At 36.7% G+C, this 116,881-nt stretch overlaps 2 protein-coding genes across 8 annotated transcripts; both read left to right on the top strand.

The window, feature by feature from the left end:
• Positions 1-9,534: 9,534 nt before the first annotated feature.
• Positions 9,535-24,080, top strand: LOC102693995 (albumin 2-like). The gene is made up of 15 exons (XM_015340182.2): positions 9,535-9,666; positions 10,391-10,445; positions 11,149-11,281; positions 12,002-12,213; positions 13,365-13,497; positions 13,605-13,702; positions 14,255-14,384; positions 15,290-15,510; positions 19,700-19,832; positions 20,136-20,233; positions 20,481-20,625; positions 21,386-21,609; positions 23,316-23,448; positions 23,617-23,670; positions 23,877-24,080. Exons 1-14 carry the CDS (start codon positions 9,585-9,587, stop codon positions 23,659-23,661), a joined length of 1,842 nt encoding a protein of 613 aa, XP_015195668.1. The 5' UTR covers positions 9,535-9,584; the 3' UTR covers positions 23,662-23,670; positions 23,877-24,080.
• A 2,421-nt stretch (positions 24,081-26,501) lies between these two features.
• On the top strand, positions 26,502-98,530 carry slc20a2 (solute carrier family 20 member 2). Of its 7 annotated transcripts, XR_001477705.2 has the most exons (13): positions 26,504-26,922; positions 45,329-45,414; positions 68,790-69,086; positions 71,776-71,916; positions 75,122-75,207; positions 76,503-76,599; positions 77,141-77,260; positions 78,326-78,538; positions 83,861-84,458; positions 84,722-84,907; positions 88,610-88,694; positions 90,620-90,704; positions 93,618-93,706. XR_001477705.2 is itself a non-coding variant. In XM_015340062.2 (12 exons), exons 2-12 carry the CDS (start codon positions 45,372-45,374, stop codon positions 93,780-93,782), a joined length of 2,031 nt encoding a protein of 676 aa, XP_015195548.1. In that variant the 5' UTR covers positions 26,502-26,922; positions 45,329-45,371; the 3' UTR covers positions 93,783-98,530. The 7 variants fall into 7 exon arrangements, 6 of the variants coding, with proteins under 6 accessions (XP_015195548.1, XP_015195544.1, XP_015195555.1 ...); XM_015340062.2 differs by lacking the exon at positions 88,610-88,694 and having other exon boundaries at positions 26,502-26,922; positions 93,618-98,530; XM_015340058.2 differs by lacking the exon at positions 90,620-90,704 and having other exon boundaries at positions 26,505-26,922; positions 93,618-98,530.
• Positions 98,531-116,881: the final 18,351 nt, after the last annotated feature.

Consider the following 116,881-nt stretch of genomic DNA (forward strand, 5'->3'; position numbering starts at 1 on the left):
ATAAAGAAGAATTTTGCAGTGATTTCAATTACCATAATGCTGTTAGGCCTCCTCTATTATTTCAATCTAAAAATCTATCAGCAGTAGAATTTCTAACTGTATGATCTCCTCATAACATATACTGTACACAAAACTGGGCTTCTTGCAGTAAACATATTACAAAAGAGGCATCACCTCCCTTGAAACCCACCCAGATAGTGTAGTAGCAGGAGAACATTTTTTGTTTCAATGGAGTTTGCCTCAGTTTAGGGAGTGGTGTTGTGTCCACTCTTGGACTGCAACACACATTTCATAAAGAGTCAATGAGTAACCGAATTGACAATATATATATTTTTTGCAAGGATAAAATTCTAATATTTTTGATAAAACCGTGATTTTGTTCAGTTCAGTTTACTCGATATGAGGTGAAAATTGTTTGAGAAGATAGCATGGAGCACTCCTTAAATCTGTCCTAGAGGATTTTAAACAAAAACGTGGCTCAATCATGTTACTGTACATACTAGCTTATACATTTTTAAACAGAAATGTGCATAAATTGTCTCGCTGTCTCAGGATGGCTGGAAGTATTTTTAAGGATACCAGCCTGGTTTCTCACTTTTCTCCCCCCTTCCCTCTGGTAGGGGTTATACTGTACCTGTAGGAGCACAAAGGCACGGACGTCCAGACTCTGAGACAGTTTCTTCCCTCAAGCTGTCAGATTACTGCACTCTACCCCTAGCATAGGCTCACACAGATGTTTTTTTTAAGTTATATGTTATTTAACTAGTTGTTGTTGCTGCTTCTTTTCTGTGTTTATGTTTTCGGTGACTCCTTTAATGTTTTTGTATTGGAGCACACATGCAAATAAGCATTTCATTGCACTTGCACATATGACAAGAAATGTGTTATTGAATCTCTGAGCATGCACCATTGGAGGGCAAAATCCCATATAAATTCCACTTTGTTTCTGGCAGTTTTTTGTCGGTGACCATAATCTGGTTTATGACTTTTGGCCTCTCTGTAAACTGTTCAGAAAACTCTGACTGTGGGAGATGTTTGTTCAGATTGATCATTGACAATGGTCTCTAATAAAGTGTCCCCTTTAGCTTTCTCCAAGATATACAGTAGATGCAGCTAAAGGCATTTTGGTTTGAGCATGTTTCACAACCTTTTTCCAAAGTGCCTTTTGCTTTTTATATGACAGGTGCAGAAAGGGACACAGTTGTTCTGTGTATTGCTCTTTTTTAAGATTCTGAGTCTATTTTTAAATAGAAAATGTGCATGTTAAATTTTCACAAGGAGGTGCCAGTGTTGTTCTTAGAGGGGCTGGAGTGTGGGCAGTCTAAAATTGAATGTTGCTGGAGAAGACCTCTGGTGAATCAAAATAAATCAAAAGGGTCAAAATGGGGTTGGTGTAATTCATGGAGTACCACAGAGATCTGTAGGAGGTCCACTGCTCTTCAGATCCACATTATGGTTGTTATTCTGGTTGTTATACACAGTAGCAAAATAAGATTAGTGAACACTAGAAATAGTAAATGGAATGCAGAAATGTTTTTGATAAAATGCAAGACTGGGTAATCACTTGACAGATGACATTTAATGTTGCATGCAAGTAGCAAAAACATAAAACTATAGATACAAAATGGGAAACACTGATATTGAAAAAAGAGTGTTCATCTTGATATATACTGTAATTTCCCCATTGCAGATAAAGTGGGGAAGCAAAGAAAAGCCAATATTACAAAATATTACTATATAAATTAAATGTGTAGACTTTAAAGCAACAGGTGTTGCATTCAAATTGTCTAATACAATAGTAAGACCTTATGTAGAGTATTCTGTTCAATGTGTTTTAGACACATTACAAAACAGATAAAGATGCTCTGGAATGGGACATAAAAGAATACCTGACATTAACACACTTTTTAGTATTGAACAAAAAAGATTATGCAGAAACATGATCCAAGCACTTGAAAGTCAACTTAGTGGATTTCTTCAGAAATAGGACCTGAAAAAACAAGAGGTACCAAATGGAAAGTACATGGTAGTGCACTTTAAACTGAGAACATGAGAACTGAGAACATTAAAAAGCAAATGTATACACAGTAAGTAAGGAAAAGACCAACAAAACAAGACAATACTATTATTTAGGGCTTTTAAATGGATTTGTTTTTGCCTTTTTTCATCTAGGTCAGAAATCAAAGTGTCAACAAAGTAGTAGTGTTTTACTAAGAACTAAACCTTAAATAAATGTCCAACTATCAAATATGCTGATAGAGCAAAGTTCAGTAAATATAAGCTGAATTAAGTTAAACTATTGGGCAATTTTTTTTGTTACAAATTAAATGAAAGTCTTGTGCTAATAATACAATGTGTTTTGATGTTTCACTGTTTAACAAGCTTTTAGATATCATGAATTGTTACCTTTCACCTTCATAATAATTACTTGTTGTATCACTTATGTTGTCTGAATGAAGCTGTCTGGCCTACAGTTGGTTTATTGTATAAAACACTGACACCCGTTTTGTTCCTGGCTAAATCAACCACAACAATACTAATAATTGTCATCCATCTGTCCTTTTTTTAGTACATGATCTGCCACCATGCTCACATTGGTGAACTACTGTTGAGGCTGTGTGGTGTTTGTTCTTCTCTATTAGCTTTTATGTTAAAGGTGAAGGAGTCAATCAGAGCGATAATAGTTTGAGATTTTTAAATCGACACCACACAGGTCACATATTAGCCCAGGAATGGAGGTAAAATCACAGCAGTGGAGCCTTCCACTTTTATTTCTCTTGTCAAAAAAGGAGAACGTCACAGTTTTTGTCAGCTGTTTTTCATTAGTTGGACCTTGTCTAAAATAAAATAAAATTGGAACATAACAGCATACCACAACATTTCCCCCACTCCTAACCTCTGCCAGTAATGATAAAGCTCTCCAATTTTCCAACCACATGATTCATAAGCAAGAATGGGAGAGTTTGACGGAAACATGATTTGATCACATCAGCTGCAGTTCTTCAAACCTCCACCATGGAACTATAGGTCCAAGCAGTAGAAAGCTCCATATGAATAATGTTGAAATACTACTGATGTCAGAGGAGGGAATACTTAAGAGTGCCATACTGTGCCAACATTTGTTTTAGCAGTGAGACCAGTCAGTCAAATCCGTTTCTGCCAATGGGAAAAGCTAAATTTATATTTTTCATTTAGCAAGTCTACAATGAGAGAACAAGGAATATCCTTATGTATAGTGGGCAACAAAAGAAGAAGTACAAGTACTGTAGGTAGCTGCATCAACGTGTGTAGGCTGCAAAGAACCAGGTAGATTTATCCCATGCTGAAAAGATAAGAAACGTTCAGCCTGAACGTTGTGTCTCTTTTCTTTTCAGCATGAAATAAACCTTTACCTGTTCCAAAAAAAAAAGATGAAACCCATTTCCAAAATTTAACCTCACCTGGACCCTCCCTGAACATCTGTAAAAAGGTTTCCACAATGATTTTCGGAAAAAACTTACACAAACTATTGACTACTTAAGATAACATCTACGAGGGGACAGGAGTGCTCTGTGAAGACACTTGACATGAAGTATTCAATGAGCAGAATATATGGACGTTTATTCCCAGCCTAGATACCAACAGGCCTAAAAAGCTCTAGATCTGAAACTTTGTACCCCAGCCAAAGAGTAAACATTAAACCAGCATCAGCAGTGTACAGAGAGCAAACACAGAGTTGTCCGATTAAGTACAAAGGAGAAGAGTCAGGCAAAATAAAAAAAATGTTTTGAAAAGTACACAAAAAAATTCAGCCAAAAGAGAATTCACATGAATTAATGTGTATATGTGGCAACAAATGAGAGGTAGAGCATTTTTTTTATTTATCTGTAACATTAATTTTGACCAAAAAGTAATCTAAACTAAATCTGGGCTAATGCATTTACAGAACTGATTTGTCTGCTCCTTATCGGGTTTAAAGTGGAACCAATTAATGCCACATTACTGCATTTGTAACACAGGAGGATACAAAATCTGTCATTTACCTTTCCTTTGGTTATAATTGATTAAATATCATTCAACAGTTTATAGTACCATCTTTTTCTTTCAGTAAAATGAACTGTTGATCACGAAGTTTTATGCGCCTGTGGATAAAATCCAAAATAGCTGCCACTTCTGTTTTGTGTTTGACAAAAACAAAGACTTTGAATGGGATTATGTGAGAGATGGACAGCGTGGAAGTGAGGTAGGAAAGGTTATGACGTGAATTGGAAAGCCCTGGGTCCTGTGGCCAAGGACACAATCCATTTAAATCCTGCAGATTCAAGTAGTAAAAGGAGATGTCTGAACAACCAGCGATGAGAGCTCGCATATGCTGTATGAACTGCGTGTTCAGTGAGATTTTCCTCAATTAACTTTATTCTAGTTTTAGATTTTTGTTTTATACAACCTTTGAAAATGCCAGATTAATGTACCTGTCAACAAATACAAAAAAACAGCACTATGTAATCTAAGAGTTTGCTGTGTCAGGTTCACAAAAACTTCAAGATTATGGTTGGAATGTTTGTTCTTCAGAATACCCCCACCACCACCACCTCAAAACAACAACAACAACAAAAACAATTCACGCAGAATGACAGCAGCCAAAGATTGTGTGAAAGAATAGTTCACTATATATAGCTTATTAAAACTTGGTTTAATTCGCTTAGCTGAGTGCCACATCCGGGCCACAGAAGAAAAAGGCAAAAAGGGGCAGCTGTAAGGTTGGAGATGGGGTGAGGAAGAGTAGAGGGTGACATGTGGTATGTATGCATGATTATGTCAGGATTAGTTGTAAATTGCAGGAGCTGAGCTTATTAAATTCAGCTGCCTTCCTCCCTCTTGAAATTTCATTTACCTACAGCAACAACAACAATCAACAGCAAAAGTAATTCTTACTCTGCCTTTCGTACTCAGTACGGTGCATATCATTTGGATACACTTTAAAGTAATTTACATGCAAGAGAGGATCAAATTCACCCAAGTGCTAAACAGCAGTCTAGACACAGAAGTATTAAATTACTTCAATTAGATATTTAGGTAAACTAGACTGAACAACCAGGACACCAGGATTAGCACACCTTGCCTTATAAAGAGTACCATCTGAAAGGACAGAATAAGAATGGACAATGATACTACACAGAAATATTCTGGACTAACCTAAACCTGCATTCTACTACTTCAGTCTTCACTGGCCAAGTGGTGATTCTTTCTATATGCCTCATCTCATATATTTATTAAAAATTAGAGGTTCACACTGCAGACTGTATCACTGCTTATGCATCACCTCTACATAAAATTGAATTCTTCATTAACTTTTTAAAGCACTTTACAAACTAGAGAAGGCAACTTGCCCCATCTTGTTCATATGGTAGCTAGTGTACAATTTATAAGCAAAACACAACCAAGTCTCTTGTGAAAAACCACAGTGGTGGCATGTCGCTATAGGCTCTCAAAATTCTTTTTTACTTTCAGACTTAAATGTGTCTCCTCTAATTTCCACTTGTGGTCATGTACATTTTTTTTTCATTGCAATGTCTTGCCCTGCTATCAAGACCTTAATAACATTTCTGCATATTTGAATGAAATACCTTTTCAATGTTCTTTGTTCAAGACAAAATGAACTTTTCCTTAGAAGTTTTTGTGTAGGGTGTTCCTGCTCTATAAAACTAGGATTTTTGTGAGTTAGTCTTATTGGTGTTTATTCATGGTGACCAAACCTGAATGCATGTTCTATTCTATTTCTATTTTATTGTTTCTACTGTACTGTTCTAGCTGTTTGGATACAGTACATGTCAACAATGGTGTAAATCAGAAAGAGTGGGGAGTGTTAAACTGATCCCTGATAACCTTATTAAAAGCCTCGTTGTTTGGTAAGGTTGGTAAAAAACTGTAGGGATATGTTAAACTGGAAATTAAGTCTACAGGGTCAGGGGTATGATTTTGGCTGTGGAATCTTGATTGTGAGGAGTTTTCAGCAGGTACTCTACCTGTCTCCCAATTCCCAAAGACATGCAAGTGATTATTTATTCTATAATAGCGGCATTAATGCCGTCAGTGTTTTGCTCTTTGATAAACCACTTCCTGGCCACACATGGCCTATAATTTGTTGCTGTTCGTGTTGCTTGTAGAATTGATGATTTCTGCTGGTATGTTGATTGCTGTACTGTACCTGTGGTTCTTAATGTATCATGTTCCATTAACTTTAAAACACTACTGACATCACATCTTCACAGAGATTATTTAAGAAAAGGGTTCAATAACACAATGCATATTATTTTGAAATTAGACTTCAAAAATGTATTTTTATTTAGGATAAGCTGGAATACTAGAATAAATGCTTAAGCCTGAAGTCCAATGAGCATGGCATCCAGTCCATTGTACACAGCTGTTTTTTTTTCAGTTATTCATTATTTGAAGACACTAAACCTTTTTATAGTAGATCCTTTGAAAACAGAGACAGGGTGCTTTGACTTAAAAGAAATGTGAAAAGTACATGCTGGATGGCACAGTGGTGCGGTGGTTAGCATTTGGAGCTCTGGATACCTTGGTTTAATTCTGGACTTGGGGTGGAGTTTGTATGTTCTCCCCATTTTGTGTGGGTTCCCTCCAGTTTCCTTCTACAGTCCAGATATACTGGTAGGTCAACTGGCTCCTGGGAAAACCCTTGTGCGAGTTTGTGTGTGTTTGTGTCTGTGTGTGCCCTGTGATGGACTGGAGTTTCATCCAGGGTGTACCCCACTTTGCACCTGTTTCTTGTCAGGATTGACTTTGGCACCCCTGAAACCCCTGTGTTGGATGAAATGGTTAGAAAATGGATGGATGAAAAGTAAATGTTATATTTTTGGCCTTGACTCTTTTAACACTGACTTTCTGTCCCCAGAAATCAATTTGATTGTTTTTGCTATGTAGCCAGAATAACAATAAAATAATTCACCATTTCCACTGAAATGAATGGCATTCTGAGGTATTTTGCCTAACTATCAAGCTTTTGTTGACACAAATTTAGGTTATCTGAATGGATAAATTTATTTTGCTCTGACCTCACTGGGTCTTTTGCAATGCAATGTACACCGTAGGCTAAGACAGGTTGATGCGACCGGTCAAATAAATATCCACCCAAGGAACCGTGAAACAGTTAATAATGCATTCTACTTTCTCTCTATAAAGAGATTAAGACATGATAAAGAAACAAGAAAAAAGGTATATACAGAATATTAAAAAATATATAAAACATGAATGAAATATTTACTCATCTTACAAGATACTACTGTATTAGATATGTTTCACGACATTAATATCCATTCAAATGTGCAGATATCAGACTGAAAGCAAACTTCTTGTGAAAACCAGACACTAAACCTAGTTGTGCCAGGAGATGTCCAGACCGTTTGTTCTTTAATCTTGATGGAAAAGCACTACAAAGTATTAGAAAAGCAATTATGGTGTGGTAGTCTGTTCTTGCTTTGTTTCAAACCAATTAACTTCAAAAGAAATGGCAGCTTAAACAACCAACCATTTGTCTGCAGGGAGTAGGTTCTTTGTGATGAGTTTGTTTGCACAAAACAGATCAAATTTAGATGGTGAACTGCTGAAATCAAGTTACTAATGTAAGCAAAGAAACAAACAGCATACAGTATATTGTGCTAGCTTCTACCATAAAACCCAACAGTTTTAGTAGGACATAGAATAGCAGCATTATACAATTTTATTCACAAACATTATATTAAGGAACATGCAACATAAAAAAACACTTGTATAATTCTGTAATACTCTGGACAGTGTAACAGAGTCTTTGATGTTCTTTCAAAATGCATTTTTGGTCATATTTGTACTGAAAAAAACTTATTATGTGAATTTGTAGCTCCATACATTGTGAGTACAATTCAACATGCTTATGTGGGGATTAGAATCATTTTAGACCTCAGACTGTGTTCAATGTTTTCTGTGGAACAAATATTCGCCACTTACAAGATTAAAAACATTTCATAACGGAACACAAAAAATAAAACTATAAAATGAATACAACAACAAGTAAAAGGAGCATTTTAATTTTAACACAGATCTAAAAATGTAAATGGAACTATTATTTCCACAGGGTGTATTTCATTACATAACATATCTTACATTTTTATGTATTTAGGCAATTTGTGCAACAAAAAATAAGACAAATTTACTTTGAATATAAGCTCTTTATTAAATACAAAAGTCAATAATACAGACTGCTAGATGTTAATTTACAGTTGGTAGCTTTTTGGATGAAAGTGTATATGAATATGTTTATGTTTTCATCCATATAAAGTGACATAGTTTCACTGTAGAAAATTGCACACAGAGTACTCAGATCAGTCTATTATTTGTCATTTCCATACCTGGGTCACAGTGGCTCATATAGCCAGAACTTATCTTGGTTTCCATGGCAATAAGTGGACAATATAAGTAGCTGTGGATGTGTCTCAAACCCTGGACAGGAGGCAGGTCATTCAGAACATTACTCCAAGCAAATGCTGGTCCTCACTTACTTACAGCCGGGTGGACTGGAGCAACTGAGGTAAAGCACAACCCTCAGGATACAACAGCAGTGTGTGCAGCATGAAACGTGACCCACATCACACCTATTATGAGACCAAGTACACCACCCAAGTGGGTGCTGCAAATCAGGTGGTGGATATACAGTATATATGGTGCCGGATCCTTTGGGATGAAAAATGCTACAGTATATATACTGTAAATACATCCAATCACTCAGCCTGTTTGGGGGACTACTTTATCCTTATCCTTAGAGGGCCATGCAGTGCCAGAGCCTAGCACAGCTGACTCAGGATGTAGGGTGGGACTACACACCAGACGGGATACCAGTGCAAATTCACCTGGATTGCATGATTTGGACTGTGGGAGGAAACCAGCGTTCCTGGACAAAACTGAGGTAGACACAGGATGAACTTGCAGACTCCACACAGAAGGCAAGACTGGAATCCAACCCAGAGCTGACTCATGACCTGTGAGCATCAGCAAAAACCACCACGTCACTGTGCCACGCCATATAAATGCGATCGATTACAATTATTCTAAAACTAAAAATAAATGTAATGATTTTTAAAAAATAGTTCCAGAAATGGCAAGATAAGATTCAAGGATAATCAGGCAATTACAAATCAGATTAGGAAAATTTGCTGATAATCCTCATTTCCTATGTTCGTGGGTAATGAGGAATGTCTAACAAAAAGATCAGTTTTGATAAAGCAAATTCTGTTTTAATGTTAAAAATTGTCTGCAATGGATTGGAATCCTGTTGTATCCTATCTTCAACGAAAAGAAAAAAAAGAAAAAAATCAATATAGGACAGTGAGGGCAAAAGCACATCCTCAGTCTGGTCTTGTGAAACATATTAATTATTGTTAGGCATTGTTGCCCATTCCAAATTCCAACAAGATAATGTTTGGAAAAAACAAAACTTGCAGCACAGATTAATTATTTATTTCTTCAGTCTGAAAAACTATATAAGAGCCTGTTTTGTTTTTTGTGAGTCCACCCATCAATTTCATAGTGGGACAATCAGCTTTTTAAAAATGAAGTGGGTGACTTTAATTTCGCTTGTAATTCTGATATCCTTTGCTCAGTGTTTGGATCTGAGGAGACAAAAAAGAGAAGGTATGAAAAACAAAGCATTATGTTGCATGCTGCATTAAAGGGCAAACATAACACATAAATGTGCTCTGTGAATAGAAAATATTTTGTTTCAGATTGAATAAATTCTTAAATTGATTCTTACAAAAATATTGTCTTCCAAAAGTGTAATTCTAAAAGCACAAGGATAAATCTATCAATAAATTTAACAATAAACATAATGCCTAAAATCATTTATTTGTATCTATCCATCAATCTATATGTGTAAATAACATATGTACTGTGTCATATAGTAGCAGAAAGCATAGGGGGTGTTTGTTTGACACATGATTTGTTAATTTATTCTACAATAGTAAAACATTCTTTATCTAAAAACCTTGCTCCTGCATCTGTTGCTTACCTTTTTCCTGACATACAACTGAAAAGTCTATATTGTTCTGTTTCTGTGTAAAAATACAATCCTTCTGGAAAATATTTTACCATATTATGGGCAGCATCTATGTAGCCTTCAACAGAGTGTTAATTTTGCACAACGTTTGTTTGTTTGAAGAAAAAGTCCTGTTGTTTTCATTAGAGTCAAATATTAGAGTCTAAATTGTTTTTTCTTTCTAGTCTGTAAGCATGAGTTTTTCGCTTTACTGCCTTCTTTCTTAATTCTACATTAGGAATACAGCACTTGTAAAGAGACCTCGATTTTCAAGTCTTGATTTTGTACTTGTTTGCAATCTGCTTTCCCCCTTTTTTATAGCAAACACGATTTGTCAGTATTATACTGCTTTAAAAGAAGAAGGATTCAAAGCCATGTGAGTATTATCCAAATCGGAATATCTACCTATACAGAAAATTATTAATGTGATTGCTTAATGACTTCAATATCAGTGAACATGTTTCCCTAAATCTAAGTAAATCTGTACTTACTGTATAAAGATTTATTTTATAAGTACAGATTACAAAAAATAAATACCAAAACAATGCTAGCCTGCTTTACCACCTGTGATAAATCCCATTGTTTTTGTCATTTGATTACTCGAGGGTAGATTTTAAGCATTTTTAATTTTACTGTTTGAGTACTGTTGTCAAGGTTATATTTTTTCTAGATTACGAAGGATCTTTATTATGGGTTTTCTGTCTTAACAGTACTATGTCTTTTAAGTAACAAAAGCAAACAGCTTAGGAATTTCTAACTGATATTAGTGAAATATGATTATCTCCTAAAATAAAGATCAGCTATTACTCAACTAGTGGGTTTAATAATAAGAATGTGGTCATTCACCTCACCTTGGTTACCCAGCCCTAGATTTAATCTGTTTAGAGTGCATCATTATGGTAAATTACAAAAAATGCTGAAGTACTCAAGGTCATTTTTTCTTCTCCACTAACAAAGAGGACTGGGCCCATACTGCAAAATCAAAATCAATTGGGAATATCTTGCAACAATGCAAGTGAGTGTAATAATGTGTTAGAACTCATTATTATTTCACGGATTTCACTTGGTCTTCCTTCTAGTGTACTTGTTGGTCTGGCTCAGAACCTGCCCAAGAGTACGTTTGAAGAGCTTGTTCCACTGATCCGACAGAGCACAGCTGCAGCACAGGGCTGTTGCGGTGATTCCCCAAGTGCTGACTGCTCGAAAGACGAGGTAAGCATAATCAACCACTGTGAAGATGTGCATTGAAGCCATACCATCTAGTATGGCCATACAATTGTTTGGGAAATTGTAGCAGGTGAAGGACACTACTGTATTTGACCAAGTCGTCAACTTTTACAGAAATTCTAAAGGTAGTCTTAGCTAAGAAATAGTTTGCAAAATAGAAATATGTTTGAATACTGACCCTTTTATCACTTTAGTCCCATTTAAAGGGTTGGTTTGCACCTAGTCCTGGAGTTTTATGTAGAAATGAGGAACAGACCCACACTAAGAAGTTTATCAGGATATGTTTGCCAAAAACCGGGACATTCTGTAAAGGGTTTCACAAGGGGTTTTAAATGTCTAAATCAATGACAAACTGTAGCAGAACATTCATGGCGTGAGGTGATGGAAGCAGATCACAAGGGCAGATTGCACCTGTAGGATTTTGAATAGATTCTGCATAGAGGAGTGGTTTAATTCTCCCCCACATTACTCAACAAGGCCAGCAGAACCATAGGAGGGTTTGCTAAATACTGATTGCTAGAGTATATAAATTAGGCCTTTAGAAAAATTGTTTGTTTCTGTCAAAAATAGAGGAATGTGCACTTAGATTTTCATACTGAAAAACTTTTAGTTGTGGTCTGTTGTGGTTATAAATAAATTTGGAGATTACTGCATATTTGTTGTAGAATGTTTTTTTTTCTAAATGATCTGTATTTTATTTCACAGAAAGAACTTTTCCAAGGTGTGGTCTGCTCATCGCAGGAGGTTGTTACTAAAAACGAGCTTGCCGACTGCTGCGCCAAGCAGGGAGAAGAGAGAACCAAATGTTTCATAGAGCACAAAAAGAAAATTCCCCGCGACCTGTCTTTAATGCACCACCTACCAGCAAGTGAGAAATGTGAAGAGTTTGAAAAAGACCACATTGGATACATGGGACAGTAAGTGTGGTTTCTTGTACCTTATGTTGAATTAAGGTATAACCCATTAAAATGCTAAACTTGTATAAATAGAACAACATTTATTTCAATTACTGAAATAAGTGCAAATAAGAGAAAAGGGGCTGTGCACTACAAAAGACCTACACTTCAGATGAGACATAATTTAAAAAATATATATATAAAGGAATGACAATGACCACAAGACTCCCATAGTGCACTCGGATAACGTGAAAAGGCAGGTAGTCTTTTCTAAAGTGCCCACTGATTGAAATGTTTTTGATTTAATTCCACTGAGGTGTCAGGGAAGCCACGGAAGTCATCATTTTGCCAGATTTGAGAGAGCACTGGTCTACTAATACCCTCCTAGAATTGGGAGGTGCTGAGTCAATTGTGTATCACCACTTGAGATGGTGACAGACTTACAGTCAACTAATGCCCTGGAGTCAGAGACCTCTACTTGCTCTCAGAACAAGGGTGTTTAACAGATAAGCCACTTGAGAGACCCAATTGTCTTTTAACATTCATTTGTTATTTATGGCCAAAATAGATATGCTTTAGAGACTCCAAACTCCAAATACACAGCCTCAACTCAAACCTGTTACAAGTGGTTTTTGATGTTTTTTAAATATAATTTCTGTTGATTTGTCTATTTGGAAAGTGACCACTGAAAGAGTTACTGTATGTACAATCTAACATTTAGTAAGCACATAAATATTTGAAAGCTGTTACAGGCATTCAATACAAATGGTATAAAAAAGAAAGATTACATTCAGTATGTTGCTTTCAGCCCAGCTGAAAGAGAGGAAAATATATTTGTTCAATATTTTTGTATCAGAAATTCTTGCCTGATAATATGTAAAAATACGTATGTCAAATGTCAATCACTGAAATCACAGTGTGACTTCAACAGAGGTAGTTCTATGGAAGAAATGTTTCTCATTACTTTCCCTTTACAAAGCACATGTGCGAGGCGTGTGAATAAGGTCACAACAAGTCAAGTGAAATTGAGCTAATCACATAATTTCTGTCCTATATAAATAAGCTCTCTTCAACATTATTTTTTATTTTACTTGGAGTAAAATAATGGCAACAATAGCGCGGTAATAATTCACAATAACTCCATAAACGTATCAGTCTTTTTTCTTTTGTAGCTTCATTTTTCGCTTCTCGAAGCGAAACGTTCTGCTGCAGCCACAGGTCATACTGGGGATTGCTGACGGGTATGAGAAGACCTTGACAGAATGCTGTAAAGCGGCAGACGCTAAGCACTGTCTTGACGCAAAAGTAAGTTAAACCCTTAGGGTTTCTTTTCACGTTGTATACTGCAGAAAAGCACATTCTTTTCACAGACCTTCAATGCTCCATTTCTTTGTTTTTCATTCAATTCATAGAAAGCTGCCCTTCAACGTGTTATTGAAGACCGAATCACAGAGCTGAAATCTATTTGCGTGATTTATCAGAAGTATGGACTGCGGATTTTGAAAGCCAAGTAAGATTTTGTGATATTAGTGATCTTAGATCTAGTGATCAGCATTGACATGATACAGTATGTCAATTTAGCTTTGGCTTTCATTTCTGCTCAATAGGAATTGGGCATAGTTTAGTATGAGATTTGCCTCATTTTTATTTTCGATAGTTTATATCTACAGTATATATTTTTAATAATCTATTACATCTCCCAAGAACACGATTTGTTTAACTTAAATGTATTTACATAGAAACGTTTTCAAAAATAGAAATAGTTTATTGTGATATATAATTGAAATGCTAATCTGTGCTAGGCCAATCTGTGTGTCTAAATACCTTAAAAATGTACAGATTTACACAGTTAAATTAAAGTTTACAGATGACAGTAGTACTAAAGAAATAACAACATCAAGTCTTCCATGTTGCAGCCAATTATTTTAATCACAATTACAGTACCAATATAGCCAGACTTTCAGTTTTTTTAAATTGTGCAATGTAATGTCATGAACCAAATCTATTACAATGTTATTATAACCCACGTATATATTTATTATTATTTCACTTCATATTTCAGGAAACTAGTTCAGTACAGTCAAAAACTACCACAAGCAACCTTTGAAGAAGTTGTAGACATGACTGACAGAATTGCAGCTATGACAGCCACCTGTTGCAGTGGAGATATGATCCAATGTATGAAACAAAGGGTAGGTGGATCTTTTCACATTTTTATTTATACAAGGCAAAGTTCACTGAAATATAAAACGATACTAATAATGAACCTTCTGCTCAGGTTACACTCAAAACAACTTGAGTGCAGTCTCAGCAAATAACAGTTATGTTTCTTTTTCAGAGCCACACTGCTGTCACACATAAACATATTTTTTCCTGGGTTTTCCCTTTTACGTGTTTGTGTTACCTTAAAAACGATGGTATGGGTTAATTAGTCTTAATTTGTCTAATTTATTTAAACTGTTTTTAGTGAATGAAAATATTGAGTAAACTGACAGTAAATACTTTTCTAAATGTATTTGCATATATTTACTTGATGGAAAAGCTCTTTCCTATAATTTAATTGGCTTCCCAATCTCAACATATTTGATGTTAGGTTTGAAAAACATTAAGCATGAAGGTCTTAATGAAAAAGCATCTTTATCGTCCAATTAAAATTGGCTTGCTAATTTATGTCTTATGTTTTTTTGTCTTTTTGAGCATTTTAAAATTAAGGGCTTTCCTTATTCCATTGTTGTTGGTTTCCTATTGTTATTCCATTGTTCTGTTGCTATTTATTGTTTGTATTTGTATTCATTTATACTGTTTGTTTATTGTCTGTACATACTGGCTTTATTTATTACTTACTGTTTTGTAATGTGCTGTCTACAGTGTGTGGTGTTGTCTGTTGTGCTGTACATGTCCTGAGAGAATGGCATGAATAAGAATCCCATTGTACATGTACATATGACAAATAAACTCCTCTATCTATTGTTTATTGTTGAACCACCAGCTGTTTCTTCTCTACTTTCTTAAATAACCTGTGCTGAAACCAGGAAATTGAAAGGTGTTGAAAAGTGTAGCTGTTATCCTTTAATTGTTTTGTCTTTCCTTTCTTTAGAAAGAATTAGTAGATACTGTCTGCTCCAGAGATGACACCCTGACTAGAACTAAGCATCTGGCCGAGTGTTGTAAGGCCTCTGTCATAGATCGTGGAGCATGTATTGAGAGAATGAAGGCAGATGACAAACCTAAAGACCTGTCTGCTAAAGTTGAAAGTTTCATCAAGGATAAAGATATCTGTCAAAAGTACAAAGCTGACCATGACGCATTCCTAGGAAGGTAAGAGATTTCAGTGAAGAATTAAAGAATTAATGGAGAAAGGTGTGAAAAAATGCTTAAATAATTTTCTGCATGTTCATAATGGAGGGTTTTTTAACTATGAGTTTCAGTTTTGCGATTTGAATCACAATTACTTTGGGGGTTACTTTATTTTCCTAATTTATATAAATCATAGCTAGATATTTGTAATAATATTTTTGATATCTAAATCCTGACATCCTGAGACACATGACCAGAGTCTGAAGATTTGAGCTGCATTTTTGCAACTGTATTCATTATGCTGTGGAAATTAAATACATTCAATTGCATCTCAATTGGAACACATTCAAAAATTGGGAAAAAAAAACACTCTAATCTCATTTGGACTATATGTATGAGTCGTACCAAATCTTTAACATCCAGAAATCATGTTTAATTTGGCAGTATACAATTAGGTCATTATTAAAACTCAATAGGAACATATATGTTGTCTCATTAAATATCAAAACCATCAATGTCTCTTTATTTATTTATTAAATGAATTTGTTAATTTATTAAAATGTGTTATCACAGCAACTGAATAGGATATGCTTCTTCTAAAGTGGGTAATACATACAGCTGAAGTAGTTCAAGTAGGTAGCCGCGTCCGTAGCGTTGTGTAGTACAGGACCCTATGCAGACGGTATAATCCGGAAGTGAGCGGAGTAGAACAATGGGGAAGAGAAGAGGATCAGGGCAGGTTAACAAACAGGGGGGCGTGACGACAGTGAACATGTGCTCGGGGGGCATGGCCACGGCAAACAAGTCCAAGGGGTGTCCAGGGGGAAATCCAAAAGTCCAAAACCGGGAAATCCAAGCGAGACGAAAACAAGATAGTTAAAAACCAAAACGGGATCCGGTGCAGGGATGGGGAATAAAAGCAGTATCACGAGGCCAGGCGCTCTGAACAGGCTTAAATAAGGATTGAGGGCAGGTGCACGGAATCAACCAAAATGTGAAAGAGCAGGAGCAGCCTTAAGAGGAGGGATTTCGATCATGACAGCGTCAGCATGTGAAATAATAATAATAATGATAATAATAATAATATAATAATAATAAAAATAGATTTTATTTATAGAGCACCTTTCATTCAAACAGCAGCTCAAAGTGCTTTACAAACCAAGCGTAAAAATAAAATCTTAAAATAAAGAGATATACTTTCAGTTGTAAAGGAAAACACAATAATACAGTATAGCAACATAAATGTCAACTTTATTCTTGAAAAAGAAATAAATAGAAATTAGGAAACTCATTATAAAATAAGAACAATAAAAGATAAAGAAAAAGAAAGAAAAAGAACAAAGAACCATTTTAACTAAAAGCTAAATTAAAAAGATATGTTTTCAAATGTTTTTTAAAACAATGTACCGAGCTTGACTGCCTAATAAAAAGTGATAATAGGTCTATTCTATGGTGAAAAGAGGGCCCTCACACCTGAAGAAGGCTTCACAGCCGAAACGTTGTGTTTTCTCTCTTCTCTTTTCAGCATGGAATAAACCTATTACTTGTCCCTTTGCAGACTACACATGCTGACGCAGCTTCCCACCTGAACTAATAAAAAGTGGTAGTAAATTCCATAATTCAGAAGCATAAAAACAAAAAGCAGCCTCTCCACTCTTTATGTATTTCACATGTGGTACAGTATTTGCAGAAGGCAAGTATTTGCAGATCTCAGATCACGTATAGGAACATATAAAGACAGAAATTCAGTAAGGTACATAGGTGCTAGGCTGTTTCGAGCTTTAAAAACAAGTAAAAATAAGCGTAGGCTGCAATGGAGCAAGTAAAGGTTTATTCCATGCTGAAAAGAGAAGAAAAGAAACACAACGTTTTGGCTGTGGAGCCTTCTTCGAGTGTCACCCTTCTTGACGCCCAAAGAAGGTTCCACAGCCGAAATGTTGTGCTTCTTTTCTTCTCTTTTCAGCATGGAATAAACCTTTACTTGCTTCAATTCATAAAGCTGTTGTGTACCATGTTGTTTTTTGCTGAGAAAAACAACACTCCCCCACATGCTTATTTCGGAGGGTATAGTCCAGCAGTGGGTGGCACGGTGGTGCAGTGGTTAACATTGCTGACTCGCAGCACTGGGGCCCTGGGTTCGATTCACTGACCTGGGGTGCTATCTGTTTAGAGTGCGTACGCTCTTCCTGTGTTCGTGTGGGTTTCCTTTGGGTGCTCCGGTAAATGTTGTTTTGTAAGTTAAAATATTAATTATCGAGATAGAAAGTAAATATCCAACTATAACCATCCATTTCCTAACCACATCATCCAGCATGGTGTTACAGGGGATACCAGAACCTAACCCAGCAAGCAAGGGGCAGAAAGCAGGACACATCCTGGATGTTGCACCAGTCCATCACAGGACACACCAAGACACAAACACACACCCGCACACCAGAGCCAATTTTCCCTGAAACCAATTTTTTGTAAAGAAGGTTTTAAGTCTGATTTTTAAAAGTGCCCAGGGAAAGGACTGACTGTCTGATGTCAGTGGCGCTAGGTTTCCACAGTTCTGGGGCATAACAGGAGAAAGCCCTTAGTATGTGGATGAGTTTTGGGGGCAAAGAGGAGACTAGAGAGACTAATGAAGGTTGAGAGTAGGAACATAATAAATCAACACAAAACCTTCGTACAGTATATACTGATGGAAAAAAGAAACGCATCACCTCCTCCTCCACACTCTGGCCCTCCCGTCTGCAGCGAACAGGCTGAAGAGTGACTCTTTCGTGAAGAGGACCTGATGCCACTGCTAACGAGTCCATCGGAGCCTCTGTCTGCCCCAAGCCAGGTGGCTGTCATCTAGGAGATGTGAGCAGAGGGCCTCTGACAGGTCACCTTGCTCTAAAGCCAGCAGCATGGAGCCTCACTTTCCTGTCACTGATGCAGGCATTGTGTTCGCTGGCAGTTTCAGTAGCTGTACAAGTAACTGAAACGATTTCTCAGATGGACCAGTCTAATGTGTCTCTCCTGCTCTGGTGTGGTCACTTGAGGGTGCCCGGATCTTGGACAGTCATCTGTCCTGCCCGTCTGCTGAAACCTTTTCTTCAGTCGGGACACAGTGGAGTGGCTTACTCCATAGGTCTGGCAGTGCTGGCACATGACATGCCTGCCTGCAACATGCCAATGGCCCTCTCCCTTGCTTCTGGTGACATTTGAGGCATTATGGAATGCACAGATAACTGTCTAAGTGTGGCCTTTTTCCTGCAGTGACCTAAGCTTTGACCTGATCGGGCATTGTTCCACCCGGACCTCTTTGGTTAAAAGTGCACCTAGCGAGCTTTATTGTGATGGGCAAGTTGCAATGCTTCACTGCACAAGCTGTATTGCTGGTCAGAAAGCTTAGAACAAATTGACAACTTTTTGTGAAATGTACATAAGCCATAACTATAGTATTCTCTTTCAAGAAAATGTTGTGTTTCTTTTTTGTATTAGCTATGGAAACGCATTCTGTGCACAATTCTGTTATCTTTTTTTGTCACAGAGTTTCGGCTGTGAAGCCTTCTTCAGGTGTGAGGAAGAAGGCTTCATAGCCGAAATGTTGTGTTTTCTCTCTTTTCAGCATGGAATAAACCTATTACTTGTTCCTTCGCAGCCTACGCATGCTGATGCAGCTACCCACCTGAACTACTTCAACCTACTTCTGCTGCGACCCACTATGCCTTCCTCTAAATCTTTTTCTAGATCTTTTCGTCATTCCTTCTCTTCCTCCCTGGGCAATTTGCCCCTCTCTCTCACTAAACCAGCATTCTGTCTCTTCACCCTCTCACCTGAAGAAGGCTTCACAGATGAAATGTTGTTTTCTCTCTTATCTTTTCAGCATGGAATAAACCTATTAATTGTTTTTTTAGTCATAGTTACAGTTTTCTAGATTGCATTTAACCCACAAAGGTCAAGTGACCAACTATATCTTTTTTAGACAGCATGATAGATTTATATTACTTTCATAAATCATGAAATCATACCTGGCCATATTTCTAGATTGATAAAATTCCCTTTTATTCATTTCATTTTAAAATTGACATCCACTGGCTTTTTTAAAGAAGACCTTTTTAAATAGGACTATAGTATATCAGACTGTATCCTTGAACAGAACTTTCTTCGCACTACATCTTTAAGAGGAAAAATTATATTAAAGTACCACCTGTATTACTATTTTCTTTTTTGATTTCAGATTTATTTATGAATATTCAAGAAGGCATCAAGAGCTGTCAATCCAGATGATCTTGAGGATAGGCAAAGCCTATGAAGAAATTTTGAAAAAATGTTGTGAGACTGATGATCCTCCAGCCTGCTATGGATCAGCTGTATGTTAGAGCAATACAAACATAAGCATTTGAACACTGTGAAATAAGTCTTACAACTCTGTTAGAGAGAGAAATATTTCAATAATACACGGAAGAAAGCTAATCTGTTAACGGTTTATAAATAACTTTATTTTATAATTAATATATCTATAAATGAGTATCACAAACTGTTAAATTGTACATTAAATAAAACTGAAGTATGTAACTTTTAAATTCAGTATTACATGTTAAGAAGCAAAATTGTTTCAGAAAATAATCATGCTATTATTTACTTCCATGCTCCTTTTTATTTTCACTTTACAGGATGCAGATCTTGCAAAGGCTATTCATGAAAATCTACAGCACTTTAAAGGCATGTGTGAAATTGAAAAGCAAAAAGGAGAAGACACTTTTGAAAAATTGTAAGGAATATTATTTTATGACTACATACATTCATACTTTTAGAACTTATTTTCACTTATTACCTTTTTAAAGTTGTTTCATAGTTGTCTTAAATTCAAAACTGTACTGCAAGTGCCTTTACAAATTGTGCAAAAAACACATATGCTTACTTTTATGTTCTTGAAATTTATATGAAATAATTTGTAATCTTAGTATATTTTGTATATAGAATTATAGTTGAAATGGGTTTTTTTTTGCATTTTTTAGAATGCTTGTTCAATATACAAAAATAATGCCCCAGGCTCCTTTTGAAGGACTAAATGTTGTGGCACATAGAATTGGTGATGTCATTGACTTCTGCTGTAAAAGTAAAGATCTAGATCACACCTTGATGCCTTGTGCTGAGGAAAGAGTGAGTATTTTTTTCTTTCATTAATAGTATTAATATTATAATTTAATATTAATAGTATAATGTTGTCTACGCTATATGATGAGATTCGTGTACAGCATATTGCACGCCTAATGGAAAGCAGATTCTGCAACATTTAAATCACATACAGTATAAAAGAAGTTGATTAGTATTTATATCTAGTATTTTGGGCATTCAGAATGCACAGCTGCTGTACTTTACTATTACTTTAATTACTTTCTTACTATTACTTACTTTCAAGTTGCTTACTTTCAATGGTTAAAATGCAAGTTGCAAGTTGCACACTCTCAACTGCCAACACACTCTTTATTATAATTTATTAAACTGTCAGTGCTTCAGCATAAAAATGTATTTTATCAGGAAAACACAGGTCTAATACCATTATATATTTATTTTTTATTAAGTGAAATAACACCTTTGTTGACTCAAATGTGTATATTCTGCCATTCGTTCCTTTGCTGAAATTAGACAGTTTAGAAGTGAGTGTAGATTGTCTCATGATGTAAAGACCAACTGAAGTTGAATTCTGCAAATATACAGTAGAATATGATTATGGCATTCAAAGGTTGAATTTATGAAGTTCTTTATACATATTTGTACATAACATCTATTCATTTTGACAACATGAAAAGCCTGCCTTAACCGTGAGTTTCCATCTCAGATCCTGGTGTTCATTTTAGAATTACAGACTTATCATATTATTTGTTTTCTTTAATGCTGTATTGCCTGTCTTTCTTAACAGCTGACTAATGTTATTGATCAGACATGCTCTGAAACTGATCCTGCTACCGTTAACCCTCACATTGACCAATGCTGCAAGGAGTCTTACTCAGCAAGAAGACCCTGCATCCTCAAAATCCAGCCAGACCAAGAGTTCAAGCCACCAGCTCTTACAGATGATTCATTCCCTATTGGGGCAGCTCTGTGTGACATGAAACCACATGACTTATTTGGTGCAGCTAAGAGGTAATGTTGTTTGACAATTAAACTTAAAATCATTAAAAAGGAAAGACAATTACAATAATAATACACTCCATTAGGTACTCTGACCTCATATGTTTTGCTTATATAGCTAATGCTTGTTCTCATGATTCAAAACTGCAGTTTTAGTTGTTTTTTGTATTGTATTGGATTTTGATTGCATTTTAAAGGATGTAAATGATCCTTTAATATTGAAAAGTCATTCTCCAAGCATGTTCAGTGTGACTTCCTCTACTGTGTAGTCAATCACATTTGGCAAGGGTACAGTCAACACAACACATTCTGATTCATGTCTGGGGAAATCTGTACTATACAGTATGTTCTGCTATGAAGAAACTGTATACTGCTTTCAAAACCACCGATAATTTGTAGGTAGCCAAGAATACTCATTGTTCCAGTTATCCACACAGACAAAAAGCATACGGATAGAGATTAGGTGACAGGGAAGACCAAGCCAGTCCACCAACATTGAAGTTGAGGATCAATAGGATTTTTCCCAGTAATGTTGCAGAAGAACACTGCTCTTACAGTGGTTAGAACCCCACACTCATGTATTGTCTGAGTAAGATGGGTGTTGCTCTGCTCTACCAGTACTGGGATTCCATCATGGCAGACTGAGGTGTTTGAGCAGACAGACTGACACATTTTAGACAGCACAGAACTGAACTACCTGCCTCAGAAGAATTTCTCGGGAGTGACCTTACCTTCTATAGCTGGGCCTATTGCATTGCCACACATCCAGTCTCCTCCGTTTGAATGAATAAAATGTAATTTACCATAAGTCTCAGACTCTCTGTGAAGGCCTCTTTGAAAAGTCACAACTAAATTTTAGCTCGGTTTACATATTTTCCCAATTAACACCCTCATTCACATTCCATGACAGTGTCTTGAACAACAGCTGTAGAGGTGCATTTCAAGAATGCCAGACTTTATAGTTAGAAATTCACATCCCATTAGTAGCTTCTTGTAAGATGGTGTACACCTAACCTCTTATAACAACACCATTTTGAATGCTTACAATTGTCGGGCACATTGGCAGGTGGTTAGTGGCATTTTCCACACAGGTCTTGGATTCTAGCTTTGATTCTGAACTGGTACACCTTCTGAGCAGAGTTTGTAAGTTCTCCACAAGCTGACATGGGTGTGCTTAGGGTATTACAGTTTCCTTCAAACTTCCAAAGACATGCTGGCTAGGTTGACTGGAGATTCTAAATGATGCATTCATGAGCCCTGCGATGGATTGGTATCCTCTCCAGTGTGTAATCTCATCTTGCATCTCAGATTTAAGCTCTGCATTGCTGTGACTCTTGCCAGGAAAGATCGGTCTTTCTAATAATGGTTGGATAATGGTCAAATGAGAAAATGATTGCTCTATACAGTATATACGAACTGTATGTACCCTCAAGGGCTGCTTTTCTCTTTCATCTCTAAAAAATGCATGTTCACTGTTCCATCGTACATTCTTCAGTTTCTCGTAGGAGATCCTGTATTATTTGTGAGCTCAAAATATCTCCCATGTACAGAAACAAAGTTGAAGAAGGATCAGCCAAATATGTGCCATATTAGGTGTGATGTGGCACATTTACTGTAACATTGTCTACCATTCATTCACAAATGACTGAGTTAGCTTGAATTTCGTTTCATTTAACTCTTATTTTAGATTTATAGATTTAAAACATATTTTTTCTCAGGCTTCTTTACACTCTGGTGAGGATGAAAACTACCATAACAAATGATCAACTTCAAACAATCTCTAAACATTTCTATGACATAAAAGACAAGTGCTGTGCTGAAGCTGACAAAGCAGCCTGCTTTGCAATAGAGGTACAGTATGTTTTTATTTGCTGGCTATATTTAATACTGCTTTAACTTTTAACTGTGGTAGTGTTTCTGGATGATTGAAATAACAACCGGAAGAGCTTAATGGTTTCCTTCTAAATAAGTAACTTCTCCTGAATTAATGTCTATTCATTTTGAAAAATTCCTTTTCAGAAACCAAAACTAGTGGCTGAGAGTCAAGCCCTTCTTCAGGCCTAATATATTCAGGTATGTTATCTCAGCAGTATATTATTAGACACATAAAGTGGCAGTCAGAGCTTAATGTCACATTATTTTTTATGGATATTCCCCTGATTCATCTGAGTACCTCCTAAAATAAGCCATTGTATGCCTTTCCTATTACTATTTTTACTATTCAAATTTACATTTTTCTTTTTTATCCTTGCTCTGTGATCCCTGTTTCTTATATTCAGGTTTCACTGGAGAAGACAAAAAGAAGAAGCCATATCTAACAGTATACCTTTCTTCAACGAGTCATGAGATCATGAGTTGCAAAAAACGATCGTGCTGCTGTGTAATCTCAATCCATGGGCCCGTTCTGAGCTGCCAACTACAGAGTCTATATGGTGTAATCATTTTGATAATCAAAGCAAGTAATAAACTGAACTAATTAGAAATCTTGTCTTGTCTTTTATTCATAATATCAAAAGACTAGTCTTCTGAAAAAAAACTATGCTTTCGACATAGTGTCATTGGTGAAGACAGTTTAAGAAGCACATGAGCAAAATGAAAGGGACAGGTTTATTCAGGAACAGCCTCAAAACGACATTATAATCCATGTATAATAGGAAAGAATTGGGTACAAACTGTATAGCGTTAAAACACATTTTACAACTAGTCACAAAGAACCATTGAAGCTGCTTAGTGTTCAGCTCTAACATTCTAACATTAAGGTTGATAAACTGGGTTAACATCTAGTATAAATTCATTGCTGAATACAACAAATGTAAAATCATAAAACCTGATTTCATTATCTTTATTTCATATGTAAAGATGAGTGATGGTAGTGAAAAATATGTAGCCACCTACAGTATAGATCCTACTTAAAAGTTACTTGTTAATGTAAATCTTGAAATCCATTGGACTGTGTTAGATCAAAGATTCCTGCAAGGACGACTGCAATACAATAGCTTGCACCAGAAGTATTTTATTTCTCTTATAATTGGGCTTATATATTTTCAGAAACTAAAATATTTTTTATTACTTCCATCTTACAGTGCTTGCATAAAAAAGTGCTGGCACTTTTGTTGAGTAGTGTTTTGTTAAGTTCTTGATTTCTGAAACCAATGTCTTGTATAGCAACAAAACTAGTAAAGAGCTCTGTGAAACCACTAACGCTCTAGATCATTTAGTCTGTTCCATCACAGCATTTATATAAATGTGAAGTTCAGCATCCTACTATATTATTATACAGGAAAAATGTAGTATACCTGTTACTTCAAATTTTACAGTTATTTTTGCAACTGTGGATTTTTTTTTAAATAGCCTGTCGTCGCTCCTTAAGTCTGTTTACATTAGATTATTCTAAGTATTTTGCACACTATATTCTGACAGAGGGAATGGAGACTTGGCTGCAAATCTCTGTTTCACAGCTGGAGTTCCCCATGGATCTTCACTCTCCTGCCCTGTGTTTGTGGAGAGGTGTGTCTTCAAAGATGGTTTCACCACCATTTTTCTGGTCATGTTGACAACACGTCCTCCTTATCAGGAGGCTCAGGCCAGGATGGCAGACAGCAATTATTCCCTCTAGGTTGTAGGCAGCTGCCACAATTGGGGGAGCACATGTAGTCCAGAGCATCGTGTTTTGGTAACATTGTATCCATAATTATACATCGATTCTTTGTTTAGCCTCTTTATCTAATACTGGGTTGTGGGGGAGCCAAAGCTTGTCCTGACAAGTAATGGGCACCAGTCCATTGCAGGGCAGACACAAACACATGCAGACACACACGGGACCAGTTTTCCAGGAAGTCAGTTAACCTACCAGTAGGACTAGGAGGAAACGTTTTGAAAAACCCTTTGGACTGTGGGAGGAAACCAGACACCAAGAGGAAACCCATGTAAATACAGGGAAAACATACAAACTCCACACAGGTAGCATCCCAGGAATAGTACCCAGGGCCCTAGGGCTGTGAGGCAGCAATATTAACAAATGCACTAGCCTACATCTCCAGAATTGCACAGAATGTTCTTATTTAAGTCTTTCTCTGCATTGTGTTATTTTTCATAAATATCTTAGCTTGGTGAACTCGGCGTTTACCATCTCATATTTACAATTTACGTTTCTGTTACCTGCATATCACACCTTGCACTTGTCTACATTAGATGTCATGTGATTGCCACAGATACAAACAAGTGAAGCTATTACAATAGACGTCAGTTGGGAGGATATTTCAACATCATAAAATATGTTACTGATAAGTGCATTTATGTAGTATGTTTTTAATTTCTCCTGGTTCAAAACACTTATTTAATTTTCCTCCCTGAGCACATAACTTTCCGCTGTTTATGATACATAATTTGACTAGAAACCTGTATCGACCATTACACGTTTTTAACGTGTACTTTTTATGTAGGCGTGTGTAGTGTAGTTACTCACCCCACCCCTAACGTGTGTTGACTCTTTTAACATAACTTTCTCACATTCTCTCCACCCAGTTTCTTATGAGTTAGATTAACACTTGTGGTGCTAAACTGCAGAATTGGGAGAGATTGTGTTTAAACTGTGTTTATTTCTAACTGCAGTAATAATCGGTAGGCAGATCAGCGACCGCTCAACTTTATTGAAAAGTATACCTGTCAGATTTTAGAAAACGTTAAACAAAAATAAGTTAATGCACAGAAAATGCATAAATATTGGGTAGAATGTTTTTGTTTCGTAGCTTCTGCTACGAATAAAACATTTATTTTAGCCGTTCTTATTTGTGCCTATACTGTTATTTTTAATAATGTTCACTATTCAGTTCTTGGAAAAATTCACACGGTTACTTTTCACGTCCTGGGGAGTTCTGCTTGAAAGGTTGACGTACTGCAGTGTTGTACTGCACATTCATTTGCTAAGGATTTGAAGAGCATTGGTAAATTGTATGGAATTTTGGTATGTCCTGGGGGAGAAATTTCACATTTGTTTTACGTCCGCTTGATGAATGGGATTTCTGGATAAAACAACACGCCCTTACTATTGGGCGACTCTTTCCAACGTACTTCCTTCCTTTATATAGTTGTCATCCCAGCAACTCATTGCAAGGCTTTTCCAATCTTGCGGTGAGAAAGGAGGGTATTAGGCAGGAAAAGCCGTTTTTCTGTATTATTAAAATGCGTTGGAAAACCGCATAAATCTGACATTTTGGTAGGCTTGGCACTGGAACAGATTTTCAGTGAAGGACAGAAGTCGATTTTGGGGAACGAAACCTGGAAAACCGGAGGAAATCGAGTCGTATTGCTCAAGATTTTACAGTCGTAAGTAAGAAATGGCTGCTTTACAAATGCACCACTTTCATTGATGCTTTACATAAATCGGGAAGGCGGAGTAAATTCAGAACATTTAACAAATAAACATTGGAAAGCAACGTGGTGTAAAAGCAGGCCTGTTGAATACCAGCTTCCATTTTTAAGAACTTACGATGTTTTACACGATTATTTATATCATTTTCGCATTTACTCCAATAATCTATTAGAATGGGTTTGTAGCACGGATTTAACACCGTGTGAGGTATAGCGTGAGCATTCTTCGCTGTATAAAATGTGCACATCGGTGCGGTGTATCTACTCTTGCGACACTTGACAAACCGTGCGATCTCCATTAGAAAGTGTATCGTTTTGTTCGTATCTGCATTGCAGTTCGATTTTTTTTCTTAAAAGATATGACACTAGTTTGGGAACTTGCTTTTGTGCTAAATACATTATTAGAAGCGATATTTTCACTAACGTTTTTTTTGGTGTTTATTCGTTTCTAATTTGTAGGCAGTTAAAGCAGCTCTTAAGAGGTTATGCTGTAATAATATTACACACAGTGCAGTTAGCTGCACAGATCTAATATTTGCTGAACAGATGACATGATGGCAGCGCCGTGCCCCCTTGATTAGGATTGAAATAAGTTTTAGATATCGATAGGAATGAGTTGTTTGCACTCTTATCTGCATAGGTTTCGGTAACGATTTTAAATCTAGATTAAGATGTGAGTGATGATAAGGAGCAGATTTAAAGTCGAAAAATATTTTAAAACTCCTTTAGAAATGTGCTGTTAGGGCTGCAGACATGCTCAAGGTTAGTTATCGTGCTATTGATATTTATTTTAAAAGAGAAAATATGTGTGCGAGAGCATGTATGTATAGCAATTTCCAAATTAATTTACAGAACCGTGACATGTTCGTGTATATAGAGGGCCTTGTGTTGATGGTCTAAAACTAGTTTTGCCTGTTAGGCCAGGGAGGTTGAACTAAACAACTGTTCGGCTTTGAAAACGAGAAATAGTTAGAAAGACACGCCGCATTTTAAAATCTTTTGAGCATTATGGCGTAGAATTTCAGAAACCACTGTACCTCTGTATTTAAACAAAGTCGTCAGGGCACCTCAAGTGCTATTCGTTCGCGGCATACCTGTAACTTTCAATGTGTAGATCTACTGTACTGTAGGTAGAGTGCTTGTAGGTTTTCCGTGGATTCAGTGCTGAAAATAGACTCCAGTCATTTCTTGCATTAAATTGCAATAATCATAGGGATAATATTGACGACACCTAACTGGACTTATATTGACAAAATAAATGGTGATTGACAAATGGTTTAGTTCACAAAATCAATTATTGGTTTAAAATTAGCACAATGAAGAGAGATATACTGTAAAATAGGTAGTGGTACATTAAAGCATTAGGTACAGTATGTTTGTGGTCCATAATCTGAAATGTCATCCTCTGTGACCAAATACCTTGGCAAAACCTCTACATGAGTTGTTTTTAAAATGAAATCTTTAACCACCTGATCTGTTGTTTGATGGCAACGTATGCTGTGCCTGAGGTTTCTAGTGTTAAACCAGTGCATCCTGGTGACTGAGGGAAAACTGCATGAAGGTTTGATTTAAATTTTCAAATATAGGCAAAACAAATCAATACAAAAACGTTTTATTTGGATATTTTTAATCTCATTTTGTAATTGAAATCATGATATCTCATCTTTAAAAGGTGCTGGCTTTAAAATATTGATAATCAGCTAGGATCTGTGGCAGAGTACATTATTTTACTTAAATTAGGGGTTTATCGCATCTGTTACTGGAGCAGCTTTGTGACACAGATTACATATTTTAGTGTTAGAACAGCAGACATTAATACTGCAGTGTTTACAGAGATGTTAACTTGTAAAATGCTTTAAGTGACAATGAATAGAATTATCTATCTGTAGTCTACCTCACTGTTGGGAAGTCCAAACCTGCCTCATGCCACAGAATATCTCCTGCAGTTTTATTCAAAACAGTGAAGGCTCACTCCCTGTCACCTTGTCTTCATCAGGACTTGGATTTCCTGGGATGAGCATTGCCAAAAATACAGTATGTCTACCGTCTTCCTGTCCTTTTCAATCAGACCTCAGTCTAAGGTCAGAGGTTGGCACTCCAATGCAATGAGCCTTCAGCTGTGCATTTGGCCTTCCTGAGGCAGTCCCTAAAAAAAATCTGGGATTGTCGAAAGTAACAGTTGTGCACACTGCGTCCACTGCCGTCTTCAGATGGGGCTGAGTATGACTGAGCAGGGCCCCTCCCGTTAATCCTGGAAGGGTTCAATAAAAAAACTAAGCAATGACTTAAACTCAGTTCACCCAACCCCCCCCAAAGGCCAGCATTTTCCTTGTAGCTTTAAGGGTTGTGTCATCTTAAAAAGAGCACTTACCACTTTGGCAGCTCAGTGTTGAGATAAGGAAAATGAAGAAACCTCATTTTAATCTTTGGCTATGATGTTACTGAATCCACTAACTATCAGAGCAGCTTTTTTGTGGCTATAATGTTACCAAAGAGAGTGATTAACCTGTAGGCATCACTACCTTGCATCTTCTTTGGAGAAAGTGACTCGGAAGAAAAATCCGTTCTACACCCCTGCCATCTTCCAGTGCAAATCGGTACAATGAATCGGAGGCAGCTCCTAATGGTTCTCGGAATCATTCCCTACTTTATGTGCGGTTGCTGATTAGGGATTAGGAGTGGGGATTCGAGAGCAAGATTTCTGTTGTGATTCTGAAATGAAGCCACCAGAACTTTCAGTTCATCTAGGTCTGATCTAGTGGTCTTGGATTTTGGAATGGGTTTTGGGATCTCTTGTCAACTATTGTGGATTTAAGCCCATTCATGCTTGTTCTGAAATAAAACATGCACTTAATTTGTATATACTGTAACATTTTAGCATACTAGCACTAGACTGGCTTGCAAATGTCCAAATTTAATTGCATAATGTGTTATTTTTGCAGTCTAAATATTGAGGATTCGAAAAGAAAACAACAATAGTGAAGTATGAAATCTCAGGTGTTAGGATTTACCACTGGAAAGTGCATTCCATGCAAGGCTGATCTGATACTGCTGTGTTATGGTCTCAGCATTTTCCTTTATATTGCTATAGATGGTATAGAACACTCACCACGTATTATCTGTTGCATAACTCTATCAGAAGGAAGAATAAAATCATTGCAAAACCCTTCGCAGCACTGCAGTCAAGTGTGCATTGAAAGCTGTTACACAAGTCCGCTCATGTTATTGGTGTGTATTGTGACATTCCTTAAGCCAAGCCAGCTCGTAAAATAATGATACTCAGTTCAGTTCAGCTGTGAGCTTTGCTGGTTAAGTATCTTTACAGTACAAACTCTACCCAGCAGATGGCAGTAACACATTTATTTTGTTCTTCAAGACAGAAGTAGAATTACTCAAAGACATGATAGACTTGTGAAATTGTTCATATACTAGGCTTTGCAGTTTTAGAACATGTTCATTGTTTTAATGAACTTGGGTGTGTTTTTATTAAACACATTTTATTTTGGAGAGATTAAAAGGGAAAGGGTTTGTTCCATGTTCTCAGTAATGGGAAATACCCTACGGTTTGAAATCTGCGATTGCTATAAGAATGCATCACATGTTGTGGTGTATTCATTGTTGACTTAAATAGTTTAAATACTGTAAATGTATTGTTGCTGTGAAACTGAATTGTTAATTGTATGTCTCCAGTGTCGCCAGTGCATAGATGCAATGAGATTACATTACTTGAGCTTTGTTGCAAAGGGGAAGGAGGAAACACCCAAAAGCTTTAGTGGGAAAACACACACAAAAAGCCTCAACCTTCTGCTTGTATTGTATTATTTTTCTTTCTTCGGGAGACAGTGCTTGGATGATCTCATCTTGTGCCTATAATATGGGAAGACTGTAGCTTTGTTTTAAGCTCCATGAAATTTCCCTCCAGAAATTTATTTTGTATGTTTCTATTTTTCCAGTTCAAATCAGCTGATATCTTGAGTAAAAAGGTTTTGATTTACAGAAGTGTTTTGCAATCACATTGTAAATTATAAGATTTAGAATAGAAGGTTTCAAGCTTGGCGCTGAGGGATTTCTGTGTCGAATGGTGTTCATTCCAACTGGGGCTGTAACCACCAGTACTAACTGGTACCTGGTCAAAATAATCATTTGGCTTGTTTTGACCTTTTTCTTCACTTAGCTCTTGGTTTTGAAAACACCCTAAGGTATGTTATTTGTGGTCACAGATATTGGTGTTTTATAATTTTGTGTAAACAATTGGAAATAACTCATGGAGTGACTTGAATAAGAAAAATTTTAAAAAATACAATTAAACTCACTCATGAATCATAAAATTGAAAAACATTGTTGGAGTGGATTGTACTTATTTAGAGTATGTGGATTAGAATTGGATCTAGAGATGTTTTATATAGCTGCTTAGCACATTAAACTGAAAACCAGCTGCATTTTATTATCAACTATACAGTGCCTTCAGAAAGTATTCAGACCCCTCCACGTTTTCCCACACTTTGTTGTGTTGTAAACTTATTTCTAAATGGATTGAATTGATTCTTTTTTGCCATCAATTGACACCCAATACCCCATAATAACTAAGTGAAAACAAGTTTTTAGAATTGGAGGTTCCCAGGAGCACAGTGGCCTCCATCATTGTCAATTGTCAACACCTCTTCTCGAGAAGGAAAGGCACTGCAGAGATTGGTCAATATGGCCCACAAGATCATCGGCTGTGGTCTAAAGAGATTTAACGGCTCTATGAGGACCGCTGCCATGGTAGAATTCTGGCCATGATAGAGGACAGTCACCACCCTGGGCATGAACTCTTCACCCCACTGCCCTCAGGCAAGAGATACAAGAGCATACGGACACTTATCACTAGATTCTTCAATAGCTTCTATCCACAAGCAGCTAGATTTGGTGAACACATTTACTGTAGTCATGCCCCTCTGATCACACCTATACCATCTACCTCATTATGATTTCTTATTTATTGCACATCTACAGTCATTGTTTACATTCAAACTGTTTACTTGTACATTGTCTACTGTTTGTATATTGTCTTGATGCATTGTCTGCACTTTGTGTTTTTGCACTTGTTTTAACAATCGAGAGACTTTCTTTAAGTAAGAATTCAACTGTACCAGTACATGTACTGGTTACATATGGCAATAAAGTTCAAGTTCAATTGGAAAAAGTTTGGAACCACCAAAACTCTTCCTAGAGCTGGCCGTCTGGCCAAATTGGTTATTTGGGCAAGAAGGGCCTTGGTCAGAGAGGAGACCAACAACACAATGGACACTCTATCAGAGCTTCAGAGTTCCTGTGTAATGATGGGAGAACCTGCTGGAAGGACAACCATCTCTGCAGCACTCCACCAGTCAGGTTTCTATGGTAGAGTGGCTATACGGAATGCATATGACAACCTGTATGGAGTTTGCCAATGGCACCTAAAGGACTCTGAGAGCATGAGGAAAAAAAATTATCTGGTCTGATGAGACAAAAATTGAACTCTGTCTGGCAAAAACCAGGTACTGCTCATCACCTGAAAAATACCATCCCTACGGTGAAGCATGATAGTGGCAGCATCATGATGTGGGGGTACTTCTTAGTGGCAGGGACTGGGAAACTGGTCAGGATTGAGGGAAAGGTGTATGGAGCAAAATACAGAAGAGAGGTCCTTTGAAGAAAACCTGCTTCAGAGCGCACACAACCTTGGACTAGGGCGAAGATTCACCTTTCAGCCCGACAACGACCTGAAGCACACAGCCAAGACAACGCTGGAGTGGCTTCGGAACAAGGGCCTGAATGTCCTTGAGTGAATTAAACTACCGAATTAAAGAAAAGAAAGCTTGTCAGTATGGTTTCCAATCTTTAAGTGGATCTGTCTTACAGCAAAGGTGCACCTTATAGCTCAGTAAATTTTGTCACAGGGCCTAAAATTGTCATAGAAAATAGAATAACTCTTTCTGAAAGCCCTTTCCTAGATCTTCATAGCATGCTAAAGTCATTGATATGTTTTTCTTTCTTTGCACTATCCAGGTATTCTGAAAAACCAGTGTTTTTCTAAAATCATTTTTGGAAAAATGGCAATACCTCATTTGTAGCAAACTCTCTAGAAAAAAAGACTGTATTGAATCATTCTTAGTAACTAGTTCAAGAAAGCAACCAGTGCCGTGAGAGACTCAACAAGCCTGGACAAGGATAGCAAGATTTTTAGGTATGTCGTCTTGTGCTACCATTTAACAGCTTACGTGTGTCAAAAACTTCCCATAATACATTCTTCCCCTGTAGGCCCTGTTTGTTCTCAGACTTTTCTCAAACCGGTTTTCCCTTAAAATTCTCTCCTTAGGTACTGCTTTTAATAAACCGCTCACTACCAGTCACTTCAAGAGCATTGCTTACAACAAAAGGGTGTGCATATATCACTCCAAGGAGGATGTTGCTCAGTTAAACTTAACTAATGCACCTGACTGTTTATTCTAAAATGTTTCAAGTTGGTGTTAGTTGGTCTGGTGGGAAGGCACGTGCCTGTTTGTTAAATAACAGTTGACGTGGGATCGCATGTAATGAGATCTGCCAGCAAGTGTTTATGGCAGCAGTACTGGAATTCGTTCCTGAATTGAACAGAGATAAGGGCTGCAAATGGACAACGAAAATAGGGTTCTCAAGCCTTAACTCAGACATTTACAAAAAAGCTGTGTATTTTATGGTTGGGAATGAAATGAAAATAGGCTAGCAACCATCTTGAAGAAGGAGGATGCTTTTAACACAGACCTTACTTTTCAAGGTTGAGGGAACAAATAAGACCAAAACCAGACAAAGAAAATCAATAAAACAAAAACATACTTCAGTATGAGGCAATGACTAGAGCAGAAATTGTTTTAAATGGTCATAAGGCACTGAGACTGAAGTATTTTTGATCAGTAGTTAAGATAACTTGCCAGTTAGAAATTTGTGGTGCTTCTGTTGCTGTAATTATGATGAGTCTGACACATTGTGGATGTGTTGTAAAGAACAGTAGATCTCAGATAAGGTCATCGGTGCTCTAAAAATGTTGGCGACACATAACAAGGCTATTTACTGCATCATCCCTTTGTCTTCATATCAAAAACACGGGGCTGGAAAGAATGCATGCTAATATAGTTCTGGGGAAAATATAGTTTGTCTGAACCTGACTGTCAATCTGTGAACTGTCTGCATTTTTTTCAGTATTTTTTATTATTGTAACAAATGTTTTCGGTTTTTAAAATTGTGTATAAAACTTATTTCTAATTCCTACTGTAGTTACACTAATATTTCATCAAAGGATAAGTGGACAGAGGAGATATGTCAATAGGGATGAGATTCAAGTCGTGCAGGTTTTTTCCCTGACAACTGTATGCAGTTATGCTTCTTAGATTTATAGATTTTATAACTTTTTAAAATTATGAAAGGAGGCCTCTTTACTTGGTAAAGGCACTCACATAAACACAATGATTCGAGTTCGATACTGAGTCATCTAACGGACTGGGAATCCCTAAGCCAGGGAAGTTTCGGCTCCCCTAACATAGGGATCCCTATCTCTCAAGTGATGCCAACAGTGAAGGACACATCTCCTCTATTAGGTGCTGGACTGTGGTCCTTGTGAGATGTTAAATGATGAATGAGTTGAAAGTGTGCAGGTCAGAGGAGTTTGCCTATACTTCCCCCTTCTTCCCCGTGTGTGGTCACAGGATTTCTGTCTGTGAGTAATGCACAATTGGCCCATTTTTAAGGAAGGCAGAATAGTGCTGTGGGGAAGTGTTAGGCGTAATGGAACAAAGAGATGGCTTGTACTAGTTGTTGGTCATGTTGCTGCGCCCCACCTATTTGCCAGAGTCTGTTCAAATGGGTTGAGTTGGGTGTATTGGCAACCAATTAAGCCCAAATAATGTCTCAGATTTGGCTGTTGTATTACAGATTAACTGTGATGGACTGGCATCCCTTCCAGGATGTAGGATCCTGCTCTCCCAAGACCTTGAGTTGGAAGAAGCTGTTAAAAAATGAATAATTTATAGAATCAATGTAGAAACTTTTTTTGGGTGCCTATGGAGTCTCTTTTATCATGGTTTACAGTTCTCACTTATGGTGGACACCCCAGGAATTGACTAACTCACCTAGCAGTACCAGACCTGTTCTTCATTCATTCCATGCTACATATTCAGAATCCCTTGTTATATTTTTTTTAGCAATGATAAACTAATAAGACACACAGAATAAACCTAATTATATCCCAAGTAGTGTTTGTCTTGAAACTGGGATTATATTACTAAACTGTTTATTATTCAACAACATTTTCTCTGGATATTTTCTCTTTAAACACATCAAAACTCCATCTTTTGCATTGTTCCTAAAAATGCTTCTTGTTAGCTTTTCTTCTTCTTTTGCAACCCAATAACACCTTTAATGGAGTTATCTTATTCTTTAAGATTATATTTTGAATGTTGAATACGAAGGAGTTTTACATAAAGGGCATCTAAGTATGGCTGAATCATTTTCTTTTGCTTTTCTACCATTGTGACTGAGATACCCATGACTGCATTGTTCAATTGTACCACTGAACATTAACAATGTTGGACTTTCATTCACTTTAAAAGGCAAATGTCAAAACATCTTCATCTCATTTATGAAGGGGATTATAAATTCTGACAATTAGATAAGAGTAACTTTCTATTAGGACTTTTTTTTTCCCCCTTTTCAGCATCTATGTGCTGCCCAGTAATGGAAGCGTTTTCTTCTACGTAAGCATACAGTGTTACTGTGAACTTCAGCATTCATTCTGCTGCTGCCATCATTAGTTACATCATTAATAATTAAGGTGAACTAGTCAGATGTATTGCCTCAAGCAGTCAGATAATCACACAAGAAGTGGCGATCTTACCTGTCCATCACTTTGGTAAAGGTCCATCTTGGTTTTATTTGTCCATAGAACTGAAAATCTACAATTTTTTATACTTTATGAAGTTCTTTGTACTTCTTTGAAAACTCTGAAGCATGGTACAGATGTCTCAGTTGATTACACAAAGGGTTTGTGTGACTTCATGCAGTTATTGCCTCAAAGGGATATGCAACCAACTACTGATATTTAGACTCTAAAATGTACTTAAAGTGAATCTGTCCCAATTCTTACGATTATCTAAAATCATTTAGCTGAACTATAGCAAAACACGGGTGAGTTCCTCAGGGGTGGGGTCATCTCATTTAGGAGAATCACATTCTTTGGATTCTCATGGGAAAATCACTAAATTGGCTGCACCTTGTGACTTTAGCTTCCTATAAAAGTGGTTTCTAGGACAGTCAGAGGTTGTCTCTTCAAGGACCCTCATTGTTTAATAAGACAGTGAGTATTCACAGCGACAATTCAGAGAGAAGTTTTGTTAAGCACTTCCAGGCAAAGAGGGCTTATTACAGGATAAAACTGGTAGCAGCCTCTGTCATTTTCCTACGCCAGTAGATAAGAAAAAGGTTAATGAGTGTACCTGGCCAACTGGAATTGACCGAGAGAGGTTATTGCCACTGCTGTCCAGGGAAGATACAGTTACGGTTCATGTGGAGACCCCTTGCTACGCTATCTAAGTGGGGGATCTACCACATGAACATAAAGTGTATTTGTGTTCAAATATGACTAAATGTATTCATGGAATTACCTAAAAACATATATTGTTTTCTTTCATATTCATTTCATGGGCATAAATGCAAATAGCTGAGTGTAAAGCAAGAATTAATATTAAGATTTTGAAGGAAATTGCTTGCTTGATGGCTTGTGTCCAGACTGAAGATTAATCGTTTATCTAATTATGTTCTTTAATAACTTATTTGCTCAAGTTCTGTAAAATTAATATGTATATTAAAGTACAATGTATAAGTGTTAATTATCAATTTCCCTTGGGGATCAATAAAGTCTTATCTATCTAATTATGTTGTTGGGGACCTTAACGTACTGTAGATACAGTGTATGCTAGAGTATTTTTGGTTAATTGTGTGTATATTAAATGAATTAGAAATATGAACAGGTAATTCAGAGTATTTTATGGCTACTATGAATTAGAGCAAACAGTGATTCAAACAACAGAGTATACAGTTCCATATACTGTAGTATAAAATCTTCTGTGATTCATACAAATGGCTGATCAGTCCCTAAGGAATTATAATGGCACTAATAATACAGGACTAACAATGTTAACTATAACAATTAGATTGGTCTTTATCAAAAGTATATTTGATTCTCAAGGGTTTGAAGGTGTGTATTCATTGAAGATATACATTAGAATGAGTGAGCAGACCAAGTGTCCTCAATATATTTTAGCTGCTACACTGAATATTCATTTATATTCAGTGGTGTCGACAAAAGTTCAACTGTTTTTGATGATAAGGCAAAATATTTTTGGTTTGGTGTTATAAAGCCAGGACATCTTGCCAGAGTCCCATCTCAGATTTAAAGGAGTTATTAAGCTATTCCACAGTATTTCTAGATAGAGGCAAAACAAAGGTTGTCCGAATAACCTTTCCCGCCACTAAATATCAAAGATATTTACGGCCTTAATGCTACACCATGCTATTCTATCATTATTAAAATTACAATTTGAGTTGACATTTAAACAGTTTGTCTCATTCAAATCAAGTATTTAAAATGTTTTGGGACTTTAAACTCAAAGTAACAGTGAATTTAGTTTGACAGATGTTTCCTCAATATCTGAACAGACTATCATTCAGGGAAAAATACTAGTTTGCATTAACATCTAGTCACACGTCTGTCCCAGAGCTTAAAACAAATTGCAAATCTTAAAGAATACTGTCTCACAAACCAAGTAATATATACTAATTTTAAAGCCTTACAGTTCTGTATGTGCGTAAGTCTTAACCTTTGTGAACGATTTTAGTGGAAAAAAAAAATTCACAACCTGTTTTTTTTTTACAAAATACTGGAGCAGGATATACATTTCCAAAAACTTTTACTCAAAAGCTTCACAGTACAGTGATGAGTACAAGCCATGTGAAGGGGATTCTCTCATTTTTTCCAGAGGATATATGGTACATAACTAATATGTAGACCATCTCTATCCGCAGTATTTTCATTATTTTGAGGAGACATTTTATGATTTATACTTCGTTGTAGAAATACTAGATTTTTTTCTGGGAAAACATTGGGGAGTTCTTCATAGATAAATGTGATTTGTGGTAAGGCAGTGGCTATGAAAGGAACTTGATTTGATAGGGGATTACCTAATCATTTAACCACTTTGAAGATTTTCTTGAAAATTGTAAACATCCTTCAGGGAGGAAGCTGGTTTTAAACCTGAATCATGCTTTTCCTCTTTTGCATCTTAACAAGCTGACCATGTCCTCTTCATGATATGATTTGCAAAGTAGGATGCCTAGCCTGTGACTGGTGTTAAAACAGTATCCAGCCCTCTATTTATCTAGTGCTCTGAGATGTGATCCACACTAAATGATAGATCACTTTGGAAACTGTTTACAAATGCTGTGCTTTTGTACTGTTTAATAACGAATTGCATTTAGTTCTGGCACTGGGGTGCCATATACTGTACAAGTTCTGCATACATAGATTGAAAGATAATACCTAAGAAATGATAGAAATGCAGTATCCCTCCACTCAGCCTTTATGTAACTGATATTTTGTATTTATAATATCATATAAACGATTTTTCTTTTGTGATTCCTTCTGGGGAAATTCATGCAAAATTCCTCCAAAATAATATGTTCTAGTTATACTTTCAGGATTTAAATATGTTAAAATTGGTCTAATAATGATTAAAAAGTTATGGACTGGCGTCCCATCATGGGTGTAGGCTGCCTTGTGCCTGTTGCTTGTCTTCTGACTTCTCCACAACCCTGTATTGGATTATGTGGTTAGAAAATGGAATGATTGATGGATGTGTAATTAATGATTTATTTGACATAGTGCCTTTCTAGCTTCATCATCTCAAGACAACGTGAGTCCTTTTAAAGTGACATCAAATGACTTATCCATATGAAATGGAAAAACTCATTAATTGGTCTCCTGCAGCTCTAGCATTTTTCTGCTTCTGTTTGATTGTTATAATCTTAGAAATATTAGATATTGTTCAGTTCAGAGCTATTAAATCTCATGGAATACTCTTCAGAAAAAGCCTTGAAAATTCAGCTGATCCGAGAGAATTGTATGGCTGTATCTGGGTCCTTAAATCTCAGGGACTAAAATAAATGTAATGTTGAAACTTGTTTTTTTCTTCTTCTGTGTGACATTTTCTGCTGCAGAATGTTGTTTTTTTGCTTTGTGAACATCTTTTGTATCTGAAAAACAATAGCACAATAATCAATTTATTATTGGAGCAACAGAATGTTCCAAATCAAATTGTTTTATCTCCTTTGAGAACATTAACAAAGTTTCTCATTAAGAATCAGTCTCATCCTTTTTGTTAAGTAGACCTCTTTTTTTGTTTATTATATTTAAATAAAAGTACTTCAGGTGTAATTTCCCATTAGAGGCAATGTGAATGAAAAGAGGAAATGGAAGTTATTCTTGGGATAAAGACAGTTATACTGTATATTTTTTTTATGAGCAAAAGTTGAGTAATATATCTTCGAACTTTCCTTTTTTCATTACAGACTTAGGTTATGTGGAATTTGTAATTATTTGTTTATAAGTAAACTAGCAGAGACATTCAATACCAGCATTTTAATTTCTATAGGTTTTTCAACTTCTGCACTATGTAAACTGAGATTCTAGAATTCTTCCTTGCAGTTACTGTTGACGCCACAGTATGTCACGAGCCTGCTGAGAGAGTGTTCATTTCCTCAGTAGATTTAGAGACTTGAGCATTTAGCTCAGTGGGAAGTTCAAAGTCTTAGTTTCTTTTATTGAGTTTCAGATTTCTGCCGTGAGGTACTCAGTAAAGAGGCATATTGCAGAAGAAAAAGTCAAGGAAGGTGCTAAGGTGGTTTGAAGTCAGAATTAAATACCACCACAGAAGCCTTCAGTCTCGTTTCGGCAATGTCAGTTTGTTTACACTGTAAGACATTAGGTAAAATGTTTGATATAATAAACATTCTAAGTTTAAGTGCTGTGATGTATAATATTTCTGCACGGACTTGAAGTGCCTCACCTGTTAAAGCCTGTGCCTGCAGTGTAAGATGTACATGATGGTGTGAAGGCTACAATTTGAATGCAGGCTGCTCCTAAGATCCAGTGTGACACAGCACACACTTGGCCAGGCACCACCACGATTGGATGGGTGGCAGCAAATGTAGCTCAGTGTCCCACTGAGCAGTGACCCTGTTCTTGGATGAGCACCTGGACTCAAAGACCTAATCAAATGAAGCCCGACACTTGTTTTCTTCAACAGCTTGTTCGGTCTGTTTTGCAGTGAGTCGCGTGGAGCAGCAAATGGGGATTATAGAAATTAGAAGTACCACAATGATACCAGGGTCATTCTCTGAGTGCTGTATTATTGTATTGCAATCAAGGGAGGAAAACCTGAATGACATAGTGCACATTAACAATCATTTGTGTATTTGTAAAAATGTGGATAACCATGGGTGGGATCACATATGTTACAGCTTGTTATTTGTAGTGGTTCACTTGTGGTGTTTGTCACCCTTTGGAATACCTGGAAATACAAAGTCTCTGTAGAATCGGTGTGTCTTGGTGGAAAATGATCATATTTTCGATTTACAGTAGTCCACCTTAAGATGACTGGTTTATGCGTTTGTATCGGAAGTGATGGTTGATTCCTCGGGCAACACTTGTGGCTGCCCTTTCCTCCTGCCGTCGGTTTTCTCTGGCCCGCACAGAGCCTCCAACCCTTTGACTTCTCCCGTGTGATGTGTCGGGAGAAGAAAGAATCCATGTAAGGGGAGGCTGGCTAACGCAGATACCATGAAACTCCATGTGACCTGGCTATTTTCAGCACCCTCTTCCCCCACCTCCTTTGGCATCAGCCCCAGCTGTTGTTAAGGAGAGACAACATTCTTGGAGCCACATCACCAGACATGCGATATCTTAGGAGGCAAAGGCATATATAAATAATACTGTGCAGGAGACACTTGGCTTCACTTGCAGCCTCTATTTAAGATTATTCATTCATTTACATGTATTCACATGCTTAGATCTGTGCCTTGTGGTTTTTAGAGAGCTTGACGGTGCATGAGCACCCACTGGGAAAAGCAGATGTGCAGACTAAAGGCCGATGCTAGCAAAATGAGATTTCTGGTTATAAAGATCTAATTTTTTTTTCATTCTTGAGCTTGTGTTTTTTTCATTTCAGACATGAAAGGTTCGTAAACCTATTTGTGGAAGGCTACGTTGTCTCTACTGCAGTGGCAGTTTCAAGCCACATGGAAGTTCAATTGAAATGAAACTCAAAAAGTAATTTGCGCTTGTAGATTCTGATAGCAAATTGTCCAGCTGCAGCTGAAAAAAAAATTGCTCTCTGCTCAAATTTTAATGTGGCACAACATGTACTTTTGAAGACTTCATGTGCATACTTGTATAGCTATGAGATGTTATGTAAAAATGTTCCATTAGTATGAAGATGCCCCACCCATGGGACACAAAGAATGTGTCAACACTGTTTCCACCAGAATTTATTTTACATGTAATTTAAAGGAAAAAGCTGCAATGTCTTGATTTGGCAACTATTCTGCCCTTTTGCTATGATACTTTGTATTGAGCAGAGGCGTAGCTGGTGTCCCTGTTGGATACTGGTGGGCCGGAGGTCTAGGGGCTGCCAGCTTACAAATCCCAGAGTGGCTTCTTTCAGGTGTGGTGTCAACAGGTAACATAATTAACATAGCAGAAGTCAAACAAAGTCAGCAAAGGCATGTCGAGATAGTAGTGTGGTAATGTAAGCCTGATGTCTTTTCTCCTGTAGTGTTACCCCAAAGTGCCTCAGGTATCTGAAGTTCTGTATAGATGTTACAGAGGTGTCATCATGTTGCAAAAGAGGTCGAGAGAGCCTGTTTTACAGGTGTCTTCTGATGAAAGGCTAAATTATGCCGTAACAGTAATCATTCATACCATAACCAATGTGAAGGTGGCGCCTTGATTTCAGTAGTTCCTTGCTGTAGGGATTACTTTAACTTGCAAGGCGCTGACTGGGATCGGTCTTGTACAGAGTACATGTATTATGTAAAGAGAGATGCTTGTTTGTGCTGTGATGTTTATTTTTCTTTTGGTTTTTATGTGACCTCTACAAATATTGACCATGTTCAATTTGTTACACATAATTTAGTTCTTTGCAGTTTGTGAAATTTAGAATGAAAATCTGAGAAAGAGATGAACTCAGATCTTGCCAATCAGCTGCTCCCGTGAGATATAAATAGGGGAAGTTTAGGGGAGTCCCTCCACCAACTCCATCCTTGGAGCAAACCTGTTGGCTCATCTCGCAGCCATATCACCCTGCAACTCACAACTGGCAACCCACTGAAGCTAAGCAGGTGTGAGCCTGGTCAGTACCTGGATGGGAGACCTCCTGGGAAAAACTAAGATTGCTGCTGGGAGAGGTGTTAGTGGGGCCAGCAGGGGGCGCTCACCCTGCGGCTCATGTGGGTCCAAATGCCCCAGTGTAGTGACGGGGACACTGTACTGTAAACAGGCGCCGTCCTTCGGATGAGACGTAAAACCGAGGTCCTGACTCTGAGGTCATTAAAAATCCCAGGGCGTTTCTCGAAAAGAGTAGGGGTGTACCCCAGCGTCCTGGCCAAATTTCCCATCGGCCTTTATCAATCATGGCCTCCTAACAATCCCCCTCTATGAATTGGCTTCATTACTCTGCTCTCCTCCCCGCTGATGTGTGGTGAGCGTTTTGGTGCACTATGGCTGCCGTCGCATCATTGGGAGGGGAGTCCCCATTACCTGTAAAGCGCTTTGAGTGGAGTGTCCAGAAAAGCGCTATATAAGTGTAAGCAATTATTATTATTTTATTATTATTATTATTATTATCTCATATAGGTTCTAGCTCTGTGGTCAAGCTTGCGTGTCTTAAGCCAAGTGGGTTAAAGCAACTGTTTGTCCTTAAACTCCTGTTCAGTAAACCATCAAATATCTTATTTGCTAAAGTGTAATCTGTACTGCCTAGCAGTCTTTTATTTACAGTGTAAACCAGCTGAACTTTGCACATCTATTTAGAAGTGTTTTAGTGCATATAATGCTTTTTTTATAAAGGTACACGTAAATCTCAAAAAGCAGCCCAGAGGCCATTGGAACTTTTTATACTACTGTTGGATTGCTGTCACTGAGTGGGCTGAAGGAGTTCAGTATGTTCATTCTGCATGTCGCACAATAGACACAATCGTCTAGTTTGAGCTGGAGGTTGGGCAGCTCAAACCAGTACTGGAAAGACAGAATGAGACATGCCTATTTATAGTGTCTGCATGAGCACGTGGTATGTCAAAGAAAAAAAAAAAGAATAACCTTTTCTGAAAAAACAGAACATCATACTTCCACACTTATAAAGATGTTTAAAAATGTCACCTAGATAAGAATGGAGATCACAGCATTCCTGTGTAGCTTAATCTTTGATCATGCAACATCATCTTAGAACTTTTATTGCTTTAAATACAGTATTGGGTTTCCCTTTTTAGAATAAGATAGTGGTCCTCAATTTCCACTCTGGGCAAATTGCCTACTTCATCATAAATAAGGTAGATGGGCTGTTTGCCCACTTGTGCCCAGAGGGGAAAATTGGTTCCAGTGTGCTTTGGGACTCGGTGTGCTTTTGTTTGGCAAAAAGTTATATTCCTTGTAACTTGAGCATAGTTTCTTCCTCATACTGTTTGTAAATAGAATTGACTGCAGTTTTAAAGCTAGTTTTCAGGTGTAGCTTTACTTGTATCCTAGAAGAATATGAAAAAGGAGGGAAGACCCTCCCTCCAGACAATATAGTCTGTCTTCACCTTTACTAGATTGTTTACAACTTGAATTTCTTTCACACACCAATTCACCCTTCTGAACTGTCAAAAATACATTGAGTTGGTAGGCATGGTAGGCTTTGATTTAAATAGAAAATGTCTGAATTTGTTTAATAAGAATGCAGTGTTGTGAAACCTAATAATTTAGATTTATAACGGTGAAGAATACACAAAGCGAAGTGTTTGCACTGTGAAAAAAATGAAAAGAACGTTTTAAAGGAAGTCTGAAAGAATGCTGTTTAACCAAAGTTATGTATAAATACACATTCTTATGTTTAAGTGTATTCACTAAATTTATATTATGGGATAAACTTTAGTTTTTTTTCCCTTAAACCACGTATTTCTAAGGAATATACTCTAAAGGTGTGAAAGATTCTCAGTGCAAGCATGTTCATTGGTTTAGGAAATGTATTAAGCAATGTGGGGTCTACAGTATTTAATTTTACTACTATGGTATGTTAACATTTGTGAGATTGTCAAAATGTACGATTATTACTGGTCCACTTAACGTTAACACAGACATTGCTAAAGAAAAAGAGAGGAATAGCCACCTCAAAACAAGTTCATTGGTAAAGTCTGAAAATGTACTGCTGTTTCTTGGCAGTTCATCCACATAAGAAATGTTTGAATACAGCAACAAGACAACAAGACGTTTTGTTTTTATAAATATCTTTCATCTTTATAACATACAACATTATTATAGTTTCTCCTGAATCTAGCCCCCACCCAACTACTGTATGAGTGTCTTGAAATCTGGGGATGTTTTATGTTGAGTATGGCCATCCTTATGCTGGATGACCTCTCGGCATCTTTGGGGTACTTTTTTTGCCGACCTCATTAGCTTTTGTGGTTCCTTTCTTTGTTATTCTTCACCCACAGCCCCAACAAAGCAGCAGTGGATCCTGAAGTGAGTGAGATTTGTACCTTAAAATGCCCAGAGCTCTCTCTCTATACTGCAGTAAATGCACAAATACTGTGCGATCTGTTAACATGTCCCTGCCGCCGACTGATAATGAGTGGAACTCCACAGCCTTTTGTCTAAAAATACCTCTTGTTATTTCTGAAGTTTGGGAGTCACAGAGGCTTTCTAGGATTAATGAATCTGTCTCCCCATGAACCCTCTCTATCACTGAAATAAAAGGAGACTGCTTGTCAGAAAGTATTAGGTTGATGTATTTGCCAGCAGGCCAGGATTAAGATTTCTTAACTGCAGTATTAACTTCAATGCAATAAAACTCAAAAGGTCATCCGTGTGAAGGTGTGTAAATCCTCATTTATTTATGCAAGTCTTGTAAATTCCTCTGTGATAAATTTTGTTCTATGTTCTGTTTATTGAGTGATGCTATCCAAGGGTATGATTCCTCCTTTCTTGGCCTCATACATTTTTTTGTTTTTATGTTTTTGTAATGTGTTTTATCGATGACTCTTTTTTGTATTTCAGCAAAAGAAAAAAAATAAAAGTGAGTTTTTTCTTGCCCTGTCTGATGTGCTGTGGACGATGGAAAACAAGCCAATGTGAAGTCAAAGGTTTGTGCTTTTCCTGACTCCTGTGTTGAGGTCACAGGCCCAGCCTGTTGCTGTAACTTTTTTTTCTTGATTATAGCTCTTGCGGGGCATCTTGAATTGGAATATTTGAAAAATCTCAGACATTGTTGACCTTGAATGAGCTGTCATAGTGGCTAACTTTTATTATTGAATTATGGCTCATTGAAGCCAACTGTCCTGTTGGTCTCTTTTTGAAAAGCTTTGACAGGTGCCTCTCAGCAGTGCTGCAACGGAGACAAGCCCATTTATGCTCTAATGGTATTGCAATACCTAGAAATGATACTGAAGCACAATTTTTCAAAGATCAGCTTAAAATAACAGGAAAATCTGTACTGTGCACAGTAATACTGTCTTTAGTGCAGATGTTTAAAATCATGCACATCCTTTTACCTGTTACAACAGTTGTAGCATTCCATCACAGCCTCCGAGGTTTATCATAACCTGCTTTGATCAGTTCTGACTGAATCCTCTCTTTGAGCTTATTTATGCTGGTTGCCGTCTGATTCTTAGCTTGACTGTCACATTCACCCTATACTATTTCTAGGGAGGTGATGATCAGGGGGACAAGGGATTGTGAAAGGTAGTGTGTCAAATACTATTGTTTCTGATTTGATTAATCTGGGAGCTTTTCAATCATTACCCCATCAGGATGAAAAATGTAATGTAATGATTTCTTGCTGCTTTTGAAATATACTTTCTAGTCTGACTGCATCTTCTGGTTTTACAACAATAATTACCCTGTCACGCTATCAACTCCATGTTATACTCTAGACTACAAATTTTCATACATTCCTTTTTCTGCTTCTCACACATTCCCTTTTGCAGCTGAAAAATTCAAACACCATTTGTCCCTATCCTTTTTTCTGTATTATGCTTTTGATTGCTGTTTGTAGTCATACATGTAGCATTTGTAGGCATTTATACTGTAGTTGTTTCTTTGTTTCTTGAGTTTTGCTTAAAATATGTATACACATTCATTTTGTCTTTATCCATTTCCTTGAAGCCCATGGTAATTCATCTTCTGTACACGCGTCCTCTGCCTTTTTTACAGGATCCAGGGTACTTTTCAGAATTTCACATGGATCTCTTAAATTATTTAATGTCTGCAATTTTCTAACTAATAGAAGCAAGCACACTCTATTAGCAGGGGTAATAGTTTCATGAAACTGATGTAAGAATTGATATAATTATCAATGTATTTTTCCTTTTGAAATTGATATTAAATGTTTGCCTTGGCACTCTTTTCCTTATACAAGGTAACAGTAGGCTTCACTTGTTGCACTTGTTTCTGCCATGGGATCTATATTTGGGAGTCCTAGGATACAGTATATGTTAACAGGCAGATATTCGTAGGCATAGCCTGCCTATAATCCTGTGAGTTCAAGTGAAGCAATATCCGAGTTGTCATGCTATTATCCTATTTCAATCTTGACATTGGATGAGCGCAAGACAGGACATCACCTTCAGTAAAAATACTGTTCTCTTAACGGTATAAATAGTCAGAAGTTTGAGAATTTTTAGGTTTTTGACAGAAGTTGTACAGTAGGTTCTCCACTGGCTAATGTATGAGTATCGAGTGGCAGGAATTGAAACCTATTGCTAAAAGAGACAGAGGATCATAGTTGTGCTGTCGCGAACCATTTCATAGATATCTTGCTTAATTTTTTTTAGTGCACGTATTGAAAAAGAAGAAGAAACAAATCATTTGTTTTGCTGTTTGCTGTGTTTACACCATAGTACAATGTTCACTGTGTCGATATTATATTATCATAGTCATGCAGGTCTCGTGTTGTAATTGTGGGTACGGCATGTGGTTTCTTTGTAAATGTATTATGATGCTTTATATAAGCTCTCAATATGCCTAAGTGTTTAAAAATGAAGTTGTGTGTATGACAATCAGGGATTAGGGTAAAGTAGTTTTGTTTTCCAACAATATACTGTTGAAGTATGATATCATAAACAGAGATGCTTATTTTTACAAGAGAATAACAACTTTGTCAATTAGTATCTTTTTCAACTCATAATTTAATGTATAAACTATAATTATAGGCTCAAATACTGAGTTAGTAGCATATTTCCATGTACTAATTATACTACCTAATTTTCTTGTTTTGACAGTGCTTCAAACATAAGTTATCCTCTTCCTGGTAAATTAACAGTTTAAAATCATGTGTTCTGTCAAAAAATATATAATCAATCTACTTTTGTTCTAATCCTCCTGCTATTTTTATAAATGCCCCAGTCTCTGTTTAAAATTATCAGGTAGTTCATTTTAAATCCTCTTCTCGTAGCAAAAAGATCAAAACTGATTTTAAACCACTGTAAATACACATCAAGGTCACCTATTTTGTATAGGATGAAACAGTTTCTGTTTAATAAAATAAATGCCTCTATTTACGATTCACTGTGAACACTGCACTTCTGGTGTATTTTGTTTGTTCAGCTGTTCACATTGGACAGTCAATAAAGAAAACACAGTTTACATTCATCGCTACATGATTTTTCTTCAATTTTCTGGTATCCAGAGTAAGCTATTTTTTGTCAAACTGCAGTCTTGCTGTGGACAGTAAGATAATTTTGGATAGAGGCATATATGTTCCACAGCTCTTTTGGAATAATTGTGTGGTGACTGATGTTACCATCAAAAACTCCAGGAAATGAAGTGTCAAGGGACTGTGAGATGCATTAATTTTAATATTTCATGTTTTGTAAGACTGTGGTTCGGTTATAACAAAACAAGCTCGGGCAGCTCAGACTTCACTGCCATTGAGCTGACTACATGTCAAATCAGTCATGGCTGAATTTGCTGTATGTTTTTGATTTCTTGTAATGTTTCCTGTAACATTAGCCAAAACGAAGTGATTTTTAACATTTCAGTTTTGTTAAGTTGGCAGAGATACACAGAATACTAAAAATGATGTAAGAAGCCAGAGAAAGATTTATGGTGCTAAGGATGTTGCATTGCCAGCAAATGATCACTAAAAGTATAACAGACCAGGATGTCCTTGGAGATAAAGGTTTTCTTTGATCATTCATATACTAATATAAGTGACCATGACAAAAGTGAATAAAGAGAGCAGCATCCAAATGCCATTGACAATAAATGTAGCTGAGCTAGTCATTTTAAGTAAAATGCTAGTCATGGTAATCTCATCAAAAGGACCTTGAGTAAAGAATCCTCCACAGATACCAGTGCTTTCGGTAAGTGGCAGGATTCATTCTCAATTTTTTTTATTATTTGTTTAGCTCATGGAATAAATGGCTTCTTTTTATATCATGATATGTCTGTGAGTTATGTCTCTTCGGGTTGGGACCACATGTGATTGGATTATTTCCTTTGAAATCCAGGGTCAGAGCTATATGGAATAATGTGAGTCAGTGGCTCGAGTGAGCTCTAATCCGCAGCTGGGCGACTAGCCCAGCATTCCTCCAGAACAAGTGGCAGCTGCATGCGCAATAAGCGGAGAGACACTCACACTGGCCCCCCACCTCCACAGCCACAGCAGAGCCGTCATCATGGGGCATCCCAGAATTCTGTTAGCCTTGTCATGTGCTGCCTGCATTGAATAACAGAGGGAGAGTGGGCTGGATTAGGAATGGGGTGGAAAACAGGGCTGAGGGGGGAAAAAAAGCCCACAGGGCTGAGCTCCGAAGATCAAAAAGCATTTCGATAGAGCGCTGACCCGGGACACAGCAGCCACCTGCTAACCTATAAAAACAACAAAGCAGCAGGTGAGGAGGGTATTTTCGCAGAGTTTAAACTGACTGTCTCGTCAATCTCTTTGACAACGTTTGTAAAAGTAATAAAATATGCGTTTGCATGTCTATGTAGACTGGAGGGGCTCGGGAAAGCTGTCCTTAGTGGACAGTGGGTTGTGTCCTGACCATAACTGATTGATCAGAGCCTAAGAGCAAAGTAAGAGATGGTTACAATCTTTCCAGCACAAGTATAGTAGTGATTTACTGAGTTACTAGGCAGTTGTAAATTTTACAATTTTATCTAGAAATGTCAGTTGTATTTGTGCTGAAATCTGGCTTAACTATATAGCATATAACATCTTAAATCTATTGTTCACCTTTGACTGGCAATGTTGGGAAAGTTAATATTTTAAGGAGATGTATATTTTTTTTAATTTAATCAACATTTGATATTGTTTTGTATCATGTTAATAATTGTTTTGAATTAATGTGCAATACATTGGGGAAACAAAAAAAATAGAAAAAGTGTATGATATGGGACACTAATAATACATGCTTAACAATAGAACAAAATTTCAAGGACTTCCAGAACTTTCTAATCTCTAACCCATACCTGTAATTTTCATTATTTTGAAACATTTATTAGAATTCTTTACTCTTTTTATTTTAGAAATGAAATTTGCACAAACAGTCCAATTTCTTTAGTTCCAACAAGAACAACCCTCCCCCCCACAGTTCACGTTAAACTCTTCAAAGAACATTGTGCTTTATGGTGCAGGAAAGCTGTATTTATGTTGAATTCTCTTTACATTTTGCACGTGTATAAAACTTACTGTAGCAATGAACTGCTTAAATACAGGAAAAGCAACAGATTTTAAATATTAAGCAGCAAGACCTTTTAGTTTTAGATCTTTTAGAACTTTCTTCTGCTCTTTGTGGCCTTCAGGAAAGGGCACACCTATGCTTTTAGTTTTGTTGTACTGGATATACACAGATCCTCTCGTGTGTTTTGTGCTTTGTAAGATAATATCCTGTCAAAACCTCCAAGCAAGATTTATTTTTTTTATGGAAAACCAGCTTCTGCTGAAAGTCTTGATAGTGGACCAGTAGAGGGCACTTTCCCCTTTTACCCAGCGATTGCAGACCAAGCCACAGGGGCTGTGCAGCCTGTCAGATGAGATGTTAAACAGATACCACACAACACTGGGTGTTAAAGATCCCACAGCAATCTTTCAGAAATGGCAGGACTATTAACTGTTAACTCCAAAATTGGTTATTGAAACCTGATGTTCCTTCTTTCAGCTTCCATGATAAAATGTCATAATGTATTTTTCTGTATCTGTTCATCTTATACACTGTTTCCTATGGCAGCATGTTCTTCTGTTCAGAGTGATAAGATATGAAGCGTTGTGTGTTGGAACTAACTGCATGGCATTACCCACTGAAAAGGGTGTAGGTGGAGTTTGATTTTCAAATCTGGGGGCATTTGATCTTGGGTGCAGTTGTCCTTCTGACTAGTATAAACATCCACAGAGGGATCTCAGGGATCAGTTTTGCAGTCAAGTCAGCTTCTCAGTGAAGAAGAGTAGCTAAGTGATAGGAAGTATTTAATCTTTCATCGTTGGAAAGCAACACATGCCTTATCCATTTCATCGCAGAAAAGCTTCATGTTGATGTGGCTGTCCTGACAGTGAGAGCTAATTGGAGTGAATAATTTCAGATGGTTAAAAAGCCTCAAATAGTTGTGGCTCACTGCCTGTCTAAGTATGTACCTCTTGCACACTGCCGGTTACAAATCCCATAATGCCCAATGCCACTGGTCATACAGGGACAGTGAGTGGAAACGTTTTCTGAAAAGCTTGTACAATGTGGAGATGTGTGTAAACCACTAAAAATCCTTGTCCGCCTGAGGCATCTCAGTGGATTTGGGTGCAGAGAGTATATTCACTTGACTTGGCAATCTCCACCCACGGAGAACAGAATTCCTGGTAATGAGTGGTACCATACTGTGCCCTAATAAAGACTAATCACTAAGAAAAAAGACATAAAACATTTTTTCAAGGCCAAATAAAACCAAGAGTAAAATTATATGTTGAAAGTTATCATGAAAAGATAGATCTTTAACCAAGTTTTACATTTTTAGACAATAGTAGGTTAACAGGTTTGGGCAGTTCCATAAAAGTGCACATTTGAGCTTCCAAGTTCCACAGAAGTGGTTCTGCACAAGAAAAATACTGTCGCCCATAGAGTGTATCCTGCTGTTTGGCAGAGTGAGAAGGCCTCTAATACCAGACCTCAGATTAAGTGTTTGCTTATACAATTTGCTCTGGGGCTGCAAAATTCATAAATGTGAGAAATTTGAAATCCACTTTGAATTTCAAAGAGTCTTTGCAATTTACATTGAGTGGGAGTTATTTGCTGATGCTGAATAGTTTTAGCTTGCACATGAGCCACAGAACTTAGGACATATTGACCCCTATTTAGTATCTTGGTATGTACTCCAGTAAATTGAGTGTTATGGTAGTCTAATCGAGATGACACAAAAGAAATGCATTAATATTTCATATTTTTATATCTAATATCTAATATATCTAATACTTTTGTGCTAGATATAAATTTGGTTGCCTGCTTTCATTATAGAATCTCTCCCATAATTTCATACTGTATGTAAGAAAATGATATATTTAATATAAAGTAGAATTTGACAAAGACAGTTGATCTTTCAGAAGGGCACTGCAGGATAACTGAAAAATGCATGAGAGATTCCTCCTTTTTAAAACTGGAAAGCTAATATAGATTAGATAAAAATGAACGAAATGCTTTAACTCAATATCTTGGAATTAAAAAAAACAAAGAAGGCTCTAACATTTGAATGGAAGTTTATAAATGTCCAGTTTTATATAAATCTTAGAAATTGTTATGAAAATTGAATTCTGGAATTTTCATTTGAGTGTTTTCAAGCCTAATTAACTAAAATCTGAAAATGAAAAATGTCTCACCTGAATCAAATTTTAACACAAGTATTACTGACCAATTTTTAAATGTTTAACCCAGTGAAGTTCTGTATAAATATTGTTAATAACTGTTTAGGTGGTAGTTATGAAGTTTATTTTAATAACGGTAGCACTAATTTGTTTGTACATTGTACAAAATGGAAGTTTATACAAGGTTTTGTGGTGCTACACAATCTAATAAATATAAAATGGAGTTCAGAAAAGACCATGTTTATGTACTGGAAAGAAGTAACTTTGGTTGAAAGTAAACATTGGCACAAAGTGTGAATCTCTGCCCAGACTTGCTATCTGTTGTGTATTCTGTAGCTTTAAATCCAAAGGATCAAATCTTGTAGGTTATATTGAGATAGCTGCTGAAAGGTTCCGAAATTAGACCTCTTCGTTACCACTCAGATTACACTGCTTACTCCAGCAGTCCATTTCAAATGTGGAAAAAAATATGTCTCAAGGGCAATCTACAAAAACAAACAAGCTACTTCAGTTAGTCCCCTCTGCCAGAACTTGATGTATAACTGATTTACTAAAGAGAGACATCTTGGTTAACCAAAGAACCAACACTTATTTTTAAAGTTTTTTTTAGTAGCTGAATCAAGTTTTTGTGCAAGATACTAAAGCTTAGTTTTACCAGATTATTTTTGAAGTCCGACGATTTTTAACAACTCTTGCAGTTTTCTTTTCAATATGCTTCCAGTTTTCGAGACTGAAAAAATGCAAATAATAGCTGGTATGCTGATAGTGTGGATACCATTGTTATCTACGGTATATGTTGTTTTATTTCTAACACTGTTTGAAGCTGTGTCTATAGTGTCATTGTTTTACCCAATAATACATTGGAAATTGTGGGATATTATACCTGCCTTAGCAGTTATAGGCTAATTTGATTCTCTCACCGAAACGGCTGCATATCCAATGGATGCTTTGCCATCAATTTTGCTTTCGTTTTAAGAATCATCCTTATTGCAAACTTTGGCATTTAACAGTTTAGTATCTTCGGTTTGGTGTACTATAGTTCTAAGACAATCCTCACCTTTGATCCCTTTCTTTCACTAATTGCAGTGGGCTGTTGACAGAAAGACATACCTTTTATTGACACTATAATGTGCGTCATCTTTCTCTTTTATTCATCTAATTTCCTTCTCATTTTGCATATTAATATTTATTCTGTCTCGTCCTCTGATGTTAGTCTCTTGAAAATCTGATCATGTCATGATAATTTGCTATTGCATTTCCACCTAAAGAGGTCAATTGGATCTACCCCAAGCTGCTTTGGCAATAAAGGGAAGCAAACAGTACCTACTAAATGTCCTGATCTTCAGGATTGCTGTGTATCTTGAAGGTGCTGATGAACTGGGCAAAAAGGATTAGACTAAAAAAGTTGCATACTTTATATTTACTTTTAAACCAGAGATACCACTTAAGAGTTAATAATAGCTTCTATAAAGCTGACTACTGGGAACTGCAGAGAAGCAGCAAATTGCCTTTGAAGGGATGTTTACAAAAATTCAGGTAACTTCATAATAGTCTCAAATTGAGGAACAAATGCAAAACAGTGCAGCTATTTTTAGGGATATACTGACTTAACTTTATACTCTGAACTTTTCTGCATTTGTGCAGTACTCATTACCTCCCCATAAGCATCCAGGCTGTCAGTTTGGAACATCAGTTTTTATGGAAAGGTCATTTGCTTGTTTTGCAAAGATTACCATGATGAATGAGGTATGCTGGAGTTTCTATGCCGAGTGAAAGATAGGTGCAGCTTTAAATGGTACCGTTGCTCAGTCTTCCAGGCCCCTACAGTAGCGACAGACCGTCCGGGATCACTGTTCCACACCAAAATTAGATTCCTCCCGCTTCATGTCTGCAACAGCCACTCTCGGCTGCCAGTTTTCTAATGGCACTCTCATTTTCTGATTGTTAGTCCCTTGAATATTTGGGGAAGATCCCTTGATCTTTCTAGTTATTTTCAGTAAGGTACCATATTATCCTTGTTTTAATGTGCACTGGACGTGAGCAATCACAGTTCGTCACTGAGACAGTGCTGCCTTCTTAGGTACAGTATTGTTTTATATATGTGAATAGGTAACCAATTATACAGGTTTATGACTTACAGCCCATTTTCATAAGATGCCTTAAATAGTTTGAGGCTTTACAGTTTCATTAATCAGGGGGCATTGATTTAAGTTTTAGGCACAGATAATCCAGAACGTTTTAAATATGTGTGTTCTGTATATAACTTTACTGAAATGCTGAGTAAATTGGAGATAATGGTTACATAGAAACTGGATGGCAAATATTGTGAAAGCCTAATTCTTTTGGAAAAATTGAATGGAAATATGTTTGCTGTAGCTGAAAACTGCTCATACTGTAACACTGTTTTACTTTAGCAAAATCTTTTAGCAAAAGGCTGCCTTTCCCTGTTTAAGGTGATTTTTAGTTGTTCTTGCTGGTATCTTTTTTTGGCCTCACTCTGGCACAAATTGTCATGTCCACACTAAATTTTAATGCTGGAATGTACTGCAAGTGTTTCTGCTAACAGGGGAGTATAGAGGAGCATTGGTTGACAGTGTAATTGTCTTTGTGACATGGTTATAGACATACATTAAAAAAGGTGAATTATTTAAACCCACTGGATTTCATGCATCTGACAGGCTTTGTATTTGTATGTACAGGGGACCGTGTTCAATTTTACTTACTTGCTTTGACTAGGAAGAAAACGTTATTTTAAAAGAAATCATTCTTTTGAGATCCATTATTGTATCATGATTTTCCATGAGATGGCATGAGATGGCTTCATATGAAATGAAGATTGCCTTCAAGACAGTTGTCAGGCTAACATGTGGAATCCCAGATGAATGAGAGGACAATGTTATTTGGTTAGTGTTCATACTGCTGTCTTGGTATAGAGATGCATAGATGATATTTTGTGCAGCGTTTTCATTAAATGTGAATGAAAGTCAATATAGCATGTATTTTTTACTAGGAAAGGCCTAATTACTTAACAATTGAGACTATCGGAAAGCCTCACTGTCTCAGCCTGGTAATAACTATTTATGTAACAGAATGCCAGTGGTCTGGTGTGTCAGCATTATGCTGACACACCAGACCACTTTACACTAAATGTACACATAATGTACATTTAGTGTAAAGTCTGGAGACAACATCTTAACACCTTTGTATTAAGCCATCAGAACTTCTGGGATGATGAGAGTTTGCTGAAGTGTTTTTTAGGCTGAATACTGGGAAATATAAAATGGTATTTGTAGCTCTTACTGTTGCCATGGTTCAATTCAGCATTTCAACAGAAAAGCTTGTCATCATGTGGAGAATTAGAGAACACTTGAGAGGCTGCACCCAGAGTCAACAGATGGGAATGTTGAGCTGAAAATCCATTAGCTTATTCTCGTGTTATTCATCTAGTGAAATATTTAATTAAAGGAAAATAATACTGCTATTTCAACAGTTTGAATTCATGGATGATGGTTGAATAAAACTGAGGATGGTTTTTGCACCTGTGATTATATGCCAAGTTTGACAGTTTTATAGCCACAGCTGGGCTTTCTCTTGCATTTTTTTTTAATTGGCCAAGAGAAACAAATATTTAAAATGCAATCACATTTATACAGGTCTGTACAACAGTGTAATGTCACTGATTTTTGCCTGTCATTGTACTGGGACCTTTTTATTATAAAGATCAGTTAGATTTTAAATATTGGAAGATCACATTTATAATCTAAATGCTCTAGTTACTCCCTAATAATCCAATACTCATGAATTATTCAGTTTATGAAAAACACTTGCGTATTTATGTTGACATATCATTTACATCTTCTATGCAATGTGAGTAATTAATAGTAAAGCAAGAAAAATGTTAGTACAGTACATAGGCTATAGTTAAAAGTGTACAATTTAAAGCAATGTGTTTTAGGTTACAATTGTGCAATTATAGACCTACATTTACAGGGTAAAAGACCTGAACCTTTTTGGTCATGAACAGATGGATTGATGAGGACTGAGGGCACCTGATTTAATTATTCAAAATGTATTTGCATAGACAAAGTCAGCCCAGTTTACTTTTTCAGACTGTGAAAATGAAATGTGAGCTAGAGGACACAAGTTAAAATGGCAGGAAGTAAATCCTTACACAAAAGGGTTGACTGAGCATCAGTTGCGCTCCTTTGAGGTTGTTGAAGTCCATACCCAGACTTCTTTCCAGAAACTAGATCCTCACTAACGTCTAAATGGAATGGCCTCCTCCAATTTGTAACTTGTGTTTTACCTTCATGCAGGTTCACAGTGAAAGGGAGGGGGAGATGTAGAAACATAAAATGGAGGGCTATAGGAATTTTTAAAAGGTAATCCAAAATGAGTGAATTCCTCATTCAGAACCATTTGCCATCCTCTGAGCTGAGGTTGCAGTTTAACATCTGCGTATGGCATTTATGAGTTTTGAGGGCATTTTCAGTAGACAAACTTGTTTACAGTTTACAGCAGGATTAAGAAGAGCATGGAAACCCAACTGAGTGCCTCGTGTAGCATTGACTTCCTGGGCAGGACAGTTCAGTGTCATTTGGAAGACAGACTGGGTAAACTCACATGACATACCATACACAAATTCACATTACACTGCTATATGTCAGTACATTTTTTCTGAGTGCTTAAAATATTGCAAATATCTAATTATGTCTTTAAAATCTGTACATGGTAAGTTTTAGTTGAAAAGCTTGTTTGCATGGAACAGGGCTTAAATGGTTCTTCCAACACCTGGATGTGGACCTCCACTCACAGTGGAGATGTAGCAGGCTTTATCTTTGAGTGTTTTAATATAGAATGTTTGCACTACAATTAAGCATGACTTTTGCCCTGTATAAATTAAGTTAACAATGGATGTGTGTTGGTGGATATGTAGTGACATGGGATTGAAATATTCTACCTTGAAGACCTTGGGACTAGTGTAGATCTTTTTTATGTGATCAAAGTTTTAATTATTTAATCATGCTTCAAGACATAGCAAAGCAACTACAAAACAAAACCCTCAACACATAAAACTCCTCCTCCCAAACTATCAGTGATACCTCCCTCTGCGTTTCCCATGAGACAGCCTAGTCTGATTGTCGGGATCATATCGCCTACATGAGCAGCTTGGATCAATTTTTATCATTTATGAGATGAGTAACAGATGTCAAGATCACAGCTGTTAGCTGTGAGAGGGGAAGCCTAATATTGCTGAACATCTCCCTGACAGAATAACACAGAGGTGTTGAATTGGGAGGAGAAAACAGGTTTATAGTACATCTTCAATGGCTGGAAAACGGTGAGATACACTACATCTCAAAGTTGGAAACTACTGGGTGAGTCATCGAAGCCATCATTCCTTCTAGTTCACAATAAGCATATTTACTTTAATACAAAAAACAGTCTTGTATCGATGGTTGCTGTGCATTGCGTCACAGCATTTATTGCATGTTGCTAAAAACACTGAATGTTAAATTCCTGTACTCAAAAACTAGCATTCAGGTTTCTTGCCATGGAGAGCTTAAAGAGTCTTAAGACTCTTGGGAAAACATTGGTCTCATCTTACACTGTAAGACCCATTACAGCTAGAAGTTAATACAAAAAAATCTTTCTATAGTTTAGAGGTTCTAGACTATCTGTTTCAACAATGTGGTTCAGGAAATTGGTCCAATCTCTAGGACACTTAAGGTAGAAGAAGGTGCACACATCCATTTTAATTTTACAAAAGTTTAAAGTCATCAAATGTTTTTGGCTATTTTTCAGCCAGGTAGAAAATGTGTGCAGTAATCCATTGGTTTGATTTTAGACCATCCTTTTCGACTTAAAGTGCCTTCATCACGTACAATTAAGCACAAAATTTGTTTCATACAAACCTTGTTTGTGTAGCTGTTTGATTTGTGATACCTACTGTAATCACGTCTCGGAACTCTGTCAGATTTGTCGTAGTTTTATTTTGTACTGAGAAAAGTGCTTTTATTACTGATTCATATCCACAAAATACTTGTCAACTTTAACAATTATGTATCTAAATGCTGTATTTACATTGTATTTGTTGTGAAAACTGAGCTTGTTTACCTGACTATTATATATTCATATTCAGATTGATGAAATACTAAACATATATCTTTTTCAAGCCTTTAAAATACATTTCAGTGCATCAAGGTTCTTTAATAAAGTCTGTTCCACTGAGATGTTCCACTTTGGACAAACAAATATTATGTGTGCTTTTGTTAGAATCTTTATGCTACCTTTTTCAATATGATTATCTCACTCAAATGCTTTTATACCTATTCATACTCTCTAACATTAATGCATGTATCTGTGAAGCTCCAACATATTAGTTGTTAACAAAATAATCTCCACCAACCATAGCACAGAGCATAAAATGGGGTAAACATAAAGTGAATTTAATACAAATGGTTTTGTTCAAAGAGAAGTATAAACGTATCAAAATATAATACACATAAATGATATACAAAAGTTTTAAAATTCCGATACGGTACTGTATATGAATAATGTTTACTTGAAGAGGAATGCTGTAAGTGTGATATGGTTTTACACAAGTGTCTGCTTACCAGAAACGCAAGCAAGATTTGACTGTGGTATTTAGGTCTGGCCATGCCAATTCAGAATCCACTTTTTGGGACCAGTGTTTGGAAATACTCCTATGGACTACTTGCCTTGCAATTTTGTTTTGCAATTCCCTTTTTTGTCTGTAAGTACAGAGCAATGTTTTTATATAAACCTTTTACCAAGGTTTATTACTGTAGGGTTTATTATCGTACCATTATGAGTTCAACATACAGCATGTACTGAGCAGCTTTTATGAGGAGGGATAATGTCACAGTCAGAAATGCACTTTTTACCTTCTCATTGTAGTAGTTTATTTCTGTTATTTGTATTTGGTTTTTATTTAGTATGTTTTATTTTTCTTCTTACTAGCTGCTCATTTACACTCAGGCTTCTTACTCGCAGATGGCAGGTAATTAATGCAATTACTGCTAGAAAACCTCCAGCACAGAAGTCCATTGTTTTGGAAACTGCATTCGCTATTCTGTGTGTGTACTGTACGTTTGTGACAAAAAACAATGAGAAGAGCAAAGCTGAGCTCTTTATACTGACATGCAGAACATGGAAGTTCTTGGTCTTCTTAGATGGCAAGATTTTGTGGTGAAGATTATTATAAATGTGATATGAATCCCTTATTCGGTGGCACCCCTGAATGGAGTAGTAAAAAAAACACTGAATGTGTCATGGTGACTGTATCATTAAGAAAGCAAATTGTTTAGAAATGTATTTAGATGACTTAATTTCCGTAAGTGCTAGAAAAAAATCACGACTTTGCGCAGATCCATGGCCTTGTAGTGCAGGGAGAGTTTTAATAAAACTGTATCTGTTTCACATTACGGAGCCAAATCGGTTAATGTCTGAGTTGTAGGCTCTGCTTGATGTTACATTAAAGTGGAGTTATAGATAATGCAGTCCAAAAGCTAAAGCACAGAGACAATGCTATAAAATATTCTCTGTGTAATGTGGGTAAACCTGATGATTGTACCAATATTCAAATAAATATTGCATCATGACCATGCATGATTCTGTAGAAAAGGCTTGAACTGAATTTTGAGGTTGGAAACCAGGGCTCTAGTGTTGTGTGTAGTTTAATTGTGGAGCTAGTGTACTAGTAATAAGCTTCCTATTTGACAGTACAGTGTAAAGCAATTCTCCGAGAGTAAAAAGGAATTGCAAACTAATGGGGACAGGATATAACCCAAGCATTAGGCAAATGTGAAGCATGCAAGTTCTTTTTATTCTCTGGCACAGCTCTCGGTTCCATCTGTGTAAAGAAATCTGAGTGGAGATGAGTGCTTAGTAAAGAAAAAATAAATAAAATACACTAAACAAATACAAATTACAAATAAAATACTACAGTGAGAGTAATACATCTGGCTTTAATATGGCAAGACAGACAAACCTTTATTAACACAGTAATACAAATACACAGCATACAACATTCCATAAAAACACATTGTACAGATCCGTGTTACAGATTTGAATAAAATGCATTTATTTCAGTTTTATTAGTGTTTTTAATCTAAGTAAAATAGTTAATGGTATTGCAGAACACAGTAGTTGTGGCTGGATCTCTGTAACAAAGAAGCCTTATACATTTTCTGTTTAATGTCTTACTTTGCTCCTCTTAATTTAAATTGTATTACTACTGAAGTTTTGTGTTGTGTAATGAATTGCTTTTTATTTTTTTGGAAATTTTGATTTGTGCGTCTAGGACAGAATTTTGTATACTAGCAATTTAGATTTTTTTAAGGTGTTTTTGGAGCTAGGTATAGACTTCCAAGACTTTTTTTTTTTCCACAACTTGGGAAGAGTTTAAGAATGATGGATGTGGAGATCAGAACACTCAGGGTGATGCTTCCTCTCAGTATTCCATTGTTTTTTCATGTCTTGTTTGCTCATGATAGCCCTGTTCAGCCTACCATTTTTAGGGGTGGTGAGATTTCCCCGTTTCACAGTAAATAAAGAGCACAGGGGTATTATTATACAAGAAGTGTCATTCTGTGGTGTTAATCACAGGGTCATCTGAAAGAACCAATTGTATTGAACAAGTAAAACTGATCAAGTAACTTCGCCATGATCAATCAAGTTCTTATGCCACTTATGCAAAAGGTGGTTTTCATCAGAACTTCTTTCGTGGCTTGTTTCACTCCACAGCGGTATTAAATTGTCCTAAAAAAACAATGAAAAAATAATTGAACAGTGTTTAAGCATAATTGTCACAAACAAGCCAAATAATCATATAGGATGGCTAACCATTGTTTACACACTTGTAGTAATCAGTGGGTTATTTTGTACATGATATTTTGAGGTCTCCTCATCAAGTACCTGCTTGCCCAATCCAGGCTTCTCACTGTGGTGGATTCTGCTAGCACTTGTGCAAGGCGGTACGCTGTCATTAGTGCCGTTCCCCACTGTCATCTGCTCCTCCTCTCTCTCCTGCGCTATTGGACTGGATGCCAGTGATGTCTGGCAGCGTCTTTGCCTGTCTGCCCTCCCCTATGCAGATGCGTTCCTTTAAGAGGCAGTTTGGAGTCCACTGAGCTGATAAATTTGTCTGCTGCTGTCCTGAGGAGGATTCTCTTCTCTGTCTCTCTCCTGCTCCTCTGCATCTCTCATTCAGCAAGTTGCTGTGCTCTGCTTGTTTACAGTGCCTCGTGACAGCTAGTAATGTGTTGATTTTTTTTGCGCTGAAGGGCCTTGGAAGAATTTTTTCAGAAGTGCTGTGTTTGAAGGTTGATGAATTGACTTTGTGTGGCTGCTCTGTTAGCAACACCTGATCCCTGCTGTAATTTGGATCTCTTGAGGAAATTTTCTGCAGGTAAAATATTCTCTGAATCACAGCATGTCTGTAAGTGCATAGCTCTTCCTCTTGCGTCTTGTGTGCATTCATAAATTCCATCTGGATTCAGGTTTTTAGAATGAGTTTTTAATATGTGTTAATGCAAAAAAATGAATTCCTGATATGTTCTGTATTTTCGCAGCAAGTAAACAGAAATTAGTGTGCCTATTATTTAATGATGGGTTGTATTACTGTGTGTGACATGATGTAGATGTAAAATCAATTTCTGCTTTTAAAGATATTTATATGCAAGGCAAATGCAATCCATATTTAACCTTGTGCTGTACTTGTAAGGTGAACTGCTACTTTTGCACCAGCAGCCAGGTATTGTACAGCATCATTAATGAGTCAACCAGAGAGGCAGAGAGTCTGACTCAGTACGTCCAGGCACAGTTGTGAACAAGTGAGGAATACATTATAGCCTGCTCTGTGTTTTGCAGGGTCTGGGTTGTGATGCTTGTGTGGTGTCTGAGAGATTAGAGGTTTACAGTAATCTTACTTGATTATAAAACAGGATTGTTTTATCCTCTGTTAGAATTCCAGTTTTTGATTCTGTTGCTGCAGATGCTGCCATGTGATACCCCTTTAGGGGTCTGCTTTCATAATGTGGAATTGTTGGTAGCAATCTGTGCCCAGCACTTAGTGTTGCCTTTTACAGTAGATCTCATAAATGTTTTTTGAAGGCTTGAAAGGTAAAGTAAGGTAATTAAAAGCATATTATTCTTCTAATTTGGGGGATTATGTTAAATGTGTTTGGGAGCAGTTTGGAATGTTACTCAAAAAGAAAAATATGTACTGCACATACAGTATGATTGAAATGTAATTGTGTGCTTAGACTACCCCCAATTCACCTGTATTTACGGCTGAATCGCCTGTCATTGAAAAGTTATGGCTTTTAAAATCATCTGAGCAACATAAAAGTGAATCTGGGATTATTAGAGTATGGGGAATCATATTATTTTATTAAAAATGAGAAAAGGTTGATTGGGCACTGTCATTAATATCCCAAATCATCTAGATAAAGATTGTGATCTGAAGAAATCATTTGCAGTTTAATATTTAAATTCTGTACAGCTCCTCGGGTCCCATCTAATTTGTTCTGCTGGCACATTCAGGGAATATTGTAAAATGTAATTAAAAAAGTCCAATAAAACACTATACTGTATGTGAACTCGAATGATTCTTTCAAGTTAATGATTGAATTGATAACATAACTGAAAACAATGTGTAGAGAGTTATATTATTACCTACAGTCTGCATTTCCTAAGTGGCATTAATCCTTCTGAATAAAAACATTTTGCAATGAAAAGGTGGGTTCATCTGAAATTGTGTTGAGCACTGTGTGTCAAAATCTAATTTCATATACTCATTCAGTTCTTCCCTCTTGTACTGCTTCTTTTATTACTGTGCACCGATATTGCTCATTACTAATTCATCTCTTCTGTATTCATGTACAATTTAGCCTCTGGCCACCAGAATGTAAAACTTTCCCACCAGTCCATCTAGTCTGAATAGGCAAGTAAATCAGCTTTTTGACTTTCTACTGTGCTATAGTACCTGTTCTTTTAAATTTGTTTACACTTTTGAAGTGACAGAAGGATGTTTATAGCACCTCCTGGTTCATGGTCATCTTTACACTGCTAAATAGGATTTACACAACAGTTGTACTGTCTGTTCTGTGAAGAATGTTTCTTATCCAAAAAATGTGTGATTTTCTATTTGCATCTGTGTGACTTCAATGGCTTAGGAGTTGAAATACTGATATTTCACACATGACACCTGAAAAGATAGGTCCCTTTTTTTTTGTTTCTTACTTTATTCTGTGAAACAAAATATCACAGAAAAAAACATTTTATTGATATCCAAGACTATCCATACATCAGAAGAGACTTTGAACTGAGCTGGCTTTACTGCGCTCTTCAGAGAATGCACATGATAATTTATCATAAAAAGTTTTAAAGACTAATAGTAATACTAGAAATTGATTCAGATGCATTCTTTTCACACAGCATCAGTATAATATGATTCATGCTGATTATTAATACTGTTAATCATTCCATTCCATTCACTTATTGCTATTAGACTCTTTCTGAAAAGGTTTTTAATGCAGATAGTTCTATACGTTATACAGTACCGTGATGAACAGTTAAAACTAATTTATAGTCATTTTGTACATGTAAAAGACGGCTTTTTCAGAGATACAAAGAGGTTGTAGAAATGTGTAGAAAAGTTATTCAATGTTTAGTGTTTTGCTTTGGTTTTGAAGATGAGGTTGCAAAGTCTTTGAGTGATAGTCTATTCACAGTTTCTTTAAATTATGTTCCCCTTCTTTTAAATTTTATTAAATTGAAATGGCTTTCAAAGCTTTTGGAACATAAAGGGTAATAGAGTAACCAAACTGTCAGCTTCTTCCTGGAATTTGACCAAAATGTGTATGTTTTTAGATCTTCATTGACCTGCTTTTTTTTCTGAAACAAATGGAGAAAAATTTAGAACCTTTGTAGGCGGTGACACATTTCATTTTTGTGTGTAGAATTGTCTTTTACTGCAAAGAGTAAATGTGCAAATGCTTAGGTTTGTGGGTTTCGCTGAATGAGGCCAGTGAAATAGAAAGGTCCAGGAATTCTTTGGCTCACTGGTGATGCTTTCCTCTTAATGGAATTTTCTGTTTAGAAAAAAAAAACATTTAAAATGCTAACCTGACAGTTCTGTTAGCTGCTGGGGGTAAACTGAATCACAGAGCAGTTTATTTTATCTTTTAAAAGCAGAGAATGCTAACCAGCTCCATTGGCAAGTTATTCCAGAGAGCTCTGAGTCTTTCACTGTGCCCACAGTGTACAATTATTAAATGTGGAAGAAAGAGCAATTGTTACTGATTTAAAGAGGCAGAACGTGGCTAAATTTGGTCAGAGTTGTGTACATATTGCAGTGTAGTCCAAGAGATTAAAGAACCTTGAAAAGAGTCAATGTATTTGATCGGATCATCTGTTTTCTATCTTTGGTCAAGGTTAATGGTGTATGTTGTGCTACAAGTTTATTTTTGTATAAATGAGTTTAGGACAAATACTTGAGAGAAGAGAGCACTCATTGATGCATTTTCATTTTTTTTCCCATTTCATCATTCTTTGCTATTTTTATAGTGTTGTTAAATGAGAAATTATGTGTGAAATAATCACATTCTAAATAAACTATTTTCTTTGAGACAGAGTGCCATTTCCCATAACACAGCTTAAGTTTCATTTTTTAGAATAATGCATTCTATTTTTTCTTCATATATTAGGTAGTATAGCTCCTCGAATTATATACAACTAATTATCTCATGTATGTAGAAACGTTACTTCATTATATTGTGTCTTAGAAAACAATATTGTGAATTTTGCTAGTACTGTAAGTTTGAAAATTCTGTCATGGCAAAACTACCCTGGTATTCTGTTCTTTAGTTCTCCCCTATGGTTTTTAAATGAGCTGCCTGAAAATGAGGAGTTCTACTTAAGCCTGCTAATAAAATGTAGACTGGCATCCCAGTTCTTAACAAACGCTAAGCCACTTTGGCCTGAATTTATTAAATATTAAGTGCCTGCCAATGCATAGCACATAATAAGCTACTGCATTCATTTGAGTTGGCACAAGCTGATAGTATTTTTAATTTGTGTTTTATCTCAAATTGACAGTTGATTGGACATTTTTTTTACATTTGATTCTGTCTGTACAGTATATTGATATGTTTGTAATGTTCATTTTTTACAGGATCTACTGATTTTGGATTGTTAGAGTAATTCACCTTTAGTGCTCTTTACTTTTCTGTACACCTTTAGATAGAACAAGGTAACAAAATACCAGCGACAGTGTGCTGTGGTGGTTACCGTTGAGTAGGAGTGTCTATGTAAGAAGACTAATGTATATCTGTACTGCTTTTGAAGAGTGATCTTCATAGAAACAATGAACAATAACTGGTTTGTAGTAATCCGTAATGCTACCAATTCCTAAACTGATGTTGTCTATTTTAGATTCTGTTTGTCTCATGTAGCTACAGTAAGTATCCTGAACAAATTTCACATATGCTAGAATGGAAGTTTATTACATCCCGTTGCTTCTACTGTTGTAGTTTGATTGCTTATGAAATTAAACCAAAGCCACTGAAAATCACGGGAGACTGATTAAAATAAAATTAAACTTGATTAGTTATCATACCTCTATATAAGATACCTAAAAACTATGAAACAGAATGAATGAATCGGGCAAAATATTACAATATATATTATACTGCACAAAGTATAGATATGCCAACATAAACAAGGCTAAGAAAATGTTCTTCTGATTTCATTTTGAAGAGTAAATTATTCCACAGCCATGGTGCACAATAGAAAAAAGCCCTATTTGTTCTGTCAGCACTCTAGTTGAGGGGACAAACAAGTGGAGTTATGGGTATGAATTGGGTCAGAATTATAACAGGGCAAATTCCCCTCATGGCTTTATAAGTCAAGATCAATATCTTGAAGTCTGTAGGGAAATTCAGAGAGTAACTTGTGTAAGGATTTCTCGACAGGTGTAAATGTTAAGGCAAGATCTGGGGAGAACTCTGCTTGTTGCTTTCTTGAACACACTCGACGTTGTAAGGTGCAGTTTGACAACCCAACAAGTAGAACAGCTGCTTCAAGCCTGGATGAAACAAAAGCATGAACTGGTTTTTCTGCCCAACCAATACTGCTGAGGTGAAAGAAAAACACCTTTTGTGATGAACTGGACATGCAGATCAAAAATTACCCCCAGAGTTTTAAATAGTAGAACAAAACCTAGTTGAAATCCATGGGTAGAAGTGGTTACAGAATTTGATATGCACAGCATTGTTCAGTAGTTTTACATTTTTGTTAAGTTTTGGTTAAATAATGGTAGGAAAATGGAAGGAAATTTGTAGCTACAGTGCAAAGATACAATCTTATTTTTACATATTCAGTTTTTAATAGAATGTTGGATGTATTTTTACTTGTGTAGAAGAATACTGATGAGTTCTTAGTAAATTCACATAGTTTTAAATCTCTAAAGCTGAAGAAACATCTGCAAGGTTTATGAAGTATTTTGTGAATTTCATTCAACCATAAGAACTATGCTGGCAGTGATCTGTACTCATTTCAAAATGCATTTTTAACGTAGTCTTCATGTCCAAATGAATGTTAGCCTTTTAATCATGAGGTATTTGAATAAAAACAGCTGAGTGAAATGATAACTAGGTCAGTTTATATTTTTAGAATGTTTGTTTGGGCCTGTTTCACTTGTATTTGAAAGCATTTTAAAATGACAAACGACAGCATATTAAACAGAGAGACGTGCTTTAAGGGCAGTCTGTCAGGTGGAGTTATGAGAAAAATAAACAGGATAATTTGGGCTCTAAACACAGTAATATATAGAAAGACAACCTTAAAATACAGAATAATTATTTATATTTTGTATATTGAATGTAAACCTATCTGATCTTATTTTAACTTGTGTATCTTATTGAATCTCCTAACTAGAGATATATTAAAATAATGTTTTATTGTTTAGATATATACATGCTAGTATACTGTATTATGCATTTAAATGTAATATTTTGAATTTTTTTTATATATATTTGTCATTTATTTTCTGAAAGTATTAATATCTGCTCTTTCATACTTATGGAGTTTTAGTCACGAGATTTAAGTAGCTCTGGCAGTGTTGTAGACATTCTGGAAATCAGGTTATTTAAAAGGTCATAAGGTATTCTACATCGTGACATAAACTTTAATGTAAAAAATTTAATTTTGTGGTGCTTAGCAAAATTTTTTGCAATTTTAAATTGTTTGCTTTTAAACAAATGATAGCTGGGCAACCTAATCTAAAACCTGATGTTTTTTACTTTTCTCTCTTTTTCTGAAACTGGATGTTGTCTTGCTTTTGAAAACCACAACATCACAATCCTACTATAGGTTATACAGTAGCTGTTGTATTGCAGATTATCATTGTCTGAATTATGGTATGCTGTTCTGAATGTTGATTGTTTTCGAGAGATGTTAAGGGGGAAAATATATTTAGAGGTTACAAGTTACAAAACTCAGTTTCAATAATGGAACTCTGTCATCACATCAGACCGCTGCAGTTTTCAACTCTGATTGTTGGCTTGACAGTACAGAAATTGAAAAACGCAAGGTTAGGAAGCAACATTTTTTTTACCAGATTCTATAATCCCTTCCTTGTCACAGCCAGGGTAGAAAATTGCACTGAAGTGATTGCCTGTTGATCAGTTTTATTTTTACGTAACTGACACATGGGTTGCTCTAATTGTGTTGTCTAGTCTTCTAATACCTGGTGTCTGAGTTTTGCTTGACGATATGTGGTTTAGTTTATAAACATGTTTGTGTTTAAACTGCATCTCCTGCTGTTTACAATAATGATCAGGACACAGAATCTCAAAATGAGCTGTGGTTCTTACCTGCATAATGCAGTTTTCATAAAGTTAAGATGACCTCTCAATTCACTAAGTGTTCTCCTGTTTCAGTGACTTCATGACTAGAGAATCCTAGGCTTTGGTAACATCAACTGGACAGAAAATATGGTCCTATATTGTAACTGGGAAACATGATAATTTTATTCTAAAACTGGGAACATTGTTTCACCACTTGTCATCCACATTGGAGCACTTCTTGTAGATAACTGCAGTGCTTAAGATGCTTAGTAGTAGCCTTTAGAAGTTTTACATTTCTTATTTCCTTTTTTTGGAAGTTGATGGCCCATCACGCTCTTTAAAATAGTTTTTTACAGTCTCTGGATAAGACTGAATTACTGCCTTAACAGAGGTGTATTCTCTTCAGTCTATTCTTGCATCACTCACTGAGAAATTCTCAGAACTTATATGATATTGTATAGAAATCGTTCCCGGGTGCTTCAGTAGAATATTATTACTGTTGTGTAATCATACCTAACTCTTCTCCTTTTTTTCTGTTCACAGGTAAGGGAAAACTAAGTTGCACATTTCTGGGAAAAAAAAATATGGAATGTGTTCCTCTCTTGGTACAAAGCAAAACCAAACAGACTGAGAGAATAATAAAAACTACAAGTTAGCAGTTTGTTCCTCCCCTTGAACTTACCAGAGCAATTTGCTTATAAAGGGGGAACAAGTCGAGAAAAAAAAACTTGTGCTCAAAAAAAAACTTTTCCAAATATACAAGCCTTCCTTTTTTTCTTAAATTTTAACTGACAAATAGAAGTCAAGATGGAAATGGAGCAGTACTTGTGGATGGTGATCTTGGGATTCATTATCGCATTCATCCTGGCCTTTTCTGTGGGTGCGAATGATGTGGCCAATTCCTTTGGGACAGCAGTGGGCTCAGGTGTGGTCACTCTGCGGCAGGCCTGTATTTTGGCTTCAATATTCGAGACCCTGGGCTCTGTCCTGCTTGGGGCGAAAGTGGGAGAGACAATAAGGAAAGGCATTATAGATGTCAGCCTCTACAACAACACTGTACACGTGCTGATGGCTGGGGAGGTCAGTGCCATGGTTGGTAAGTCATCAGCAGTCTTTTTTTGTTGTTGTTTGCTGTTATAAACCATATTTGTAGGCCACTTGGAATCTTAGATATTTCTTTGTCATTTTTAAATCAAGTCCTGGACGTCCCTTATCAAGTCAGATGGTACAGGCAAAAGTCTGAGGTGTGCTTTGTCGAGCTCTGACTGTTGAATAAATGCACATGCATTTGTGTGAAGAGTGAACACACCAGCTATTTCATTTAAAATTAGCTTGTTTAGGTATTATCTGCCATTTTATGCCAGCTCATTCATCTGCCTTTCATAAAATAAATAAAAAGCATTTCACAGTCAATAAACAGTGTACAAAACCTGTGTTTAAATGTAGGAACAAACATCACATTTATGAGAAATATGATGCATTAGAAGTTGAAAAATGTATTGTTGGCGTCAAGATTTTTATATAACAGATCATAAAAAAGAAATTTTGTCATGTGGAAAATTCTTATCTACATGTATTTAATTATACATGTATTTTTAATATGACATTAATTTTCCTCCAGTTTTTTGTTAAGCTTTGTTTAAACTTTAATATCCCACTTTTTAAGCCTGAGATTAAAATGTACTTTCAATGTACAGTAAATAGAGTACAGAAAGAACAAAGTGTCATGTAAGTTGTAAGTTTATTTTAGCAGTTTTTCTATTGTGCTATTTATTTCCTTTGGGGGGGGGACATTTTTGCAAGTCATAATTTCAGAAATAACTATAAAGTTAAGGGAAACAGCCTGTGTTTATTCGATGAAGATGTAACTGATGCACAGAAACAGTAAACTGCAATGCTGGGTGCAGTTGTACAGTCTCTGACTGAGGAAGATTAAGACTTATACCTGTGAATCCAGCCTACATTTGGCCTCATTTCTGGAAGGTTTATCCAAGGCAGTTTGTTCTGTGTATTTGTTAGGATAACCCTGTACTGGTTGGGACATTGTTTTATGCTCCCAGTTATTTTGCTAGTTCTGAAGACTTGCGGACAAGCACAGCTCGAGAATGAAGTGCATTTTGGAATGCATGGGCTCCCGTGCATTTGCAAAACCAGTCTAGCCCCCGAGCCCCAGAGAGAGCCAACAATATCACAATCATCCCAATTCAAACAACATCAAGCGTGAGAAAATCCGGCTGCAAAATGAATTATGGCATAATTCTAGGGTGTTTATTTTCTGTTGTTTTATCTCTGCGCATAGATCAGGTTCCTGTCACTCCTCAGGAATAACTTGCAGCGTGCATCTGATTTACAAGATTATTCTCGGACATGGGATCGCTCAAATCGGACCGTGGGCGGCTGGAGGAATTTAGCTTTATAGGGCACTCGGTTTCCAAAAAAGTCCCTGACTGGCTCTCAAGGGAAGGACAAAGAAAGTTATGCGATGTAGCCACGGAGATGGAATGTAATGAAATCCCATATTCAGAACAGAGCACAGAAAGAAAGAACTGCTTAGCGGTGGAAATGTTTATAGGATCCTAGTTGGGATTTAGGGATGATCCCTTTGAAGATCTTCTAGTGTGACAGCCCGACATCTCACCTTTCATTAATTAGCAGCCCGAATGTGTTACATGGCCTAAAACTCTGCATTCTCACACCATTATACAGAACAGTTAATGCACCATATACATAAGTTACAGAAAATGCAAAGCATAAAGAATGGTTTTACTTAAAGCTTACTTTACTTAAATGGGGAGTGATATATTGGTACATGAGCAACTGAAATGTCGGGTCCTGATGACGGCATCTTGCAGAGGGTCCCTTCCAAATCCCTATGCTTTCCGGGATTGAAATCCTTTATCCTGAGTATTCTTGGCTTAATTGTTACAGGAAATTGCTGATTTTGGGTCATCGTTGTTTATTAAGACAGGCATTTGTTTAATATTTCTTCCTATTACTTTTTTTTAATTAAATGCATTCTATGGGGCCTCTTTTCAGAAACCGTTTAATTAGCAATCTGCTAAAAGTGTAAAAGCAATTTATGTAAAAAATGTGTCTGAAGATGCACTGTGCACTAATGAAAAAGGCTGATAAATGAAGTTGAATTTTCAAATCCATTGGTTTAAATTTTGAAGGTCACTGTCTAAAAACATGTTTAGAAGGAACTTGCTGTTTTAATGTTTCTTAAGTATACTGAGAGACATTAAAAGCCCAGCAAATACATTTGGTTCCAGTACTGATTTGTTGAATTTGTAATGACTCTCAGCATACTGTACTGTATATTCATGGCTGTTTTTTTCAGAAAATCTCTGCTCCGTTTAGCAAAGAATAAACTTATTGCTCATACAAATGTAAGCAACTAAACAAATATTTTTAGAAACATACAAAATCCATTATTTCTTTCAAATGTAACATTTCCTTGATCTTTGAAATAAATATGAAAAGCTAAACATGCTCAGATTTTTACAAATGTATTTCTGACCATTTGTACAACGCTTTTCTTAAATTGCCGGTATGTCTAAAATCCTCAAGCCAGTGTCCTATCAAACATGACGTCCACATTTCTCTTATACAGATTAAGAAAATGGTTATTCTGGTTATAGAAAACCACAGAGTCTGATTAGGAGAAGTAGGTTAGAAGAAGATATCAAAGAGAGGTTGCTATCTGGCAGTTAAAAAACAAGTACCCATATGTCTCAAAAGTCTTGCACTAATAAACTAAAACTTTTTTTTTTCTCTGTCTCCAGGCTCTGCTGTTTGGCAGCTCATTGCCTCTTTCCTGAAGCTGCCTATTTCTGGGACACATTGCATTGTGGGTGCCACCATTGGGTTCTCTATGGTTGCTATCGGTACAAAGGGTGTGCAGTGGATGCAACTAGTCAAGATTGGTAATTGACATTTCATTATATGTGTGAGGGTATGTGAAAAAAATAACTGTTGCCTGGCAAAAGTTCCTTACGGGGAAAAGACGACTTTTGCTTCTTGTTTCTCTCCTTGAGGTTTAAGTACTTTGTGTACATTCTCTGGATCTGCACCATCTGAAGTGCCCCATCCAGGCTGTTTCATTTTGGTTTTAAAACCGAGTGAGACATCGTTTTCTTGAGCACGCTACTCTTTTGTTTAGTGCACGCCGCTGGAGTCCAGATTCTGTCCACAACTGTCACCTGATGCCCACCTCTGACCCATTTATCTGACCCATACAAAGATCAGACCTATCTAATCGGAAAGCTGCTTCCTGATTTTTAAGTGTTTCCGTACTAGAAACACTTAATGTCTGCATGAATAAGTGTGTGCTGTGTGTGTTATTACATTCTGTATACTGTCTTAATTTTTTTCATTCTCTCTTCTAGCACTTTGGCTTTGCCAAGCTTGTTATGCTGTAATGAAAGTGCAGCACTTTTAATATAAATGCATAACATATTAATTTGTACTGATTTTTCTCTTGCCTGGAATCCACTTTACAGGATAATATTAGTTGTTAAAAGTGGGTTTACTGAACAGGTGCTGGAAGCTAGTGCAATTTTAAAGCAATTTTTTCCAGAGTTGATTAGTGTTCCATAATCCTGTGATATACCACTCATTCCAAAACACAGAGAGGAATTGACATCTGATGCATGCATATCAGTTTCTTAATGTATTACAACTTTTCAGTTTTGAAAGAATTGTTTTTACCTGCATCTGACTGTATTAAAACTTAAAAACCACTGCGTGCACTAAAGGTGTATTTTAGGGTAGATCTTTTTTTAATGCACTTACAATCTGTACGTTTCTACGTGCAGTACATGGTGGTTATGGTATGTTTTGCAAGCACAGGGTTAATTGTAGGATGGAGTGGATTTGTTTTAATGAAGTGACTTGAGAAATCAGTTGCAGTTATATTTCTGGCATCTACTACTAATGAATATCATAGCCAGTCTCTCTATCAGTGTCTGGCTTGGAGGAATGGATGCCAATCCCTTTCATTGAGTTCTCCATGGATTACAATTAACAATTTCATTTTTTTTTTATTTTAGCAAATCTAAAGTGAATTTTGGTACCTTTGAGGTCTACTGGCCATTTGACAGTTTAATTTTATGGACTTATTCACACAAATCAAATTTGTGAAAACTCAGCAGAAGTCTTATCATGGTCAATGAGAGCTCAAACACTGTACAGTCTTAATGAAAACAAAAAATCTATACAGTTCTGGCTTTTGATGATTTTTTAAAATTAAAGCAGAGCATCAACAACTTATCAAAGTATCAAAGTATTCATTTTCATTGATTTGTTCTGGAGCTGTAGAAATCTGTCCATGTGCCGAAATGCTATGCTTAAGCAAGATTTACAAGTAGCTTTGTTCACTCTGTACCTCCTGGCAAGTTTCATGATGTTGGGAAAGCATAGCTCCACAGATTTCCATGTCCTATTTATCAGCTGCTGCAAACAACCAGATTGCTTTGTCATTTCTTTAGTCTCTTTCCTGAGAAATGTTTGTGTATAGATATTCACATCTCATTTGGGCAGAATCACGCCACTGATTTTTTCATTCTGTTTCACTTTGTGTTGGGCTCAGTTTGGTCTTTTACTTTCGATGGCGACTGGAAACCAGTCGGTTTTCCACAGTCTTTTGGTTGAGATCCATAGTGAAACATCGGTGCAAAGTAGCTAGTAGCTAAAGTCTACTAGGCACACAGTGACAATCAGTTATTGATACATTTTTAACTTTCTTTGGCTCCAGTTGTTCTTACCCTAGTGCTTCCCTTCCATGTAGAGTTCTAAGACAAGTGATCAGATGATTATAATGTCAACGGTGAAAGACTGACAGCCGTGTGCCTCCATGTATGCAGAAATGTATGTCACGGAGATATTGTAGAAAAAAAGTGTTTGGCTACTTTCCCCAATTTGCCATGCAGTCTGGGAAATTGTGATTATCTTGGGGCCTTTATCAAAAATAAGATCCTAATTCTGCTGGAGAATCTGGAAAAGTTCTTTGGGAAAATAGGATGTGGTATCAGAACTGGGAAAATGCAGTTTTAGTAAAGTGATTACTTTGACAGATAATTTTAGTCCTACTGAATATATAACTGGTCTCCCCACAGGGCAGTCAGTCAATCAGAAACTTAAATGATTTAATTTAACCAATTATTGGTTTAGCTAAATGGTTTAGATATATGACCTGAAGCCAATGATTATAACAGCCAGAGTGCTCAGGATTCTTCAGAACCTGGGTCAGGCACCATTGGCACAATGGGAAAAGATGATTTTTCAGGTTCCAGATCTGTGCTTTCATTTTGTTGCCTGTCTCACTTCCCCTTTAAGTGTAATAAAATTTTGAATGAGAATTGTGTTGAAAGTAGGAACAGGATGTTCCCTGTGATTTCCTAAAATGTGCCTGTTTTCTTTCCCCCCAACACAGTTCTTTCACAGGGTGTGCCTGTGTACCAAAGGAATGAGTCATGATCCTATCTAGAACGTGTGAAAAACATGGTTTTAAATGCAATATCAAGTCAGATGTAGTGTATACAACTCATTATGTACATCACTACAGTATATAACAATTGTGGACAAAAGCTTATTCATTCCTTGTAGAACCTGGGGTGGGTTAACCTCTGCCATTATTCCAAAAACAGTCTTATTTTTTTTTCTTCACTTTCATGTGTTGTGAGTCATGACTTTCATCTATTATTAAATGTTCACTGTGGTACCACAGGAAATGTGAGAGTTTGTCCATTTCCATCCCTCCATAATACAAGAAATCCTTTCATTGTTGTACAATAACCTAAGAAATGCTTTTTTTTTCTAAAGGCTTTAAAAGATTTGCCTTTAAACGGACTTCTGTGCTGCATTGTTTGAAAAAAAACTAAGCTGCCTGATTAGAAAACACAAAGGGATATAAAATCATAAAATCGCCATCACTGAGCTGCAGAGGACTGGTATATTGTTCTGCTTGTTTTAACATGACTTTTGAATGACTACTTGGCTTCTTATGGATGTACAAGTAAAACACTATGGCCTAACACTCTATAGAGTTGTAGTGTTTATTTATTCGGTCTTGATTCAGTTCTTCCAATTGTTCCTGGCTCTTTATTGAGTGTTTTGTGTTTATTCATCTAGTTGCCTCTTGGTTCATTTCTCCTCTGCTGTCTGGGCTCATGTCAGGGTTCCTGTTCCTAGTCATTAGATTCTTCATTTTGAACAAGGTGAGTCATCACACTCTTCTGCAAAACCAAACTCTTTTGCTGGTTTTCATTCTTTTTAAACCCTGTGCCAAAAAGACTCCTAACACTAATTAAATTAAGGTTGTATGCAGAAATAAAATAACATTTCAATAGCAGTCCATTTTAAACACTTTCCTTACTATGTTGAAAGTGTAGTACTGTAGAGCCTGATGAGCTTTTTATTTTTCTGTCCAATTTAAGCCCTCTGTCATCTGGGCAAGCGACACCTTTTTGCTTCTTTCACAATGTTTGTGTTATTATTTAATAAAGATGTTGAGAATAGCAAAATGCTCAAATCCATGCATTTCAACCTGGAGTTCTAAGTTCTTTTAAGCCTTATCTTTCCAATACTTCAGAGTGTTTAAAACTTTAAGTATCCTGTTCATTTGCTGGTTTAAATAGTACTACCAGAATTGAGCCATACTATTAAATGCCTTAAAAATAATAGTTATACTTTTTCAATTATTGCCATTGGCATTTTAGGACTAGTAAATGTAATACACTATTACAATTTTCCATATTAAATATAAAATTAAAGCTAAAAATAAATCTAAAATTATAAAAATGTGAGAGCTGAGAAAATAGTTTTCAGGATCAGATTTTAAACAAACTGTATTCTTATGTTACTTTCTTTGCTTCCAGGCAAGTCTAATCATACAATTAAGAAACATTTTTATTCTAAATTACTACTTTACCATTTTATTATAATTTCTCGCCATTAACATGGTGAGGTTATCAAGCGTGGTATTTGCTTTTATACCACAGAAAGATGCTGCTAAAAAGTAACTGCAGTGCTGTGAAAACTTCAGTTTTTTTATTGTGCACGTTATTCCTTGTTTGCTGGATCTTTGTGTTATTAACATAAAACCATACATGTTCCTGTGTGGGAACCAAAACATGTTAAATACATAATGTGCAGAAATACTGTGAATATTCCTTTTTTTGTGAAGGAACTGGTGGAGATAAATGCTACACTGAAAAGTTTTTAAAAAAGAAAACCTGTTTGCTGTGGTGTGGAGGGGAAGGAGACAGAGATGGAATTTAGGGCAAACTGGAGGGAAGACCAAAGGGTGAATTTGAGAAGGGGTGTGGGGCAGTGACTGCAGGAAATTTTCCCTCTTAGTTGTGCCTTTTGTTTTAAATGTACTTATGGGACAAAGTTGAAGGCCTGGCATTTGCAGTGCGACTGAAGCTTGTCCAGATAATACACCTTCGTGTATGAAGGCCCTGATGTATTTATGAAGGTGTCAAAAGTGCTTTTCTGTTTATGTTTCCAGGAAGACCCTGTGCCCAATGGCCTTCGTGCTCTGCCTTTGTTCTATGCTGCTACTATAGGAATTAATACATTTTCAATCATGTACACTGGAGCTCCACGTAAGTACTTGTCGCCTGTGTAGCTCAAGCCTTCTCATTTTGTTGCTCTAATTGTTTTTGCAAAGCTGCTTTTGAAGTGTTTGTACTAGCTGGAAATGGCTGAGGTACAGTTGGCAGTGCCCTGTGTGTCAGGAGCTGTAATGGAAAGTGCTTACCCACCAAAACGCCTCTTTTGAATGAATTAATCTTTAGGAGATTTGGAAATTTCCATCAATTTTTTATTCCAAAATCTTAGATCACTGTGTGAACAAATGCCTTGTTTAATTACACGACTTCACCTCTTTGTTTCCTAGAACTGTCATGCATACAGATGTGTTCAAAATGCCAGGAGTTAAAATCTGATTGGTAATAAAGTAAAGAAGGTGGAAGTCAACTCTTCGTACTTTTTGCTTAAATATACAATAGCAGGAAAGACAACTGCGATGCATGATTTCAGAAATTCTGTATGTATACAAATTTGCCTATGAACTGTTCTATGTACCACTAGCATCTGGTGTATAACAATAATTGTGTTCAACTTTTGTCTTTCTTCCCCATGTAGTGCTTGGTCTGGAGCTCCTTCCAGTTTGGGGAATAGCTCTTATCACATTAGCAGGGTCTCTAGTGTGCGCTGCTTTAGTGTGGTTTGTAGTGTGCCCATGGATGAGAAGAAAAATAGCAAGTAAGTGACACATACGCTTCTGGAACTTTATTGGTAAGCACCAGTCTCACATCAAAAGAGCCATGACATCCAAATAGTACAGTATGTAATGTGGAATGAGAACAGCGTATTCTGTATCCTTGGATATACAGTAACCAATCGTAAGCAAATCATTATAAACAGAGCTAAGAAGAAAAACCTAAGAATTTTACAAGTGTAGGTTAGGTGGACCTTTTTTGTTGCTACCACTGAGATTGAAGAAATAAGATACAAATATTCTAAAGGTTTTGTGCCATTTGTACTTAAGGTGTAGTGGACCTGGTGAACTTGAGTGTCGCAGAAAGAAATGTATCTAATGAATTTTCCATCTACACCTGGTGGTGTTACATCTGTGGCCCTTGGACTTACAGTGTAGATGTGCCAAGAAATTTGACCAGTGCCCCAATGTAAAAGTGTCCTGAAAAAAAATTCAGTTGTGCATTGTGTGTGCCTGAAGACAGTTGTTACTGCAATGCAATAAAAGTAAATGCAATCGTTTCAAAATATGTAATATTTTTTCACTCGATCAGATATACCTATGCTTATCTTAGACCTCTCCACAGATGGAGAAAAAACAATCCTTTATACACAGCCTGATAGAAGGAAAATACAGGCCAGAAATGCCGTCTGTATTCATGGATCTCACTTTATTTCCTGATTTATTGAGATACAACACTTAAGCCTCCTCTAAATTTAAAAATATTAAAATCTTTCTTACTTGAAGTCCTCTAAATCATATAATATTAGTACCTTAACTTGAGCGTGTTGTTTCCATGGCAGCTTTAAGGAGCTCCTAGAAGATTATTTCAGCTCTGGTTTCACAATATGTACTCCCAGGCTGCACGTGGCTCTTCTTTGCTTTCAGAACATATGTTGATATGTCTGGAACAACCAAGACAAAGCCTGCTTTGTGTCATTTTGGTGTATTGCTGAAACAATTTTAGGAAGTGCCTTTAACTTCAGTTTAAGATAAAGAAAAAATGTCACTACATGTGCTTGCTTGCACCGACTTTTTTCCTTTTAAAAAGCAAATTCCATCTTTCACAGGCCGGTTGAAGAAGGAACATGCCTTATCAAGAATATCAGATGAGAGTTTAGATAAGATCCCAGAAGAAGACAGCCCCGTTTTCAAGGAGTTGCCAGGTGCCAAGGGGACAGATGAGAGTGTAGTGCCACTGACCAGCAGGGCCACCGAGTCACCAGGGGAACCAGAAAATCTGACCAATGGGAGTTCTGTCTTACCTAATGGAAGAGTATATGGTAAGCTCTGTTCAGAACTCCTGCATGGTGTGCCCAGTAACCTTTGTGATATGTGGTTTGAATCCAAGCTGTGCCAGATACCAGCTGGGATTTAGGCTCTTCAGGTACAGTACAGTGCACATTTAACAAAAATTAACCTCACTTGAATGGTATCAACCTGAAACCAGAATCAGCCTAGTGCCATATATCAGGCAATCCTTTTTTCTAAAAGTAAAGCAGCTGAAAATGCAAAGATTTGGGTGGCTCAGCAATGTTTTACAGAGAAAGCATATCGCAAACGTCCATGCTTGGGGATTTATAGGGTTAACTGAGGTTAAACAACAACCTTTGTTTTAGATGGCAACTAGAAGTTCCCAATTAGTGTGGAAAAACTGTATAAAAGCATGAAATCCGAGGATTATTTTGCTTTAGAAGATTAAAGAATTGAAATTATAGATGAGGTTCAAGCCATGGATTTTTTTAACTGTTTGTAAGAGGTGGTAGGTTCATATTTTGTGTTAGTCTGAGAACTGTACTGTAAACTGTAGCATTGTAACAACAACTGTAACAATTGTTTAAATTAATTAATCAGTTCTGCTTTAATCCTTAAAACATTCATAAACAGATGTTTTCAGACTGAATTTATAATTTGTGTAATTCTGCTTCAGATCTAAATTTTCTCAATGTAATCCAGTGTTCTCTGGCATTGTGTGCATGTCCCTCAGAAATAGAAAGTTTCTATTACTAGCTTTCCCTGGGAAACGCATTTGATCTCTAATCATTTTGCATTTCTCTTGGGTTACTTTGCTTTGTTAGTCTTAAGAAAATGCCTTTTTTATATTACACAGGGCATTGTGTGCAAAGGAGTAAATATCAGATTAGTCCACAAATTGAAACATCATGTAGTTTTATAAACGTTATAGGGATTTGCTTTACCTCTGTTTAGTTGAAGGATGATGTTTTTAATGGTCATTTAATAGAACCTCTATTTATTATGAGTTTTTGGAAAAATCTCAAATACAAAATGTTGATATAACTCTGAGCAAGAGCCTATAAATAGGATTAAAGATGTGCTTTCAATTACTGCACCAAGGGAAAACACTTGAAATTGTCGTAATGGGCAGGAGAGAAAAGAATATAATGATGGAGACTGAAACAAATAATTTTCAGTACTATAACTGCAAAAGAACAGAAAGAACAAAATGTCACAGAGATTGAAAAATATGAAATGTTTAGGTGACAAAAGGGAAATTACCAAGGAAGAAATCAATGTGCCCAAGTAAGATTGTAGAAAGCCAAAGTATTAGCACAGAAGAGCAGCTTTTTACAGTTATCAGAAGCACTTGAAATGTATCTCCCAAGTCAGCTGATATTCTACTAACTATGCTTAAGGAAATGAGAGAAGATGCTCACAGGCCATTAACAAAACTTTTGTAGCAGCTGGGCATGAGAGGTATTGACAATCGGTCTATTTCCCATCCTGAAAATAGATGACAAATCCACACCACATAATTATACACCTATAAGTCTTACTACTGTTACATGTCAGGTTATGGGAACAATAATTAGAACTAAACAAGAGGTCCATCTGTATGGCAGAATGACTAGAGGATAGTCAACATGGATTTATAAAAAGTAGGTCTTTAACTTGTTAGTGTTCTTTGAACAACCAAAAGCACGAATGGAAACATCACGTGTGAAATGGTTAATTTGGATTTATAGAAAGCTTTTTATGAAGTGCCTCATAAAACACTAATTCCCAAATTGCAGGTGGTGTGCATTCAAGGTAATACATGTATTTGGATTGGGAACTGGTTAATATAGAGAATGCATACCACAGATAAGGAACAGATGGTCAAATGGAGGTGAGGATAATAGTGGAGTTCCTCAGGTATCTATACTAGGACCACTACACTTAAGATGCCTAACTCTACTAGAATTTAGATAATTGTTAGCAAACTAGTCAAATTCACAGATGATATAAAACAAAGTAAATGCTACAAAAGACATCCAAATGTTGCGTAGATGGATTTTAAAAATGGCAGATAAATATGTAGTTAAATGTGTACCTTAATGTAGATAAACATAGAGTTACAGTATATGCCGGCAACAAAATTATAAGATGGAAAACCCTGATCTTGTAGACCTTTTAGAATTTTGTGTTCGATTTTTATTACCATGTTAAGATATTGCTGTTCTTCAATGCATCTGGAGAAGAACATCCAGATATGTTCATAGGCTCCAGCAGTATGCTTTCCTATAGGTGCAATGTCTTGTGTGTTTTAAGCTTAGAATTAAACTACTATCATGTTATGTATTCCAGGGGGGTTTCCAATGTCCATACTTAGTTGTACACGAATCATATGTAAAGCCTGAAATGGCATTGGGTTACCTTGGCAACAGGACACCACTCATCCAAACTCTCCTCAAGGCCTGTATTGCTATCCGTTGAAAAGCTGCCCATTGCGTGACTTGATTAATTATCTGCAAGGAATAACATCAAAAGCCACAGCAGCTCTATCGCCATTCTGTTAGTAGGCAGGAAAAGTTTGTATGAAGAGAAAGGTTTAGTTGGAAATTGTCAGATTAATTTAGTGCAGGAAGGAAAAGTGACTAAGGAAGAAATAAGAAATGGGCCACAGAAGCCAAATTTCAGAGCACATAGAAAAAAACACAGATGAATAGCTTTGACTGTGATTTAGTGAGGTACTGTATTCTATGCTAGAAGTACCTGTTTTAACCCATTAATAACATATCTGAATAACTGACCATTATTTTTGTGTTTGAGAATTAGAGGTCCACCAGGTACTGAATTTGAAAACACTCAAAAATGTAGACATTTCCCCAGTAATGTTATTAAATCTCTGGAAGCATCTCCTTGTGTTTTTTACAGTAATCAGCTGGGGAAAGCTGTTTGTCCTGCACAGAACAATAATAGTAACCGTAATAATCATGTTCCCCTATTCTACAGCCATAGTTGAAAGTCATTTAGGGGTTCTTGTTAAATGGATTTTTGATTTTCAATAGAGTTATGGTAAGCAAATACTCGGTATTTCATTGCAGATTACAGATTTACAGATTGCAGATTTTTTAATAGCCTTAAGTTAAGTTGCATACCTTGGTGAACAGCACACCATTGCTGTGCACAAAGAAATATTCTAATCTGCTTATGTGGAAGACCTGATTCAAGTAGCAAAAATCCTCAAAACCATTGACAGAGCAAACCCAGTGGATTTCTTCTGAATCTGCAGCAGCGAAACAACCTGAGGGATCTCACATGGAAACTCGTACAGTACTTAGTTTAAGAACAACTTTAAGAGGAACTTTGTTATACAGAGGATCGTGGCATTTCTAAACTAAGCTACCCAGCTTGGTACCAAAACCAATATCCTGGCTTCTTTCAGGAAATGGACTGGATGCAGTCATTGGATCATTTAGCTACTTTCCAACAAATTGGAGAGGTGGGCTGGGTGGCTTTCTCATTTGCAACTCTTCTAATCATAAAGCAACCCTTGTTGACCTTTATCTCGGGAAAATTGAGGAAAAAAATAAAGGCAATTGCCTGGCACAGCTGCAAGACCTTTTCCTACTCCAGCTTTCTGCTATTAGTCATGCTTTAATAGTGCTTTTGAAGCTAAGAGAGTTTTTCTTTTCACAGCAGAATCAGGAAAATTGGTAGGAAGAAAGTGTTATCTTAGGGTTTTTTTTTAATTTGCAAGGCTTTCTATCTTGTAAAATACAATTTGAATGTTTATGCTGCAGGTAAATTTATTAAAGGTCAAAAATTGGAGAAAGGGATATTACCCTTAGCCTGTATTAGCCTAAACCCTGTCTAATTAAGTTTGGAATTATTAATACACGCTTTCTAGATCGACTGTTTCTAAGGTTCGAATCAGTAGATGTTGCAAGATTTGAACATTGGAAGAAAGCAGTGTTTTTCTTTTTTTTTCAGCTTGAATGTGCCTTTTTGTTTCTACTCCTGACCCAAACTGATTAATCTGACAAATGATTTCGACTAAGCAACTAAGATTGCAATTTGACTTCAGCACTGTGAACGAATGAGCAATAAGCAAACGTACAGTATGTCTACCAGACGAGCAGCCTGTCTTATACTGACAACACTACATACTCAAGGGCACCTGGCAAGACCTGCTGTTACACATTGGGCTGGGTAGGACCGGGCCAACATGGCCACTTGTGCACGGCTGTTTGGGAAATTCCAGTCACTGTCCACTAATAACAAGGCACAGGCTTGAATTGACATCACAGGGCTGCACTGGTGCTCTTAGGAGCACCTTTATTTGTTTAGCTACTAGGCAATCCCAGGAACTTTTTGGAGTCAGATTTTTTTTTTTTTAAAGTGAAAACGTTTAGTTTTAGAAAATTGGCTTCAGTTGTAATTTATGATTCATTGTAGCATAGTATATTATGCATTATATACTGTATATAAATGGGTATTTTCTGGAACAGTTTGGTTGAAGTACCTTGAACAAACAAGAACTGTGGCATACTTTGAATCTGTTAGCATGATGCTCCTTCCTACACATCCATAAATACAGATCTGAAGAATTAACTGTTCATTTAAAGTATAGAAAATTTCAGTAAGAAAAATTCTCCAAAAAGAAGGAAAAGCCCTTAAAAAGAGTAGAATGGAGCATAATTAAAAAGACCAGCTTTAGATTTGCAGCTTTAACCTTAAATGATTATACAGACAAGGTATTTGTGTATTACCTAAATAATAAAAAAAACAATCACCTAAGTAGTCTACTGCACTTTTGGTAATGAGTGTTTTAAATAGTCAACAAGCTTTAATGCTATAGGTTGCTCCGAGGATAAAACAGCTCAGTTAAAACCACACAATAAACCAAGTGGACATGTACAGTATGTGCCGTGTGAAAATTGGGTCATATTTGCAAGTCTTAGTCCAATCATTTTTCACATACATTAAGGTTTACATGAAATACTTCGGGGTCTTAACTTTGAAAGCATCAAACAGTTTTTAGAATCATGTGATATTGTTTATTAATATTATTTGCTACCTAAGGATAAAAGAAGTAGTCTGCACCTTCCGTTTCTCTGTGAAACCCAAGTTAGAAAAGCCCTAGACCAGGCCCTTAAAAATTACATACACTGAAACAACCTTTTCTTTTCTTTATAAGAAAGTTTGACGTGTGCTAATTAGACTGTTTTGTACAACACTATGAATCCCAAGACCGAAGGGGAAAGCGGACCTTTGCAGTTTAACGTGTGGTTTATGTAGTTGGCAGCGGATCCCACTCTCAGTGGTGTGGAGGTGGGGAATCTTTACTGATGGTCGCACTGCACCTGTGCTTTACCCTGCAGGCAGGACGCACTCCATGACCAATGGGTGTCTGAAGTCTCCCGTCTCGAATGGCAGCTTCAGTTTTGATGGGCACATGCGCAGCGACGGCCACGTCTACCACACGGTGCACAAGGACTCTGGACTGTACAAGGACCTGCTGCACAAGATCCACCTGGGCCGCATGGACGACGAGCGTGCCGCCCCGCCTGCAGACAACAACTACCGCCTGCTTCGGCGGAACAACAGCTACACCTGCTACACGGCGGCGATCTGCGGCATGCCTGTGCAGCCCGTCTTCCGGTCCTCGGATTCGGCAGCCCCTGAGGACAGCGAGAAGCTGGTGGCCGACAGCGTCTCCTACTCCAAGAAGCGCATGCGCTATGACAGCTACTCCAGCTACTGCAACGCCGTGGCCGAGGCCGAGATCGAAGCCGAGGAGGGCGGTGTGGAGGTGAAGCTGGCCGCCGACACCCTGCAGACGCCTCCTCCCCCGCTGGAGGAGCCGGTGGACGAGGATAAGGAGGAAAAGGACAAGCCCCAGATCTTCCTACTCTTCCACTTTCTGCAGATCCTCACCGCCTGCTTCGGCTCCTTCGCTCATGGAGGGAATGACGTCAGGCAAGTCCCTGTAACCTGTCCACAAACTGAGGAAAAGCCAGGGCTGCGTTCGGGGAAACTTCATATGCAACTGGGGTTTCGCAGTTCGTTGTTTTGTTAAAGTGCTGCCTTGCGCAGGGAATTGTTTAGATCAACTAATACCTTTTGCCATCGTAGCACTTCGGTGAGCTCATGAATTGTTGCATCCACATCCAGATATCAACCACAATCCAATTTATGGAAATGGAAAGATTTTTGACGTAATTATCTCTTTGCTCCCACAGCAATGCAATTGGTCCCCTTGTGGCACTGTGGCTAATTTATGACCAGGGTGGCGTAATGCAGGATGCTGCCACTCCTGTGTGGCTGCTCTTCTATGGAGGTGTTGGCATCTGTGCAGGCCTGTGGGTTTGGGGTCGCAGAGTCATACAGACCATGGGAAAGGACCTGACGCCCATTACACCCTCTAGGTAAGCATGGAATTATAGGGGTTGTGGGACATTTTTCCAGGCTGGGCTTCACATTTTATTAAAATGATTGTGCCTTTCGCTTGGAGTTTGTGTAGTAACAACTCTTCCAGGTTTTGCCCATGAGGGTCGCCTTCATGTGTAAAAGGGGTGTATGAAACTTGAAAATGAATGCAGGCCTGTTAGTGTTGCATATTTACTTTCCTGTATATTTCTCTGGCCTATTTGGTGGCAAAAAATTGCCTTTTTATAGATTTATTTTTTAAACAGTGCCTAAGTAAGATTAAGCCTGGGAAATACTGCTTTTCCTTTCAAGATTTTATCTGCCAAATATTTATATAACCATTTTTTTTTCCTTTAAAAACAGTCCACTGACAGGTATGTACTGTAACTCCTATGAATAACCAATGTTTTCTCCTCCTTCTAAGGTTGGTTTTCTTAGCTAGGAATGATAAGACCACACATTGAAGCACAAAAGGTGAAGGTTCTTGTGTTGCTCCTGCAATATTTTTATTATTTAGGTGGAATAATGCATTTTAATTTGAATACTATGTGTCAGTTATAAAAAAAAAGACTGTATTACAGTACACAGTAAAGTTCAGAAATCAATTGCAGCTGTGAAATGAAAGGTGATTTATTGTTTCAAATGTAATTTTCAAGCTAAAAAAATTGTTGAAGCTCAAGTTGAAACATATGGGTCAGGAGAAAAGTGCTACAGATCTTAAGTCTAGGATTCTGCTGGAAATAGAGCACAATTGACCAAGTGCTACCAGAGTTTGGGGGAGTTTAAAGGGGTACTACAATGATATTTTTGTATTTCTGAATTTGATTATTTCTGTGAATATTCAACATGAATGAGTGTATTTCAAACCACAATGAAAGTAAAATGCATACAGTAATGTGTAAAACTCAAATTCACATCAAAGATGGAGCCAATTCGCATACCGGGAAATCTAATCTATTACATTGTAACCAAACAGACTTGTGTATACATCTTTTAATCCAATAGAAATATTGGTCTCAACTTCTAAATGGTTTTGCCGACAAATACTGCTTACTTGTTACCTCTGCATGCAGATCACGTTGGAACATTGCTGTGGTGAAATGTCTGCTGCTAAACGTATACTTATTCGCTTGTGGATCACATTACATTAGTCATTACATTGACTAGCGAGCAGGAAGCACTATTTTAAGTAAATTCTTGCTAATTCTTGCTCTTGCTTGTGGCAAGACCAGCGGTTTGTGTCAACATGGTGACTTAATACTTTTACAAAGTTCGCGGTTTTGTGCTTAATTTTTGAAAAAATGATTTGGATTACCGTCAATTAATTTGTTGCCGGGATTTACCATCCAGTGTGAGAAATTGGGACTGTAGTTCCCCTTCAAGATGCCGAGGCTGCCCTCTATGAAGCAGTTAGTAAAACATTTATCAGCAAGGTTTTCAGCAGCATCCTGTCTGCACCTGAGGATATTTGGTGAGGATCTTCAGTCCCTTTGCCTGCTTATGTTTGTAGATCCAGAACAGACAAGTTTATGCCATACATGCACAATAATAATAATAATAGCTTACACTTATATAGCGCTTTTCTGGACACTCCACTCAAAGCGCTTTACAGGTAATGGGGACTCCCTTCCACCACCACCAATGTGTAGCATCCACCTGGATGATGCAACGGCAGCCATAGTGTGCCAGAACACTCACCACACATAAGCTATCAGTGGGGAGGAGAGCAAAGTAATGAAGCCAGTTCATAGATGGGGATTATTAGGAGGCCGTGATTGGTAAGGGCCAATGGGAAATTTGGCCAGGCTGCCAGGGTTACACCCCTACTGTTTTCGAGAAATGCCCTGTGATTTTTAATGACCACAGAGAGTCAGGACCTCGGTTTTACGTATCATCCAAAGGACGGCACCTGTTTACAGTATAGTGTCCCTGTCACTATACTGGGGCATTAGGACCCACACAGACCGCAGGGTGAGTGCCACCTGCTGGCCCCACTAACACCTCTTCCAGCAGACACCTGAGTTTTTCCCAGGAGGTCTCCCATCCAGGTACTGACCAGGTTCACACCTGCTTAGCTTCAGTGGGCTGCCAGCTGTGGGCTGCAGGATGATATGGCTGCTGGCATATATAACAATATCAGTTCAGCATAGAATTTGAAGCATTTATATGCCATGAATACCCTTACTGATACTGAAAAAATATTTAAAACTCTTTAAATAATTAATATATATATATAATTTATTCAATGTTTGACTTGCTGGAAATCCATGAGAGTACACCATTTATTTCTACTAATTTATGAGCTACAGCCTGTTATGCTGAAGCACAAAAGTAAAAGTTCTTAGTGTTGCTTCTGTAATTTATTTTTTAATTTGTCAGAATAATGCATCTTAAAATTACAATTACAAGCAAAATATACATTTTATTTATTGGCAAAATATCAAATTATCTATTTTAATAACTTTTTGATCTTTATGCTCTATTTCGATGATAATCAGATTTTGACTGGGACAAACTATTCAATGTTTATAGTAGTGGAGTTCTGTTTATTGTGAATAATGCTGCATTATGGCATCTAATGTCAGCCCCACTCAGGCGAGACTATACAATTATGGAGGTTCTCTGTAAAGTGTCACTGCTGCTGTCTTTCAGCACTCTGGAGTTGAAATGGCACTGTGTGCAGTTCTGCAGACTGATTTTGGCCAGTGGACAAATAACAGCTTTATTTTTTCATACAAAAAGGGAAAATGGGAGACCAGATAGCTCAAAGTCTTTTCCTGCTTTTATTTTAATATAAATGGACAGATTTTGTTTTTTATGTCTGTGTTGATGTCCCATGTTCAAGTCATTCTTGAGAAATGCACATTTAGAGTACTATGACATTATGGCACTCAAGTCACGGCTTGCAGTTTATTCATCTGCATAACATGCCTGTAAGAAACTACAGGCATAAATGATTATGGAACAGTCGGTATAATTCAATGAAAGAGGTTAATGTGTGGGGGACAAATGTGGAAATGTTTGGAACTGTTCTTCATTACAGCCAGAAATAAATAAAAAAATTAAATTAAATACGGATGCTGAAGTAACATTGATCATTTAAACAGCTGTCACTTCTATTATTCAAAATCAGAATTTCTTGTCAATTGAAATACTATTAACCAAAAGAAGCTTCTCAGTTTTATGGTCAATATTGAAGGGTTTTGTTTGTATGTTTTTCCATGACACTAAAGCTAACCATGTGGATACTAAGTATAAAAATGTAGGAGGGATTGACTTTTTTCAGATTTATGGAATAAGCTATTTAAAAAAAAAACTTTTTTTTTTCCTTGGTATGGTCTTGGGAATAGAATCTGCTTTTAATTAAATGGATGCATTTTCTCTGGATGCAGTCATTTTACTTTTGGTAGAACTGTCAAACAAAGATTTGTGAAACTTGGTTGTTTTTTTTTCCCCATGCCTAAGCAAATATTTGTTTGGAATGACTGAGTTAATAATACCAATACACACACACACACTAAGACAAACTGGGTCGTGCACATTTGAACTGTGAAGACATTTTCTTGGTAAAATGGGAGCTGACCACAAAAGCTCTTTGGTGAGGAGCTGCCGATGTTGCATGCTGTTTCTGTGGCTCTGAGAACATCGGCGCAAGAACAAAGGAGTGACTGTGAAGTGTTGTTTCTTTGTGCTCCCCGCAGTGGATTCACTATTGAACTGGCTTCGGCGCTCACTGTAGTGTTCGCCTCCAATATTGGACTTCCTATCAGTACCACACACTGCAAGGTATGCCTGAGCCATGTGACAACAGTCTGGCCTCCTCCAGTCTGGGCTTCTCAGATCAGTCTGCTGTGGGGTGACAGTGTCTGGGGGCAGAGATTGCACCACTTTGAGAATACAGGGCCCTTTTTCATGCATTTGCACATGCTTAGGAACCAACTGTGAAGGAGCAAGACCAAATGATTAGCTTCTAAACATACAAACCTGTGTACATTTCAATATAATAACATTTTAAAGAGGACAATATCCGATGGCAGAGAAAGGTTTTCGACAACGATAAAAATGGAAGCTGCAAGTATCTTTTTGTGATTTTTTTTTTCCCACCAGTGGTTCTCGTAGTTGCTATGCATTTTGAATTAAATGTGATTGTAGCCTTTTGGCAAAGCTGTCAGTCTGAATCAATGTTTTAGTGTTCTGATGCTTCTGCACTGCAACAGGGTAGACTCTGGAGGTGACTTTAATTCATGGTTGTGCACATATTCGTGCACTGCAGATGTGCCAGGAAGCACGCAACAGTGGGTTAAATCTCTGGTGTCTACTGCACCAGAATGAAGCTGGATGAGAATTTGTAGAGCTGGCTTGTTCCTGGAAAGCAACATGAATTGGCTTATATACTTCACGCTTAACTATTTTTAGAAGTTTATAAAATCATTATGCATTATTCACTTCTAATTCATCTTGGCTTCCTGTCCAATATTTATGATTTGTATCTTAACCACCACTAGGAGCCTCGATAACAGTCACACATTTTGTGTATAATATGAACAGCATACATTTATGTGCTTAATAAAACAGGGCAAAGCAGATTTTAATTGTTTTTGATTTTATACAAAAAATTTGTGAAACCAAAAACCTTTTCTAAGCAGTGTGGAAAACCAAATAGCCATTTGCCTATAGTAAATTATTTTATAAATACAAATGTATTGTAAAGCTACAGTAGTTTTGGACTTCAAATCCAAAATAAACATGTTGGGAGGTCAGCTGGCTCATCTTGTATCTTTTTAACTGTTTTTTGCTCTGCGCAGGAGAAGCTCCCTGCAGTGCTTCAAATATCTAAATATGATTATTCAGGAATCCCCCAGGCAGATGAGATGTGAAATATCAACCAGGTTACATGGTCAGGTGCTGTAGATCCTCAAATAAAATCCGTCTCTTGCCTGACGTGTCTGGATGTAGACTAATTGATATTCCTGAGACGAAAGCAGTGGCTTGCAATTTTCAGGCATGTAAAATTAAGTCCTTTTGAGTGAGGTTCAGCATTTTGATAGAGAATGTCAGTGTAATTCTGTATTAAACAAAGGTATAGATGCCCACTGTAGTTAATATACCAGAAGTGCTTGTATTTGTTTCCACAACACAAGCAAAGAATCAAAGAGTAACTGGTTATCTCACTCAATACAGTACATATCCAGTGTAGTTTATTTAAAAAGATTTCTATTCTCATGCTAGCCATGATTTTCATAGGGAGTAGGAGCTCAGACCAGGAGGTACATGTACCAGGAAGAGTGCTAAGCATATGGACCACATGTTTATGAGTCTTGAGACTCAGTTAGCTAGTAGCAAATGGATGAGAAACCGGACAAATGGCCACGTTTCACTCTGTTTTGATATTTTCTAATTGCTGAAAAATTCTGCTCACCAGTCATGCATTTCTTTTTTTTAACTTGCTGCTTCCACTGCCATTGGTTTTGTAGATTTGAGTGATTGTGTTGAAGAAAAAGGTGCATATCTTTGCCCCAGATGGACACTGTCTTAAGGGACTGAGCTGAGCAAGCCAAAAAGGAGCACTGAAACCTATCTTCATACACCTGTATTTCACCAGCCCCTCTCTCCTCTACTCATTGCATGTTGTGGTATATGGGAAACCTTTCCTCTGTCTTACTGTACTAGATTCTCACCATTGTTTTATTCTTTGTTCCATTTCTTCACAGTGGATTTTGCATTGAAGTAATGAGTGCGCTAACTGTACTTGTTGCCTCAAATGTGGGCATCCCAATAAGCTCCACTCACTGCAAGGTATTGGAGTGTGCAGTCATGATGACGATCGAGAGAAACTGTTCAAACAATAATTTAGACAATTTTTAAAAATGAAAGCGCAATTATAGAAGTCTTGCCGACTCATGCATTTTTCCGTGTCATTTTGAAGCAGCTAAGCAGATCACCATTTTAAATGTATGTATAAACAGATAAGTGGAACAACTACTTCCAAAAGATATGGTCAGTATTAATCATGGTAAAAAAATACCATCTCTGTTCAGTCTTCTCCAGTACATCAAAATATGCTACAGAGAAGATTTACTAGTATATATTATTGATTATTGATATATATGCTGGTGCTTGTGAGGGATATGACTGTTTTTGAAAAAAAACAAAAAATATATTTTTGACTAAATTAACTGCTTTTCACCTGTATGCTCTTTCAAATATTTGAAGCAAAAATGAATTACCAAGATAGAAGATAGCTGTTAGATTTTTGTTTTTAATATTTTTACATGTGAACTGCTAAAATAGTCATTTAAAACAATTGCAGCACTTCTGTTTGACTGTTGCTCTGTTAAAACTAGTCATCTATTAGTCATCTGCAAAATGACTACTTTAAGAATGTATATAATATTCAATATCTGGGTTCCAGTTAGTCCTTAGATAACATTAAATGAGCATTTCACAATGTCTTGTCTAGATTCTTTTTTTGACTATACCCATCAGTTTTAAGCTTTTAAAGTGACTGATTCAGTGGAAATCTTGTTTTTATTTTGTGTGCTTACATAAAGTTACTGTACATCATTTTACCGTACTTATTTATACTGAAAACAGGAATGTGCCAAAGCAGAACTTACGAATGTCCTTTTCTATTGCACATTATTTCATGTTTTTTCCAGCACAGTAAAAATACTAGAAAGAAGTTAGATCTGAGCTGCAATTCTAAGTATTTTTAAGGAAAAATGCATAAGTAGCAAACTTCTACCAAAACTACAAATCAAATTATAACAATGTTGACTTTCAATTGTCCGTCTGTCACCATTCATCAAAACTGTGTAATTTTAACATTCCTTGATTCTAATTTCTTTAACAAACCTCTAATTTTCCTATTTTTTGTGCATCATCTGTTTTTTATACTGACCCTATTAACATTTCATTTAACTTTGATAATTTTAGTGTGCTTTCTTGCCTTTATGTTTGTAGTCCAATTCCTTAAAAAGGACCTTCCCCTTGAACATTCAGAGGCTTAGACATCGCAAGCACAGTGAACAGTGCAGGGACAGAACAGCTCCTTATGTGCCCTCCAAATCTACAATTTTTAGTTTAATACACAAATGCCATTCTTTGCAGTGTTACAATCTGTTATGTGATTCTCACTGAATGAGAACTAGAATTCAAACAGCTCAAGAGATTCTTTCAAAAACACCTGCTGATATGAATAATGTCTCTCTCTTGCACAAAAACTATTTTTTGGCCATGCTTTTATCTCACTGTTAAGTAACGGAAAAGGTGTTATGTACTTGTGCAATGATTTATTCAATGTTACAAAAAAACATTCATAAAATTATTTCCAATTTAATTATAATAGAATATCTGGGCTAGGTTTAGACCTGACAGGCTGATGCAGTCATTGAGTGTCTGGGCTTGCAGGTTTTAGAGACCTAATTAGGATCTGAAAAACACACTCGATGTGACTTATTTGCTTAATTTAACTAAGTCATAAAATTCTGTGATAGAATGAAAATCAGAAACAATTGCCGCACAAATAAACTTGGGGCATTTGTCAAGTGATTAGCCCTAAGACATTAGTATGCTATGTATTTTTGACATGATTGGCAAGTGGGCTGTTGTCGCAGTGATAAACTCGCTATCCCTCACCAATTCCACTTCAGATTACAGAACTTCTTAGATACTGTTTTTCATGGAATTGTCCAGTTGTACAGGAAACACCACAGTCAAAAAATTAAATAAGAGCCTGTAGATGTACAAAATAACAAATAACCATTGGCGTTTATGAGAATTTATCAAGCTTAACATAACCGAGGACTATGTTGCATCTATGGATGTTACAATGGGCACTTGTAGTAAACAAACAGTGTGACATTTTAAAGGCAGCTAATTAGCTGGTGTTGTATGACTCTGCACGCTGTCAGTTTTCCAAAATTAGCTCGCCTTTTTTTTACCACCCACTGTGCTTCAAGTTACAGTTCTCGTATAAGGAAAAGTCGTCACCAGCGAGGTTGAATTTCGGCAGGTTCCTGGGCATGCATGCTTGCCCATGTTTCTTGGAAAAGGGTATTACTGTAACACTAGGGAAAACAGCAGAGAACCACACCAGAGAAAGACTTGGGTAAATCATTGCACAAGAGGATCAGACTGTGCCAGGGTCTGTATAGATCAGTCCGCGTCTGGTTCACTTTCATTTTTCTTCATTTCCTTGAGCTGTTGAATAAATCTCTTAATAATAATGAATGTTATCAACATTCATTAGCATTATTTTTACTTGGACATTTCATTTCAGGTGCAATGAAAGTGACCTGTTAATGTTGTCATTTCAGCAAAAACGTTAGGTACTAAAAGCCTTTGAGCTCTGTTCTCTTTGAGAAGAGACAGGTTTCTGTTGTTTAAATACAGTACTGTTAATAGTATACATAAAACATTTTCTATTATAGCAGGAAGGTAGTACAAAATAAGCTTTAGCTTATGTGCTGCTTCTTTATGTTTAGCACTTGGTAGAGAGTTTGCTGTAAACTTAAATGAACTAACTAAGCTTAGAAAGAAAAATCAATCATTACATCCTAGTAATTTGCAAAGAACCACCATTTTACTAACAATCTTAAGATGCGCTACAGATCTGCTTGCTAACGTTTTTTTGTTGTCTGTAAAATGATACTGATTTTGTCTCTTCCATTGTGTTGTTTTTTTTTGTTATTGTGCTAACCCTTCCAGGTGGGTTCAGTGGTGGCTGTGGGCTGGATCCGATCGAAGAAGGCAGTGGACTGGCGTTTATTCAGGAACATCTTCCTGGCATGGTTCGTGACGGTCCCTGTGGCAGGCCTGTTCAGCGCTGCTGTCATGGCTATTTTTGTGTATGGCATTCTGCCATACGTCTGAGCGAGCCCCCCGAAAAAAGAGGAGGCCTCGGAGAGCATCAAACAAGCCAGAGCTCATTCAGTTGGACTAGTAGAAACGGGCTGGGGATCAGAAGCTGTTGTGGAAATGTCCAGAATTCAGTTTTTTTTTAATTTATTCATTTATTTTTCTTCAAGGATATGCAACTAGATAAGAAAGAGGCCCCCCTTTTGTAATCTTCCAAATAGCATCTGCTGTACATAACACTGAGAGTGTACATTTTGTGACATGGTGATATGATGTGCATTTGAAAATGTAATAAAAACTACATTTATATGTATATATAAATATACATATATAGAAATATATCTATACTGACATATTAATGTTTAACACTACCTGAATCACAGTGAATATAAAGCAGATCTTTCCAATGGAATAATCTTGTAGATGGAAAATGTAAATAATGTATAATTGAGTGGCATTTTTGTACTAAGGTTTGCTTTAAGAAACTCAAGTGTAATTGAGCAAATGCCATGTCATTGTGGCATATTTATCAGCGAGGTACTGCTTTTTTTTGGGGGGGGGAGTTGTCAGTTTACTATAATATCATTTAATAATTTTCTCATAATTAGAGATAATTGGAAAAAACAAGTTTTTAAGAAAGCTTCCATTACCTTTCCAAATGGACTTCATATTTTTTTAAAAATGTAATATAATGTAATTTCTACTGTAAATACTTTCTTAGAGTAATTCAATTTTCAAAACTTGGGGCCATTAAGTAATGAATTAGCTGACAAATATCTGTGCCAGTTAGGATTTCACAAAAACCCGGTCCACAGGGAACTACTGAGCAAGCATCACATTGGGGGAAAAAGTCATTTTTTTAGAGACCAGAAAAAAGGTTTCCCACATGGAAACTTATTATACCATCAGTGGTGTTCAGTGGTGCAAAAAACCTCTCTCAGTGTGCCATATTGCATTATACACAGGGACTCTTTGTGCAGATTTGGATTTTAAAGTTTTAACAAAAGAAAAACTATTATAAAGTTTGAAATACGAGTTTTATCAAATTAAAATCTGTATTATTAAACATTTGTGTGCAAGAGAATAAATTTCACTTTTAAATTGTTTGACCCAAGAATGTAACTTAAAGCAGTGTGTGAAATTCAACTTGTACTCTTTGCTCGAGGTCACAAAACATTGAATGATAAATGATACATCAAAGCACAATATTCATAAAAAATATTTTGAAATATATGTCAATAGCACAGCAACCTGGACAAAACTGAACTACTCTAAAGAATATTTAATAAGTTGAATCTCTCATCACATGACCCATAATGTACTGTACTTCAGTGTTACAAGATTAAATTTCTTAATTAAAAATCTTACTTTTAAGTGTATTGTATACAATCCATCCAGTCATTATATTAATTTGGAATGCAATAGATATTTTTCCATCTGATTTTTTTTATATGATATAAACTTGATATGATATACTTCAATATTTTTTATATGGCATTTGACCTTGGAAACAAAACAAGATTTTAGATTTTAGAACAAGAGTTTGAGTATTAAATGGAGAAATATGGATAGCAAATTGTTTTAATGTACATTTCAAGTGGAGAGGTATAGTAATCATCAGTTGGCATAGATGATTTAAGTTTAAACTGATCTGACTTTGCTAAGCAAATTATACTAAAACTAATTAAGTCATTTTGGTCAGAACAACCCAGTGTCCCGAGTTTCCAGTATGCAACAGATGCACTTTGAAATGTGTTTTTTTTTTCTGCCGACTTGCCCTGAAATGGCCCTTAGCAAATTTCACATGGCACATCGTTTGAGAAAAATCCATTTTACCAAAGATTCAGAGGAATAGGAAGAAAATACTATTTTCAATGTAAAAAATGAAATCTGTTAAGAGTAGCTTGTCATTTTACTTTTTCTGGACACTGGACATTCCTCTGAGCTCCCACACGGAAATTACACTGTCTACACACCACTATCAGCCTTCATTCACAAAGAATATGGGATAGTTTTTTATTCCTGTCAAGGACTCCTCTCAAAGAATATTAAAAAATAGTTGTCATAATAATATTTATTAAGCGAACAGGGTTGATTTGGTAAAAGGTTATCTATTTTTCACTTGGTGCTAGATGTAATGTATTCATCCCTTGTAGATATTTCCCTGTGATGTTTCAACTTATCTGTGTTGTGTGTTTCTTCGTGTTGATATGTAACTATGCAGAAAACGTGATTTGCCACTCGTCTCTTGTACTAAATCAACGTAAGATTTTCTCACTGAAAAGTAAACACTACCTGCAGTAAAAGTGCACACTGGATTTATTTGTTCCACAAATCAAATACTGTACATGTATATCTCCTTACCTGCATCTAACTGCTTACGGGCTTGTATGTAGCTTTTGCGGCTATTCCTGTAGAGAAGTCATCCCAAAAACAAAGTACAAAATTTTAGTAGACGCACAACAGCATATATTTGAGTATTGAACCTTATGTGACAGTCAGCTGAGATTTACCTCATTTCCAGAAAGATATTCAATTTTTTCTTACCACATTCAGGAATTACATGTGTGCACACCAGTTTTCTGTAGGGATTTTTCCAAGTTTCTACTACACAGTTTGTCTCCTCAGTTTACATAGCATCAGTTTAAGTACTATTGCATCCAATGTCAGAACAAAAAGTGTTACAACGCTCCAAACTCAAATTCTCATTGAGTTCACAGAATTAGTATTGCAGTATAATGAATGTAAGTGAACCAATGATCTGAAAAGGGAGGTGAATGTTCAGTATGAAAAAAGTACATCTAGTGCGCAGACCTTAAGAAGTTACAGTAAATGTGTAGTGTCATAATTTTGGTATGTAAACACTACAATTAGATGTGAGGATTGAGTGATGTCAGTCAGGCATTAAAGGTTATATACTGTATGTACAGTATATACTTAAATTATTTCCCCTGATTGTTTTTTCTATTGCTGCAATATTGGTCTTTGCAGTTGGATGTACTAAAGTATGTATTTTCAATGTCTTTAATTTTCATGACTTCTCATTCAGAAAAGGACCCAGAAATAGGAAGGTGGCTGAGCTATACAACTACATTGAAAAGAGCAATTTAATATCTTAATATCATAATCATAGCTTAAGACTTCAAATGTATGTAATGTGAAAATCTTAACATGATCAATTTGTGTGCATTAGTGCACATTTACTTTTCCATTTTGTTTCATATTGCATAGATACAATAGTTTTGTACTTACTGTGTAATGGTATAACACAACAGAACAACAGACTAATTAATCCAATGAAAGAAAATTTTGTGAACCTTGAAATATGATTAAATAACATGAAGTGTCTAGAAAGAGTAAAACTATTATTTTTTTTATTTGAATAGTGGTGTTTTTTTTCCCGATAAGACACCACTGCATAGTTTAGCACAAGGTTACGGATGTGATTTTAAATGAGTTCCATCTGACTATATTTTTATACCATATCTAAGTTAACCTTTTTTGTTGGATAAATTACCTCCAATGCTCTGTACAGAATAATGCTCGTAATAGTTAAGGAAGCTTTTCCTTAGATATAGTTTCATCAGATTTCAGGAAAGCTCCCTGAAACTTTTATAAAGAGCATGTTTTTTTCTGTCCTGGCTGTTGATGGTTGATGATAGGTTTGAGTTTTTTTTTTCATTTTTATTTTTTATTATATATAAAGTGCTTTGTAATTTTGTTTCCCACTCGCAGCAGTGAGAGCAAGCCTTTTATCACTTTCACATTAAGAGCTGTCCAGTTTGAAAATGCTTGAATCTAGTTACAGAAACATAGTGGTGCTAAAGGTCGCCACCTAGTGGATGGCACTATGGATTATTAGCAGTTGTATTGGTTATTCACAGGGTTTTCATTATTACCAGTACTGTTTCTTTGGCTATCCCTATCTAATTACTGTAAGGGATTAAGAAGAAAGAAAATGCAGAATCATTAAATATAATGCACAGTGTTCAAAAGAGGTGTGTGATTCATAACTCATCTGTAAAAATGATCAATGTCAATATACTACTTGAGTTATTGTAAATTGTCAGAATAATTCTTCTTTGCAGGTTGGCAAAGGAAGACAGCCAGTATTGTGCGTGCAACACAAGTGGAAAAAGTACAGGAAAAACGCCTCTTGTAACACAAAGAGTTACAAAACTCTTTACAAAAGCAGGTGTCCAGAATTTTTTTTTAGCTGTAGCTTTGTAAAAGGAGCTGGCTTTTGATAATCTAATGTACTGAAAGGGCATAACACAATGCCCCAGAAATTTACTAAATCCAGCTGGAGTCGGAATATGACGCATGGTTCAAGCTCTGTATCATACTCGCATGACTCAGTTAGCCATCATCCACAGAAGTGGTGCCAGAAGGAATCGGCTCTCTCGATGTGAGAGATCTGAGTGTTTCCACTTGTCAAACTATAACTTTAAAAACTATGAGTGAAGAGTCTCAGCAGTAAGACAAGAAGGTGCCAGTTTCTTTAGAGTTGTTATCATCGTCGGGGGTTGATTACAAACTTGAGTACTTTGGCTGTAGAGCATGTTTTTAATGTTTTTCTTATCAATATGGTGGCTTTTTGTTGACTGTCTTAGGGCACCTCTAACCTAGCCGGTTGTTTCACTTTGTTCTGTGCTGTATTTTTACTGCAGTTGTTTGGAACATGTTTTTGCTATAAAGTCTTTCCAACCTGGGCTGTCTTTCAGTTTCCCTGTCATCAACTGATTAAATAATGCTACTAGTAACTGGATGTAGACCTAATCTTTTGTTTGTTTTTAATATTCTGTACTGTGTCATATCCTGTATTTTTTCTTTATATTTTAGCACAAACATTCAGCATTTAAAATTAAATTATGGGAATTAAAATTACAAAGAATAAAAAATGTGTTTGTCTTTTGTTTCTGTAAACTGATTCACACAATACTCCCAGTGTCCTATCAAAGTCTACTTTAGTTTAAGGGTGAGAAAATTACAAATATTACAAGGAAACATTTTCAAGTATATAGTTGTAAAGCTCTAACAAATCAGTACTTCATTTTAAATTATACAATTATACAAATCAGGTTTGAAAGTACTAAAAAATAAGAAGTAGAATAACTTTCCACTGCTTTCTAAGCTTCTTAAATCTTTATCTCAGAAGAGCTTTTACTAAGATATTCCTTCAACATAATCAAAACAGTTTACTGATTCCACTGGGGAAATAAATCTAATTAAAATGTAGACAAAAAGAGCATCGACTTACATAAGAGTAACTCCACACAAGTATGATCTGAGTTTCCTAAGGCAATTGTGTCAGTGAGGTAGTTCCAGGTAAAAATTCTGGTGTTTAAAAATAAACCTTTTTCATTTTTTCCCCTCTGTCTCTCATTGTTTCTATTTATGTCACTCAGTAGTATATGAACTTCATCCTCTCAACCTTTGTTCTCCCGCTACTTTACCTTTGCCTACTGCCCTGTCTCTCTCACACCTGAAGAAGGCTCCACGGCCGAAACGTTGTGTTCTCTTTCTTCTTTTTTTCAGCATGGAATAAACCTATTACTTGTTCCTATGAACTTCATAGACTGCTGCATGAACAGTTTGGGGTTCTAAATTTCATAAAAAGCCAAACATCAAGAACAGCAAAAAAGAAGTATGGAAATGGCTTTAGTTACTCAGAAATTCTCATCTGTGCTCTGCTATATGTACCTTTCATGTAAACCATGTGTGTGTTCATTGGAGATTATACTGCCCCTCCCTCAAACCCCCTTCACCTCTCTCCATCTCCTACTCTGGTGTATGGCTTCTTAAGGGGAGGTTGTACTGGCATGGGTTTGAATAGCAAGTTGTTACTCTTTGTAACTTACATTTGCCTTGCGATGTGACAGTTGGAGCAAACTCACCTTTGAATGTGCTGGCGTTGGACAGTAGCAATGACATTCAAGACTTAAATGCTTTGTGAAAGTCAGACACGTTCAAGTCAGGAAAGCAGTGACCAATGCAAAATAACAGTGAGCTGACTCCTAAAAAGAACGTTCAATATGCATATATATATAACCCATATGATTTTAAAACACACATCCAATGATTAGGCAATACAATCATATGTATATAGATTAAATAAGAATGAAAAACATTAAATATTTATGAAACTATCGTTCTGTACTCTAAATAGCAAATATTGTACATATTTGTCATAATTATAAAAGCCCATAAAACAGGAGGGGCATATTTGTTCCCCTGGATCATAACCCCTGTAGTCTGTATTTTCTAAAACCCCCTCTGGCATTAATTAAGGCCCCTCCTGAGCTGAGGTTCAAGCACTCCTGAGGGGGGCATGTTTGACCCTTCAGTCAGACACCTTGGTTTCCATTTGAGACCAGTCTTCTTGAATTCAAACCAGAAATGTTTGATTTGATTGACTTATGGAAATTGAGGTGTTTTTTTTTAGAACATTTATTAATCAAACGCATGGTGTTACTTAACAGAAGTTTGGGAGGAGGTCAACTTGTAATCTTCCATCTCTGTTCTCCAACATATAAATACTCGCTGGCTGCCCACAACTCTGTGCAACTTCACCAGCCCCCCTTTCTCCACCCCAACTTCACCATTGCAGCTGCCTCCTTGGTTCATTCCTGGTAAGTGAGGGTTTTGACAGTGCCCAACTTCAATATTTCAGATTCCCGACTGAAAAAAATGTATTTCAAAGTCTTACTGCAATTAATCAAGTTCATATCTTGAAGTAGTCAGCTCTAAAACATGCACAGCCCCTTTTACTTTTTATACAGGTGGCCTACATTTCATTACAGCAAAATATCAGGCATGTCTGCATCAGTGGGTTCTTCTAGATGACACCACTGCTTCAGCTGTTATACCATCTGAAGCCTGTGTGTTAGACAACAGTCACCTCAGGGCTGTCACTTTGGGATCAAGTCTGTGTTGAAGAGACTTAATTGTTATGGTCATTGGTCAGTTAAGATTATTGGAAACTCTGCTTGGAGGCTTTCCTATAGCTATGAAAATTTCAATGACTTTATATAGAAAGCAATACCCCAGTTTTTACCAAAATTAATACTCATAAGTCTTGATTAATTAAGAACAAAATAAAAAATTACAAAGTTTTAACATAAAAAGTAACTTTTATATAAAAATGTTTTGAATAAAGTTTTCTTAATGCCTGATTTGCACTAATATTGTCAATGGAGTATTAATTGCTATACTGTATACTGGATTTCTTCATTTTGGATAAATAATAATTATTGTCATTACAGTTTATTTATGAGAAAATTATGTATTTCTGTTTTGAATTAAAAGTAATTATTCAATACAATTCAGACAATTACACTGTTCAATACTAAATCTGAATATAATTAGTCGTGCTTGAAGGTTTGACTACCCATATACTTAAATACCCATTGCATAATTTGAGATATTTTGTTTTTAACCACAAAATGCATAATCAAATTTTAAATTGTAACTTCCTAATTGTGTAATTATTCACCAATTTGAGTGTTTTGAAAGAAAATGTCAATGTAGCAAAATAATACACACAGTAAACAGTATACAGTATACAGAAATTGTGCAGGTGCAAAAGTCAACCCTTAGATCTATGACTTACATCAAGGTAAAGCAGGATCAGGTGGGTCAATGACAGTGTTAACCAATTAACCGAGATAACCAATGAAATTGAAGATCTGAAATGTCAGCAAACATAAATTGAAAGAAAGCAGGTCTGTTACTCTTCCTACGAGTCTAGCATCATGCCTCGAACTAAGGAAACATCAGCAGAACTGAGCAAAAAAAAGTGGATGCTCATCAATCTGGACAAGGTTATAAAGCCATTTCAAAAAGATTCGGACTCCATAAATCCACTGTAAGGTAAATAGTACACAGGTGGAGGGCATTTAAAACAATGACAACCCTAACAAAGTGGACGTCCTCCTAGAATTTCCCTCAGGCAAACAAGGAGAATAATAAAAGAGGTAAAAGGTAATCCTAAAATAACATCCAGAGATCTACAAGCCTCCCTTGCTGCCTCTGGAGTAGAGGTGCAAAGATCAACAATAAGAAGAACCCTGAACAGAAATGCCATCTATGGAAGGCTCGCCAGGAAGAAGCCTCTTCTGTCAAAAAGAACAAAGCTGCCTGTCTGAAGTTTGCCAGAGACCACCTGGGCAAGCCTGAAGAGTTCTGGAAGTCTGTTCCCTGGACAGATGAGTCCAAAATTGAACTATATGGGCACAACAAGAGAGTCCATGTTTGGCGAAGAGCCAACACAGCCTACCACCAACAAAGCCTTATCCCTCCTGTCAAGCATGGTGGTGGGAGTGTCCTTGTATGGGGCTGTTTTTTTTACTCTGGCCCTGGGCAACTTGACATCATTGAGGGAATTATTAATTTTGAGAAATATCAAGGAATTCTTGCGAAGAATGTCAGGCCATCAGTTCAAAAACTCATGCTGGGCACAAAGTGGGTGTTTTAACAAGACAACGATCCTAAACATTCAAGTAAGTCCACTAAAGACTGGCTTAGGAAGAAGAGGTTCCATGACCAGGAATGGCCAAGCCAAAGCCCTGACCTCAATCCTATTGAAATGCTGTGGCAGGACCTGAAGAGGGCTGTTCATGCAAGACATCCTTCAAACCTCACAGAGCTGGGGGAGATTTGTAAAGAGGAGTGGGGAAAAATCCCTCCAGCAAGATGTCAGAGAGTGATAATTGGTTACTGTGGGAAGTTATTGCTGCTAAAGGAGGTGCCACAAGTTAGTTACTTTTGCACACAAGAATATCTGGTGATTTGTTAAATATCACAGTCTAATAATCTATGAGTTAAAATTATTTTTTTATGTGTGGGAAGTCTTAATTTAGGATATTCATTCTATATATCCATTAAGAGTTCAGGTTCATATAATATCTAAAATAATGACCACCTTGAAGGCTTCAGAAAACTTTCAAGCACGAATGTATATGATTTTACAAATTCCTGACTTATGTCTTGTTACACATTAATTTCTACATAGAGTAGCTGGTTACCACTGATTAGAATCAGATTTTCTAGCAAAATAAATTATTTTGGTGTACTTGAAGATACCACAGATTCATTTAATCCTTGAATTGATTGAGTCTTTATAACTTTTATTATTGTACTGTATATTTTTATATTTTTGTAATCAGTATACATAATTTTATACAGAGTTGAATTCTAAGACACAAAAGTGAGAGGGACCGACTTGGTAAGTAAAATTATGGGTGCTTAGAATTGCTCTTCATTTTCTCCAAAGCCTTCTGGAAATCAATTGTGAGGAAACTTTTCATTAAACATCATTGTGGCAAATAATAAAATTGTACACCAACACGACAACAAACATAATGTATACAAAAAGCTTTGAATCAGTCTATTATTGGAGACAATCCTAGGGCAACAGAATGTTGTTTGCCATAGCCATGTGCTTAAACCTGCAAACTAATTAAAATAGTATAACACTTCCAACTACTGAGCCATTTACTAAAAATAGTTTAAATTAAGAAATTAATACGTTTAGCAGCAGCTGAATAAACTAAACCATTAATAAAGTATTATGTAGCATGCAAATACATGTATCATTCAAATGTAACAAAGCACTAAATAGAATAAATAAGTCATATTGATTAAGCTATGGACTTGGCTAAAGATACATAACATCATGAGAAAAAGAAAATATTAGACTAACATTATCTGCATAGCAGTGACAGCTGTTAGCTGCGAGCATGCTGTCGAATCACCTATTAATAAAATCATTTATCCGGTGCCAGAGGTCCTTTGCCATATGTCTTCCTGACCTTCATGTTGTATTTTTACACAGCTGACCTTTACTATTACTTGCTGGATCTTCATAGAACTTCATGTAATGAACTAATTCTGCTGAGAAAACAAGCAGTACCTACTGCCGGTTGGGCTGAAGAGAGCTAAAGGGTATGTTTTGTCTTAATAAAGATGTGTTAACGCCATGGATCTGACTGCCTAGGAGAGGTGTTAATGAGAGATGCCAAGACAAGTCCTTTAACGCTTCCCAGAAAAGACACACCTGCTGCTGAAATGTGCTTGTATCAGAGAAGCTCTGATAAACACAGTTTTTTTTTAAAAGGCCTTCATATGCACACTTTTGAGACCCAAGACTCCCTTTCAATTTTATTGGATATACGCTTGTGCTCAGCTGTGAAATGGAACCTGGAAATCGGCTTCTGTGAACTAGAACCTATTTGGAAATGACTATTTTCCGCATAGCTGAACAAAACAAGGCAAGTTTAATTTTGGGAGTGTGGATTTTTTCTAGCATGGGCTTACAGTCTGTTGTGCTGTTGTTGTGTGCCTGGTATCAATCTTGCAAAAGGAAAAACATGAAAATTGCTCACGTTAGGTTGCCATTACAAAAAAAGATTATTAGGGTACATTAGCTTGTTTTGTTAAAGTTATTTATAGAGCAATGTTGTTTATGAGTGAAAGCTGTGTAGGCTTTTGTATCCTCAACTCCTGAATCCTTTCTTGTGACAGGATATGGGCAGACATGACTAAACGAGCTTCGACCTGATCCTTTCTTAACAGTCACAGGCAATACAACCCCATCCCGGGGGCTCAGCACTGGCACCTCCCTCACCAGCAGTGACTCATGCCTGGTAGAAACCAGGAGGCCGCAGGTGTCACTGAGCCCCTGCCAATTAATTCCAATATACTCATAAACATCACACCTGGCCAGACCCTTTCTTATCACTTCCTCTACTTGCCCTTTGAGGAATTTAATAATAAAATAATTGCTTTCACTTATATAGCACTTTTCTGGACACTCCACTCAAAGCGCTTTACAGGAAATGGGGTCTCCCTTCCACCACCACCAATGTGCAGCATCCACCTGGATGATGCAACGGCAGCCATAGTGCAACAGAACGCTCACCACACACCAGCTATCAGTGGGGAGGAGAACAGAATATTGAAGCCAATTCATAGATGGGAATTATTAGGAGGCCACAAATTGGTAAGGACCTATGGGAAATTTGACCAGGACACCAAGGTAACACTCCTACTCTTTCCGAGAAACACCCTGGCATTTTTAATGACCACAGAAAGTCAGGACCTCAGTTTTACATCTCATCCAAAGGGACGGCGCCTGTTTACAGTAGAGTGTCCCTGTCACTATACTGGGGCAATAGGACCCACACAGACCACAGGGTGAGCGCCCCCTACTAGCCCCTCTAATATCTCTTCCAGAAGCAACCTTAGCTTTCCCAGGAGGTCTTCTATCCAGGCACTAACCAGACTCCCAGCTGGTTAGCTTCAGTGGACTGCCAGCTGTGAGTTGCAGGGTGATATGGCTGCTGTCTTTGCAAACAATTGCTCCCGGCACAATGCAGTTATTTTTAATCCAATACTCTTTAATGAGTGAGGCAATTACAGCAGCATTTTTCACCCACAGATGTATTTAATCTTAATAAGGCAAATGTTTTACACAAATTTATTGGATGTGTTTTTGAAAAAGAAAAATAGCATATCTCCCTTTTCCTGATTGTTACCTTTTCATGAATCGATTATACACCTTGTTGCAGTCTAAAGGCACAAACCAAACTTAAGAAAAGGAATACATTTTAAACAGAAGAGAAAAACAAACACAAATCAAACAAGTAAAAATACATTATGGCCCTAACAACAGAACACAACTGTGAAAAACAGAGATGACATTGCCCTCTTCTGACTGCAGGAACTGACTATTTTTAATTTCTGTTGTATGTTTTTGAAAACCCTTTGTACAATTCTTGAGGGGAAAGAGTGACTGCCATCATAAATCAATCAATCATGTTCCCTTGTTCAACGCAGACTGTCTCATGTTAGTGTGAAGGCTGCCTGACACCTTCCTTGACCCTGCCTTTGAATTGTCTTGTTCTGTCTCAAAGCCCTTCAAGCAGTTCCACATTCTGCTGTGTCACTGCAACCACCCTCCTTTGGCTATAACCAGAGCAGCTCTATATACTGTAGATATATTATTAATTAAGCCGAATTTCCCCTCTGTCAGCTCATCACTCTTCTTCAGGCCTCATGAAACTGCAGTTCGTTTGGACTGTGGCAATTTTTACTTTTTGCTGACAGTGAATTAGGCTTCTGGTTATGATCCTTCTGTTGTCATTAATATTCCTGACAGCCATATTCATATATTCAGTCTGCGTCATCTTCTACAACAGCTGGAAGCCTTCTTACTTACCGCATTGATCCCTGTTATTAAAATTAATTAACAACTAAGTGTCTGGCTTGGTTCTCTTATGCAAAATGTCCTGTTATGCGAAAGTGGAGCTGAACTTTACCAGTAATTATAATACTTTATGTCAAAGAAGCCTCTGGAAACAATAGCAAGCTACTGCACTGTCTAAAAGACAAATAATAATAATAATAATAAACTTTATTTTATATAGCACCTTTAAAGGTGGCTTCTCAAAGCGCTTTACAGGATGACAATAACAATAAATAAGAAGAATACACAAGATAAAACACGATTACAATATATAGATGAGACCGTGGATGGTGGTACTAAGAAGAGCAGAGGGGTGAAGAATGGAACCAGTTAAGTAAAGGCTTTTCTGAAGAAGAGGGTTTTGAGTCTGGATTTGAAGGAGTTTAGAAAAGGTGACTCTGATATCCTTGGGCAGAGAGTTCCAGAGCTTGGGGGCATAACAGGAGAAGGCCCTGTCGCCCATACAATGTAGACGGGCTTGGGGGACAGTAAGGAGGGCAGAATTAGAAGAGCGAAGGTTGCGAGGTGGGGAGTAAGGTGATAATAGTTCAGACAGGTACTCAGGTGCCAAGCCATGCAGAGCCTTATAGGTGAGCATGAGGATTTTAAAGTCTACACTAAATATGACCGGAAGCCAGTGCAAGGACTCCAGGAGTAATGTGAACACTTGCACTAGACCTGGTCAGGATCCTGGCTGCTGAATTTTGGACATACTGCAGTTTGTTCAGAGTAGATTTAGATACCCTGGCGAGTAGAGCATTACATTACAGCGCTCTACCTGAATTCTTTGTATACGATCATGTCCCACGTTTGGCCAGCCAATCACCAGTCACTCTGTACAAATAACCCCCAAGCACATTCTTCTTCTATAGTACAATATCAGTTCTGAAGGCCTTTCTAGTTTCATGGCTAGCTCAAAATTTCCAGTACAGGGAAAAACTTTTATCTTTTAGCATTGTTATCATAAAGACATAGTCAGATGTATCTGGGTTTTCTGCCTTACACAGTAAACTGATTGTTTCACCAAGGCTATAGTGATCACAAGGATATTTATTTTAACTCTACATTCACTACTAAGATGGGAAATACAAAGAAAATCCACATAAAAGACTTTTTTATATTTATCTTGGAAAATGGCTTACAGCTAATAGCTAACTGAAATGCATATTGGTCTTGAAAGAAAGATGTTAGTATTTTGGTATCATTTAGTTTTTGTTTGTTAAGGAACAGGGAAAGAAAGTTATAAACAATACTGTTAAATTTGTGTATTTACTAATATGTACAGTACATGTTCAAGATGGTGATCTCTTTAGGGATCCTGGTGACAAATGGGAAAGGTAAATACAATACTGGGTTTCAGTACTACAGTAACAGCTCTCACCCCCATGAGCTCAACCCACTGTGCCAAATGGTCAGCCTCCTCCTCTGAGGACGTTTTATGGATCTCATGAAACATCCTGGGAAATTATGTTACCCTAATGGGCTCAGTATGAGCAGTGTAGTCACATAGTCATTTTTGGAGCGATGTATACTTTTCTACACCAAAGATTCATGACTAAAAGTCTTGGGACCATATATCCAAAACACTTGTTCACATTGTTCTGTGAAGAATGGAAAAAAAACACAAGATCTGTTACACCTGATCATCTAACCACTTTCCAAGTATCGCAGACACTCAACGTTTTATTTACTCTTAACTGTGACAGGCGAAAGTGAGGTCACCACTTCCTGGTCTTCCACCACTTCCTGTCTTACCTTCCAAGAAGGTTAAAAACAGTCCAGTGGCATGGCAACTGTTACAGCTTAACCATCCAATATTCAAAACAAGCCATTGTGCTTAAATTACAACACGCCTTGTTATTTATTGAGCAGGAGACTCACTAGTGAACAAACAGATTTAAAAGTATTTACATTACTGAAATCCATACAAGTACTTATGAGATGCATTAGAAATGGAATTTTAAGCTGCTTGGGATAAACCCATTTAGTATTTCAATGTTGTTTTTCATTTGGCAAGAAAACGTTTACAGTACATATTTTGGTTGCACACAAAATGTATATTGTTTTGGGAATTCCAGCAAAACATGGAATTGGTGAATACACATACATCATTTTAACATTTAAACACGATATGTTCATTTTAAACACATTTTGTAGCACTGTATGTAAATGTTTAGGTTTCTTTTTTCTTTAGCTTCTTAATTTGTATTTTTTCCTTGAAAAAATCAAATCACTTCCAGGCCTGAGTCCAATGATTTCTGTTTATTAATAACAACATATTAACTTGATACTAGTTGATACTATAATAAATCCCAATGACCAGCACCTGTTCTCAAGTTAACAGGATATGTAGAGTAATATATTAAGTCCTTAACTCACTCCTGGTGGATTCCCAGAGTGCATTTCAAATTTTCCAATGTATATTTACCATGGTTTCTACATTTTAAACTAGTTTAACTTCCATTACCTTGCTACACTATGAAAATAACATCTGTTTAAAACTTAAATCAGTAGAATCCCTTAACTTTTATAACCTGTAATATTAATGGTGAAGTGGTATATGGTAAACCATGAGTTTATTATATATGTAGTAATCCTTGGTGAAAGCAAGGTTAAATAAGAAGCTCAATTTTTTTTTGTATCCTGAAAAGTATTAACAAACGTATCCCAAAGGGACTACTTTAACAGCAACAATTAAATGTAGACCCAAAGGCAGAACTGAAATTGATGAGTTAGTGCACTTAGAATTGAAATCAGGTAACACTTCTTTACACAAAGGGTTGGAGCACACTGACCAGCCATGTTATTGAAGATGATCCTCTGTGATCCTTCCATAACTGGCTGGATAAGATCTTTGGATCAATAAGCCTTTCAGGGTTGCAGGAGAGCTAAAGCCTATCCCAGCAAGCAACAGGTACAAGGCAGGATACATCCTGGATGGTACATCGTACATTGCAAGCCTGACACACACAATCTCACCAGGGACAATATTCCCAGAATCCAATTTATCTACCAATATGATTTCCGGTTGTTGGAGGAAACCAGACCACCTGTAGATAACCCACTGAACATGGGGAGAACATACATACACAGCCCCAATGTGAGGCAGCGATGCTAAATACTGCAACACCGTGCTGCCCCTAGATAATACTCTAAAGGACTTTAAGTATCTTATTTTACAATGATGAAATGAAGAACAATACACCTGTAGGAGAATCAGTAAAAGTTAATTAATGGTCTTGAACCTGTGGGATATGCATATGTGATTAAAAATAAATAATAATTACCATCATTTGAAAATTATGTTTTTTAATAATTTGGAGGCAGTTTTACAGTAGGTGCAAAAAGTCAACATAAAACATAAAAGACTGTTCCTGGAATGTTGTTGTTTTTTTGTTGCAGTTGTTTACAATTGAAATTTAAATCTAAAATAATAGGGGACAGATAAAATAAATCCAATGTCCTCCAACCCATTTCAGGCGGTTTTCTGACTGAACCTTATAATTGTAGGGAGGCTTGAAGTTACACTATACTGTAAATCTTGATGCTAAGATGTTAATAAGCTTAATTATTCTAATAAGTCAAACTAACCTATAGAAATGGTTGAGATTTGATTTCTGGAGCTTATGACTACAATTTAACCACCGCATGACCTGTAAACTCAATCTCACCAAGTCCTTAAAAAGACTAGATGAACTCATTAACCCATTTTATCAGCCCAGGCACTGCTGCTTCAGTATTACTCTTTTACCCAGCCGTTTGTTTGTTGAGAGCTTTTAAGGTCTTGGTGAATTTTACCAAACATTACTTATATAGCCTTTTTTTCCCTTTCATTTTAACGATCACTTCAATAATATACCTTCCATTTTCATAGTCCAAAACTGAATATACAGCACAAATTACTGCATGAATAATCCTGAAGTCTGATTTCATATACACATATACAAGTAGGTATTCATGTTAAATAATGTCACCCGTCCTTTGAGTGAGGACAATCACTAGTGACAAATCACTAGTATACTTGTAATTACAATAATTACAATAATTATTCATATTTATAATAATATACAATATATAATATTAATATGCTGATTGATCGGTTCTCAAAAAATGCCACAAAGTTGAGAACAAACTTCAGGAAGCCACTGTGAAAAGCTAGCGATCAGCATCCTGTGACAAATGTCAGGCCCCTCTAGGCAAACTTTCTCTACTGTTTTATACTTGTTTACTGGTTATTACCTGACCACTTGACTCAAACAGAAGAGTTTGCTACTGAGGCTTTATTAGTGTGCGCACAACCTTGGTACACTGTCACAAATCTTTCCTTTTATATTTGGAAAAGTCTTGACATGTTCCACTAATTCTGACCCAAATAGCCTCTCAAAGGCTAAAAGAACTGACACGCTTCAGTTATACACCACTTGACACAAGCTTCACCTTTACTGCTGCCTTCCTGTGTCTTCTGTGCTCCCTATTATCTGTGCATCATTTCTGAATAGTCTCAGTGGAATACATGCTTGAATTCCTGTAGCTTTCTGGTCTACTTGTGACAGTGCTGACCTTGGACACAGTGTCCTTATCCGGTTACCTCAGTTATCACTGATGATCCAAGAGAGGGAGGAAAAAACTATCAAAGCAGGGGGAAAAGAAGCTATTATATCGAAGATCCAGCCATTTAAATAAAAGTGTGGAGATAATGAGAATATTTACAAAGGAGAGTCCTTTAGCCTTTACCCCTTTAGTAAGAGGAAATAAGATAGGGTATCTTCTTAATGGAATGCCTTCTGTTTTCATTTTAAAATTTACTTTCCAACAATGTAATTTATTTTCACTTAACATTTTATTTAACGGTGAGATGTAATGAAAGTAATAATTGTGATTAATGGATGGGGGGACAGAAATTTGTTGTTTAATATTCTATTGAATTACCGGGATATGGCATTATAGGATATGGCATTTATGATTTCTTGAACTTATAATTTCATGACATAAAATACTAGTCTGGCCTGCTTTTTTGACAACAATTCTTACCATTAGAGGTAAGCTTGCTTGTGTCAGGTCCAGTAGGTCTTGATCAGTTTTGTTTCCTTTTTTTAGTACTTTCAACTATATATCAACAATTTCCTTTTGCTTACACTGTTGAAATAATACTATTACTTAACTCATTTCAACAGCACACTAGTACCAACCACAAATCAATGATACCCCCATGCAGCCAGTTTAGCTTATTCCAATGAAGCAGATGAAGGACACTTTCCATTATTTCACACAGCAGGAATGTGCAGGTTTCTTTTCAGTTTCAGATAAAGCGCATCTGAAATAAGTGAGGAAATTGTCCTGAAATGTTCAATTTGGAAGTTGCCTTTAATGAATGTGGTTAAGCAAAGTATTATTCCCAGACTCAAGATTTTATCTGTCCAGAAAGCAGGCTCTTCAACAGACAACCGAAGAATACAGTGTGTGCTGGGCTACAAATAGTGTAAAGCAGGGCTGGAAAGCAATTGCTGATAAATATGATCAGTATTGGTTTACTAAGAAAAACTGTGAACTGGATTGTCAATTACACTACATTATTTTAGAAAAGTTATTATTACTGTCCGATATTAGTTATTTAATTATTATGACTGTCTAGACTACAGTTTCTGTAAAATAAAAAGATTAACTTACAGTATCTACTACTAGATCAATATTTAATGCTTCGTTCAAGGACATTTTTCAGCACTTATTATTTTTTTTATCATATTGTAGCCAATAGTAAAGCACAATATTGATCTACTAAACATTCTGTCAAAATACTGTACTTTATACAACAACAGGAATGCAGTCCTGTATCTCACCCCTGCATGGCTGTAACAATTATTATAACAATTACAATTGTTTACTAGGCGGTTTTAAAATGTAGCAACTTGAGTTCTATGTCGCCCTCTTCTGGGCAAGAATTTAAAAGTAAGACCTGCAGCAACTGCCCAATAGGAGGGAATCCTTTTTTTAGTTAAAAAAGAATGCAATTAACCTTCTGATGACAGCGATCTGTGGATGGGTTACAAGAAAGGGACATTTGTAGTCTTGTCTGGTGACACATGATCTGACCATTTAAGGCAACATAGTTTCTGAAAGTTACTACTATTAAGGTGAAAGTTCAACATATTTATCTTTATGATAAATGCACAGTGGCTTTCTAAAGTATTCAGGCATGCAGTTTTCACATTTTGTTACGTTAAAGCTTAGTCACGACACTCTGAAATAACAATTGATATTTGTCATATACACAACTTACTCCACACATTCAAAGTAAAATGGAAGCTGTGATTGAATACGTATGCAAACATTTTGCTGTGACAAACTTAAATTACGTTAGCGGCACGAAATGATCTTAACAAGCCACACAATTCGTTGAACGGCCTGTGTCTGTGTGCAATAATAGTGGTTCACAAGATAATCTTTCTCTGTCATGTCTCTCAGACAGAAAGTTAATTTGATGCAATTAATAGTAATTATCTCTTTATGCAAGGCGAAGTCGATCCCGAAGCAACAGACTGCTAGACGCTGAATAAATCAGGCCTTCCCTCACAACTGAGCAGCTGCACAAGGAGGAATCTTGGGTGGGAAGCCAGTGTGAAGCAAATGGAGACATACAGAATTCAGTTTGTGTGATGGGAGATAATGTCTATATGTCAACAGAACAAAAAAAAAAGTCTTAGATCCTGCATGGGGTTTGCAACAAAGCATCTGACACAAAACATAGGACAGACGTTTTTGAGGTCAGATAAAACAAAATTGAAACTTTCTGATCTAAACGCAAACTGTTACATCTGATGCAAACACAACATACTGTAGTGCATTACTCAGTCAACACCACCCCTGCTGTTAACCATGGAGGTTGTATCATTATATTAAACTGTAGTTTTTCTTCTTATCAGCATGGACTTGGACCTGTCAAGACTGTTATTAATATAAATCTTTAAAAAGTTACCTTCGTCAGGATACTAATCCAAGGCATGAGGCCAAAGTTACACTGGAGTGATTTATGCATTTGTAATTCATTAGTAACTACTTTGTTGAGTGGCTTACTCAAAGTCCTGATTTGAGTCCTATTGAGAATCTGTGGATAGACTTGGAAACTGCTGTCCAAGGGTGATTCCCCAAGCAACTTTAGAGAGCCTGAGTAAATTTGCTAAGAAGAATGGGCAAAAACTACACCAAGTTTGCAAAATCAGTAGGACCTTTTACTGCCAAAGGTTCACCAAATACTGAGTCATGTGTCTGAATATTTGTGCACTCATTAGTTTTTGCGGAACTTTACAGTAAATTATGTTACCTTAAGATCTTGCTCTTCAGTTTGAGCTTTCAGGCTATGCTAAAAGACAACATCCAAAAACACATAGCCTTATGTTTATGAATGGTACAATTAACAGAGATTTATGGAAATAATGTGACTCAAACTTAAAATCAGCAGATTTTGCAGGTTTGTCTTAAAACGTAAAAATAAACTTAAATCTATCAGATTAGATGAGTGGCTAATGGAAACTAGCAGAAAAAGAAGAGAGCTATGAAAACATTACTAATTTTATTTTGCGTAACAACTTTTATTATATTGTTGCAAACTTAAAAAACTAAAAAGCTCAAGTTACTACTCGTATTAATGCACATTTTAAAAAACTGCAAACGAATTCCATAGCTTTGATGCTTAACTTGCAGCAACAGTTTCAGATGCTTCAAGTGAATGTCTAGAACACTCCTTAAGTAAATGGTCACGCACATGAATGGATGCTTGTTGCTCCACTCAAAAGAATTTGAGAATTGATGGAGATGCACTTGAGCTCTGGGGCACTGTGTCCAGAAAGAGACAGAGAGAAAAACCAAAATAATCTAGCAGCAGCTGCAATTTGTACTGGGTTTATTATCAGGCAAACTACCAATGACCTGTAGTTGTTCAAACCAGGGGATGAAATTACAATATGGCACCAAAACCTTATCTCAGTAAAAGCCATGCATGTAACACATTTAACACATGAACATATTTAAATATCAATAAATGGTATTGTGATCAAGGAACTTGAAAACAAAGGGAACGTGTAGCTCAGAATTATTTCTAGATCTTTCACAGATGTACAGTAGGTGATCTACAAATAAGTAGGCCTGTTTATGTAATTAATAAAACCATTATTTTGAAAGGGCTTGTTTTAAGAGATGGGATTAGGCACAGAGAAGGCAAAAACACCCACTACACTAAGACTAACAGTAAGGATCTGTTATTGATCTGCATGGCTCACACAGAACAAATCATCATCAGTCTTTCAACACTGGATGAGAACAATCAATATAGCTTTCCTCTTAACAGATGGTACACATCCACATAACTTTTAAAGATCTTTATCTTTGGCATTGACAGGATACAGTACCTACCCTGGAAAAAGTGTGACATCAGCGGCATGAGTAATTTTCATTGCAGGGTTTAGTGAAAGAAGTCTCACTTAGAATCAACTTAAAATAAAGAGCTTGACATTTGCTGACATCCAGAAAACTCTGAAAATGTCACATCAACAGTTTGTGATCTTATAAAGTGTGCTGACTTCTTTGAACTCCTGGACCAATAACAAAGATTACACAGAGAATGCCATGTCCTCTGCGAAACATGGAGGCAGATCAGCTGTACTTTGGGAGGCTTTGATGTTTCCCTGTAGCCTTGTGCTAAATCCCTTAAGAAACCACATCAGCTACTGTGCACGCTTCATGGCAGCAGACACTCCTGGAGAGAATTACAAAGTGTCTAGACAACGCCATGGTAGCTGCAACACAGGATCCTGGACTCCGAGAGGAAAAGTGTATACTTGCAAGCACAGAACAGTGCTCATCCAGAGAAAGCACCCATAGTAGGGGTGATGATACTACTGTGCTAAAACAAAATAAGATGATGCCACAGACGAAGATCTTGTGCCAGAATGGGCAGTGCCACACTTGCAGCACAATGCGAATAGATGTGCATAGGACACAGATGTAAGTCGATATGAAATATTATCTGACCACTAATTCCTCCTACATGTTTGCTGGCTTTCCAGTCCTTGGCCCTCTTAGATCATGCTTTGAAACCATCTTGTGAAGAATTGCAAACACCAAAAACCTCAGGCTTGTTTTATTTGAAACAAAGCCACAAAATGTCAGTCAAAGCAGATTCTCAAGCTATAAAAAAACAGTGGACAGGACTATAAAAGGCACAGGAACAGTAAGTACTACATCACAATAGTGTTACAACTGAAGTATACCTAAAGTACAAGAAAAATACTAAAGCAATGTATAATATTGAGAAATGGATTGGACTGCACTTTATTGAAAGGGTACCGTAAAAGCCAAGAATATTTTTAAACTGAAGATTAAAACAGACTGCCATTTTTGTATTACTAACCGGGCACATTTCAAGAAAATGGTGCATCTTACACAAGATCTCACATCACAGGAAGGTCTGATCAAATATTTCCAGTAAGAGGACACTCGATTCTCCTGAACTGAAAGCCTCATTGGACAGGGTCTCATCCTCTTCATTCTGTGACACCAAGCAGCCAGCTTTGAAGTGCTCCCAAAATGATCTTGGAACTACCAGCTTTAGCCTGCTCTTTGAAATCTGGATATACGGTACTGATCAATATTGGCAATGTGCTTCTTATATGGGATGCAAATAAGTCAAATGATGATTATTTGGTCCACAACCACATACTGGCTAAAACAGTTACCATTACTAATTTACGGATACAGTACAATCCAAATGTAAACAAAAATGAAGAGCCAAAAAAGAGCCAGGAATCAGTCAAGCCAATTAGTAAATCTAAATTATTTCAGCAATGCCTGATGTAGAAGGCTCAGTCAATATCTATTAGCAGTGAGCTTTAGCATGAAGCTTCCCAAATCTGCTCAAGACAGGACAAACCTTTATTTTAATCTGACAGGCAACAGTATTACAACCCCTTAGCAGAGAAACATGTCATTCCATCCATTAGCTTCTGCATCCTTTACCATGATCAATCCCCCTTCCGACTCCTCTTGTAATACTACAAAAAAAATCCAGGCAGGTGTTCTTGTACTGAAGAGAAAAGTTGGGCGCATTCAATTTCATGTCTTTCACTTACCTTTAAAAGCTGCTTCACAACAGTTTGTTAGACCATCAAAATCAAGACTGGCATCAGTAAACTTTGACTCCAAAAATTGACTTTTTGCAGAAACCACTTCCATCTTCAAAATGAAAAGGGCAGACCTAGAAAACATTTTCCACAAGCTCTGCTGGGCAGAACCCTTTTTTCAGGAAAACCCATTGTCTCCAGATCCATGTACTGGCTGATGTAAAGGCGAATTATAAGATGGAAGAACACGAGAAACGAATATTTTTTTAAAAAAGGTAAAGATGTGAGTGATGCATTATTTTTCTTTATTTAAGGCAGTTCTAAAAGGTTCAAATTAGGTTCTGTACATAAAAATAACTAATGCTTGTGTATTGTCCCAAAAACAGTGCATGCTTAAATCAGAAGAAATTAATAAACAGCTGTGATCCAGAACACAACCAATTCTTTGGTCTTTCCAGGAACGCGGAGAAGTATTATCACAAAAGATTCTCCTAAAATGACAACTCAAGACTGAAACTCAACATAATTTTCAGAACCCTGGAAATGTACAGCAATCATAAAAATATAAACCTATAGTTAAAATTAAAATCACAAATTTTAAATGAAAATTAAACTAAAAAAAAACAGTTTTGCAGCACCTACAGAAGCCACGATAACATGCCCTGCTATGGTCAAAAACAGAAAAGGGAATTTTTGGGATTCAAATCTTGTTAGCCCCGAAAAAATCAGTTCCTAGAATAGAGAATGAATTGCTT

Source organism: Lepisosteus oculatus, chromosome 3 (genome assembly GCF_040954835.1).
Source record: "Lepisosteus oculatus isolate fLepOcu1 chromosome 3, fLepOcu1.hap2, whole genome shotgun sequence".
In the NCBI taxonomy this organism is placed as follows: Eukaryota; Metazoa; Chordata; class Actinopteri; order Semionotiformes; family Lepisosteidae; genus Lepisosteus; species Lepisosteus oculatus.

What these genes read in the sequence shown, in the direction of transcription:
- slc20a2 (XM_015340062.2), top strand. Translation starts at nt 45,372, where the DNA reads ATGTGCTGTGGACGATGGAAAACAAGCCAATGTGAAGTCAAAG. An exon ending in GATTCTTCATTTTGAACAAG is followed by an intron (nt 75,208 to 76,502) that starts GTGAGTCATCAC and finishes TTATGTTTCCAG; the next exon opens with GAAGACCCTGTGCCCAATGG. An exon ending in ACGCCCATTACACCCTCTAG is followed by an intron (nt 84,908 to 90,619) that starts GTAAGCATGGAA and finishes ATTTCTTCACAG; the next exon opens with TGGATTTTGCATTGAAGTAA.
- LOC102693995 (XM_015340182.2), top strand. Translation starts at nt 9,585, where the DNA reads ATGAAGTGGGTGACTTTAATTTCGCTTGTAATTCTGATATCCTTTGCT. An exon ending in GAAGAAGGATTCAAAGCCAT is followed by an intron (nt 10,446 to 11,148) that starts GTGAGTATTATC and finishes TCTTCCTTCTAG; the next exon opens with TGTACTTGTTGGTCTGGCTC. An exon ending in TTATTTGGTGCAGCTAAGAG is followed by an intron (nt 21,610 to 23,315) that starts GTAATGTTGTTT and finishes ATTTTTTCTCAG; the next exon opens with GCTTCTTTACACTCTGGTGA.